General features: G+C 41.5%; 2 protein-coding genes across 2 annotated transcripts; one reads left to right on the top strand and one right to left on the bottom strand.

Annotated features, from left to right (window-relative positions):
- Positions 1-15,677: 15,677 nt before the first annotated feature.
- On the bottom strand, positions 15,678-19,740 carry FAM71B (family with sequence similarity 71 member B). The gene is made up of 2 exons (XM_025388439.1): positions 19,035-19,740; positions 15,678-17,005 (listed from the first exon to the last, which is right to left on the bottom strand). The coding sequence occupies exons 1-2, from the start codon at positions 19,650-19,652 to the stop codon at positions 15,794-15,796; spliced, it is 1,830 nt and encodes a 609-aa protein (XP_025244224.1). The 5' UTR covers positions 19,653-19,740; the 3' UTR covers positions 15,678-15,793.
- A 13,639-nt stretch (positions 19,741-33,379) lies between these two features.
- Positions 33,380-108,314, top strand: ITK (IL2 inducible T cell kinase). The gene is made up of 17 exons (XM_025388438.1): positions 33,380-33,669; positions 62,017-62,121; positions 64,158-64,239; positions 67,043-67,171; positions 70,736-70,776; positions 75,782-75,933; positions 81,288-81,353; positions 85,407-85,461; positions 90,906-90,988; positions 92,841-92,974; positions 94,391-94,465; positions 96,431-96,602; positions 97,072-97,288; positions 98,527-98,591; positions 98,682-98,800; positions 101,659-101,816; positions 105,731-108,314. Exons 1-17 carry the CDS (start codon positions 33,532-33,534, stop codon positions 105,800-105,802), a joined length of 1,863 nt encoding a protein of 620 aa, XP_025244223.1. The 5' UTR covers positions 33,380-33,531; the 3' UTR covers positions 105,803-108,314.
- The last annotated feature ends 3,921 nt before the right edge of the window (positions 108,315-112,235 follow it).

Here is a 112,235-nt window from a genome sequence, read left to right on the forward strand (position 1 = left end):
TATTTTTTTTTTTTTTTTTTTGAGACGGAGTCTCGCTCTGTCGCCCAGGCTGGAGTGCAGTGGCCGGATCTCAGCTCACTGCAAGCTCCGCCACCCGAGTGCACACCGTTCTCCTGTCTCACCCTCACGAGTAGCTGGGACTACAGGCGCCCGCCACCTCGCCCGGCTAGTTTTTTGTGTTTTTTAGTAGAGACAGGGTTTCACCATGTTCGCCAGGATGGTCTCGATCTCCTGACCTCGTGATCCGCTCGTCTCGGCCTCCCGAAGTGCTGGGATTACAGGTTTGAGCCACCGCGCCTGGCCTACAGAATATTTTAAATAAAAAAATTAAGGGAAAAACTCATGATCTACAAAATATTAAAATTTCTTTTTGGCTCTCGCAACCTCCACCTCCTGGGTTCAAGCGATTCTCCTGCTTCAGCCTCTTGAGTAGCTGGGATTTCAGGCATGCACCACCATGCTCGACTAATTTTGTATTTTTAGTGGAGACGGGGTTTCTCCATGTTGGTCAGGCTGGTCTGGAACTGCCAACTTCAGGTGATCCACCTGCCTCAGCCTCCCAAAGTGCTGGGATTACAGGCATGAGCCACCACGCCCAACCAAAATATTACAATTTTAAAGAAAGACAGGATTAGTAGTTCACACACAACCATTTAAAGAAGAGAGATTTTTCATGCAACTGTAAAAGGCCAGAATTATTTTCCCAAGGGTATGGGTAGTAGTGTCCTCATAGACAGAATTTTAAAGTTTAATGAGGCATTTATTCACCCCAATATATATAATATATATCATATATATTTTAATATAGATTTATAATCTATATTAAAACATACATTACAAAAATGCAATATATATCATATAATATATGTTATATGTAATCTATAATAAAAATTATATATAGTATATAATATAAATTATGTATTATGTGTTGTATGTTTTATATATTATGTATTTTAATATATATCTTTGGTGAATGGATGTATTTATTAGGAAATAAATATTTTGAGACAGCATCTCACTTTATCGCCCAGGCTGGAGTGCAGTGGCAGGATCTCGGCTCACTGCAACCTCTGCTTCCCAGGCTCAAGTGATTCTCCCACTTCAGCCTCCAGAGTAGCTGTGACTACTGGCATGTGCCAACACGCCCAACTAATTTGGGTATTTCTTGTAGAGACAGGGTTTTGCCACGTTGCCCAGGCTGGCATTCACCCAATATTTGTTACTCACTTACTACATGCCAGCTACTGTCCTAGGTACTGCAGACACAGTGGCCCAACACATGGCAAGTCCAGGTGCTACTTCCCTGCAGTTATCTGGGAAAGTCTTTATCCACTTGAGTCTACCCTGCTTCAGGTCCAAGATGAACTTCTCTTAGAACTTGGGCTTCCGACAGAGACAGATTTTATGAATTCTGACCCCTGTGGGTTTCTTTACCCCATTCAGACTCCAGTCTGTGTATTGCACAGAATTTGACTATCTTCCTTCTAGTCTCCTTTCCTTTGTCTCTTTATTATCTTCCACCACCTCTGACACCTGAGTCCCAGTTTGTCTTCCAACATTTGTTAGCCTGAGAATGCCCCCAAATCAATCAGGGTAAAGCAGAATGCAAAAGAGTCTGACCTGAGATTCCATAGACCTGATTTCAACCAATCAGATGGGTAACCTCAAGCAAGACACATTTTTCTCAGTAAAGTGAGAACCTCAGGTCAAACCAGTGGCCTCCAAGTCACGGAAATGCATTCCAGGTGTCCCCTGAGGCAAAGGGGAGCCAAGCTGGTGGGGCTTCAGGCTGCCCACTCTACCCCTACTTTCAGACAGGGGGCCCTCACCTTCGTCTCTTTTGTTTACTAAGTTCCATTTATGATTTTATATTTTTTTAAAAGATCAATATGTGCAAAACTTTGACAAATACTGAATCATATAATCTCCAAATTTCTTTGAGATTTGGTATTGATTAGTACTGTTATTACCTCCCTATGTATTTATTGTTGATTGTATGCAAATTAGAGAAAGCAATCTCACAGATTTCAAAGCGCATTTGAAGAGTCATGTCTAATGAGGGAGTAAAACTTTTCTTCCAAGGGATTAAAAAGATGCCCTGTAATTCCATAACCAGTCTACCTTTTTCCCTTTTTCTATAATTAAAAACTTTTTTTTTTTTAAATGGAGTCTCACTCTATCACCCAGGCTGGAGAGCAATGGCGCGATCTTGGCTCCTGGATTCAAGCAATTCTCCTGCCTCAGCCTCCCAAGTAGCTGGGATTACAGGTGCCCGCCACCACACCCAGCTAGTTTTTGTATTTTTAGTATCAACATGGGATTTCACCATGTTGGCCAGGCTGGTCTCAAACTCCTGACCTCACGTGATCCTCCCACCTCAGCCTCCCAAAGTACTGGGAATACATGCATGAGCCACCGTGCCCGGCCAATAAGAACATACTTTTAATAGAGACGGGGTTTTATCATGTTGCCCAGGCTGGTCTTGAACTCCTGGACTCAAGGTATCTGCCCATCTCAGCCTCCCAAAGTGCTGGGATTACAGGCATGAGCCACCGTGCCCAGCCAACCAGTCTACTTTACTTTTTAAACAGACTATTTTTTAGAGTAGTTTTAGGTTAACAGCAAAGCTGAGGGGAAAGTACAAAGAGTTCCCATATACCCGCTCCCCCCACACACTCACAGCCTCCACCATCATCGACATCCTGCACCAGAGTGGTGCATTTGATTTTGATGAGCCAACAATGACACGTCGTTAGTACCTAAAGTCCATAGTTCACACTGGGCTTCACTCTTGGTGTTGTACACTATGGGTTTGACAACACATAATGACATATATTCACCATTATGGTACCATAGACAATAGTTTCACTGCCATAAAAATCGCCTGTGCTCTGGAATGTCCTCCCTCTCATCAAACCCCTGGATATCATTATCTTTTGTTTGTTTGTTTGTTTGGGAGTTTTTTTGTTTGTTTTGTTTTATCTCATGTTTTAGATTCATAATCTCACTCTGTTGCCCAGGCATTGGCACAATTGTAGTTCTCTGCAGCCTCAAACTCCTGGGCTCAAGCATTCTCCCACCTCCTTCTCCTGGGTAGCTGAGACTATAGGTGTGCACCGTCATTCGTGGGTAACTTTAAAATATTTATTATTATTTTTTGAGACAGAGTCTCACTATGTCATCCAGGCTGAAGTGCAGTGGTGTAATCATGCCTCACTGCAGCCCCAACATCCCAGGCTCAGATGATCCTCCCACCTCAGCTTCCTGAGTAGCTGGGACCACATCATGCATGCAGGTACCACCACGTATGCCTTTTTTTTTTTTTTTTTTTTAAGAGATGAAGTCTCACCATGTTGCCCAGGATGGTCTCAAACTCCTGGGCTTAAAAGATCCTTCTGCCTTGACCTCCCAAAGTGCTGATATTACAGGTGGAAGTGAGCCACACGTCCAGCTGACTTTTTATTGTCCCCATAGTTTTACCTATTTTATCCAGAATCATACAATATGTAGCCTTTTCTGACTGGCTTCTTTTACTTGGTAATATACGTTTAATGTCTCCTTTCTTTATTTTTGTGGATTTATAGCTAATTTCCTTTCATTACTTAATACTATTTCATTGTTGGGATGTACCACAGGTTATCTATTCACCTACTGAAGGACTTGGTTGATTCCAAGTTTTGACAATTATGAACACAACTGCTATAAACAATGTGTAACTTTTTGTTTGGATGGGAGTTTTCGACTCATTCGTGTAAATACCCAGGAGCCTGATTGTTGGATCATACGGTAAGAGTCTGTTTGGTTTTGTAAGACACTACCAAAATGTCTTCCAACATGGCTGTACCATTTTGCAGTCTCATTAGCAATGAACGTGAGTTCCTGTTGTTCTACCTCCTCAACAACTTTTGGTGGTGGTGGTGTTTTGAGTGTTAGTGGTTCTAATAGTTATGCATGACATCTCATTGTGCTGGGCATGGTGGCTCATGCCTGTAATCCCAGCACTTAGGGAGGTTGAGGCAGGAGAATCACTTGAAGACAGCGGTACGGAGACACTTCATTGTTGTTGTAATTTGTTAATGGCAAATGATTTTGAACACCTTTTCACATGCTTATCTGCCTTCTGTATATCTTCTTTGGTCAGGTGTCTGTTGAAATCTTTTGCTGATTTATTAGTCATGTTGTTCATTTTCTTATTATTGAGTTTTAAGAGCTCTTTGTATATTTTGGACAACAGACCTTTATCAGATACGTCTTCTGTAAATATTTTCTTGTACCTGTAGCTTGTCTTCTCATCCTCTTGTCCTTCACAGAACAGATTTCTTTTTTTTTTCATGCAGAACATACAAGATGATTCAAGCAGCATTTTTAATTTTAGTGAAGTCAGCTTATTAATTCTTTCTTTCATGGACCATTCCATTGGTGGTGTATCTAAAAACTGATTGCCAAAGCCAAGGCCATCTAGATTATCTCTTATGTTGTCATCTAGAAGTTTCGTTTTGTGTTAATTTCTAGAAGATTCATGTCTTCTAGAAGATTTATTTTGTGTTAATTTTTGGGAAGAGTGTAAGGTCTGTCCCTAGATTCAATTTTTTGCGTATGGATGTCTGGATGTTCCAGCACCACTTCTTGAAAAGACTCTCCTTTCATCATTGAACTGCCTTTGCTCCTTTGTCAAAGATTGGTTAACTATTTTTGTACGAGTCTATTTCTAGACTCTCTATTGTCTTCCATTGACCCATTTGTCTATTCTTTCACCAGTACCACTCTGTCTCAATTGCTGTGGCTTTGTAGGCTTGAAGTCTGGTAGTGTCAGTTCTCTAACTTCATTCTCTCTCTGTATGATATTGGCTATTGTGGGTCTTTTGCCTCTCTATGGAAACTTTAGAATCAGTTTGTCAATATCCATGAAATAACTTGGTGGGTAAATTAAGATTTTTAATTTGAGATACTTATGGATTCACAAGTAATTTTAAGAAGTAACACAGAGAAATCTCTTGTACACTTTGCCCAGTTTACCCCAATGGTAACATCTTGCAAAACTTTAATACAATATCACAACCAGGATATTGACAGAAATATAGTCAAGATACAGTTCCATCACTAAAAAAGTCCCTCATAATGCCCTTCATAGCACATCTACTTCCCTCCTGTTCCCACGTCCCTCTTAACTCATGGCAACCACTAATCTGCTTTTTTTAGTTTCAAGAATGTTATATAAATGGAATCAATCAGTATATTACCTTTGGTGGATGACTTTTTTAGCTAGCATATTCTCTGGAGATTCATCTATGTTGTTGCATGAATAAATAGTGCATTCCATTTTTTAACTGAATATTATTCCATGGTATGGATGTACGACAAGTGGGTTTTACATCTGTGTTGTGTTCAGTATATGGATATTACAAAGAAAGCCGCTATGAATGTATGTTTACAAGTTTTTGTGTGAATGTAAGTCTTCATTTCTCTGAGATAGATGCCAAGGGGTACAATTGCTGGGTTGTATGATAGTGGCATGTTTAATTTTTAAGAAACTACCAACCTGGCATGGTGGCTCATGCCTGTAATCCCAACACTTTGGGAGGCTGAGGTGGGTGGATCACTTGAAGTCAGGAGTTTGAGACCCACCTGGCCAATATGGTGAAACCTCCTGTCTCTATTAAAGTTTAAAAAATTATCTGTGCATGGTGGCACATGCCTGTAATCCCAGCTACTCAGGAGGCTGAGGCAGGGGTATCACTTGAACCCAGGAGGTAGAGGTTGCAGTGAGCCGAGATCGCGCCACTACACTCCAGTCTGGGGAACACATGAGACTCTGTCTCAAAAAAAAAAAAAAAAGGAACTACCAGACTGTTTTCCTTATTGGCTTACTTTACGTGCCCACTAGCAATGTGTGGGTGGTATAGTTTCTCTGGTTTTACATCATAATTTGGTGTTGTTCCTTATTTATTATTTTTGTTTTAATCATTCTAATATGTGTGTAGTAGTATCTATATGTGTATAGTATTAAACTATTGTGGCTTTAATGTGCATTTCCCTAATGACTAATGATACTGAATATTTTCTCATGGGCTTATGTACTATCTGTATATCCTCTGAAAAAAATTTATCTTGATATTTTTCCCTATTTTCTAATTGGACTGTTTGTTTTTTTTAATGTTGAATTTTGAGAGTTCCTTGTATATTCTACATACTAGTCCTTTATGGAATATGTAGTTTGCAAATATTTGCTCCAGTTTTTAGCCTGTCTTTATTCTTTTCCCCAGGTCATTTATAGAGTGAAAGTTTTTAATTTTGGAGGAGTCTAGCTCATCAATATTTCCCTTTATTAGTTATACTTTCGGGGTTGAGTTTAATAACTCTTTTCCAAGTCCTAGTTTCCAAAGATTATCCCCCATGTTTCTTTCCTAAAAGTTTTACAGTTTTCTGTTTTTAAAGTAAGTCGATGATCTATTTTGAGTTCATTTTTTAAAATAAGGTGTGAGCCTTATTTAAGGTTATTTTTTTTGCCTGTGGATGTCTGATTGCTCCTGCACCGTATGTGCAAAAGTCTCTTTTTTAAAATTACTCTTGCACTTTTATTTTTAAAAATCTGTCAGCCATATTTGTAAAGATCTATTTCTGGGTATTCTATTCAGTTCCATTTAGCTATCTGTTTTATCCCTCCATCCGTAACTTACAGTCTTGATTGCTATAGCTGTATAACTAGTCCTAAAATTAGGTAGACTGATTCATCCCACTCTATTCTTTTTTCCACAACTGTTCTATTCCCATTCCTTTCCCATTCCATAGAAATTTTAGAATAATCACTTCTAAATCTACAGAATAACTAGGATTTTGATAGAAATCATATTAAATCTGTATATTACTTTGGGGAAAACTGACATTTTTACTATGTTGAGAAATCCAATCCATGAACCTGATATGTTTCTCCATTGACTTAGATCTTTTTAAATTTCTTTCTTCAGGTTGGGCATGGTGGCTCACGCCTGTAATCCCAGCACTTTTGGGAGGCCAAGGCAGGTGGATCACTTGAGGTCAGGAGCTCGAGACGAGCCTGGCCAACATGGCAAAACGCTGTCTGTGCTAAAAATACAAAAATTAGTTGTGCATAGTGGTGTGCACCTGTAATCCCAGCTACTTGGGAGGCTGAGGCAGGAGAATTACTTGAACCTGGGAGGCAGAGGTTGCAGTGAGCTGAGATTGCACTACTGCACTCTAGCCTGGGCAACAGAGCAAGACTCTGCCTCAAAAAAAAAAAATTAAAAATTAGGCCGGGTGCAGTGGCTCACTCCTGTAATCCCAGCACTTTGGGAGGCTGAGGTGGGCGGATCACCTGAGGTCAAGGGTTCAAGACCAGCCTGGCCCACATGGCAAAAACCCATCTCTACAAAAAATACAAAAATTGGCCGGGTGTGGTGGCACTTGTTTGTAGTCTCAGCTATTCACAAGGCTGAGGTGGGAGGATTGCTTGAGCCTAGGAGATTGATGTTTATGTGAGCCAAGACTGTGCCACTGCACTCCAGTCTGGGTGACAGAGCAAGACCCTGTCTCAAACCAAAAAAAAGAAAAAGAAAAAGTAAAAGAAAAAACTTCTTTGTCTTTTCTAGAAAGTGCATGCATACAGTGCTAATTCCTTTACTTACCTGTATCCCACACATTTTGATATGATTTCTATTTCTATTTTATTTCTGGAGTCTCACTCTGTTGCCCAGCCTGGAGTACAGAGGCACAATCATAGCTCATTTCTACTTCGAACTCATAGGCTCAAGCAAACCCCTTGTCTCAACCTCCCAAAGTGCTGGAATTATAGACATGAGCCACCGTGCCCTGCCAATTCAATGTAATTTTTATTTTCCTTTAGACTACCTTTTTGACTCTCTTTTACCACTTAGATTCTAACAACACAGTTCTAAGTGTTTGGAGATTTTCCTGTTACCTTTCTGTTATTGATTTCTAGTTTGATTCCACTGTGGTCAGAAAACACATGGTATTATTTCAGTTCTTTTAAAGTTGTTGAAGTTTCTTTTATGGCCCAGCATGTTGTCCTGATCTTGGTATACATTCTGTGGTATGTTGATGAGAACGTGTATTCTGTTGTTGTGGAATGGAGTGTTCTATTAATTTTGATTAAATCCCATTAGTTGATAGTGTTATTGATGTCTTCTATATAATTACCAATTCTCTGTTTAATTGTTCTTTAAATTTTTGAGAGAGGGGTGTGCCTCCTCAAACTACGAATGTGGATTTGTTTATTACTTTCAGTTCTACCAGTTTTTACTCTACATATTTTGCAGCTCTTATATTTGGTTAAAACACTTAGAATTGCCATATCTTCTTGGTCCCTTTAATATCCTTTTTATCATTATGCCTCTCTGTGGTAATTTTCTCTGCTCTGCAGTCTATCATATTACTACAGCTATTTCTGGTTCACTTTAACATTTTCATAATACATCTTTCTTCATTCTTTTACTTTCAAAATGCCTATATTGTTATATTTGTAGGGAGCTTTTGTTGACAGCATGTAGTTAGGTCATGCTTTTTGGTTCACTCTGTCAATGTCTTTTAATTGGTGTATTTAGAACATTTACATTTAACGTGATTATTAATATATCAGGGCTTATGTATGCCATTTTATTTTTTGCTTTATGTTCTCTGTGTTTTTGTTTCTGTTTTATTTTTCCTGCCTTCCTGTGGTTTACTTGAACAGTTTTTAAAATTCTGTTCTGGTTTATCTATAATGTTTTTGAGTATACCTTCTTTTTAGCTTTTTTAGTGATTGCTCTAGGTATTCTATTATGTATACATAACTTTTTACAATCTATCATGCCATTTTAGTAGTTTGAGTGAAATATAGAAACCTTACCTTCCTTTCTATCCCTTTACTCTCCCACATTTATAATATAATGGCCTTAGATATTTCCTCAACAAAATTTTAATCCCATCAGACAGCTTAAACTGTCAAACATAACTTAGAAAATGCAAGAGAAGAAAAATCTATTGTGTTTTCCCATAGTTTTGCTTACCATGTTCTTTCTTCTTTATCTTCCACGATCCCGCCCTACTTTTTATAAATCATTTCCTTACTGTTTACAGAACATCCTTTAGCCATTCTTGTAGGATAGGTCTACTGATGGCAAATTTTGTTTTCCTTCAATTTATAATGTCTTGATTTTCCCATTATTTTTGAAGCATTAATTTGCTGGGATGGGATTCTGGGTTTTCAACTCTTTTCTTTCAGCACATGAAAAACAATGTGCCACTTCCTTCTGTTTTCCATGGTTTCTGATAAGAAATCGTCTGTCATTTGAATTGTTTTCCCCTGTAGATATATGTCATTTTTCTCTAGCTACTTTCAAAAAAAATTATTTATTTATTTATTTTTTGGAGACAGGGTGTTGCTCTGTTTCCCAGGCTGATGTGCAGTGGTATGATCACAGTTCACTGCAGCCTCAACCTCCCAGGCTCAAGCAGTCCTCCCAACTCAACCTCCTGAGTAGCTGGGACTACAAGGATGAACCGCCATGTCTAGCTAATTAAAAAAAAAAAAATGTAGAAACGGGTTCTCCCTATGTTGCCCAGGCTGTTCTCAAACTCCTGAGCTCAAGTGATCTTTTACTTTCAAAATGCCTATATTGTTATATTTGTAGGGAGTTTTTATTGACAGCATGTAGTTAGGTCATGCTTTTTGGTTCACTCTGTCAATGTCTTTTAATTGGTGTATTTAGAACATTTACATTTAACGTGATTATTAATATACCTTGGCGACATTTTTTGTTTGTTTGTTTTCAGCCTTTAATTGTGCTTTGTCTTAGCATGGATTTCTCTGAGTTCACCCTATTTGGTGTTATCTCTGCTTCTTCAGTCTGTAGATTTATGTCTTTTGCTAAATTTGAGGGCTTTCAATCATTATTTCTTCAGCCTTACCCCTTCTTCTCTCTTTCTAGGATTTCAGTGACACAAAGTTAGATCTTTTGTTATAGTCCCACAAGGCCTTGAGGCTTTATTTTTCTTCTAATCACTATTCTCTATGTTGTTTAGATTGGGTAGTTTCTGTTATCCTCTTTCAGTTCACTGATTTTTTTCTCTTCTCCTCCATTCTGCAGTTCAGCCCAACCACTTTTTTCTTCAGCTATTATAGTTTTAGTTCTAAAATTTTTCTTCAGCTATTTTTCTTTTTTCTTTTTTCTTCAGCTATTATAGTTTTTTTCTTCAGCTATTTTCTTTTTTTTTTTTCTTCAGCTTTTTTCTTCAGCTATTATAGTTTTAGTTCTAAAATTTTCATTTGGTTCTTCTCTTTCTCTTCTTTTCCTTTGTTGAAGTTTTCTTATTCTTTGCTGAGGATTTCTATTTCTTTCATTTGTTCCAAGAACATTCCTAACTCCCTTTTCATGGATGCCTTAAAGTTTTTATGATATTAACTTAACATCTCTGTCATTTTGATGTTGTCTCCTATAGGTTGTCTCTTTTCATTCCATTTTGAATTTTCCTATTTCTTGGTATGACTAGTGATTTTTGGTTTAAGTCTGGACATTTATTCATTAGAAGACTCTGAATCTTATTTGAACTTACTTTTAACAGACTTCTTCTGACTCTATTCCAGTAGGAGATGGGGAGGGGGCGTCACCTTGTTACTTCTATAGCAGTTCAGGTTCCCTACTTGGCCCCCAGGGTGGACTTCCCATTACTACTAGGCAAGGGTGGGAGTTCCAGCTCCCCACATGGACACCACTAGCATAGGGAAGAGGAGGGAAGGCCTTCATCACCAGCTATCAGGAATGAAAGTCAAAGTCCAAGCTCCTTCCTTGGCATTCTCTGATACCACACACTCGGGATATAGGAGGCCTCATTACAGCCTCATGAGGATGTTAGATGTTAATCTCAGCTCCACTCGGCCTTTGCTGTCATGGGTGAGGGTGGGGCCACAGGTTTTTTTTCTTTTTCTTTTTTTCTGTGATGTTTCGCTGAAGTAGACTTGTAATTGTGTAAAAGTTTTCTACTTTCCTTGGCTGCCCCTTTCCTGGTCTTTTATTTATTTATTTATTTTCTCCGGATCATATCTTTGTTGGGATTATTTTGGCGTAGGTGGTTCCAGCTTCTTCACCTCCAGGTTGTGGAATATATGAGGCAAAAATTAACCAACCAAACAAAAAAACCCAGGGAAATAACCACGATGTTGTTCCTCAGTTCCTGAGGTTCCTAGCTTTCTTTCCACCTTTCAAGTCTTCTGCTGTTTGTTTTATATGTAATGTTCAAGATCTTTAGTTGTACTGATCAGGAAGGACAGAGAAAAACACATCTACTCTATCTCTCCGGAAGCAGTAAGAAGTGAATTATCAAAGTAGTCAATAAAATACTTGTTCCCTTTGGTATCTCTACATGTTTTGAATTTTCTCAAATAGACCCATTAATTTGGCAGTAAGAAAATATACCTAGTTTTAAAATTATTTAAATTCAAAATTGTATATGCTACGTTATATCCTTCCTGGCTATCATCAACACTTTTCATAACGTTAGTGAAGTCACAAGGAGGTGACCCCAGTGCATTACACTGACATAATGTTGCAAGTTGTGTTCTCTGTGAAGCAGATTTTGAGACAGAGTTTTGTGGGAAGGATGTTTATTAAGGAGCGCCCTTAGGACCAGCACCTGTGGAAGGGAAAAGGGTGGAAGCAGGAGTACACAGGGAAGGAAGGTGAATTTTGATGCAGGCCCCTCAGGAAGCTCTGGAACTAGAATAGCCCTTCAGACTTGGTCTGTGTTGAGCTGACAGCCAGACCCTCATACTCTACATCACACAGTTCTTGATGTGGACTCTGGAAAGAGCATCACATTGGGTGAAAGAGATCTCTGCAACTGTCACAATTTCCAAACTCACTGCCAGCTGAAAGTTGTCTATGGGCAGCATTCTCAGCAACTGAGGACACAAGTCCTTCATCGAAGGAGGGTCTGGATAGTGCATCACCACGTATACCCCACATGAATTTTTTTTTGTTTTCCTCTTTGAGACAGAGTATCGCTCTGTCACCCAGGTTGGAGTGCAATGGCCAATCTTGGCTCACAGCAACCTCCGCCTCCCAGGTTCAAGAGATTCTCCTGCCTCAGCTTCCTGAGTAGCTGGGATTACAGGTACGCACCACCATGGCTGACTAATTTTTGTATTGTTAGTAGAGACAGTGTTTCACCATGTTGGCCAGGCTGGTCTCGAACTCCTTACCTCAGGTGATCCGCCAGCCTCAGCCTCGCAAAGTGCTGGGATTACAGGCATGAGCCACAGAGCCCAGCCATCACATGGATATTTCTAATGGGAGCGTGTCTTTCAAAACATCTGCTCTAATCTCATTTTATAGATCCTGCAGCAAAAGGCAGAAATTACATACGGTCACATATTAACAACTACCTTCCCAAATATTTTTTCTCACAGCAACTACAGCGACCTTTACAAAGTGCAAATATGATCAAGTCACTCCTCAACTTAAAATGTTTCAGTGGCTTCTCATTACTAAGGACAGAAGTTAAAGTTGCATACACGAACCTCAAAGCCTTCCACAGTCTGTCTCCTGCTGCTCCCTCTAGCATCTTGCCTTCCATTCTTGCCCTGCCAGCCATGATGGTCTGCCTTCAACATTTTGAGGCACCTTGCTTCTTCTCGCCATAGATGGGTTTCTTCTGCTTGAAAGACTCCACCCTAACATGACAACTGCATGAGTGATCTTATACTGCTTTTGCCAAACTATCGCTTTGTCATCTTTGTACTTACGCATGTAATGCCAGACTTTAAGTTTGGATCATTGGTTAGTAATCAACCATCCACTGTCTCATTGCACTTGCAGCAGCAGAATTGTTACCATGGTGACGAATATTGCTGTTAAAAGTATTGGCTTTTATCTGATAGGGATATTGACTTGATGCCCCAATTGATAACTCCCTCTGAGGAAGAGGCCTGTTGCTTTGAAATACGTAGGTATTTATGCATCTATCTCTGATGAAGTATCAAGATAGAAAAGGAAATGTAGAGAAAGTGCATGGTACAGCACGCTGTGGTGGGCAAGTCCCGATCGCTAGTTTACTTAAATTGCGTTTGGGTGAATAAAGTATATTCATGCTGAAGAAACCCTTCAGGCAGGGGAGGGTGCATAAAACAAGACTAGAAGAAAGGCAAAAGATAAAACCATAGTCTACACAATCATGAAATTAAACCGTTTGTAGCTAGGATAATTCAGACTCTGGCATAGCTACAAATCTGGAACTCCAGACTAAAGGCTTTGAAATGAGTTTCCTTTTATCTCTCTCCTCTACCCCACCTGCCAACCTTTCACACTCTTGGGTGGTTTTCCCAAAGGCCCTCTCAGACTTTTGAGCGTGTGCCTCTCTCTCTGTCCTTCTACCTGTACCCACTGTTTCAAGAGTCAACTCCCAGAACATCTTAATCTCAGCCCCTATGGTATTTATCAAAAATCACAAGGTGAGATTTTCCAGCCGCCCACTAGAGCAACTGAGAAGGGATTCCCCCCATACTGACAAACCACCACTCCTCCCAGAATATGTCGCTTCTCACCTCCTCCATCTCGACTACACATATTTGCTGTTCAGAAAAGGTTCCTAAGTTTTGCTGGAAACCCAACTTCTGTCCTCCAAGGTACTGCTGCTGCAGAGAATGAGCAAAGACTTGCAAGGCTGGGCAGGTGCTTGCAGGTGCTCCCCTCCTGGACTTACATGGCTCCCAGAATCATTTTTCTCAATCCGACTTTTATTATCTGGTGTTAATAATTTAATGTTTTTCATTGACTCCTTTTACAGGTTTTTTAAAAATGGAAAGGCAATTTTTTTACAATAAAGGTTTTTAAAATTTGTAATCCCATGTCTAATGTAGTGTGATTTTTTTATTCTGGGAATTAACTTGCACACAAACACATAATTTACATCATGTTAGTACAGCATTTTGGACTATTTTTTTCTTAATATATTTAAACATTTTTCTATGTTTCTATATTCTGAATACTTTTTACGTCACTTAGAATTCTTATTTCATACTTATTGAAAGATATCTTTCAGACTTAGATATTCTGTCATACATCGCTCGTGTGTGTGTGTAAAAAGGAAAACATTGATGAAATAAATTGATTAGGCCATTTCTAAGGCAGTGATAGTGACATGCAGTTGACACCTTGCTGACAGTGATTTAAAAACAATCCTGATTTCAGAGATGTTAAAGATACAATAACAACACCCCGTGAATACACTCTCTTCTTCAAGAAATAGAATAATCACTCTTTTGTTGAAACTCCTTGTGTGTGCCTCCCAGATCAGGCATCTCTCCCTTTATCCTGTAGATAGTCACTATCCTTAATTTTGTGATTATCATTTGCTTGTTTTTCTCTATACGTTTAGCAAATATATATCCCATTGTTGAATCTTATTTTTGAGCTCTTCTACAAATTGAACTATATCATATATATTTTTGTGATTTGCTTTTAGTATCCCACATTATGTAAGATTTATCCATGCTAGCCGGGCACCATGGCTCATGCCTGTGATCCCAGCACTTTGGGAGGCCTAGGAGGGCAGATTGCTTGAGGTCAGGAATTCAAGACCAGCCTGGCCAACATGGCGAAACCTTGCCTCTAGTGAAAATACAAAAAAATTAGCTGGGCATGGTGGTGCATGCCTATAATCCCAGCTACTCAGGAGGCTGAGGCATGAGAATTGCTGGAGCCTGGGTGGCCAAGGTTGCAGTAAACCAAGATTACTCCACTGCACTCCAGCCTGGGTAACAAACCCAGACTCTGTCTCAAAAAGATAAAAAATAAAGATTTATTCATGCTAACATGTAGAGCTGCCATTCATTTTCACTATTGTAGATTATGCACTGTAGTCCATTCCACAATTTATTAACTCTCCTGTTTGAGGAACATTTGGGCAATTTCCAGGGTTTTGCTATTACAACTTGTTTTACTGTAAACATTCTCCTAGTTGTCTACTGGTAAGCATATGTGAGAATTTCTCCACTGTCTACACCTTGGAGGAAGACTTGTTAAGATTAGATCAAGAGTCAGCACACATTTTCTTAAAGGCCCAGATAATATTTTAGATTCTGCGGGCCATATGGTCTCCATTGCAACTACTCAGAGCTGTCATTTTTAGTGTGAAAGCAGCCATAGACAATATGCAAAGGAATGGCTGTGGCTATGTTCCAATAAAACTTTATTTACCAATCCAGACAGCTGGCAAGATTTAGACCTCAGAACATGGTTTGCCAATTCCTGATCTAGATGAGTAGATTTCCTATTCTAATTGCCTACAAATACTGCTGCACTGCTCCTTCCTAACCTGCATATCCCCTGAGGGGAGGTGAATCCTGTCTCTGCTTAGGCTAAGGACTGGACTGAATGTCCATGTTCAGGGGCATTCAGAGAAAAGAGGAGAATGGGTGTGGGGACGTGGTGGCGGTAGTGCATCCCAGCTCTTCGTCTGTGGCTTTGACAATCTCTGGGAAGCAACAGAAGAAAGGGATTGAGGCAAAGCAGAACATTCACATTGGCTCTGCTGGGCCTGGGTGGGTGGTGGGGCTCTACCTGCCTGGAGGCTGGGGTCTCCGGCTGTAGCGTAGCCACCATCACAGAAGCCACTGTGAGGTCACCACCAGGCTATGGGCAGAAAAATTCAAACAGGAGATTGTATTTCTTTTGGAGTTGTATGATTTCCTTTATTATTTGAGCTGCAGTAAAGAAAGCTGGGATGGGCTCCTCTAGGGATACTTCCCAGATCCCTGGGCAGTTGTAGCCCTGGCTCCTCTTTAAATGGATTTGGTTTCAAAGATGATCGTCTCCGTGGTCTCGGATGTCACAGTGCCGCTGATCATCTCCAGCTCCTGGCCACCCTGGGCTTTCTCCACTTTGGCCTCTATGTTTTGCTTCTCCACCATCTTAGCCACGATATCTACCTCTCTGTCGTGTGATGTGACCCTTGCTTTTGAACCAGGAGTGGCCCTGAGGCTCCTTAAAAAGGAGCTGATCTTACTGGCTTTCTTACGTAAAGCTCCTGTGCTAGATGCAGATCGGTTCTTCCCCAGTTCGTGAGTTGTTCTCGACTCTTTTTTGGTGGAGCTGTGGGTGGAGCTCTTGCGAGAGGAGCTATGTCGCTTGCCCCTCACGTTGCTGTGCCCTTTTTCTTTTTTGTCATCTCTCATGTTTTTATGGCCAGATACGGACCGGCGGGAGGACGGTTTCTGATTCTTGTCCCCCGCTGTCCTGCGGTGACTTTCACTTGCCTTGCGGTGATGAGAACTTTTCCTACTGGGATGTCTGTCCTTCTTTTCTCTTCTTTCCTTTTTTTCATTCCAGGCTTCAGCACTGGGCGGGGAAACCTTCTGGCTTCCATCTCGCTCACTCATGTAGCCTTCGCTCTGCAAGGTGGAGATGAGGGGCCCCACGGCTGGCCCTTCAGTTCTTTCTGCTGCACACTTGCTGGTCGTCATACTGCCTGCAAACGCTGCACTCAAGCTGCTGTCTTGGGAGAGACTGGTGGTCCCCGCCATCGAGGTGGAAGTACCTGCCGAGGAGGTGCTTGCGGCACCCACCAAGGCCAAGCTGATACCATCTGAGGATATGTTGGCAGCACCTGCCATGGACTTGCTGGATTCGTTTTCTCCTGGATTTTTGATGGCTGCTCCCGCCAGCGCTGTGGTCACCTGGCCTGGGCCTGCAGATTTGGTTGCTGCTATGCTCACAGCGCCTGTTGCAGGACTCGTTGCTGCCCCTGCTATTGCCACATCTGTTCTAGGGCCTGTTGCTGTTCCTGCCACTGCTATGCCACCTGCTGTCCTGGCTGCTGCTCCTTCAGCAGTCCCTGGAGTGCTCCGGGATAGAGAAGCTGCACTAGCCGTTCTGTGGGAGGCACGTTGGATTCCCTCTCCCCCAGCATAAGCAGAAGAGGTGGCTGCAGATACATCACAAGGCTTGTGGAGCCCAGTCTCACTCTGATCCCTCTCTCTGTGGAGCTCTGCAGCCTGTACCAAGGGGAAGAGAAACAGATGAGATAGAGATGACTGAAATGGAGATCAGAACTTTCTGCTCCTCTCTTATCCTGGAGCTGAACAATTCAAAGGCTTATAATTAGAAGAACCTGGGTCGGGCATGGTGGCTCACGCCTGTAATCCCAACACTTTGGGAGGCTGAGGCGGGCAGATCGCTTGAGGCCAGGAGTTCAAGACCAGCCTTGCCAACATAGCAAAACCCCGACTCTACTAAAAATACAAAAAATTAGCTGGACAGGGTGGCGCGTGCCTGTAATCCCAGCTACTCAGTAGGCTGGGGTAGAAGTATCACTTGAACTCAGAAGGCGGAGGCTCTAGTGAGCCAAGATCACGCCACTCTACTGCACTCCAGCCTAGGCAACAGAGTGAGACACTGTTTAGAAAAAGAAAAGAAGAAGAAGAAGGAGAAGGAGAAGCAGAATCTCTAAAATCATCAAGTCTAAGTTGTTTTTTTTTGTTTGTTTTTTTTTGGTTTTTTTTGTTTGTTTGTTTTGAGACAGAATCTCACTCTATCGCCCAGGCTGGAGTGCAGTGGCACGATCTCGGCTCACTGCAACCTCCACCTCCCGGGTTCAAGGGATTCTCCTGCCTTTGCCTCTTGAGTAGCTAGGACAACAGGCGCCCACCACCATGCCTGGCTAATTTTTTTGTATATTTAGTAGAGATGATTTTCATCATGTTGACCAGGCTGGTCTCAACCTCCTGAACTCTGGTGATCCGCCTTCCTCGGCATCTCAAAGTACTGGGATTATAGGCATGAGCCACTGCACCCAGCCTAAGCCTAAGTCTTGCTCTCATTTGTTGCCAGGTTCCATCTACAGTACCCCTTCAATGGTCGCTCAATTTTGGTTGAGCAATTCCAGTACCAGAGAAAGTACTGATACAATTCCTCATCCTTGGACATTGTATTTTGTACACTTATTTTTACATATTCTGCAGGACAGATTTCCAGAAGTGGGATTGCACAGTCAAGGGATACACTCACTTTACATTTTGGTGGCTACTAAGATTGTGCATGTGCATACACACACGCAGGGTGTGCTGATTGACACAGAAATCAGTGCCTGGTAGTCACAGGGAGACAGACTGTGACTCAAATGGAAGAAAGACTTCTTCATTGTTAAAAATCTTGCACAGCACTTTGGGAGGCTGAGGCAGGTGGATCACCTGAGGTCAGGAGTTCAAGACCAGCCTGGCTAACATGGTGAAACCTTATCGCTACTAAAAAAATAAAATAAAATAAAATAAAATAATAAATACAAAAATTAGTTGGACATGGTGGTGGGTGCCTATAATCCCAGCTACTCAGAGACTCAGAGGCTGAGGCAGGAGAATCTCTTGAACCTGGGAGGTGGAGGTTGCACTGAGCCAAGATCATGCCATTGCACTCCAGCCTAGGAAATAAGAGCGAAACTCTGTCTCAAAAAAAAAAAAAATGCACAAAAAACTGTACAGTCTCCAATTGCATATTGGACACTCCAATTGCATATTGGAGACTCAGAAGGGTGGGAGGGGGTGAGGGATGAGAAATTACTTAGTGGGTACAATGTATATTATTCAGATGATGGTTACACTAAAAGCCCAGATTTTACCAGTATACGATATATCCACGAAAAAAAAAAAAACTACACTTGCACCCCTTATATTTATACAAATAAAGAAAAGTTCCACAACACATCAGACCACCTGGGTTGGGGTAATAAGTGTTTAAGAAAAGACTGACAATCAGGATGGTGTAGAAAGGATTTCAACCCTGGGTGTGAGACCGGAGTAGCTGATACCTAAGGTCTCTGAAATTCAGCCTTATGGGACACTTTGAACAAGCCCTCCCACCTCCCAGTGTGGTAAGTCCCCTAGTAGTGGCTCGTTTGGTCCTGAGCCCTTGCAAATGCAATACATTTTCCAGGTGGGCCTCAGAAAGCACCAAAGACTTTGTAGGACTGGCTTTGAACTGCTCCCTCAAAGACCCCGCCCCGTGTTCTCGAGCCTTAGAGAGGCTTACCACTAGGCTTTTGTTGTCTTCGGGTGCTGTGTCCCCAGTTAGAAGTGTCGGGGTACTACAGTAACTCTCTACTGGTGGCCTCAGGAGATAGACAAGTTTTTCCCAATAGCAAAAGAGATCTTCCCGTGTGTCAGAAGAGGGACACAGCTGCAGATAAAAAGTACGGCCAGTGGCGAGTTTCAGGCGCAGCTGCTGTTTCTCACGATCGTGAATGGAGATCTTCACAAACTTCAAGGGAAGCAGTCTCGTGAGCTCTAGAGTCTTGACGGGCCTGCGACCTCTCCCCTTAGCAAACCAGCCCTGTCTGACATGCTCTTCACAGATTTTAGTTGGTCGGGCCAGCACCATGACGTCAGGCAGTGGGAGGATGGGGCTGGTGCAGACGATGCCCACTGTCACCATTCGGACACGGTTGTGTACATCAATCACTTCTCCCTTTTTGTTTATCTGAATAAAATTACTCTCGAACATCGGTGCATACTTGAAAATGTCGTACTCTCCTCTCTTGTACAATTGTCGCTGCAGGTCCCCCATGGAGGTTTTGAACGCACTCATTGAATAGTAGCTGCGGGCTGTGTAATAAGGTAAACAAGATTCATTGCTCATAGTTCTCTTCATTTAAGACAACTCCACCAGCCACAAATAGAGTCCCCGAGAGAGAGAGGGAGAGAAGGTAACTGCCCATCTCCCTACAGGGCTTCTGCCTAAATCTCCTGGCACCACCACATTTATCCTCTGCAGTCCTTTGTGACCTGTACTCATCTCACACCCCTTTGTCCTAGCCTCCATGCAACTATCCCTTCGAGTCAGGGTCACCAGCCTTCCCCGCAAAACAAATCAACACCTCCACAGGGGTGAGGCTGACCTTGCCGGGGTGTAGGTGTGGGTAGGCTGGGTATTTTTTTCAATCAAAATGCTGGGACGCATAATTTATGAAGTCATTCTGCTTTTATAAATATCTGGGTTGTTTCCAGTTTTGCTGTTTTAGATACCCCTTCAAGGATCATCTTCTTGCAAAAATATTTTTGCTTCAGCTGAATTGCTTCCTGGGGATGAAATCCTGGGCATGTAAGGTGTGCTTGCTAAGGGCAGGGGTGCTGTCTAGATGCTGATCTCTGTGTCCCCAGTGTGTAGGTGGCACAGTGCCAGCAGGCACTCAGGAATAGGTGTTGAACGAATGGTCCCAAGGGACTTCTGTTCCCCATCAGAACTAAAGAGCCAGGGTTCCATTTGGGCAGTGATTTTCAGGATATGGAGGATTTTCTCAACTATTCTCTCATTTGAAGTGGTTTTTTTTTTTATTATTTTTTATTTTTTATGGAGTTTCACTCTTGTCCCCCAGGCTGGAGTGCAGTGGCTCAATCTCTGCTCACTGCAACCTCTGCCATCCAGGTTCAAGCGATCCTCCTGCCTCACGCTCCCAAGTAGCTGAGATTACCGGTGCCCACCACCACGCCCAGCCAATTTTTGTATTTTTAGTAGAGTCAAGGGTTTTTCACCATGTTAGCCAGGCTGATCTCGAACTCCCGAACTCTGGTAATCCACCCTCAGCCTCTCAAAGTGCTGGGATTATAGGTGTGAGCTACCGCATCCAGCCAGAAGCAGGTTTATCTTTTAAAACATCATTTTAGAGTGAGAAAACGGAGGCTCAAGATTGTCTTGCTTGAGATTAGAGTCCAGAGCCGGATTCTAGGTCCAACCTTTTTCTCTTCCTCAAGCTGCACGGCTCACTGAGAATCTCATTCTGCATCAAAGTGAGTGTCATTGGTAGGTAGTGACATGTGTGGGGATTTACTGGGAACCACAGGAATTCTTGGAGGTCTTGAATCACCACAGGATTTCCCACACGGATATGTCTGCTGCTTCACTTTTGATGCCTACTTGATAAACCACTGACGTTCTGTTTCTTTTTAAAGCTCTTCTGAGAAATGATGGCAAAGACATCTTTCTGGAGTTTTTGCTTTGTTTTGTTTTACTTTGTACAAGGTGAAGAATCCAAATTCCCCCTCCCCCAGCTAGAGAATTACTTCTGCAATAAACATACGTTCCCCCAAACTCGATGATTACCATGTGGAGGTCTTGAAATGAACTTCAACCACGAAATGTTATTTTTTATATCCCCCAGTGCCAACTGCAGTGCCTGGCACATTGCAGCTTCACAGTAAATATAAACTTGCTTGTGTCCATTGAGATTCATTCTTCCATTTATTTATTCAACAAAATTTAAAGAGCAAGTATTTTGTTTGCGACCCCCTAGAAAGTGGAAATGCAAAGATAAAGTTTCCTATTTCTGAAAAGCTGAAAATTTTTTTTCTGAAGATATTGAATGACTTTTTGGGGAAAAATAAGAAAAAACAAAGTGGCATATATTCTATTATAACGGAATCATAACTAAAAGTCAACACAATTATGTTAAAAAGTAAGAAGTTGGAGCTGTATATAGACATAGCCATATATTCTTCTCCTAAGGTCATTTCTGATGAATAATTAATAATGAGAGAAACTATAATTGTATGATTGAGAACCTACTATAAGCCAGGCATGCTGTTGCCATGATACATTCTTCTAAACATTTTAATTCTGGTTGGGTGCCTTGGCTCACATCTGTAATCTCAGCACTTTGGGAGGCCAAGGCAGGAGGATCACTTGAGAACACAAGGGAGAGATCAATCTGGGTAACATAGCAAGACCTTCAGCTCTACAAAAAATGAAAAATATTAGCTATACATGGTGGCATGCCTGTAGTCCCAGTTACTCAAGAGGCTGAGTCAGGAGGATAAGCCCATGAGTTCAAGGCAGCAGTGAGCTATGACTGAGCAGTGGCTCTATCCACTGCACTCCAGTCAGGGCAACAGAGTGAGATCCTGTCTCTAAAAAACTAAAAGTGTAGGTCTCTCCCCGTTACCTTTTTTTTTTTTTTGACAGAGTCTTGCTCTGTAGCCCAGGCTGGAGTGCAGTGGCACCATCTCAGCTCACTGCAACCTCCGCCTCCTAGGCTCAAGCGAAACTCCCACCTCAGCCTCAGCAGTACCTAGGACCAGAAGCACAGCACCACCACGTGCCTGGCTTTTTGTGAGATAGGGTCTCGCCATGTTGACCAGGCTGGTCTCTAACTTCTGGCCTCAAGTGGAGATGCCTACCTCAGCATTCTGGAATGCCTACCTCAACATTCCAGAATGCTGAGATTACATGTGTGAGCCACCACACCAGGCCAGGTATCTATTTTATAGAGGAAAAATGAAGGCTCAGGAAAATTACAAGCAGATTGGCATGGTGGCTCACGCCTATAATCGCAGCATTTTGGAGGCCAAGGCGAGAGGATTGCTTGAGCTCGGAAGCTCAAGACCAGCCTGGCCAACATGGCAAAATCCCATCTCTACTAAAAATTAAAAAAAAAATTAGCTGGGCATGATGGCACACGCCTGTAGTCCCAGCTACTTGGGGGAGCTGAAGCAGGAAGATTGCTTGAGCCTGGGAGGTGGAGGCTGCAGTGAGCCAAGATTGCACCACTGCACTCCAGCCTGGGTGACAAAGTGAGACCCTGTCTCAAAAACAACAACAAAAAAAGAAGTTACAAGCAATTTCAACAAGGTCATATAAGACCAAAAGCATACTGACATCCCAAAATGTGGCAATGGTTAAACTATACTAGACTGGTGACACTAATAGGACAAATAGGACACAAACATATAAATGCAATGCAGCATAAATTTATCCATTCACTCCATTAATATGATTAATTGCCTACTTTGTGCCAGAATCTCTTTTAGATGCAGGAATATAGCAATGGACAAAATAGACAAATATTCTTGGTCTCCTGGAGCTTGTATATAGACAGTAAACCATTTTTTTCCCGATATGTTCAGGAAAACATTGATATGTTCCCAATGATAAACCAATAAATTAAATGGCATGTCCAATGCTGGTAAGTGCTGCATAAAAGTAGGCAAGCAGGATGGGAGCGTGCATAGGGGAGGGGAAGGTGGTGGTTAAAGAATGCTCAATGAGAAAGGTTTTGTTGTTGTTGTTGTTGTTTAAGAGATGGGGTGTTGCTGTGTCACCCAGGCTAGAGTGCAGTGATGTGATCACAACTCATTGCAGACTCAAAACTCTTGGGCTCAAGTGATCCTCCTGCCTCATCCTCCCAAGTGGCTGGAACTACAGGTGCACAACACCATACCCTGTTAGTTTTTAAATTTTCTGTGGAGGCAGGGTCTTGCTGTGTTGCCCAGGCTGGTCTCAAACTCCTGGCTTCAAGCAATCCTCCCACCTCAGATCTTCCAAAGTGTAGGGATTACAGGTGTGAGCCACTGTGATGGGCCCAGAAGTGACCTTTGAGTGAAGACATAAAGGAGATTGGAGAGGAAGCCATGAAGATGGGGAAAGAAATTCTCAGTCAGAGGAAGCAGCAAAGGCCAAGACCCTGAGATGAGAGCATGCCTGGTATGTTTAAGGAACTCCAAGCAGGCTACAGTGATGAAAGTAGAGTAAGGAGGAGGGTCGTTGGAGATGAGGCTGAGAGGCAACTGGGGTGGTGATGGATGAGCAGATCATGTTGGATGGACCTTTTAGCGCTCTGAGAGGTCTTTGGCTTTGCTCTGAACGGGGGATGATCCAAACCATAAATATAGAAGATGATTCTGGTCACCATACTAAAAAGAGATTATAGAAGTGCAGGGAAGACAGCAGTAGAGATGGGGCAACTCCTGCAAGAGATGATTTGGGGTAAGACGTATGCGATAGCAGTGAGAGTAATGAGAAGTGCTCAGCCACCACACATACTTTGAGGCAACTATTAGGTATGCTGAAATTGAACAATTTCCAATAAATATTAGCAAGTGAAAAAGCAAGTTGCTTGGCCTAGGATACTGGGCACACACAAAAAAGTAGGTTGCAAAGTAGCATATGCGGTACATCATATGTTTTTTAGTGAGAAATTTAAAGTGTGTGTATGTGTGTGTATAAGAGTGTGTGTGTGTGTGTATGTATGTGTGTGTGTGAAAGGAACTGGTAACAGGAGCTACCTTGGGTCAACTTGCTGTCTCAGGGAAACAGCAAGATGGAGACTTCATTTCTAGAACATTCCCTTCAAAGAGTGAGACTTTCATCAGTCGTGGATAGCCTTCTTAAGGTGTTGAAAATGTTCTAAAAATTAAATTGAGAGGGCTGTACAACTCTGTGAATATATACCAAACATTACCAAACTATACACTTTCAATGGATGAATTTTATGGTCAATGAAACATATCTCAATAAAGTTATTGAAGAAAATAGCAATACTTCAGTCTTGACTTATGGATCCAATCCCATTGTCTTCCTTCATTCTCTTAGATAATTAAATAATCCCCCGGCAGGCATGTTAAACAAGGCTTTAATATGACATCAGAAGTACATATTGCCTGCTTTGCTTGATTTTTATTGACGAGTTTTGGGTAATTTTTCTTGACGAGGAATGTGGTACAGCATGTATAAGCTAGAATCTAAATTTTAGAGAGCTTACAAGCCGGTAGAACACACACTGAAGAAAGAGAAGAAAACAGGAGGGCAAGTAAATACACAGCAGAGTGATAACAAATGAGTTGAATGCATGGTGACTCTAATACCCTTTACCACTATATTCAAAACCAACAATAATTGTTTCTTAAGAAGAAAAACGATCAGAACCACAATTCTAAGGATAGTTTTGCATATATTTTAAATGAGCCTAAGGTTGAAGAGCTGTGAAGAGTGGTAACACAAAGCAGTGTATACAAGGCACTGAGTATATGTAGACATACAAGATTATAGGTGGCTGAAGTCTAAATGTGCATTGTGGGAAGTGGTTTCAAGTCAATAACTTTTATTCTTCATCTATGATTTTGAAAAGCAAGGGAAGTAGACAGCTATATATAGCCTTTTCAGTGAGTGTGCAGCCCAGGGGAGCATTGCCAGCTAGGCAGGATGTGAGGGTGGGGAGATTTCCATACCATACACAGTATGTACTGGCTGGGTAAATCCCCTGGCCTAAAATACAATCCACAGTACTTTTATGTCAATGCTGCTCAGCCGAGGTGGCGGCGGGGGCTGAGCTGCGGTCAGCCTGGGGCACCTAGGACTTCAGGAAGCCAACCTGATTTCTGCCTCACCTTCTGGCTCCGAAAAGACCGTCACCTAATTATTCCCCTGAGGACCAGTATGCAAATCAGCTTGCCTCTCTGCCTCGGGTTGAAAAGGAAAATGAGCTGGTATACATACAAAAAGGAAGTCAGGCAGGGGATCAAAATAATTGTATTTCTCAACATTATGATCCAACTAGCGCCCTCTGTCTTCCCCCTCCCATCCCCCACTCCTGTCTTGCTTCTTTCCTGCTCCGCATTCCGCCCCACTCCCTAGCGGAATCCTTCGCTGCTCACACAGGCTTAGGACAACTTCCCTGTCTCGGCTCCCTGTTTTGCTCTGTTTACAAATCATGAGATGCTCTGCCTCCGTTTACTTATTATTAATTTAATGTTACATTGAAGAAACTTGCAGCTAAATTCACATACACAGACACACATACACACACACACAATAAAACACTTAACATTAAAAATAAAAATAAAGATCAGGCCAGGCTTGGTGGCTAACGCCTGTAATCCCAGCATTTTGGGAGGCCGAGGCGGGTGGATCACTTGAGGCCAGGAGTTCGAGACCAGCCAGGGCAACATGGTGAAACTCCACCTCTAATAAAAATGCAAACATTAGCTGGGCGTGGTGGTGCGCACCTGTAATCCCAGCTATCTGGAGGCCGAGACACAATAATCGCTTGAACCTGGGAGGCGGAGATTGCAGTGAGCCGAGATCACCCCACTGCACTCCAGCCTGGGTGCTGTACTCCAGCCTGGGTGACAGATGGAGACTGTGTCTCAAAAAAAAAAAAAAAAAAGAAAACAGAAACTGTCTACAGGTAGAAAGAGGTAACTGATCCAGGAGCTGGGATAAAATGATTATTCTAAGTAAATATTAAATTTAACTCTGAAAAAATACTGGAAGAATGTAAAATAAATATTAACATTGATTATTTCTGAAGGGTGAGATTAGATGTAATTTTTATTTAATTGCTGGTCTGCTCTTTCCACCAAGAATATACTTTACTTTTGTTATCAGAAATATATATATATATTGCAAAAAAATTAGCTCTAAATTTACTAGCCATTTCAGTCATTATTGTCTTCTACAAATCAAATCAATGATTTCTGACAAATCATTTTTCTTTTATTTTAAATTGGAAAGTAAAAAATCCTTCCATTTTATCATTTTTTAAATTTTGTAAATTAAAAAGCAAAACATTTCTTTACCTTTCCAGTTTTATTTGCTGGAATTTTGATATACAAACTTCCTGATATCACCATGTGCATTTAAATATACATTAATATAAAAATAAAATACACCTGGAAAAGGTACAGAACAATATGTATGACTTGTATGTAAAAACAAAACGTAAAAACATACAAGCCAAACATATTGTTCTGCGCCTTTTCCATGTTAACAATATATCCTGAAGTTTTTTAGGTTGATACATTATGAATATACATTATTTGTTTCCATAACCTTGTAGTGTGCCATTGTAAGGATGCACCATAGATTATTTTACTTGTCTCTCATTGATGCACAGACAGGTGTTTTCCATTACAAAAAAAAAATACTGCAATAGCCAGGCGCAGTGGCTCACCCCTGTAATCCCAGCACTTTGGGAGGCTGAGGCAGGCAGATCATAAGGTCAGGAGATTGAGACCATCCTGGCTAACAAGGTGAAACCCCATCTCTACTAAAAATACAAAAAATTAGCCGGTCGTGATGGCACACGCCTGTAATCCCAGCTACTCGGGAGGCTGAGACAGGAGAATCGCTTGAACCCGGGAGGCAGAGGTTGCAGTGAGCCGAGATCGCGCCACTGCACTCCAGCCTGGTGACAGAGCAAGACTCCGTCTCAAAAAGAGAAAAAAGAAACTGCAATAAACATCTTGTACAGATACCTCTCTGTGCTCATGCTATTTTTCACCCTTAGAGTTGATAGCTCTAGCAAACAGAAGGTGTTGTTGTTGTGTTGTTGTTGTTTTCAGAAGAAATAAGTTATATATATGCCAAAATATTCTGGGTATGACTCTTAAATGGATATTAATAAACCTGATTAAGTTTGGATGGGAACCACAAGGAAATTAAAGGGCTTCACAGCCACATCCAAAGAGGACAATGGAAGGATCTCTTTGGCCTGGACACAAGAGGGCCCTGCAATTATCCAAAGGGCAAGCTCCCGGACTAGAGAAGGTTGGAGTTTTAGGACCTCAAAAGATAAAGCAATGAAGATGGGTTTTAGGTAACAGTAAGAGAGCAATCATTTATCACTGATGCAGCAGCCATTCCCGTTCCTCTAGTGGAAACACTCTAGTGTTCCTCAGAGAACCATCCCTCCCCATCTGTGGATGGGTAGGTCCATGTGGCTGGATAGGGCTGACTCCACCCCACTCCCAGATCCAGGATTGCATCCAGGCCTGGAATGGGTCAACTGAATATTCCATTGCCTTGGCTCTAATGATTGAGGTACATGTGAGCATATCATCTGAGTTAGGCCAATGATTCAAAATTCTGGGACTTTTACTGAACTATGAGGAAAAGGATCTAGCTCCACTGATAAGATATCAGCCCAGCAGCCATTTTGCTGCCACGGAGGACAGCTTGCCCATACGTGAAACCAGCCCAGAACTAAGGAATGAAAACCAAAACCTCTGATGTCGTCGTTAAATACCAGGGGACCCAGCAGTGCCAGGTTGAATTGGTTTTTCCTTTGTTATAGAAATTGGGTTAAATTAGATTTTTTCCAACCCAGTTTCAGTTGAGGCCCCAAAGCCCTATATTAATATGATAAAGGGAATGAAGTACCTCCATCCATACTTGACGCATTAAGAGGCAAAACAGATTCTGCCAGTAATAGCGTTTGCCCACCTTCAGCCTTTAGAAAACAAGGCATGAAAAAGCAAGAGAGAGAATGTTGGGGGTTGTGCGTTTCCTCTCACCACTAGCCCACGGGGTAAGGCAGGTGGGTGCTTATCTACCAGAAGCCAACCAAAAGGGACTTTAAGAGACTGTTCAGTGAGCTTGGTGTGAGTCCCAGAGTTTTACAGCTATAAGGACTAGTGTCTAAATCCCTCTTGGAGAAACATCATGGTGAAAGTTTGTAGAAGAGCTACTTATTCGGTGTCAGAGGGAGAGGGGCCTCTACTTGGGGCAAATGGTATATCCATCATTGGCTAGGAAAGGAGGCCTGAGTCTTCCAGTAGATCTATGGGAGGAAATAAGTGGTATGTGGTTCCATTTCTTTTTTCTTCATTTGAGATGGGGTCTTACTCTGTCCCCCAGGCTGGATTGCAGTGGCACGACCTCAGCTTACTGCAACCTCCACCTCCCAGGTTCAAGAAATTCTCCTGCCTCAGCCTCCCAAGTATCTGGGATTATAGGCGAATGCTACCACACCCAACTAATTTTTGTATTTTTAGTAGAGACAGGATTTCACTATGTTGGCCAGGCTGGTCTCGAACTCCTGACCTCAAGTGTTCCGCCTGCCTCAGCCTCCCAAAGTGCTAGGATTACAGGCATGAGCCACCGTGCCTGGCTCTTTTTTCTTTTTATTTAACAGAAACGAGGTTTCCCTGTGTTGCCCAAGCTGAGCTTAAGGGACTCTCCCACCCCAGTCTCCCAAAGTGCTGAGATTACCAGCGTGAGCCCCCATGCCCAGCCTCTGTAGTTCATTTTCAAGGAAATTTTACCCAAGAGGACAACCTAGTGGGCAATTGAATCCTGACGGGAGCTGGAACAGCTGAAGCCCAAGGGCTGAGGGTTGGGCTCGTTGGCCAAGAAGAGTGGCATCTCCCACATCAGGGGAACAGTTGTCAGAATCTTCAGCTGAAAAATCTCTGAAAATAACAAAGCACATGAAACATGCAAGAAAAAGCAGCAATTATGCATCCACCACATCCCAGGGACATCATCCCCAGATCACTGCTGCAACTACACAAATGTTGCACCCTTTGCCCCTCTTCCTCTTTTCCCTCCAGCCTGAGCTTCCAACTCAGGTGGGTCAGACACCAGGCTTGTGTGTAGGAAAAGAGAGGTTAGGACATGGTGGAAAAGCCAAGGTGCTTCAAATCCTGAAGCAAACCCATTTAAAGTTAAGGAAAAGCATGAGTTTAAATACATGTTTGGAGTTTTGATTATTACCTTGAACTGAACTGGGCTTTCTTTTTCTTTTCTTTGTTGTTGTTGTTGTTGTTGTTGTTGTTGTTGTTGTTGTTTTGAGATGGGGTTTTGCTCTTGTCACCCAGGCTGGAGTACAGTGGCGCAGTCAGCTCACTGCAACATCCGCCTCCCAGGTTAAAGCCATTCTCCTGCCTCAGCATCCCAAGTAGCTGGGACTACCGGCGCCTGCCACCACACCCGGCTAATTTTTGTATTTTTAGTAGAGACGGGGTTTGGCCAGGCTAGTCTTGAACTCCTGACCTCAGGTGATCCACCCTCCTCGGCACCCCAAAGTGCTGAGACTACAGGTGTGAGCCACCACACCCAGCCTCTTTTTCTTTTCTTAACTTTTTAATTACGGAAATTTTCAAAAGTGCATCAGTGCAAGGAGAGTAGAATAAGGATGTACCCATTAGCCAGATTTAGCAATTGTCAAGTCATGGTCAAACATTTTTCATCCCTTCCCCTACTGATTTCTCCCCCTCCACTGGATTATAATGAAGCAAATCATAAACATTTTATTGTTTTATCAATAATTCAGTGTATGTTTCTATGCAAAATAAGGACTATTTTAACATGATAATAGTGCCATTATTACATCTTTTTTTTTTTTTTTTTTTTTTTTGAGATGGTGTCTTGCTCTGTTGCCTGGGCTGGAATGCAGTGGTACCATCTTGGCTCACTGCAATCTCCGCCTTCCAGGTTCAAGCGATTCTCCTGCCTCAGCCTCCCAAGCAGCTGGGATTACAGGCACACAGCACCACACTCAGCTGACTTTTGTATTTTTAGTAGAGATGGGCTTTCACCATGTTGGCCAGGCTGGTCTCGAACTCCTGACCTCACATGATCCGCCCACCTCAGCCTCCTAAAGTGCTGGGATTACAGACGTGAGCCACCGTGCCCAGCCTATTATTACATCTTTAAAAATAACAAGTTTCTCAGTATTATCAAACATTGATTTAGCATTCAAATGTGTCTAATTGTCTCATAACATCTTTATACAATTGATTTGCTTGACTCTTAATCCAAAGTTCAAACATGCTCATATGTCTCTGAAAGTCTCTTTTAATCTAAGGGTTCCCCCTCTGACTTATTTGCTGTTGTTTTGTTTTGTTTTGTTTTGTTTTTGTTTTTTGAGACAGAATCTGGCTCTGTTACCCAGGCTGGAGTACAGTGGTGCAGTCCCAGCTCACTGCAACCTCCACTCACTGGGCTCAAGTGATCCTTCCACTTCAGCCTCCCGAGTAGCCGGGACTACAGGTGTGTGCCACCATGCTTGGCTAACTTTTTGTATTTTTTGTAGAGAAAGGGTTTCACCATGTTGCCCAGGCTGGTCTTAAGCTCCTGGGCTCAAGCAATCCACCACCCTTGGCCTCCCAAAGTGCTGGGATTACAAGCATGAGCCACTGTGCCCCACCTTCTATGACTTATTTGTGAATGACACTGAATCATTTGTCCTTAGCATGTTTTGTATTCTGGACTTATCCAATTGCATCTCCACAGTGTCATTTGTCAGGTCCATTTATCTCTTGTATTTCCTATAAACTCGAATTTATATCTCGAAGTTTGATTAGATTTGTGTTCAATTTTGTTTTCTCTTGGCAAGACTCCTGAGTTGTTGGTTTTGTGTACTTTCTCTTGCATCACCTCAGGAGGCATACAACGTCTGGTTGTTATTCTTTTAAGATTAATCAGCGTGTTACAGTGTTGTCAGCTTCATATGACAGTTATACATTTTCGTATTGACTTTTTGCATAATAATTTTAACAGCCATTGATGATCATTGCCTACATTTATTATTTCTTTGGCATTGCAAAATGATGATATTCTATCACTCCTTCATTGATTGGTTTCTCAGAAAAAAAAAAGGACTTCCTCATTAAATACTTGATTACTGAATTGAAAGATAGTTCTTCAAGAAAAGCAGGAAACATGTTTTATTCTTTTCCTTTGTTTCCAGTTTTCAGAAAAACAAGCTGGTTCTTCAGCATCCTCCAAAAGTGATCAAAAGGTTGGGATGCTTTTTTCAATTCTCTTTTGGACTCATTGCTTTAACATTTTTGCTGTTCTTCAATTCATGGCAATTATTATTCCTTTTGATACTTAAATTGTTCCATCTTTGGCAAGTGGGAGCTCCTTGAATTTGGCTCCTGGGAAGTGAACTTTTTAAAACGAAAACAAACAAAGGGACTATTTTTTTGTTTTGTTTATGTTTTCCTTAAAGTGAGAAAAAAAATATTGAGCTTCCTAAGTTTACAATTTAAAGTTGGCAAAGACAATTCCGAGATAGTGGGTTTGATGGCTCTATGAGAAAGAGAATAAAACTACTTATGATGGCACTCCATGGAGACTGAGCAAATGAAAGACTCCTAACGATTGCAGCAGCTACTGATGATGTTTTGTTTTCCCGGATGAGAACACTTTGTGAAGTCTGTAAATCTTTTCATCTGAACCAAGCAGGTATAAAATGTACTTCTCTCAAAGGAGTTCATAGTCTAGTTTGAGAAGATAACACTGTATTATCTAGGTTTCCTGGTAGTGACAGAAACCTCAAAATAACTGAGACTCAGAAAATAGATATTAAAAAAGGTAATCCAGGACTGGCATGGAAGATCCATGGTCACCAAGGTCCCAGGCTCTTTCTATCTTATACTCCATTGTCCTCAACATTCAATTTCCACCTCATGATACCAGATAGCTGCTTCAGCTCCAACTGTCACCTCAACATTCTAGTCAGAAGGCAGGAGGAAAATGGAAAGAAAAGGGGATGACAGATCCCACTAAGGAAATTTCCTAGAAGTTGTGCACACCACTTCTGTACATTCAGTTGACCAGAAGACAGTCATACAACTACACCTAGCTACTAGGGAGGCTAAAAATTGTGGTCTTTATTCTTGATGGCCAGATGCCCAGAAAACCATCAGGGATTCAGTCAGTTACTCTTGTGTGAAGGAGAGAGTAGATATTTGGGAAAAGCAGCAATCCCTAACTCAAGCCCATATTCAGGGAGGAAAAAAAAAAAAAAAGATCTTGTTTGAGCAGCGTATTTTCACACATATGTCTTAAAATCTCAGAATAGGGGAGATCATTTAAAAATATACCTGTACCCTACCCTCCTGAGTGTCTTGATTATGCTGGGGCATCCAGTATATGAAATAAAATAAGGCTATTGTTTGGTAATTTACATTTAAAAATAAACATTGGAGAATTTCACTCCTATACAGCAAGAATGATTGTTTCATTTATTATTTATCACTACCCAGTACATGCCATCTCTGCTTACACTAAAATCTCTTGATTATTAACATGGTAGAGATAAATGCCACACATTATTTTTCAACTACGTACTAACTCTAAGGCAACATGCACGACTAGCACCCACCATTTGTAAGATGTATGGGATTCAGTCCTCCAAGGGACCCTCACAAGGAAGCTAAGGATCAGAGGAGACACAGCTTGCTTAAAGAGAAACAGCTTAGTAAGTGACAGATCTGGGAATCCAACACAAGTTTGTTTGTTTTTAAAGCCCATATATACTTTGTTTATTATGCCATTCTGAAGGATTCGCTTATTTTTCACTGTTTCACAAAATGTCAGGACAGAAAGGCAATCATCTATATGTAGCATTGAGAAATTTCTGTGGGCTTTAATTTAAATCTTAAAAACTAATAAACTTCAGCAACATATTTCTTCATTTTAATGTGTGAGGGTTTTGTGCTCATTACCTCTTTTAATTGTCCAACCCAATTTGGCGAAGATCCATTCAACAAATTTTTCTTAAACATCTTTTTTATGTGTCAGGCACTGTGATGGTTGCCGAGTATATCATGGTAAGCAAAACCACGCATTGTCCTTACCCCTTGTGCTACATGTTTTAACTGCTGGATGGATTGGATGGATTAAACCAGGAACTATAAAGATTAAACTGTAATCCTTACCATAATTTTGAGTCTACAGTTTTTCAAATATCATTTTGAGCCATATAGCAAAGGCTGTATGTATTTTTTACATATGCTTCCTCGTTTTGTGAATTTTGAAAGGATGTGGTTATGGCCTTTGACATCAGAGGAGAAGCTCAGCTATGTTGGCTGAATGTTGATAGAAAGATAACGTTGAAGGCAAGTTGCCCTTGAGCAACTCTCTGAAGATCAACTGCCTCCACATTGCATTCTTTGCCCCAAAACTCTTCCCTTTGGTTGTGCTGAGAGGTGATGCCCAAGGTGCATCACATTTCAAGAACTGGATCATGAACAACTTTATCCTCCTGGAAGAACAGCTCATCAAGAAATCCCAACAAAAGAGAAGAACTTCTCCCTCGAACTTTAAAGTCCGCTTCTTTGTGTTAACCAAAGCCAGCCTGGCATACTTTGAGGATCGTCATGGGGTATGTGAGCAGTTTCATTTGTCTTTTTTCGCATAGTATTTTATGTTTGGACTGGGCTAATGCAAAAGTATATACATAGCATACAATAGAATACAGGAAACACAAACATGCTTGTTGTAACAACATAAAAAGTACAGTAAAAGTAACCAGAGGAGAATGCAGAGAGCAGTCAAGAGGTGAAATGGTGGTGCGAGGCAATTTCAGTTCTAAAAACTGGAAATTTAATATTCATCAGCTTTTTCCCCGTGCAAGATTATATTTGATTTTTAAATTATTAATAACATTTTAGGAAGCAAGTATTATGATTCATTAAAACTTGAACTTTCTATGAAACATACCAAATTTAATGAAACATACTAAACTTAATGAAACATACTAAATTTAATGAAACTTAGATTAATACAACATTAGCATTCGATGGGATGATCTACCCCAGCTTGCTTATTTTTAGTGGAAGAAACTGGTGTTTAGAATGGTTAAATTTGGGGTTCCGTGTTAACGTTTTCATGAATAACTCTGTCTGTTTCAATACTCGTCACTTGCCCAATCTTGAAATAAGATTCCCCAGGCATTTAATTGTCTAAAAGTTGTAAGGCACAATGGCAAGCCTCTTCATCTCTTGGTAGACTTCCTAGGACACCAGGTTTATTAAGAACAAAGTTTCTGCAGTGCAGACCAGCGGTTCTTACCCAGAAGAGTATGGCTGCTTAGCTAGGTCAGTCTGTCTCTGTATCTCAAAATAGTCTCATGCTTCTTTAAGATCAGTAATAACAAAAGCAACAGGAATAATCCTAATAATGTAGTTTGGTAGAAAAAGCATTGGACAAAGGGTCAGGAGACCAAACTACTTCTCAGTAGGTGATCCAATCTGGACAAATGTCTACCCCCTATTTCAGGTTCTTTCTTTATCAAAGGAAAAAACTGGAAATAACAACCTTCAAGATCCCTTTCTTCTTTAAAACTTCTTTGCTTTATGCAGTGGCTCTTGTTTAGCCCTATGCTGCAATTTTTCAAGGCGTGTTTGATTCCTTACTGTATGGTTATATTATTTTTACATCATTATTGGGGTAGGACAAGGATTATCACTTATATTTTACTGAAGGGAAAATAATATTAGGTGCCTGATGGTCACTTAGAAACAAAAGTGCTCTGATTCTTTGTTGGAGTCTGACTTAGTAGCTGGAGGCATGAGTTTGGGATTCTTTGGCGTGCCAGGCTTTAAAGCATTTCATGAGGTGGAGCTCCAAAGGAGGTCAGGCTGGGTATAGAGTCTATGGATGCCTCACTTTTTAAAGTTGCAGGTGTTGCATGTCTTTGATGAATTACAAAAAAAAAAAAAAAAAAGTTGCAGGCGAAATAGTGCTGCCTCTTTAAAAGTGAAAAGAATTGCTTGTCTTGTTATCAGACTCTTACTGATAACAATTTACCAGTCAATCAGAAAACACATGGAATTATGTGCGAGGCCTCTGCCAGTGGCCAGGAGCCCAGTTTGTGAACTTGGGGGATTTATCATGTAGAGCTAATAAATCGCATGGCATTACTCAATGCTTTTTTGTGAATGGAATATTTAAAGTTTTTGTTTCATATTGAAAGAACAGTCATGTACCTTTAAATATTTTTTTCAAAGCCCATTTTACAGTTTTCACCAGTTTGTTTTCCTGATTCAACATAGTATCATCTTATTTAGTTAGTACTAATAATTCTTTAGCCCAATTGTTATTTGTGAACTGTTTGTGAATTCAGCTCAATATTATTTGCAAATAATCACAGAACCAGATGGCCTCAATTCAGAATTTTATTGGTCATAATTTGCAAGTAGACAAGGTTGTAAAATCACCCTACTTCTTTATCTGAGCATTATGAAAAATTCCAAGACAATTACTTCATTCTGGGGAACCCTAGGCTGTAGTTTCTAATACTTCCATGTAAGATACAGAGAATACATGTCCAAACATCAAATTTCTTGTTTTCTAATGCCTTTTTTGCACTTATAAATAACATTTTTAAAGTATTTCTTTAATTATTTAATTATTATAGAAATTGATTAATTAGAAATTTATCCAAGGTCCCTGAAACAGGTAATATATGTGAGTTATTATTGTCCATGTCTTATGTACACTACATCGTTTAGGGCCACCAATTTGTACACAAGAGTGCATTAATATTACTCATAAGTAAATAACATTACACCTGTGGGAAGAACATTTTCATTTTTAAATTAAAGCCTTCATTTTCAATCTGTAAAATGGATGTGATACTAGTACCCATTTCATAGGAAGATGGCAAAGACTCAGAGGTATAATGTCTTTAGGCTGAGCTTTTTGAAATTATTTGCCAGGTCGAATATCAGGTATTAGAAGTCTCAAACAATTCAACTTAATGTATTAGGTACTTAGCATAGGCCCTGCCATCTGGTAAGCATCTACTAAAAGTTAACCATTGTTTGTATCCCTTTCACTTCTCTACAGAAGCTAGCAGGGTGTCATAACAATTCATTTTCAAATTATGGGAGATATTCAAGGATTCTCCAAAGTCAAGCTAAGATCAGGGTCCTGGATTCCTTCTATTCTGTGGCAATACAAGTTTGTGGGGTAGATATACACGCATCATGAGCTGTTTGGCCAGTTATTGCCCCTCTTAGGGTGTCAGAGCTTGTTTTTCTCTTTTCTCATTTGTAAAATTATGATTCCTGCAATTCTCATATTCTATGAATTTATAACACCATATGAAAAATAACCCTTCTACATACTCAAGAACATATTCTGTAGTTCTATAAATCAAGTATGTTTATTCTAACCTTAAAAATCATGCCTATTGTCATTATAATACTAATTGATTGAGGCTTTTACTTTAACATGGATTTAGTTCTGGTGTTAGATGCCTGTTTTTCCTATTGAGATGTGCAAGTGTTTTCAGAGGGGCCAAAAAGCGCCTTCATCTTGCAGTGAGCCAGAAAGAAGCATAGATTTGGCAGGTAGTGGCTTGCAGACAGACATGATTTCAGAGTCTCTCCTGTGCCTGTCAATTTTTTTCCAAGTAGTCCCTGATGCCAGAAATTCTATAAGAGAGGGCAATGAGAGATAAGGGCACATGGGTGTGCTGGTAAATGCTTAGGAATCCGAGTATGGGGCTTGTTGGATAGCCTTGATTCATAGTGTTTGCCAATTCCTTTGGTGTAAATACGCCCATCATGGCCCATTTTAAACTACCAATGTGAAGTCTGCTGGTTCACAGATTCCTGAAAATTTAACAATTAGCTACCTCAGGCCAGTACAAGCCAAGTCCAGCACATCATTGGCAAGCCTAAGAACAAATGATCCTTGAAGAGGTAGCCACCAACTAAGCAGCATACTTAGTTGCACATGACTGATATCAGATCCTTTTCAGTGGTAAAAAGAAAGTGAAGAACCTCAGGCGCTTTGAGTAAGCACAGAATGGAAGAGGCAGCCTAGATGGGAATAAAGCATCATAGATTGGTGTGGCTCCTGTGGCCACTTTCTAGATGTGGGATCTCAGACCAGACATTTGACCTCTTTGTGCCTGTGTCCTATTTGTAAAGTAAGGATCCCAGCACTATCTACTTCAAGTGATGTTGAGTATTTCATGAGAAAAGTATGTTTTAAGCTTCTTACCAATTGCTACATGGTAAGGTGATTATCACTCACAATTTTGCCCAAGCACCACCTTGATCTTCTGAAAGCCCCTCTGGAGAACTGGAAACATTCTCCTGTTTTGATGACTCTTTCCACCTTAGAGATCAAGTGTGCTGTGCACCTTATGATGTGAGAGTCATTATCATTTACATGGAACCAGAGAAACAGTTATGATCTCCATTCCAGTCAGCATCTGGGTGAGGGTCTCCACTCTTCACAGCCTCTTCCCTTTAGCGTGCAGTCTGATCTAGCAACAGAACCATCTCCTGCTTGCAGCAAGCATCCTTTCTAAATTAAAGGTGGTAGGTGGGGAGATGGTCACCTTTCCTTGCTTTTGAAAGCATTACTGCATAGTGGTGAAAAACACTGCTTCTGCATCAGATCTGGGTCAAAGACTAGGTCACATATGATCTGTGTGATTTTGTGTAAATTACATAATGCTGTGCAATCTTCTAAAAAACTATTTACCTTTTTTTTTTTTTTTTTTTGAGACAGCGTCTTGCTCTGTCACCCAGGCTGGAGTGCAGTGGTGCCACCTCAGTTCACTGCAACTTCTGCCTCCCAGGTTCAAGTGATTCTCCTGCCTCAGCCTCCTGTGTAGCTGGGACTACAGGTGCACACCACCACACTCGGCTAACTTTTGTATTTTTTTTAGTAGAGACGGGGTTTCACCATATTGGCCAGGCTGGTCTCAAACTCCTGACCTCATGATCCGCCTGTTTCACCCTCCCAAAATGCTGAACCATTGCGCCCGACCTATGTTTTTAAAATAATTAAGCAAGGCCAGACACATAGACTCACACCTGTAATCCCAACACGTTGGGAGGCCGAGGTGGATGGATCACTTGAGCTCGGGAATTTGAGATCAGCCTGGGCAACACGGTGAGACTCCATCTCTACAAAAAAAAAAAAAAAATAGCCAGATGTGGTGCATGCATGCCTGTAGTCCTAGTTACTCAGGAGGGTGAGGTGGGAGGATCCCTTGAGCCCAGGAGGTTGAGGCTGCCATGAGCTGTGATCATGCCACTGTAATCCAGCCTGGGCAACAGGCTGAGACCTGGTCTCAAAAATAAAATAAAATAATTAAACATTTCTTCATGATCTTGTTTCCTTTTAAGAAGATGGAGGTCACTTTTTTTACAAGTCCCCAATGGAAAGGACAGTCCTGAAAATTGGTACCCTGTGCCAAATGGGTCTTCTGCAATGAACTATTTTAGGACCTCTACACTTTCCACATATGCCCCAGGACAAATCTTTGTCTTCATTCACTTCAAGAAACCCCGCTATGTGTCTTTAAAAAAAAGAGAGAGAGAGAGAGGCCGGGCACGATGGTCCACGCCTGTAATCCCAGCACTTTGGGAGGCTGAGGAGGGTGGATCACCTGAGGGCAGGAGTTCGAGACCAACCTGGCTAATATAGTGAAACCCCATTTCTACTAAAAACACAAAAAATTAGTCAGGCATGATGGCAGGTGCCTGGAATCCCAGCTACTCGGGAGGCTGAGGTAGGAGAATTGCTTGAACCCGGGAGGCAGAGGTTGCAGAGTGCTGAGATTGTGCGATTGCACTCCAGCCTGAGCAACAAGAGCAAAACCCCGTCTCAAAAAAATAAAAATAAAAATAAAGAGAGATAGAGAGGGAGCCCTGGCAAGCTTTGCCTCCTAAAGTTCCCCTAGAATCTCCCCAGATTCCCACAGCCACCTCCTTAGTGGAAGCTGTCAGAATCTCTCACCTGGGACTGCTACCACCGCTCATGGTCTCCCTGCACCCGCTTCACCCCTGCCCGCCACTTCATCCTCCACATGGCAGCCAGCACCAGCTTTTCACATGTGACTGTAGTCAAGTCCTGAAGACCTTCATCAGAAGTTGATGTGTCCCTCCAGCAGCTCTCCCCATTGCCCTAAGGATGGACACTACCAGAATCTACCACATGGTCTCGTCTGTCTCAGCTCTTGTCTCACTTTCTCTTATCTCTGGGATCCAACCACACTGGGTTTTCTTCAATGTTAAAGCCTCCATTTTAAGTGTCACTTACTTGGGAAAGCCTTCCTTGATGTCCCTAGACTAAGTCATGTCCTCCTGTCCTGTTCTACCATGGCACCAGGTGTCCTTTCTTCACAGCACATGCTGAAGTTGTAACTACTCATCTGTTAATGAATGTATTCATGTCATTTCCCCACCTCACCCTCCATTGGACTATCAGCTTTATGAGAGCAGGCACCCAAGTTGACAAAGATGGCCTCGCCAGTGTCTACAAGAGTGTCTGGCACACACTATTCACTCATGCATCATTTGTGGAAGGAATAAAAGGAGAAAGGGAGAAAAGAAAGGAGGGAGTAAGGACATAAGGTATAGATTCGGCTGGAGAGGTTAGAGACACAAATGAACCTCAAATAGAAAAGGTTCAATGCCCAAATAATAGACATAGGACTTCAAAAGGGAGATTACTGGGTGTAGGAACATGTAACAAAGACTCCCTGGAGGCAGTAGTGTATAGCCTATCCTTGAACAAGGAAGAGGAAGATTCAGGTATTCAGGTGGATGGAATTTTAAGTGCTAGGTCAGAGAGGCACATGTAGGAACCAGCAGGAGGGCCAGGTCCCAGCCTTCAACTCTTTTTAGGAGAATTAATCAACTCTTTTCTCCTTTTTCCTCTGCCCTGTCTTACCCTTCCTTCCTTGCCTTTTACAGCTAAACCCTCTGTAGATGATATTCTTTTTTTTTTTTTCTTTGACCCAGAGGCTTGCTCTGTCTCCCAGGCTGGGGTGCAGTGGTGTGATCACAGCTCACTGTAGCCTCAACTTCCCAGGCTCAAGTGATCCTTCTGCCTCAACCTCCTGAGTAGCTGGGACTAGAAGCATGCACCATCATGCTCAGCTATTAAAAAAAAATTGTAGAGACAGAGTCTCACTATATTGCCCAGGCAGGCCTCAAACTCCTGGGCTCAAGCAATCCTCCTGCCTCAACCTCCCAAAGTGCTGGGATTATAGGCATGAGCCACCATGCCTGGCCATGTAGATAATATTCTTAAAACTACCCAGGCATTTTTGCTTGAGACATTGAGAAGTCTGTACCGTCTATTATCCACACAACACCTAGAATGAACCTTAAAATTTTAAATTAGTTACTACTTTCTACCTTAAAGCCCTCCATGGCTATTTAGGGTATTTAAATAAATTCTCAACTATGACTTACAAGACCCTTCATCCTGTCGTCCTAGCTTGCCTTCTTTATTTCACTTCACACCACACTCCCTGTATGTGCTTCTGTCACATCTGCCTTCTTTCTTAACCATAAGCACTCAAAGCTCAAGGTCCTTGCAGGGCCTTTGTACAGGGCCAGGACTAGGGTGAGACAAGTGAGACACACACATAAAATGGCACTCATTCTCAGGATACAGGATCTTTGCATTAGCTGTTCCCAATGTCTCAAACACCCCAGATTTTTGCAGGAGGGTTTGTGTGTTTGCTTGTTTGTTTGAAACATGGTCTTGCTCTGTCACGCAGGCTAGAATGCAGTGGTGGAATCTTGGGTCTGCAACCTCTGCCTTTCAGACTCAACCGATCCTCCCGACTAGCTGGGACTACAGGAGTGCATCACCATGTCTGGCTAATTCTGTTTGTTGATTTATTTCCCACCTCTTCCAAAGCACATAGATAGTTTAGTATCTGCACTTATTTGTTAGGTTTCTGGATCTGCTTCCCTGTTTAATTTCTGTCTGTCCATCTACTGGAAGGGCAGTTCCATGAAAGCAGAGATCTTGACTGTCTTCTTCATCACAGTATCACCATCATCTAAAACAGTTCTGGGCACTGGTTAGTAGTAATAGGTGGTCAGTAAATATCTGGGGAATGAATGAAGGCCACATAACTCATGTTGCATTCAGAAAAGCATCTGGAAGCTAAAAATGTGGGTCTTGTCTAGTCACACAAAGACAAGGAAGGGCCCAAGCAAAGTACTTTGCAATTGAGACATGCACAGTTTCCATCTGTTTTAATGGAGTGTTGTCATGAATTGGTCTTTACCTGCGTAATGTGAGGTTAATGTTTTATGGAGATAACTATTGTATTGACAGCTTCTTTTCTCGAAATAAAATTAGATTTGATTCCTACTGTTTAGGGACTGGTGCACCCATTCATCAGTTTCTGCAGTAAAAATAGGCCAGAGAGAAATACTATAAACATGAGAGTTTAGTTTCTGACTCAGTCTGAAAGAAAGCAGAAGAGCTCAGTTTCAGACCAGGCACAGTGACTTACACCTGTAATCCTAGCACTTTGGGAGGCCAAGACGGGCAGATTGCCTGAGCTCAGGAGTTCGAGACCAGCCCGGCCAACATGGCAAAACCCCATCTCTACTAAAAGTACAAAAAATTAGCCAGGTGTGGTGGCACATACCTGTAATTTGGCTACTCGGTAGGCCGAAGTAGGAGAATTGCTTAAACCCAGGTGGCAGAGGTTGCACTGGGCTGAGATCGCACCACTGCACTCCAGCCTGGGTGACAGAGCAAGAAGTTGTCTCAAAAAAAAAAAAAAAAGAAAGAAAGAAGAGCTCAGTTTCTTGAACTACAAGCTCCATGTAAAACAAGATATGTAAATATCAAACTCGGAAATCATGTCTACAAAAAACTGTACTAAAGCTCTTCTCAAATGTTGATGAACCAAATAGTAAATCCTCATTCCACCCTCATTTTCTGAACCAACTGATAATACGTTCCTCCATTCATCAGTGAATTATGAGACCTACTGGAAAAAGTAGACCTTCCAGGAAGTAATTTTCATCCAGAGGTCAGTTTGGGTTTGGCTTCATGACACTCAGAGGCCTCGCTAAAAGTGATCCTGAGGAGAAAACAGGTCTGTAATGCCTTCCCATGCATATAAAAGTCCCCTTTTGGATCAACGGTCTGTTCAGTTTCTTGAAATTCAGTAAAAGTTTTCTGTATTTTAATAGAATAAGAGCTAGATACAGGTTCTTATGTCTTATGTTGCCGTATAATTCCTATTAACCTAAAGGTATTTATAAGCAGGCTTCTCATTGTATTTTTCCTTTTTTGATATTTAAAAAGTCACAGAAATTATAACTGTTTGTTATAAAAATTCAACTATAGGGTTTTTTTCCCCCAAACTTCATATATTGTGCCAAATTTTTATTATTATTATTGGTTTTGGGGTTTTTGTTTGTTTGTCTGTTTTTCATTGACTCTGTATCAAGGAAATGTTTCTGTTTTGGTACATTTAGATTTAGTCATTTGTTCAGCAAACATTTTGCAAATAGCTACTCTGTGCCAGGCACTGTGCTAGATGTGAGGAACACAGTGGTAAGTAATGGAGGCAGGTGTCTTACATTGGTGCAGAAGTAATTGAGGTTTTAATTGAGGTCAATTACTTGTGCACCAACCTAACAGCTTGCATTCCAGGAGATGAGACAGACAGCAAGCAAGTGTATAACTGCATAGAGCAGATAGAGAATGTGGTAGGTTCTATGGCAAGACCAGGCAGCCACTGGGACTGAACTGGGAGGAAGGGTGGTCAGAGAACTGAAATTTGAGGAAAGAACTAGTTAAATAAAGAAATGGGAAAGATTGTTCTGGGCAGAGGGAACTGCAAGAACAAAGACCCTGAGGTAGGAGAAGGCTTGGCTTGTGTGAGGAACAGAGATTTGAACATGCAGAGTTCAAGAGTGGGGCACAAGACAAGGGGCAGAAGCCAAACTCTTGTGGATCATGGCAAGGAGTTTGGATTTTATTCCAACGCCAATGAAAAGTTTCCAAGGTTGAAGCAGTGGGGGTGATTCCATCCATCTAGAAGTGAGCTGACAGCTTTGGGGTCAGCAGATTTACAATGGCCAAGAATAGAAGCCAGCCAGGAAGCCAGGTAGAGTCTACTGCAGTGGTCTCCTGGGCCATTGTGTAGTGTCCCATCCTATGAGTTGTTCTTCAGCTGTCTTACGTTTTAACTTTCTTGTGGCATCCTTCTTCCTGGGGGTACTTTGTCCAGAATCATCTCACTCCATGTTTTGATAGGAAAGTGCCTGGTGTATAACCTGGGTCAGGATCAACACTGAGCTCAGACAAACTGTAGCAGCAAAGACTGAAACCAAATTAGAATTGAGTTAAATCAGCTTTGATTGATCTCAAGACAGAGTAAGGAATCTTCCGATCCTCATATTGTCAAAAAAATTAATGAACCAAGTACTTTCAGAATGTTTTCTATAATCTGGTCTGAAGACATCAATTTACTATCTGTGTCAGCACTGGTCTTTTCTCTCGTGCAGACATATCTTTTGCAGAGTTATAATCATAATGCATGACAATTTTATATTCTACCTTTCCATTTATTCTTTTATGTAAATGTATTTCCATATATCTACATTGCCTCCAAAGTAATCATTTTTCATATATATGATTTTTTAATGGTTGAGTCAGTTCATTGCAAGAACATGCTTATCTATTTTACATACGTGGGGGAATAGATGAACTTATCTGTTAGCTATGGTTCAACATTCAGAGTGTTTCCAGGTATAATGAAAACACCAAAAAAAAAAAAAAAAATAGTAAACATAATATAGGGCTGTCTTATTTTAAAAATCAGCTTCTTAGGATAGAGTGCCCCAAATAGGATAATTGTGTCACAGGATAAGAAGATTTTCTGGTCTTAATCATTTGTTGCTAGATCATCTTCCAAAGAGATTGAAGAAGCAGTGCGTGGGCCACAAAAAGCGGCACCGTATTTGTTAGCAGAACCATTAGAGAAGATTATGTTTCTAAAAAGGAACTAATAGAAACAAAAGAATGACACTGTTGTGATTTTCAAGTACCCCATTTTGAATGTTGTAGTGAGAGAGAGGGCAAAATGTGTAATCTTTTACACATAGGTGAGATGATTTGATTTAAAGTCAGTGTCACATGTATGTAGACGAACCCACCACCTGCATAGTTGGATTTAAGCGGTGCCAGAGGGTCTCCTACTCTGCAAAAGCTGAATCCTCGAACTGACGTCACAGAGTGGGGGTGGTCTGAAAGGTTCCCATGAATGAGTTCTTTGGGTTAGATCATGAAACACCTTATCAAGGAGCAAATGAAATACAAGAAGGTGTCGCAGGAGCCACTTTTGACTGTTCCATAGAAGTTAGTTTTAATTTTAGACAGGGCCTATGACACTGAAATTCTCAGGCTGCAATTCCAGAAAAGTGGGATGAGGTGAGCAAGGAACAACAGAGCAACCTAACAGAAAAGAGATTTGCATGCTGCTATAAAGACACATGCACACGTATGTTCATTGCGGCACTATTCACAATAGCAAAGACTTGGAATCAACCCAAATGTCCATCAGTGACAGACTGGATTAAGAAAATGTGGCACATATACACCATTGAATACTATGCAGCCATAAAAAAGGATGAGTTTGTGTCCTTTGTAGGGACATGGATGCAGCTGGAAACCATCATTCTCGGCAAACTATCGCAAGAACAGAAAACCAAACATTGCATGTTCTCACTCATAGGTAGGAACTGAACAATGAGATCACTTGGACTCAGGAAGGGGAACATCACACACGAGGCCTATTATGGGGAGGGGGGAGGGGGGAGGGATTGCATTGGGAGTTATACCTGATATAAATGACGAGTTGATGGGTGCTGACGAGTTGATGGGTGCAGCACACCAACATGGCACAAGTATACATATGTAACAAACCTGCACGTTATGCACATGTACCCTAGAACTTAAAGTATAATAATAAAAAAATTAAAAAAGAAAAAGAAAAAAGAAAAGAGATTTGGACCCAAGTCACCTGGCTAATTCTTTACTCTCTCTGGGATTTAGCTTTCTTGTCCTAAAATTAAAGGATTCGGCTGGATCAGTGCTTTTTCAAACTTTAAAAAACATTTTAATATAAAATTATACAAGTCATCACTATCCCCACATATGAAACAGAAAGAAGTGGAAGTTCTCTGCTTGAAGCAGGGCAGGGCAACTGCCCAGAACCCTATGTCCCTTGGCCTGTCCCTGACTTTCAGGAATCAACAAGGTATCTTCCAACTCTGTGACCTGTCTCCCCAGGGTGTAAATTGAATAGTAGAAATGAAAAGACAAGAGCTGATTTAGAAAGTAACCTTGAAGCCTCATTGTCCTCATCTCTAACATTATAAAGTTGGACTGAATGATTTCTAAAGACTCTTCCAGTTCAAAACTGTGGAAACTTGGCTCACATTTGTAATACCAACTCTTTGGGAGAGCAGAGTGAGAGGATTGCTTGAGGGCAGGAGTTTGAGACCAGCCTGGGCAACATAGTGAGATCCCATCTCCACAAAAACAAAAAATTAAAAAATTAGCTGGGCATGGTGGTGCACACCTATAGTCCCACTATTTGGGAAGCTGAGATGAGAGGATTACTTAAGCCTAGGAGTTCAAGGTTGCAGTGAACTATGATTGCACCACTGCACGCCACCCTGGGCTACAGAGAGACACCCTATCTCTATTTTCTTTTAAGTGGAAATTGGATATCTCTGCCAATGATAACAGGAATTCACAAAAAGTGATGGAGATTAGCCAAACATGGAAACCTTTTCAGGAAGTAACACCTTTAAGGTGATTAATAACTGTGTGGCTCATGAGAAAGCATGTTGTCAAAATACAAGCATGACCCCAAGAATGTCCCCTGAAAATCAAGTTGGACATTTCATGTGTAACCAATATAAAATCTGAAATAATAACAGCCAATATTTAATGAGTTCTCTTTGTGTTTCAGAGCATCAGGGTTAAGTGTTTTATATGTCTTATATCATAAATATTCACAATACCCACATTCATTATGTTATCCTATTGTTATCCCCATGTAATTTTTGAGAAGGCTGAGGTTTAAAGAAGCTAAGTATCTTTATTTAGGTTACACATATAGGACAAATATTAAAAGTTGGATTAAATGTTCTTCAATGGACATTTTCAGATCTAAGCTTGTTTGGGTCTGATAAGTCTTATAATAGAAGCTGAAAAGGCAGAGTTGGGGCAAGGATTTTTTGGTGAGTTTCTAACACAGTCCAATAGAGGCGTTGAGTCGGGACCAGTGGGCTTGCTCCAGGTTGCCCAGCAGACTTACCCGAAAGACAGCACAAACATCATCAACAGCAACAATTTTTTTAAAAAAAAACAATAGTTAGCATTACTACAAGAAGAGGACTGAACACTTTGTTAAGTATTTTCTCATTTCCTCCTTACAATTCTTTGAACGAGATAAAAGTAAAATTTTGTTTTAGTGAGGAAGCAATGGAGCTACGAGGACAGTAAGTAATTTTCCCAAGGAAGCGAAGTGAAAAGTGTAAAGGCAGCAGCATGCCTTAGGATGTAAGGATTCCCTACACTTTGCTCCTACTACACATTAGTGAGACCTTTCCTGATATCTTTGTGGTTACCTAAGTAGGATTACGTTTTGCGAGAAGGTAATTCTACTTACCTTCATGATTGCAAGCATCTCAGCCAGCTTCTCGCTGCGAGTTTGTGAATTCACCAGTCTTTGGTGACTTTGCAGAGTGTATTTCCATTCACCTGGACTCTATGGGCTGACAAACATGAGTTCCTGGGCTTGTAAACCTGAGAATCTGTTCCTGGGATGGCCTCTGACAAGGAAAGAGGCTGTATCCGCCTCAGCACTATCTAGTTTTCCAGATTAACAACTAATAACAGCATCGACCACTTATTGAGCCTTTTCTGGGAATAACATTCTGGGAACGCTATATCCAAAGTGGTAATACAAGGAGTACCAGGAGGAAAGTATTAGCCCAGCGAAGTGACCCAGAAAGGGAGATTGAGGGTGCTAACACCAAACTTCACCCTTTTCCACAATCTGTGTTGAGGCCACTTCCATGAAAATGACCCAATGTGGTGTTTCCCAAAGTGGGGTACTACCAGGAGCACACAAGATGGCACATGGACAAATCTGGTTTTAACATGTCTTTAATAGTTATGTATCTACTACAATTTATATTCGAAATAAGTGTTTTAAAATTTATGGTGGTGGTTTACAGTTTCCTCCTGGAATAAATTTGTTTATGTGGAAAAAAGTCAATTGAAAGAATACTATTAAGCAGACAATACTATTTGAGGGAAGTAGGGTATGGTGGAAATTGCCAGGCTAGGTTGCAAACCGAAGCCTGGGAGCACTGAATCCTTGGGATAGCAGTGTAAATCATGATTCATTATAATTTGCTTTTAAGTAGTTTCAAGAGTGAAATGTAATAACCTCCCCTGGACATTTGGAGATACAGAGGTGATGCGCAGAGTCTAGGGCACTTGAAGATATTGGGCTGGTGCAAAAGACATTGTGGTTTTTGCCGTTAATAGATATAAGCACAGAGGAGCAGGAAGATGGTCAAAAGAGATCTCAGGCCCCCACGTTCTGCCAGAGCACAGCAAGCAAATGAGCCTCTTGCCACAAACTGAACCCAAATTTCTCTGAATCCAAGAAAAGGCTGTTCTAATTCCAAACAAGCTCATTGTAAACCTCAATAACATGAAGTTAGTGTTGTTCACATTGCTTTCCAACTACGTTTCAGATTGATATAACTGGTTCCTAATGCATAATTAACTGCTGTTGGAATGAATCCTTGTCCCCTTGACTCTGTGCCTGCTGGACTTCATATCTGTGTATTAATAGTCACTTTTGTTTGGCAATCTTGTGAAAAATGTAGACTAATTTTTAATTCTTAAAGAGATAATACATTCACATAATTTTATTTTTATTTTAATTTTTTTAGATACTGGGTTTTGCCATGTGGCACATTTCAACAATTTTTTTTAAAAAGTTGCAAAATGTTATGCAGTAACAAATCTCCCATCCTTGTCCCAAGTCACATTGCTGTCCTACATCACAGTAACCATGATAGTTAATTTCTTATAAATTCCTCCAACAATACTTTATGCAAATACTTGTAATACAAATAAACATTCTTCTTTCCTTCCTTTTTGAATAGTAGTAACATACTCTGCACACACTTCTTAACCTTTCTTTTAGTTGGTTAACAATATATCCTGGAGATTAATCCACATGGATACACAAAGATATTCTTCATTCTGTTTATGGTTGCATAATACTTCATTGCATGCATGAAAAATTTCTTTTAGTTATGGTTGGTCTGTTTCCAGTTTTTTGTTATTATGCACAATGAGAAATGAATGGCCTTGTAGATGTGTCATTTTCCATAAATATGATTATAACAGTGATTCTCAACCAAAGGTGATTTTACCCACCAGGGGACATTTGACAAAGCCTGGGGAAATTTTTGGTTGTTATAAGTGGGGAGGAGGGTGCAATCAACATCTAGTGGGTAGAAGCTGAGGGTGCTGCTGAATATCCTATAATTCACAGAACAGACTCACAACAAAGAATTATTCAGCCCAAAATGTCAATAATGCTGAGGTTGAGAAGCTCCAGTCTGTTGAAAACATTTCTAGAAGTGGAATTGCTGAGTCAAAGGATATTTGCATCTGTTATTTTGTTGACTACGAGCAAATTACTCTCTACAGAAGTTGTACCAATGAACATTCCCCAGGGCCACATGTGAGAAGCCTGTTTTCTCAAAACCTTACCAACACCATTATCTTACGTTTTGATCTTTGCTTATCTGATAGGGGTTTAAAAAATAGTACCTAAGTATAATTTATTTGCATTTCTGTTGTTATAGTGACATTAAGCATCTTTCCATATGCTTAAATATTTATATTCCTTTTGCTCATTTTCCTATAAGTTTATTAGTATTTTATTTAATTTATAGGAGCTCTTTATCTACCAGCTAAACACTTTGAGCAGACTAGTTTTAACCTACATTTTCATTGTCAAGAGATTTTTATCCACCTACCAATTTTTCTGGAAATCTTATTCCAAATTATTTCCATTAAGAGTTTTGTCATAGGGTTCACGATAACATTTTCTGCTGCATACTTGGTTTTACTTGCTATTCCTTCAATCAATTAACAAATATTAATTGAACATCACCTCAATGCAAGGAGTTATTTCCTGAAATGCGATGAAGTTGTTATGCACTTATGTATTTTGGCTACTGGTCCTTCAGCGCTTAAAAAGAAGACACAAAAAATATGTTCTTTCAAAATCATTAAACATTTCCTATTTCTTATTCTGGGAGGAAGGTCTTCGAAGGAACATTCACAGCTTAGAGATGCCGAGAGAACAATACCGAGGATGCCTTGAGAATCTACTTTATGCTTGGAAAATATCAGTTAGTTCCTGCTCTTAATTTCCACATAAATCCATTTCTCTCTTCTCCCTTTTATAAGAAAATCCAAACACACATGTTTTCATCATGCTAGGATCATGTTACCTTCATCTAGTAAGAATGGGGCTTGGACATTATTCCTGAGTTATCATTTCACTTATAAGATAAATATATCCATATAAAAGCACACTGAATTACTTTATTAGAATCTATGAAGAAAATGGCTATCCCTCAAGAAGAACATGAGAGATACTGTCATGAACTTGAGCCCCCATGGATATAGATGAGCAGGTGGCAGGTGCTCTCTAGCTGCTGCTCACCGCTAATGGGGTTATGCGGTTACAAGGGCGTGCATCATCTTGCACACCCAGCATTTGATGCATACCCCTTATTCCTCTCCCATAATCATCCGAGTTGACACTGTGATGTTTTTAAAACTTCCGACAGTATTAAAACATTATTTTCATTTCCCTGCTTTTCCTCCTGCTTCACACTCTCTGTAAAAACTTCAAATATCATAAGAATAGATAAGTTTGTAAAATTCTGCCACAGTAGAACCCACCACAAAGAACCAGTGTTAGTAGCTTGGAATGCTTTTCTTCTTGTATTATTTCTTTGGATATTGCATATGCTAATATTATAATCTCTTCTTCCAAAAATGGGATGATGCTCCATCTGTTGCTTTAAATCTACTCTTTAACATTTGGTGTATACTTTTGTCCCTCCGTATAGACGAACTTTATTATCTGTTAATGGTTACAGAGTAGTCACAGAATGGATGAACCATAACTAATTTAACCATTTGTCTATTGATGGAATTTAAGTTTCTCCAGTTTATTTTAGTGTAATAAATAATGTTGCTGTGAACATCCTTTTTATTATATCTTTATATATTTTGAACAAATGTTTCCATAGAATAAATCTGATCAGAGAAATGTATTTATTCATTTTAGTTAATTGTTTTTAATATAAGAAAATAAATACATGTTCATGGCAAAATATTCAAAGAGTACAGAAGGATACAAGGTAAAAAGAAAAGCTCCTTGGGAGGCCAAGGTGGGTGGATTGCTTGAGACCAGGAGTTCAAGGCCAGTCTGGGCAACAGAGAAAGACCCTACCTCTTAAGAAAAAAAAAAAAAAAAGAAAGAAAGAAAGCTTTCTTCCCACTCCCTACTCCCAACCCCCAGGATCACCCACACAGGTGTCTGCTCTTAATAGTTTCTTATGAGAAAATACATTTTAATAGATGATCCTAAATTGCCCTCTGAAAACTGTGTGTGAGTATAATTCTTTTTCTTTTCTTTTCTTTCCTTCTTTGTTCCTTTCCTTCTTTCCTTTTGAAAATTCTCACTTTTTTCATTTGGGTGGCCAGGGTGTTACTATTTAAAAATGGCAGACTTTAAAGGAAGTGAAATTGTTTTCCTCATAGAACATCCAGCCACATGGTAACCCACAGTGTGAAATGCTGAGGCGGAGAAAGCCAGCCAACGGTGGGCCAGTGATGAGTGAGAGGTCTTATGGAAAATAAGAGAGAAAAGAAGGCAGGTGTGGGATGGATCAGTTTCCTGGCTTTAAGGTGGTGCAGGGAGACTTGAAATTAATGGCCTTAGCTCCAGACTTTCCCAGAGCTTCACAGTAGAAGGACGTTAGGTCTAGCTGAAGATGGGCTGAGGAGGTAGGAACTAGGAACAGCTCATTGCAAATTGCTCTGGTGTTTTACGAGACACTAATTTGTCCATAGAGACAGTAATGATCATATCTTTTTGTTTTGTTTTGTTTTGTTTGTTTGAGACAGTGTCTCACTCTGTCACCCAGAGTGCAGGGACATGATAATGACTCACTGCAGCCTCAACCCTCCAGGCTCAATTGGTCCTCCTGCCTCAGCCTCCTGAGTAGCTGGGACTACAGACATGTACCACCACACCTGGCTAACTTTTTAACATTTTTTGTAGAGACAGGGCCTTACTATGTTATCTAGACTGTTGAACTCCCGACCTCAGGCGGCCCTCCTTCCTTGGCCTCCCAAAGTGCTGGGATTACAGGCATGAACTATTGCTACTAGCATTTGCTAGTAGGTTTATGTAATTTTTAAAAATTATCTTAATTAGCTCAATGATTCAGAGACTATTCTTATGTCACTTTTGAAAAACAAAGCAACTGAGAGGCTGAGACACTTGCCTCAGGTTGTACAGCTGGCAAGGAATGAAGTTAGGATGCAAACCCAAGTCTGCCCTACTTGAAAGTTCCAGTTCTCCCCCACTCTGCCTCACCAGAGGAGAAAGCTGAAAACTGCTGTTTTTCAGAAAGGTGGAGACGTCCTTTTCCCATGGGTAGCAGACACGTAACTTCTCATCGGCGTATCTGCTGGACTAGTCCAGCAGCAAAGGAGCCAATGTTGGAGCAAAGAGAAGTGGCTATTCTGAGGAACCAGGGAGTGTGTTCCACCTTTGCAATCCAGCATAAGCATTGCTCAACCAAATGGGACAGAAACAAAGCTCTGCTAGGCCACGGCTTGGTGAAATGGGTCACGCAATTGATTTTCGAGTGCTGAGTTCAGGGAATGATAGTCTTCTGTGCAAAGTCCCAGCAAGCGCTAAGCCAGGAAGCATAGTAGTTAGGTTAACAGGCTCTGGAGTCATAGAGTGGAACTTGTACACTGCTCTTCTACGTATTAAGAAGGTTGGCCTCTGTGAACTTCAATTTTCTCATCTATAAAATGGGGAGATAATATGTTATAGGATCGTGATGAAACGGGATGGAATGTTGAGTGCCTGGAATATAGAAAATGTTCAAAAATAGTATCTTTTTCATTTTTTTCCTGTTTCTCTCTTTGAAACTTATAATGCAAGCTCTAGTTCATACAAAATATTAACATAAAAAGCCACCCTGCCCCCTCAACTATCTATCAAGCAATGCACATTTATGGGGAACCTGATGCTGACCCATTTGTAAACAACTTGTTTCTGGGTTGGGGTTTTGTACATAGCAGAGCAGCTCCCTCGCTGTGAGATCTATTGAAAGTCAGCCCTTGTTACAAGGGTTTGTTTAAAAAAAAAAAAAAAAAAAGAGAAGAAAAAAAAGAAGGAAAGAAAGAAAGAAAAGAAGAAAAGAAAGGGGAAAAGAGAGAGAGAGAAACAGTAACATAAAAAGAAAAAAGATATAAAAGCTAGGTGGGAACTGAACAATGAGATCACTTGGACTCGGGAAGGGGAACATCACACACCGGGGCCTATCATGGGGAGGGGGGAGGGGGGAGGGATTGCACTGGGAGTTATACCTGATGTAAATGACGAGTTGATGGGTGCAGCACACCAACATGGCACAAGTATACATATGTAACAAACCTGCATGTTATGCACATGTACCCTACAACTTAAAGTATAATAATAATAAATAAATTAAAAAAAAAAAAGATATAAAAGCTGATTGCACAAGCTTACCCCTGTGCAAGTTTGTAAGCATCAGCATCTTGAATTGTGTCTGACATGTGTCAGATGCTTGGGATGAAACATTAGACTATGAGGACGGCATATCTTTGAACATGGCCAAGAAAAGAGACAAGGGTAAGCAAGGTCCTGTGACTTTCGCCCCAAGTAATGCAGACAGAATAACAAGTAAGAATGAGAGCAGGTTGTACTTGGCCTCTCCCTTTCTCTGGTGGCTTTTGTGTGGTTTCTTTGGAAAGTTTTACCCTGGCATTTTTCAGAAATAGCACAGTTGTTTGGGATGATTATAGGCAATCACCCTTTCCCAGAGACTGAACTGTGTCGGGCTTAGTGACCGGCCACTCCCCAGGGACCAACTAGAAAGGACATAGCTGGTCCTGCTGTTTACCAAGTATTGGATCTTGTGAGATGCCAGAAGAATCAACCTCAGGGTCTTTGGAAAGACCGACCAGCCCGTCAGGATGGATTGTAGTGGTGGGGTCCCAAGCACTCATTTAGGAATGAGAGTGACGTCAATGGTGGAACATGAAATCCATCCCAATAGAAGAGCAAGCCCGAGAGCAAGCTCATCTGACAGACTGTTAAGGCACAGGCACAAAGGAGGCCATGTGAGTTGGGAGGAGAACTCCTCCTTGGAAATCTTGGAGTCTCGCTGTCCACTAACGTAACCACTAGCTACATGGGTCCACTGAGCACCTGAAGTATGGCAAGTGCAAATTGAGATATGCACAAAATACACAATTTCAAAGACTTAAGTACAAAAAAAAAAATCGCATTATTTTTTTGTGGATAACAATTTTTTTTAATATACTATAACCAAGTAAGATTTTATTCTCACAAATGCAATGTTGGCTCACTATCCTAAAGTCAATTAAGATAATATACAACATTACTTGAATAAATGTCAAAAAAGAAAATTTCAATAAACAAAGAAAAACATTTGACAAATCCAACACTCATTGTGATAAAACCCCCAGTACATTAATAGAAAAAAAATTTTGAGTCTTGCAAAAAGTCATCTATGAAAACCTACAACTAACATTATACTTAATGGTGAAAGACTGAGTGCTTTATCTGTAAGTTTGGGAACAAGACATAAATTTCCACTTTTTTAAATTTTTTTTGGAGTCTTGCTCTGTCACCCAGGCTGGAGTGCAGTGGCACAATCTTGACTCACTGCAACTTCCACCTCCTGGGTTCAAGCGATTCTCCTGCCTCAGCCTCCCAAGCAGCTAGGATTACAGGCGTGCACCACCATGCCCAGCTAAATTTTGTATTTTCTTAGAGACGAAATTTTACCATGTTAGCTAGGCTGGTCTCAAACTTCTGACTGCAAGTAATCCACCTGCCTCGACCTCCCAAAGTGCTGGGATTACAGCACTTTGGGATTAGCCACCGTGCCCAGCCAATTTCCACTTTTAACACTCTATTCAACACTGTTCTGCAAGTACTAGCCAGATAAATGATACTATAAAGCGAAATGAAATTATCCAGATTGAGATAAAAAAGTAGAACTGTTTATCATGGCACACCACATAATTTTCCACACACACAAAAAAAAATTGTAAGGAATTTACTAAAAACCCACTAGAACTATTAAACAAATTCATCCATGTCAAAAGATACAAAGTCAACATACAAATTAATTTCTTTTAAACTTTTATTTTAGGTTCAGGGGTACACGTGCAGGTTTTTATACAGGTAAATTGCATGTTGCAGGGGTTTGGTATACAGATTATTTCATCTCCCAGGTAATAAGCATAGTACCAGTAGGCAGTTTTTCAATTCTCACCCTCCACCCTTTTTTTTTTTTTTTTTTTTTTTTTTGAGACGGAGTCTCGCTCTGTCACCCAGGCTGGAGTGCAGTGGCGCGATCTCGGCTCACTGCAAGCTCCGCCTCCTGGGTTCACGCCATTCTCCTGCCTCAGCCTCCCGAGTAGCTGGGACTACAGGCGCCCACAACCGCGCCCGGCTAATTTTTTGTATTTTTAGTAGAGACGGGGTTTCACCGTGGTCTCGATCTCCTGACCTTGTGATCCGTCCGCCTCGGCCTCCCAAAGTGCTGGGATTACAGGCGTGAGCCACCGCGCCCGGCCCCTCCACCCTTGAGTAGGTGCTGGGGTCTGTGGTGCCCTTCTTTATACCCATACGTGCTCACTGTTTAGCTCCCACTTACAAGTGAGAACATGCAGTATTTGGTTTTCAATTCCTGTGTTAGTTCACTTGGGCTGATGGCCTCCAGCTTTACCCATGATGCTGCGAAGGACACAATCTCATACTTTTCTATGACTGCAGAATTTTCCATGGTGTATGTGTACCACATTTTCTTTTTCTTTTCTTTTCTTTTTTTTTTTTTTTGAGACAGAGTCTTACTCTGTCACCCAGGCAGGAATGCAGTGGCACGATCTCAGCTCACTGCAAACTCTGCCTCCAGAATTCAAGTGATTCTTGTGCCTTGGCCGCCAAAGTGCCTGAGATTACAGGTGTGCACCATCATGTCCAGCTAATTTTTATGTTTTTAGTAGAGACGGGGTTTCACCATGTTGCCCAGGCTGGTCTCGAACCCCTGGCCTCAAGTGATCCGCAGCCTTGGCTTCCCAAAGTGCTGGGTTTACAGATGTGAGCCACCACGTCTGGCCTCACGTTTCTTTATCCATTCTATTGTTAATGGGCATTAAGGTTAATTCTATATCGTTGCTATTGTGATTAGTGCTGTGATGAACATATGTGTATATGTGTCTTTATGGTAGAATAATGTATATTCCTTTGGGTATATGCCCAATAATAGGATTGCTGGGTCAAATGGTAATTCTGTTTTAAATTCTGTCAGAAATCACCTAACAATTTGAAATGATAATATTTTAGATATTGGGTTAAACAAAATATATTGTTAAAATTATTACTTTTTATGTTTTGCATTTTTGAATGTGCCTAGTAGAAAAAAAAATGTAAGTTACATATATGGCTCATGTTACATTTCTATTGGACAATATCACTTTAGAACTTCACATAGAATTTTTATCCCTATTCACAATTCCAGTTAGTATTTGCCTCCACTGTCTGCCCTCATCACAATGCTGCTAGGCTGTTAACAAGCCAGACTTATCCAGTATTTTTCTACTCCATGATTTTGCCCTGGCTGCTTGCTCTACCTAGGATACTCACTCCCCTAGACCTTCTCCCACATGGCTCCTGTTCGACTTTTTGGTCTCTTCTTAAATGCCCTTTCTTTCTCCAGAGAAGTCTGCCTTGGCCACAGTTCGGTCACATCAACTGTTCTATTCTCTTTCCAGCACTTCCTTGTCTTGTCTGCCTTCCCGAGTATACTACGAGCTCTGTGAGAGTCTACTATGTTCGTCAGTTCATTTCCTGAACTCAGAATAGCACCTCACTCATAGCTGGCCCTCCATAAATACTTCCTGAATGGCTAAATCTACTAGCCTTAAATCTGGTTAAGATTGTTCAAACTGTGCTCCAATCTGACACCCTTTGTTTTGAGCTAATTAAGTTCCACTTAGGGCTAGCCACTGCTGGGCACTGGGTATATGGGAAGATGCCCTGGTCTCTGACCTTAGGGAGCTCAGGACTTAGTAGGTTCCAAAGACAAAAATGTCAGCAAATGGTGTTGTCATGTCACGTGCCATGAGCCTGTTGTTTTTATTTCACTATACGTGCTCTAAGGAAAGAACCCAACAGAAGTCAAAACACGGCAACCTCAAGCTCGGGCTGCCTGTTTACCAGTAGCTGCAGACAGTTCTTGAAAAGGCAGCTCTGCTGTGCTCTACTATTTGTGAAAAACAGGTTAACCATTCCAAAGAACTGTGATTATGGTCAGGACCAGAGCATGCATTCCTAACTCTAAATGAGAAGATAGTTTGAGCCCAAAGAGCACGTTTGCAGAGGCTTTTGCGGGAAGACAAGTCTCCTAATTTAGCATTAGACTACAAAAGCAAGTTCTAGACTGATAAGTAGAGTAAACACTCATTTTCCTTTATATATACTCTATAAAAGTGCAGGGAAAAGACAAATATACTCCAAATGATTAACCTTGGCTACCTCAGGGTTATGGGGAAGGTTGGGATAATAACACACTATAAATATTTTCTTCACATGCCTCTATAGTATTTTGTTTTGTTTGTTTGCTTGTTTGAAACAGTGTCTTGCTCTGTCACCCAGGCTGGAGTTAATGCCACCAGCTCTATCACAGCTCACTGCAGCCTGGAACTTCGGGCCCAAGCGATTCTCCCACTTCACCCTCCCAAGTAGCTGGGACTACAGGCGCACACCACCAGGCTTGGCTAATTTATGTAATTTTTTGTATTATCTCACTGTGTTGCCCAGGCTGCTCTCAAATTCCTGGGCTCAAACGACCTCCCACCTCAGCCTCTCAAAGATCTGGGATTGGCTGGGCATGTTGGCTCACGCCTGTAATCCCAACACTTTGGGAGGCTAAGGTGGGCAGATTGCCTGAGCTCAGGAGTTCCAAGCCACCCTGGGCAACATGGTGAAACCCCATCTCTACTAAAAGACAAAAAAAATTGGGGGCCGGCACGGTGGCTCACGCCTATAATCCCAGCACTTTGGGAGGCTGAGGTGGGTGGACCACGAGGTCAGGAGATACAGACCACACTGGCTAACACGGTGAAACCCCCTCTCTACTAAAAATACAACAAATTAGCTGGGCGTGGTGGCAGGCATCTGTAGTCTCAGCTACTCAAGAGGCTGAGGCAGGAGAATCGCTTGAACCCGGGAGGCGGAGGTTGCAGTGAGCCGAGATCGCACCACCGCACTCCAGCCTGGCGACAGAGCAAGACTCTGTCTCAAAAAAAGAGAGAGAAAAAAAAAAGATCTGGGATTACAGGCATCAGTCACCATACTGAGCCTCTATAGTGTTTTTATTCGTCACAATAAACATAAACAGATTTCGTACTTTCAAAAATGGATAAAGTAGTTTTTACTTAAAAAAGTAAAAACCAAACACCACAAAGCTTTCCTGTATTTGATAGGGTCTGCTTCTGGCATCTTGAATTTTTTTTATCTCAGTTGTGTTCCTCAGCTACTAAATCAAAGATCAGCTTCCGGGCTGAGGACCCAAAAACAGGAAGTAAAGACTGAATTCACTTCGGGAGAATTTGATGATGTAATGGGTCCCTGGATACTAACCAAGCCCCTTCATATAACACAAATCTCTTGCGATAGTTAAGGCTTCCTTAACTTCTTTAATTGGGAAAGTACCCTTTATTGAGGGCACCTGTTATAAGCCAGTTAATTTGTTTACATCATCCCATTTTATTCTCCAATCAACTCTCAAAAGGTAAGTATTATCCCCACTTATCGGATGTAGAAACCAGGGTTCTGGGAAGTTTAATGAATTGCCCAAGGTCGCAGAGCTCCTATGGTAAGAGGCAGAGACCTACTTTGAACATAGCTTTTCCAAACTTGTGCTCATTTCACCATCATTTGCTACCTCCTTTAAAAGAATAAGGTAGAATGGGGTTTGAGCCACAATCCTGAACATCATAGTTCCAGATATTGAAATCCAAAACATAAAAATTCCCAAAAATATAATTCTGGAAAAAATAATTCTAAAACTTTTTAAAAAGACATTTGCTTACATTTTAAAAGTGGATTTATTTGAGAAATGTATAAAGACATGATGAAATGCTTCATAGGCCACTGTGTGCGATAAAATAGGCAGTAATAATATACATTCTTTTGCAAACATAAACACTTAGGTATACTAAAGACAGTCATATGGGTATAACAGTTTTGAGCAGACAAAAAGGCTGCTCAAAACTTGAGCAGCTAAAGAAATAGCTGGTATTCAAAGGGAATGCCTTCAGCTTTTGCCCATTCAGTATGATGTTGGCTGTGGTTTGTCATAGACGGCTCTTATCATTTTGAGTTATGTTCCATTAATATCTAGTTTACTGAGAGCTTTAAACATGAAGGGATGTGGAATTTTATTGCAAGCCTTTTTTGTATCTATTGAGATAATCGTGGTTTTTGCCTTTATTTCTATTTATGTGATGAATTACATTTATTAATTTGCATATGTTGAACCAATCTTGCATCCCTAAAGCCTACTTGATCATGGTGGATTAGCCTGTTTTTTTTTTTTTTTTTTTTTTTTTTTGAGTCAGTCTTGCTCTGTCACTCATGCTGGAGTGCAGTGTCATGATTTTGGCTAACTGCAACTTCTGTCCACCTCAGCCTCCCGAGAAGCTGGGACTAGAGGTTTGCACCACCATATCCAGTTAATCTTTGTAATTTTTTGTAGAAACAGAGTTTCACCATGTTGCCCAGGCTAGTCTCAAATTCCTGGGCTCAAGTGATCCGCCCTCCTCAGCCTCCCAAAGCGCTGGGATTACAGGCATGAGCCACCGCACCTGGCTGGATTAGCTTTTTGATGTGCTGCTGGATTTGGTTTGCAAGTATTTTGTTGAGAATTTTTGCTTCAATGTTCATCAATATTGGCCTGAAGTTTTCTTTTTTGTTGTATCTCTGCCAGGTTTTGGTATCAGGATGATGCTGGCCTCATAGAATAAGTTGTGGGGGAGACGCTTCTCCTCAATTTTTTGGAATGGTTTCGGTAGGAATTATATTGGCTCTTCTTTGTACATCTGGTAGAATTCGGCTGTGAATCCATCTGGTCCTGGGCTTTTTTTGGGTGGTAGGCTATTTATTACTGATTCAATTTTGGAGCTTGTTATGGATCTGTTCAGGGAATTAATTTCTTCCTGGTTCAGTCTTGGGAGGGTGTATGTTGTCCAGGAATGGATTCATTTCTTCTAGGTTTTCTAATATGTGTGCACAGAGGTGTTCATAGTAGTCTCTTTGATTATTTGTATTTCTGTGGGGTCAGTGGTAACATCCTCATTGTCATTTCTAGTTGTGTTTAATTGGATCTTCCTTCTTTTCTTCTTTACGAGTGTAGCTAGTGGCCTATCTATCCTATTAATTTTTTCAAAAAACCAACTCCTGGATTCATTGATCTTTTGCATGGTTTTTTGTGTCTCAATCTCCTTTGGTTCAGCTCTGATTTTGGTTATTTCTTTTCCTGTATCTTAATTACGGAGGTTATTACACAACTGTATACATTTGTCAAAACTCACTGAAATGTACATTGGTAAATTTTATTGTATGTAAATTATACTTTAATAAAGTTGATTTTTAAAACAAAAAACTAATATGCAATATATTTCACCTTTAAATTTTTTAAAAAACCAAATAGCTTATATAGCCAGGTTATCTGAAATACTACGATAGACAACCTAAGTCTTTTAATGAGATGGATCAAAAACAGCAGAAGAAAAGTCTGTGCCAACTCTCAGAGAGAGACTAATTTGCCTTCAGTATTTGTTCTTTTTGGGTCCCTGGCTAATTCAATGGTGTCCACCAACACTGATAGCAGATCTCCCCCACCTCGTCCATTCTGATACATGTACTAATCTACTCTGTAAACACCCTCACAGACACACCCAAAATAATGCTTTATCAGGTATCTAGACACGTCTTTTTTTTTTTTTTTTTTTTTTTTTTTTTTGAGACAGAATTTTACTCTTTTGCCTAGGCTGGAGCAAAGTAGCACAATCTCAATTCACTACAACCTCCGCTTCCCAGGTTCAAGCGATTCTTCTGCCTCAGTCTCCAGAGTAGCTGGGATTAAGGCGCCTGCCACCACACCCAGCTAATTTTTGTATTTTTAGTAGAGGTGGGGTTTCACTAGGCTGGTCTCGAACTCCTGATCTCAGGTGATCTTCCCATGTTGGTCTCCCAAAGTGCTGGGATTACAGGTGTGAGCCACCATGTCCAGCTTTAGATACTCCTTAATCCAGTCAATTTGACACCTAAAATTAAGTCAACAAGTCCACTCCTCATCGATTTGGCACCCATACACATCTTAAACCACACGTAATTTCCAAATGAAGACAATAATAAAGCAGTAGTTCTGCCTAACATGATGCAACTAACATAATGAGGCTATCCTGCATACAACAGAAAATTCACTAATCGTGATTTTTGAGATTTTAGACGTTAGGGACTTAGACTTTAGGGATTTTTATCTTTCAGGATTTCAGCATTTGAGACTATGACATTCAGAATCGTGTCTTTTGGGATTGACTGGTAGTGGGTATAATGACGTATTTTGCAACTGGTTCCAGAGCTGAATTAAAGTCTATTCTCAATGGCAGCTCAATTCTAGGCACCTGTGAAAGGCTTCTTCAATCCAAAAGCACTTTCCTAACTATCTTTCCTTGGAGTCTGATAGACCACCAATGGAATTTGTTCCATTAGGTAAGGCATCAAATCCCCTGAGATCCCTTCTCCAAGCACAAGGATCCTTAGAAATAGGTAACACGTAACATCATTATAAATCACAAATACCATCATGTGAATTAGTTATCAGGGAAATACAGCTAGCAAGTTTCCAAGACAATAAGACACAGGCCCAGTAATATTTGATGGGGAAGTTGGGGAGGACGTGGAGAAGAGGTAGTTGTAGAGCAGAGTCAGGAATATCCTTTGGGAGTGTCATTGTGGAACTGCGGATAATTAAAGGACATGGAGAAGCCAGAGGCAGAAAAAAAAAAAAAGGTGCCGCTAAGGGTATGCACCACAATCCAGGTCAGGCCCCAGCTCAATTACTATGCTAATATGGTCATGGATAGACACGGAGAAGAGAAAATTGTCACATATGTGTCCATGGATTTCTCTACGCATCTCAGCTACGAGTTCTGCCGATGCTGCCATTTGTCACAAGGGCAGTGGGGTACATGACCCAGTGTCTCAATGAGTGGAAGCCTGTCACCAAGAAGAAGACTCTGAAGGCATGTTTTCCCAGCAGTCTGCTCAGAGTGTTTATCCCACACTTAGGGCCAAGAGGCAGTTTTGGATATTTGGTTTGGAGGGTTGGAATTTGTTAAAAACTCAGTGGATCTTATCTAGTAGTAGATTTCTGGAGCAATCTGGACAAAAATATTGTCTTCTCTCTTACATGAATGGGATGTGCTTGTCTCCCCACAGAAGAAGCGCACGCTGAAGGGGTCCATTGAGCTGTCCCGAATCAAATGTGTCGAGATTGTGAAAAGTGACATCAGCATCCCATGCCACTATAAATACCCATTTCAGGTAAGTCCATCAGGTGGGTAGTTCCCCATTTCCTGGACCGCGGTTAAAATCCTCAGTCACGTGCAGGTGCAGTGGCTCGCGCCTGTAATCCCAGCACTTTGGGAGGCCGAGGCAGGCAAATCACGAGGTCAGGAGTTCGAGACCAGCCTGGCCAACATGGTGAAACCCCGTCTCTACTAAAAACACAAAAAGTTAGCTGGGCGTCCTGGTGGGTGCCTGTTATCCCAGCTACTCGGGTGGCTGAGACAGGAGAATCATTTGAAGGAGGCAGTGGTTGCAGTGAGCTGAGATCGCGCCATTCACTCCAGCCTGGGTAACAGAGTGAGACTCCATCAAAAAAACAAAACAAAACAAAAGGCCTCAGTCACTGTGACAGAGGGTGGACAGGGATGACTCTCTGCTCCAAGGTTAGAACTTAGACAAATCCCATTAGGAAACATATGTGTTCCTTCAATCAATGACATTTATTTGTTAATTCTTTCACTTACTGAACACACATTAAGCACAAAATCTTAAAAAGGTGGTTATTCCTCATACCCCTTTCCCTCATGTCTTCTCTTCCTCAAGGGAAGGCCTAATTAGTGAGGAAAGAAAGAAAGCTGCTATCGGGGCCCCAAACCTAACGTGCTTTAAGTGCAGTTTACTCATGATTTGAAGCAACATATTGCAATTGCTGGGTATGAATTGCTTGGAGATTCTGAGGCACAAAGATTCAAATTTTATAATCTGAGGATTATCTGGAAATGCACTGTCTAGTGCAGTAGCCACTAGCCACACAAGCATGTTCACATTTATATGTATTAAATGATATTAAAAATTCTGCTTCTTAGTCACACTGGGCACATTTCACATGTTCAATAGCCGGACATGGCTGGCAGCTACTGTACTGAAACAGCACTGGCTATAGAATGCTCCTATCACTGCGGAAAGTTCTTTTTTTTTTGAGACAGAGTCTCACTCTGTTGCCCAGACTGGAGTGCAGTGGCGCAATCCTGGCTCACTGTAACCTCTGCCTCCCCAGTTCAAGTGATTCTCCTGCCTCAGCCTCCTGAGTAGCTGGGACTATGGGCACGTGCCACCACGCCCGGCTAATTTTTGTGTTTTTAGTAGAGGCGGGGTTTCACCATGTTGGTCAGACTGGTCTCAAACTCCTGATCTCGTGATCGACCCGCCTCGGCCTCCCAAAATTCTACTGAACAGAGTTAGTGGAGGGTATCTTTAAAGTCCTTACCTTATGTATGAATCTTGGCACTTCTGGCTTCAAAGGCATGGATATCTCCTTGCACATTTCAGGGTACCATTCTTGCTTACCAACCTGAGGGATGAGTATATATTTAACGTGGCATAGGAAAGAACTTTTTTCCTACTGGAAAAGTGACCCTCATGAGTTGGAATTTTGAGGACTGAAAATAAAAGGAATAGCATGTATTTTTCAGTTGTTCAAAGTCCCAATGATAATGAGTGCCTAAAAAAGTGGTGAAATATAAAGAAGACTGCAGTTTAGTTAAAGTATTATACCAATGACAGTCTCTTGGTTTTGAAAAATGTGCTGTGGTTATGTAAGATGTCATCAGTGGAGAAAAGTAGGTGAAAAGTACACAGGAACTCTGTACTATTTCTGGAACTTCTTGTGAATCTTAAACTATTTCAAAATAAGAAGTTTTCAAAACTCTCATTACACATTTGTCATATAATATCTTTCTCTTTCATGTGCCAGAAATATTTTTTTTAATCACTAAAAACTTAAGATGAGAAATAAATGTGCTTTCTAGTCAAGAGGAGAACTTTCTCCTGCTGTTTTAGTTAGCGATTGCTCTCTTGGGGCATGGAATCTGAGACAAGCAGCCGAAACTGCTTACCCTGTGTTTTCGTAGCACCCAAACATCTGGATGAAAAGGATACTGGCCCCCTAATTACCCAAATGTTTGCCTATGTGACGATAAACACTCGAGACCCCACTCTCAGCTCAGTAGGTCTGCTGTCAGTCAACTATCTCCATGCACACTGCTCACCTTGGATTCTGTGTGTGTCTCCAGGTCATGCATGACAACTACCTCCTATATGTGTTTGCTCCAGATCGTGAGAGCCGGCAGCGCTGGGTGCTGGCCCTTAAAGAAGGTAATTAAACTCCTTTGCCATTGAATCACTGACACCCTTGATCCTATAGTAGGGTTGGGTTCCACAATAGAATAGACTGTGGTGTGAGAGCAGCTGATGGCTGGTTTCCCTTTTGGGGTTAGTGGAAGTTTCCACGGTTTCATTCCGGGCCCAGGAGGCAATAACTGGTATCATTCAGGACTGACCAAATCCAGCCTGCTGTCTGTTCTTGTCAGGCTCTGAGCAATATTTGTATATAACTCATTTCAAATAGTTAAATAAGTACCTACATAAGACCCTTGATTTTGTCTCATGGTCGGTAAAACCTAAAATATTTACTGTCTGGCCTTTTAAGAACAAGTTTGCCAACTCCTCGTATAGTATGAAGAAGCAGAGCATAGGCCCTAGTGTGAAATGACCTGGGTTTAAATCCCAGTCTGTCACTTGCTATGTACACTTGGGCAAGTTCCTTAATTGCCTGTGCTTCAGTTTCCCATTTATTTAAAAGGGAGAAAAGGAAGGGATAACAGCACCTGCCTTTGGAGCTGATGTGAGCAAAGTCCTGGGAACTAGGTTGGCCCATAGACAGCACGCAATAAATATCAGCTAGCTTTCAAGCGTTTCAGACCATTGATAAGGGTATTTCTTAAGCCTTACCTTCCTGACGGCACAGTTAGAGGCAGTAGTGTTTAAGCACATGGGATGTGGAGCCAGGCATGAAAGTGAAAATCCCAGCTCTGCCAATGATTAGCATGTGACCCTGGGTAAATTCCTTGACCTTCGTGTGTCTCTATAAATTTGGACTAAAAACAGTCATGGAGCTGTTGTGAGAACTGAATGATTGAGGACTTAGGACAATACCCATCCCAAAGAAAGCACTCGATCAATGTTACCATTATTGTTCTTTAGCCTGAAGCACTGGATGTGTCAGAAGATCTGGATTCAAACACTAATCTGCCTCTATGAAACTATGAGGACTAAGGATAAGCAAACTATTTGTTATCTCTGAAGTTGCAATTCCTCTATCTGAAAAAAAATGAGAATAGAAATACAAGGTGTATCTTATCCCAAGGTTGTTGTGAGCCTCAAATGAGTTATGAGCAGACAAGTGCCGGGTAAATGGGAAAGGGCTCACAGTTCTAACAGTCATGGGACATAGAGCAAACACAAAAGTAAGAAGTAATCAAAATGGGCTGGCTGCAGTGGCTAACACCTGTAATCCCAGCACTTTGGGAGGCCAAGGTGGGAGGATCACTTGAACTCAGGAGTCCAATGCTACGATGAGCCATGCTCATGCCACTGCACTTCAGCCCGGGTAACATAGTGAGATCTCATCTCTACTAAAAATAAAAACATTAGCCAGGCATGGTGGCACAGGCCTGTGCTCTGAGCTACCCGGGAGGCTGAGGTGGGAGAATCATCTGAGCCTGGGAGGTCAAGGCTGCAGTGAGCCAAGTGAGCCGAGCCTGGGTAACCAGCAAGACCCTGATCTTACCCCACCAAAAAAAGGAAGAAAAAAAAGTAATCAAAAGGGCCCCAGCTATGATCATTGGCTTTTTGCCCTCTGTGAAGGGATTTCATACACAGGATGTTAAAATTGGAAGGAACATTAGAGATTAGCTATCTAGTTCTGTGGTTTGTTTATTTATTTATTCAAGGAGACAATGTATTAGTCCATTTTCACACTGCTATAAAGATATGCCCAAGAGTGGGTAATGTATAATGAAAAGAGGTTTAATTGACTCACAGTTCTGTATGGCTGAGAGGCCTCAGGAAACTTACAATCATGGTGGAAGGTAAAGGGGAGGCAGTCACCTTATTCACAAGGTGGCAGGAGAGAGAATGACAGAAGGAGGAACTTGCCCAATACTTATAAAACCATCAGGTCTCATGAGAACTCACTTACTATCACAAGAACAACATGGGGGAAAATATCCCCATGATCCAGTTACCACCACCTGGTCTCTCCCTCAACACGTAGGAATTATGGAGATTACAATTCAAGATGAGATTTGGGTGGGAACACAGAGCCAAACTATATCAGACAGGGTCTCACTCTGTTACCCATGCTGGAGTGCAGTGGCACGAGCATGGCTCATTGCAGCCTCAACCTACTGGGCTCAAGTGATCCTCCCACCTCAGCCTCCTGAGAAGCTGGGACTACAGGTGTGTGACACCATGCCCAGCTAACTTTTTTCTTTTCTTTTTTTTTTTTCTTTTGGTAGAGAAGGGGTCTCACTATATTGCCTAGGCTAATCTCCAGCTTAAGAGATCCTCTTGCCTTGGCCTCCCAAAGAACTGGGATTACAAGCATAAGCCACTACACCCAACACTGTTCTGTGCCTTATGTATGTATTTGTTTCAGTAGCAGAGCCCCCCTTTTTCCCCAACCAAAATCTTACTTCAAAGCCACAAACCTACAAGGGAAAAAACCAAAGTTGCTGTGGTTAAAGGTAGGAGAGTTGGAGGGATGGTGATTCCACCTTCTCAACCTTCTCATTACCCTTAAAGGCACTTTTTTAGAGCCCAGTGTTTAACAATCTCATTGGCTCAGATGAGGGTTTGCCCAACCTAAGAACACACAACTAATGCAAGGCAGAGCCGGATGTGAGCCTAGATGTGCTGATGCCTAAATGTAACATGAACTACCCCAGTAAATAGCACAGTGCATTTATGTGCTCAGGTCAACCCATGCTTCTGAATGGTCTGGACAATACTCATTCAGGCTCACTTAGCCAGGTCTAAACTCGAGATGGTATAAAATTGGTAGCCCTTGATAGACTGACCTGGAAATAACTCTTCTGTTGGTGCCAACCTATTTCAGAAACGAGGAATAATAACAGTCTGGTGCCTAAATATCATCCTAATTTCTGGATGGATGGGAAGTGGAGGTGCTGTTCTCAGCTGGAGAAGCTTGCAGCAGGCTGTGCCCAATATGATCCAACCAAGAACGGTAAGAGACTGGGAATTCCCTCTACTCTGTGAAATGACCATAGAAAGGTAAAAGCTTTTGGCCTTCAATCATTGAGGGTATCAGGAATGGAATGCAAAATTCTACATTTTCAGAATTTTCCAAGAGGAATCATCTGTGTTTTCTACCAGTCTGTTGGTGCTTCCATCTCAAAGCTGATGTCTTTATAGCTCCTGACCACTTAAAGTGTGTTCTTTGGACCAGCAGCATCAATATCTCCTAGGAGCTAGTTAGAAATGCAAATGATCTGGCCCCACTCATGACCTACTAGATCAGAATTTTCATTTTAACAAGATCCCAGGAGACGTATGTGCACAGTACAGTTTGAGGAACCCTGCTATAACCTGCATTTGAATGGCATGGTCTATTTAAGTCTTAAATTACAGAGGCAGCCTTAAGAGATATAAAATATTTATTTCTCAGAGTGGCATCTTATCACACATATATTTAATTATACAAATTCAACTCTATAGCCTTAAAGGTGAGAGGAACTTTTTTTTTCTTTTACTTTTTACTCTGTGGTTTCTCCTTGCCTCCTCTTCAAACTTGCTCTTGACCTCCACAATCTCAGAAAGGAGAAGGCCACAGTCTAAATGCAAAGTGAAAACAAAAAAAAAGCTATTTCTTTGCCTTTGACATTAAAGGCTCAGGTCTGGGGGACTGGGCTGCAACGGGATTTTAGTAATGACTTTCGAACCTTAACCTCCAGTTGTGTACAACTCCACTCGAATGCATTTCACATTCATTATGCTCTTGTTCCTCTCAACCATCTGGGGTAGATGGTGTCATGTTAAGGGAATGGGCTGCCTTGAGCAATTCAGTATGCTCCAGGCCACACTGCTGGAAGTGCTCTGCAAATTCCATTGTTGCATAGGAATGATGGACCGTGTGGATTGTTCTCCTTCCATGTTCCTCTCTTCTCAACCTCTTTTGCCATAGTTTCTCCTTCTCATTTATCACTTCCTTTTGTGCACTAAAACTTAATACTGAAAATTGGCAACCCAAGGCGGATGTAACACATGGCTCAGTTTTCTGTGGCTTCCTGATTCATAGCCCCTCTCATTACCACTTTAAAAACCACCACTTTTCACCCTGCGTCTTGGGGAAAAAAGCCCTTCAACGTAATCCATCCCTGGGCCCAGAAGAATAATACTTAATAAGTTTTAGAAATTGGTAAATATTCAAGTGATCCTCCACATTAGTCCTGTGACCATATTCATGTAGGCCAATATTTAATAAAAAAGAAATGGAAAATTTTCTATGGATGGGCTCCACCGTAATAACAGAACGGCATGGGCTTACCTCAGTGAGTGAAAGCCCTTTCCAAAGTCAGGGATCTGGTCTCCAAACTTCTGCCAATGCCTTGCTCTGGGCCCTCAGATGAGTGACTTGGCCATCAAGGGGCCCCAGTGTCCTCATCTCAAAAATAGCAAGGAGTTCTGAGGGGCTTAGGATGAAATAATATCTAAGCCCCTTTCCAGTTCTGAAATTCTTTGACTCAGTATTTCCATTCTGTAGTTTGCACCATGCATGCTGCAGCTATTCCTCTTTGGGGCGCACAGTATTTCCCTCCTCCAAGTGATACACATGTGACTGAGGTGCTAGGAACATCTGAATGACTCACCAGAACTCCAGTGCAGGAGGGCTGGTCATGCTGAGCTGCTCCCCATGTGAAACCAGGGCCTGAGCACTCTTGGGGTCCTGCTGTGGGTGTCGTGCAGTCACTCTGCTAATGGTTTTGCTTTTGCATTGCAACCCATTGCTGTCTCTGCCTTGAGTATCTCCTCACTCTACCTTCTTCTGATTTGGTTAAATAACTTCGTGGATCCAAGTTTTACACAGTTGAGACTAGAGTTTTCAAGAAACACACTGCGCTGTGAATACAGCTCATGGTCACCTCCCTGGGTGAAGGCTCACAGGATTCCTGGTACCGAGCACATTGCCAGTGCTGGTCTATGAGCACTGGGCTTTGGATAACCCCTCTGAGCCTCTAAGTGCATTTCCTCACCTGCAAAATGGGGATAATGATAATAGGTAGCTACGTGTAAGGCTGGGAGATTCAATGGTGTTGTGGAAAGCAGTACAGCTGCCAACATATACAGAGTTCTTGATAAATGGTAATTGTGTCTACTTGTCTTCCTTATTGGTGGTTGAAAGAATCTAAGGCCGAGATATAGCCTCAGAACTTGTGTGTGTTTGGGAAGCAGCAGACTCGGTTGAGTAAAAACAGACCCAGCCACACCCAACCCATAGTAACACCCATGTCTTCAACCAGAACTGGCCCTGATCTCTCCACATACCAACCCCACACAGATGGAAAGGAAGGAAGGGAAAAGCAAGGCCAGAGGAAGAAGAAAGAGACACCAGTCATAGAATATCCAGGGATGGAAGTGGCCAAGGCTCACAGCTAGTATTGGTGAAGCCAGAGTTAGAACACCAGTCTCCCAGCTCCAAGTTGAGTTCTAAATGGGAGCCATGCTTCCTATTATAGGGGTTTTCCTTCTTCTCTGGTCATCGCATACCCAGGTCACTACCCCAGCCTACTGTTTCTTGCCAAGTCTGCACGGGGCTGGGCTCCAGTGTCAATGTGTGACTCTCCTCTACTGTATCCCTGATGTGGGCTGTCCAACTTCAAGTCAACCTCCTACAGAAATGAGGAACTCATCACCTACCTATGCAGCCCATTCTCTTCTCATCTCTCATTATTAAGGATGTCTTTGTATTAGCCTGAAGCCTGTGCCTTGCCTCCCGTACCACAGACAGCCCCAGACACAGCCACACACCTTTGATTCATTGAGTCCAGGAATGGCCTTTGCAGAGCTACAAAGGAGAAATAGTGAGAGACGAGTATGAAGAAATGAGAGGAAGGAGAGAGGGCAAGAGAAAGAGAGAGAAGAGAAGAGAAAGGAGGAAAGAGAGAAGAGAGAGGAGAGCTAAACAGAGGGAGACATGGAAACAGAGATAAGCAGAAAGACAAAGACAGAGAGATGCTGGGTTGGTATAGTTTGAAAGAAGCAGAAATAACACATATTCAGATGCCTTAAGGCAACTAAAAGTGGATTCCAGCCCACTCAAAAAGCAGCACAATGACCTCCCACCTTAGCCACCCCCTCCTCAAGCTCACAACTGAGTCAGGAAGCTAGTGAGTCACTGTCCCCCTGAGTCACCAATTCCCACTCCTGAGTTTAGCAGGTGGCAGAGACATTCCCAGAAGTCTCTATGCCTACAGGGAAGGGTGCAAGTCTAACCCCACTGTCAGGCTTTTCCTGGGAATACAGAGAGACAGGGTCCCTGAATATGGACTTCCGGAAGCTTCTGGTGTCTACTAGAAAAGGGAGTCCGAAACCAGCAGGCCCAAGGAGATAAAAGACAGCTTCTGACAAAGCCAAGTCGGGTTTCACTGTGTCTTATTGCTCCTTCTGGCCCCCTTTCTTCGGTTGTTTTCCCTGGGCCCTTTTTCTCAGAAAAGCCCCCTGGCTGCTCACTTCCGGTTGGGTCCATTGGTTTTCATGCTCATTTTTTCTTTTCCTGTTTTTCTCTTTTCAGCTTCAAAGAAGCCTCTTCCTCCTACTCCTGAAGACAACAGGGTGAGTGAGAGCCCTAGCTCTGGGTACAGGTCGGCCCACAAGCTACCTGACTGGCATGTTCCTATTTCATGTTCCCCTCTGCCCATATTTTTCAAACCCTGGATGCATGCAGCAGGCTGTCACGATTCAGCGAAACTCAACACATTGGGTATTTTTGGGCTTCAACTGACTTGGGGGTCTGTCCCCTTGAAGAACCATTCAGCTGCTAAATCTCCATGTCACTTTATTTATTCAACAAATACTGATATCAAATTGGGTGGCCATTCACCTGACCACTTTGGAGTATAGTAGCAGCACACTCTCTATAAAAGTGTGGCTGGCATGGTGGCTCACACTTGTAATCCCAGCATTTTGGGAGGCCAAAGTGGGAGGATTGCTTGAGCCCAGGAGTTCGAGACCAGCCTGGACAACAAAGTGAGACCCCCATCTCTAGACAAAAATGTTAAAAATTAGCTGGTGTGGTGGTGCACGCCTGTGGTCCCAGCTACTCAGCAGGCTGAGATAGGAGGATCACTTGCGCCCAGGAGGTCAAGACTGCAGTGAGCCATGACTGTGTGCCACTGCACTTCAACCCGCGTGATAGAGCAAGACCCTGTCTCCAGAAAAAAAAAAAAAAGGTGCATACTCACTCTATGCAAGCATTTTGGAGACGTACATTTGTTGGTATTTTATATTTTTCAAAGCACTTCAACCTCTTTATTATCTATTTTAAAACTTACTGTCTGTTCTATCCACTTCAGAGGGTTTTAGTTTTATTCTCATTGTAAAGCTTGGGAAATCAAATCCCAAGGGAGGTCTCAAGGCTTTTCCAAGGCCATTTAGCAACTTAGTAGGATGCAAGGTTTCTGGCGTGGTGGTCTTTAACTCGAGTGGTGGTTCTCAAAGTATAGCCCATGGACCAGAAGCATCTGTATCACCTGGGAGCATGTTAGAAATACAAATTCTTAGACCCCACCCCCAGACCTGCTGTGTCCAAAACGCTGAGGGAGGAGCCCAGGAATCTGCATTTTAATAAACCTCCTCACTGATCTATAATACACTGACTTACAAGTCTTAGATACCACAGTACCTACTCTAGGGCAGCTTATTTGGTTAAGGAGATGAAAAAAAAAAAAAAAAGAGAGATGGGAGAAAGGATCATGACCTTTAGGTAGGGGATATGGCCCTGACCTTATGATAATATTAACACCAATATCCACTTTTTTTTTTTTTTGAGATGGAATCCTGCTCTTGTCACCCAGGCTGGAGTGCAATGGCACAGTCTCGGCTCACTGCAACCTCCACCTCCCAGGTTCAAACAATTCTCCTGCCTCAGCCTCCCGAGTAGCTGGGATTACAGGCGCTCACCATCACGCCCAGCTAATTTTTGTATTTTTAATAGAGACGGAGTTTTAGCATTGTTGGCCAGGCAAGTCTTGAGCTCCTGACCTCAGGCGATCAACCCACCTCGACCTCCCAAAGTGCTGGAATTACAGGCGTGAGCCACTGTGCCCGACCAATACCCACATTTGAGTACTCGCTCTTCATTCCAGAGCAAATTCTTTAACCAGAGTTTACTGATTTCGTTTCCTCATGCTTCTTCCTGAAGAATGAGCTCTGTCTTTTTTCCCTTCAGCCAACATGGTGACATTTCAAAACTGGCAGCGTCCCCATAAAGGAAGCTCTAAATCCTCAAAGCTCCAGCCTGGTGTTTAGATCTGTCATCAGCCTACTCCCTCACAACAGAAAAGAAACTGAAACTGTAGCAGAGAATGAGCTCTCTCTCCTTTTCTTTCACTGACCTTCTGAAGACTATTTCACCATCCCCCTTGAAGGCCTGATTCGGAATCCTACTGCCCTCCCTTGCAGATGGTTCCCTCAACAGTCCCGCCTAAACCCACATCTCTCATCTTAAGCCAGGCTGCTCTTGTGTCTTTGTTTTTGGTATCAGTGAAGGTGAAAGCCAGAATACACTGCTGATCCTTCTCTCCCTGCACTCTGTCATTTGGCTTTTCAGCCTTCTTGGAGGAGTATCGTGGATACTGTTTTGAGTGTTCTGACCACAAGGGTTTTGGAATCATTGTTCTAGTTTCAACCGCATGTCTAAATCCGATGCAACGATTCTCTTATCTGAGCCACTTGGAGTCATTTCTCTCCTCACCTTCTCGTTCTGCTCCCTGAGTGGTAATGACATCTCGGATTGTCATACAGAGAAACTATGTTTTTAATCTAGTCTGAGCCAACAGGTCTCATGCTCTATGTGAAAAACGCTGTGAGCAGGGCCAGTCCTCTGGGGTCGGGGGATGGCTATTTTGTTCAAGATGGAGAATATCCATGGTCAGAGTGAAGGACAATCCCAGGCCTCTCTTGCCTATGGATACAAACAAGGTCGTATTTCACATTGAAGTCCAAATTCCAATTCCTCTTGGCCCCCTGCATCCATGGGAACTCAACTCTTCCTCTTACAGTCCCTCCCAGTCAACCCAGGGCTTGCTGAGGGGCCACTAGAATGAGTCTGCATGTGTCCTTTTTCCCTGGCTGCCTACTAAGGCACCCTATCCCTGCCACTGCTACCTGGACTCCCTGTGAGGGCCCCTCAGCCCAGTGGAGCTCTTCCCACCTGGGACCAGCAGACGTCCTGGGGGTCAGGTTATGCTGAGGCCTGTAGCAGAGTGGCCAGGAGACAGGATCCTCATTCCCTTCGTGCCTCACCACATCATGGAGGCTCCCAAACAACCCTTCCTGAGCCCACAGACTCAGTTTCTCCAAATGCCATCCCTTGATTTTCTCACTCAGATAATGGTTCCCAACCTTATCAAACTCAATACTGCCTTTTAATGATGGATATTTTGTAAGGCTCCTTTTGTTATCCTGAAAAGAAATTCATAAATAATATACCATATGAATACATATTTTTTTTAATTAAAGTACTTAATTAATTTTTGTTGTTGTTGTTTTGAGACAGGGCCTCACTCTGTTGCCCATGCTGGAGTGCAGTGGTGCAATCATAGCTCACTGCACCTTCTGTCTCTTGGGTCCAAGCCATCCTCCCTCCTCAGACTCCGCAGCTGCTGGGGCTACAAGCATGTGCCACCACACCTGGCTAACTTTTGTATTACACATACTTTTTTTAAAAAAAATCAATAAATGTTCTAACTGTAATACTTAGAAGGAAGGAAAAATAATATATATAACAAAATTTCCATTTCAAAAATAAATAAATAAAAATTAAAAAAATAAAATAAAGTATGTGTTTCTGTATAAATATTGGGGCATGACTGCACTGGAAGACAGAATGAAATAGTCATTTTCTTGCACCTGTAGGTAGGATCCCGTTGGATTTGACATCTCAAATGCAACTGATAAAAATTGTGGCATTGGGACTCAGCTACAGCGTGACCCCTGTGATATAATTTTCCAAAATGATGAACAACTCTTGGTAAACTTCTGAACCAAAGTATAGTCTTCCCTCAAAGTACAAGGTAGTTGCATTCTTGGGAAATCCAGTGCTTTGGATAGGGTATGGATAGGATCTAGGCTCAGGATGTTCTTATATAATTATTGTATAAGCTGGTTTCTCATCACGTGAATGTTTACAAGGATATTTGAAAGTTGTGTGGAATGTGGGACTCTACAGAGCACTTTGCATTCTTGACCATCACCCATTAAAGGCCTATAGCATACCTCAAACTTTGTGATATTCAAAATAATCCCCATATTCCAAGCTTGCATGATTGTTAGAAAAAAAAAATACATGTCCAGTGTGCCTCCTGCAGAAAGGTACCATCATAATTTGAGGACCGTGCTCTGATCTTTCTCTTCACAGATATTAACCAATGAGCTGACCTACAGTGGGATGAATGCCATAGCTCTCCTTCATCTTCTTCAAGCATCCTTGAACACTATTCCTCCCTCCATGAGCTCTTAGAGCAAAAGCCTCAGGACATCCACTCTTTTCTGTAGCATCCCATTTACACATCCTCACAAGCTCCACAAATATCTAGATTTCAAATTCCAATCTGCAGCCGGGCACAGTGGCTCATGCCTGTACTCCCAGGACTTTGGGAGGCCAAGGCAGGAGGGTCACTTGAGCCCAGGAGTTTGAGACCAGCCTGGGCAACATAGTGAGATCTTGTCTCTATTTAAAAAAAAAAAAAAAAATCCAATCTGGGCTCAGTTGAGATAACATACTACATCAGTATGATAAGACTTTTTTTTCAGCTCCAGTATTTTTATGCCACCAAATGCTTCAATGTACTCAGAGAACTTGTGACTTCCTAACACTAAATCACATTCTAGTGAGGAACTCAATCTTTCCGCACATTTACTCTCACAAAGTCTGCTAACCCATAGTAGGCATGCCCATCCTGAACTCTGGCAACTGTGTGCTTTGTGGTCTTTTCTTCATGTCCCCAATATGTAATCCTAAGAAAGGGACTGAGGAACAGAGACATCAGCAATAGAGCCCATTGGAGAAGGAAGGGAGACAGGTGCTAGAGTAGAGAGAGTCTTAGGGCTAATTCAAGTAGTAGATTGGCCAGGTCCATTTCTCTTATCTGGGCCTCAGTTTCCTCATCCTAAATGAAAAAGTGTATTAAATGATCTGTTAGAGGAATTCCAGCTCCAATAACCTATGATTCTGTAGATCTGGATAAACCCATAAATCATATCAGTAAAGCACATACTGAAAGATTTCATGTTGACTGTATCTCCTTTGCCAAGGGCATGATGCATCCGGCAGAGAGGCTGCCGCATATAACATAGTGCGGATAAAGAAACCAGCAGACTTTTGTGAAAATCATGTGGCTGCTTGGAATTCACTGTGGTCAGAATTTACCTCGTAGAATGAGCAATGTGATTAATTCCAAGCACTGATGTCTTTTTGCCATGTTCAGTGCCGTAACTCTAACTCATAAAGAAAGTCAACCAGAGGAAGGCAGATTGTCTCCCCAGACACTCCGATGAAAGGAGGCATTTTCCCTCCTTTTTTATGTCTTTGCTTGGTTTTGTTGTCTCTCTTCCCCAGCGACCACTTTGGGAACCTGAAGAAACTGTGGTCATTGCCTTGTATGACTACCAAACCAATGATCCTCAGGAACTCACACTGCGGCGCAACGAAGAGTACTGCCTGCTGGACAGTTCTGAGATTCACTGGTGGAGAGTCCAGGACAGGAATGGGTAAGGCATCTTTGTGGCTGCTGTCCCTCTGTTTGAGGTGTGGTGCGAACAAATAAAATACCAGGATGATTTGTCCTATCTCCCGCAGCGTGACCGCAGCACTGAGGTGGGAGAGGAGAGCAGAGGCAGGAGGAAGAGGGAGGAAGAGGAAGTAGTTGAGGCTCGGTTTTCCTCTTCTCAAGAAGTGACTCTGAGGCAGTCACTTGCTATGCTTGCTCCCTGCACCCCATCTCACGCACTCCAGACCCAAACTCATCTCAAAAAAAACCCTGGATTTTTCCACTGACATCTACAATTTGGGAGCTTGGCAATTTATTCTGTAAAGTGTTATTGTTCTTGAGTGTTAAGTGAGGCTGAAGGTACATCCCATTAGAAAGCACTTATTTTTGGTGGAAAGAAAAGGTGTGTGTAGAGATGGTACAGATTGATAATTATGTTAGGATGCATCAGAAAGAAGATACTAAAGATTTAGTTACAATCGCAGTCATTGAACTAGCCATCCACTTGACTCAGGGAGAAAATAAGATTGTACAAATACCACTTTCCCACTATGCAACTTTTGAATGAAAAAAATACAGAGCATGAGATTCACACTGCCTTTTAAGGTTTTTTTTTTTTTCTCTTAATATATCAGATGTATTAACCCATGCTCTGGAATATTTTCCAGAATATGAGTTCAATGGTTGCATCAATCCAGCCATAAATGTACTCTAAATTAGCAAATTCCCTTGTTGAACACTTACGTGATCTCCAATATTTTGCAAATATTAACAACACTGCAACGAACATCTTTGTATCTTAATATTAAGGGTTTAAATGTTTTCAAAGTATGAGGTTATTATTAATTTTAAAATATAAAAAAGAAAACTGTCATTGCAACATATGGATCATTTATGTCAACATTTTACTTAACTAACAGTAGAGAAAAATAGACATAAAAAATAAGCCACCCTCCATTTGCCCCCGCATCAAGTCCAAAAGTAATCACTATTCGGCTGGGCACGGTGGCTTACGCCTCTAATCCCAGCAGTTTGGGAGGCCAAGGCGAGTGGATCACTTGAGGCCAGGAGTTTGAGACCAGCCTGGCCAATGTGGTAAAACCCTGTCTCTACTAAAAACACAAAAATTAGCCAGGTGTGGTGGTGCACGCCTGTAATCCCAGCTCCTCCACTGGCTGAAGCATGGAAATCACTTGAACCCAAGAGGGAGAGGTTGCAGTGGGTCGAGATGGTGCCACTTCACTCCAGCCTGAGTGACAGAGCAAGACTCTGTCTCAAAAAAAAAAAAAAAAGGATCACTATTAATACCTTCTTGTGTATCATAAACAAAAGTTATACCTATGCAAATGCATCCTTTTTTCGCTTGTACCAAGTTGATCCATTCTGTTCTGCATCTTGCTTTTAATTTTTAATGATATTAATACACATTGAAGATCTTTTCATACCAGTACATGCAAATCTACCTCATTTTTTAAATAGTTGCATAGGCCGGGCGCAGTGGCTCACGCCTGTAATCCCAACACTTTGGGAGGCCAAGGCAGGCTGATTACCTGATGTCAGGAGTTCGAGACCAACCTGGCCAACACGGTGAAACCCCATCTCTACCAAAAATACAAAAAATTAGCTGGGTGTGGTGGCAGGAGCCTGTGATTCCAGCTACTTGGGAGGGTGAGGCAGGAGAATTGCTTGAACCTGGGAGGTGGAGGTTGCAGTGAGCCAAGATCGCACCACTGCACTCCAGCCTGGGCAACAGAGCAAGAATCCATCTCAAAAATAATAATAATAATAATAATTGCACAATATTAGAATGTATGATTATATTATAAGTGTTTAAATAACCCTCTATGGTGGGACATTTAGTTGCCAGTTTATTTGTTTCCTCTGCTGTTTCAAACAAGGCTTTAATGAAGATCTTGTATTCATGTATCTTGGCCATCTTTGGAAAAAAAAAAAAAATATATATATATATATATAAAGCATTACTTTTTCTTTTCTTTTCTTTTTTTTTTTTTTTTTTTTTTTTTGAGACAGGGTCTTGCTCTATCAACCAGGTTGGAGTGCAGTGGCACTCTCACAGTTCACTGCAGCCTTGACCTCTCAGGCTCCAGTGATCCTCCCACCTCAGACCCCTGCGTGGTTGAGACTGTAGGCACACACCACCATGCCCAGATAATTTTTAAATTTTTTGTAGAAGTGGGGTCTCATTGTGTTGCCTGTGCTTGTCTCAAACCACTGTATTCAAGCAATTCTCCTTCTTTGGTCTCCCAAAGTAGTTGGGATTACAGGCATGAGCCACCAGGCCTGGCCTATATGTCACATTTCTAACTGTGCAACAGTTGAGTCAGAGTATGTGATATATTAATTTTGCCATGTAATTTCCTCACAAAGCTTGCCAAATTTACATTCCTGCTAACAGAGTTATGGAAGTGCCAAGACTGGGTATCACTGAACTTTTTTAAAAAGCCAATCTGATGGGTTAAAAAAAACAAAAGAGGGGCACAAATATCTTTAAGGATAAGGCTTTACCTTTTACATACACCAAGGTGCTTCCTCTTTAGGTAGGCTTATCAACCCCATTGCAGGGGGAGAAAAGACAGAAGTGAGATTTTCAAGGTGCTTCCTCTTTAGGTAGGCTTATCAACCCCATTGCAGGGGGAGAAAAGACAGAAGTGAGATAGGGTAAAAGGTGACGAGATTCAGAACAATGGTTTGAGAGGCAGTGTAGTTTGCTAGCTAGGAACAGACTCCAACTCTCTTCACCTGGAACCTCCCTCTTTAGTTGATTCATGAAGACAATTAAGGCTGGTCACATCACCTTCTCTTTGTCCATTACAGAGAGGCCCATATCTGAAATAGGTTCAAGGCTGTCTACAGGGTTTACAAACACCAAATGGACTTAGAAATTCATTAGTTCAATCAACTGACCTTATTTAGCACACCTAATGTACCAGGAAATTTCTTCTAGGTCTTACTTCCCCAAATGATAGTTAAACCCTTCATTTGGTGAGCTGTGGAAAGGCTTAACTATGCACTTCAAAGGGCATCAAAGAGGACACCCCAGCAGCCAGTCAGCATTATGGAATTTCCCGTTTGCTTTGTGATAGTGTGGTATAGTGGAAAGTACACAAGATGGGGAGACAGAGGACTCGGACTTTATCAGCTACTCTTGTCATATGTAGCTGAGGATTCACAGATGACCATTTCATATGTGTAACCATGTCATTCACAGATGACCAAGTCACTTTTCCGCTGTGAATCCATTTCCTGAACTGTAAAATGCAGATGATAATGTCAGCTTTGTCTATATCACAGTGTTGAGAAAATCAATGAGATGATGGAAGTGAAAGAGCTTTGGGAAGTCTACACATCCACATACAAGTATAAGAGTTATCATTTGTGTAGATGGCCCAGCTTTGGGTGGCATATTCTACTGAAAAGCAAAATATTACTTGATCCATTAATATAATTCGAAAAGTATAGTATGGCAACACCAGACGTAGTTAAGGGGATTACAAGAGTGATACAGAAGAGATGGCAAATTTCAGAATAAGCTAACTTTCTTCAGTCGGAATGGCTGCCTTGAGCACTGTGCGAAGGATGATTCTGAGGGCAGATGTCCAATTCTGCAAAGAAACTATGCCGTGATTGCTTAGCAACGTCTGCCAGAGGAGTAAAATATAAGATAATCATCCTGTATTTGGCATCGCCAGTCTTGATTTCTTCACTCTTCACAACTCTGTGCACTGATGACACATTTCCCATAAACAGAATCACTAGATTGAAAATTGGCCTTATTATAAGAAAATTAGAACATGTTATGGAATAAAGAGCAATAAACTATCAGGCATCTTTTTTTGTTTTGTTTTGTTTTGGTTTTTTTGTCTTTTTGAGACAGAGTCTTGCTCTGTGACCCAGGCCAGGGTGCAGTGGCATGATCTCAGCTCATGGCAACCTCCATACCACTGCCCCCACCCGCCACGACCCAGGTTAAATGAGTCTCATGCCTCAGCCTCCCAAGCAGCTGAGACTACAGGTGCATGCCACCACACCCGGCTAATTTTTATATATTTTCTAGAGACAGCATTTCACCATGTTGCCCAGGTTGGTCTCAAACTCCTGAGCTCAAGTGATCCACCCCCCTCAGCCTCCCAGAGTACTAGGATTACAGGCGTGAGCCACTGCGCCCAGCCTATCAGTCATCTTTTTACATTGGCATAGTATGGAGTATCTACTTAAACTAGATTTTCAGTATAATCTAATTTAAGCCCTTCATTTGACACATATAAAGTCAGAGATCCAGAGAGCAGAAGGGATGCCATTTTCACCTTGTGGCATTAAATGAGATAATGAATGTGAAAGTGCTTTGAAAACTACAAAGTTATACACAAATGTAAAGAAGTTTGATATTCTTATTTTGTTTATTATGTTTTTTGTTTATGCACAATTATTAATTCTTGCTCAAAAGAGACTCCCGATCCCCAAATCTAGCCTGGCTTTATCCTTTTTTCTTGTGTTTATACCATTCATATCTGAAGAAGCTCAATTAGGGAGGCCTTAAATTAAAAAGCTTACAATGCCAACTGGTAGTGTCTTTTAGAATCTGTGGTTGGAAAGTCATCTTTTATATTTTAATTATTTTGGCTTCCTGACTATAAAATGATAGTACTAAGGTGGAAAAAAATGTTGATTATCACACAAAAATGTTTCCTTATAGAAAATAGAGAATGAATATTAATCTTTTTTTCCAGTAGAGGAAATTTCACAATGAGGAGAGCAGCAAACAGAACTTTTTAAGTAAAATCACCACTTCTTCTCTATTATGTTTCATATTTTAGTAGTGAAATCAACCTGCCTTTAACAGACAGCAAGTTGCTGTTAGTTTTACCAGTTCCTTTTTTTTTTTTTTTTTTTGAGATAGAGTCTTGCTCTGTTGCCCAGGCTGGAGTGCAGTGGCATGATCTCAGCTTACTGCAACCTCCGCCTCCTGGGTTCAAGCTATTCTTCTGCCTCAGCCTCCCGAATAGCTGTGACTACAGGCATGCACCACCATGCCCGGCTTTTTTTTTTTTTTTGTAGTTTTAGTAGAGACAGGGTTTCACCATATTGGCCAGACTGGTCTCGAACTCCTGACCCTGTGATCCACTTGCCTCAGCCTCCAAAAGTGCTGGGATTATAGGCGTGAGCCACCGCCCCTGGCCTACCAATTCTTTTATTCTAAATTTTAAAATGTCTTATCGCAAATGCCAAATAATATGATATTTCCCAATCTTTAAATGACTTTTAATGGATTAAACCTATAAAACGATGTAAAACTTAGTTCTATGTAGGTCTAAACACTAATTTTCCTTTTAACAGGCATGAAGGATATGTACCAAGCAGTTATCTGGTGGAAAAATCTCCAAATAATCTGGAAACCTATGAGTAAGATATTTTATTTGTTTTTGGAAAATACAGTCCTAAGGAATCCTCCCTAGGTTAGGAATAAATTATTGGTTGACTGTAAAAATACCAGAAGATCTCTATTGCAATAGTAATGTTCACACATACCACCCAGCTCTTAATTCCGAAATAACACTTTCCACTAAAAAGAACCAGGACTTTCTGAAGAAAAGTCTTGGGGTAGGGATAGAACAAAAAAGAACTTAGAACATCTTTTTGTGCCAGAAAGTAAAGAAGTACTTAAAAATAAGTTTTTAATTTTTATTTTTACTTTTTGAGACAGGGTCTTGCTGTCGCCCGGGTTGGAGTGCAGTAGTGTGATCTCGGCCCATTGCAACCTCAACCTACCGGGCTCAAGCACTCCTCAGCCTCCCGAGTAGCTGGGACTATAGGCACATGCCACCTTGTCCAGCTAATCTGTAAATTTTTTGTAGAGACAGAATCTCACTAGGTTGTCCAGGCTGGTCCTGAACTTTTGGGCTCTAGTGATGCTCCCACCCTGGCCTCCCAAACTACTGGGATCACAGGTGTGAACTGCTGTGCCCAGCCAAAAAGATGTGGGCATGTCAAATGAGCACAGAAGTTGGCTTTAACGGGCTCCATTTGATGAAATCTGGGACAATTTGAGTATCAAAATAAATAATGAGTATTAAAATAAGTAATAGACTAGAAACCATTGAATAATATAAGAATCTGTAATAAATAGGCTGATAGATAAATAAAGAAGTAAATAAATAAAAAGGAAAGGGTTTTTTCTTATAGCAGAATGCCAACTCATGAATGATAAAGTTTAAAAATCATCATTTTGTAACCCAGAGTATCAACTGATTCAGGCAAGAATCCTCGATGAAGGTCACCACTAGCAGATTAAAGTTTGATGAGCTATGGGATATTTACATAGTCGCAAAGTATTTCCTCACAAATCACTTGTAATTACAAAGTGGAGGTAACTAGTAGGCCCATCTTAAACAATCAATCCAAATGCACATAAATAATGGAGCAAAAAGCTATCTTGTGTCTTCTTATGTGATGCACTGAGAAGGGCACACATCACTTCTGTGATATTCCTGCTCAAAGAATGCACAACATGAATTTACTCATGAGGATATATTCATAAGGATATATTAGACAAATCCAAATTAGAGAATGTTCTCTAATATTAATGTCTTGTGCTCTTCAAAAAAAGAAAAATCATTAATATCATGAAAGACACAACAGGCTGAGAAACTGGTCCACATTTAAAAAGACAAAAGAGGCCAGGCGCAGTGGCCCACGCCTGTAATCCCAACACTTTGGGAGGCCGAGACAAGTGGATCACCTGAGGTCAGGAATGAGACCAGCCTGATCAACATGGTGAAACTAAAAATATTCTACTAAATGTAATACCAGTTTGAAAGTTTAGCAAATATCTCTACTAAAAATACAAAATTAGCCAGGCATGGTGGCGCATGCCTGTAATCCCATATACTCAGGAGGCTGAGGCAGGAGAATCGCTTGAACCCAGGAGGCGGAGGTTGCTGTGAGCCAAGATTGCGCCATTGCACTCCAGCCTGGGCAACAAGAGCAAAACTCCATCTAAAAAAAGAGAGAGAGAGAGAGAGAAAAAAAAGACTAAAGAGACATGGTAACTAAATACAGTGGTGATCCTGGGCTGGATCTTGAACCATACAAAAAATATTTTTTGTTATAATATACGTTATTGGGACAACCCATAAGATTTGAATAAGATCTGCAGTTAAGTACTAGTATTATGTAGATCTTAAATCTCATGATTTTGGTAATTGTACTGTGGTTAGATAAGGGTATACTCTGTGTCTTAGGAAATAGACACGGAAGTACTTAGGAGTAAAAGTCAATTCTCAAATAGTTCAGAAGAAAAGTCAATCTATGTCTAAAGGGAAGAGTAAAGCAAATGTATAAAATATCAACAATTGGCTCACCTGGGTGATGTGTAGATGAGGGTTCTTTTACACTATTTTACAGCTTTTCCGTAAGTTTGAAATTATTTAAAAATTTTAAAAAATTAATTACTCACTAAATATAAGATACCAGGCCTAAAGAATAATGCTAATGAGGACACCTATTAACACAATAGGGTTCTTAATTCAAATGTGGTCGAGTTATTTGTTGCTGAAATTCTAGCAGATTCTTTAGTGAAGAACCATCATTTTCTGTAGTCTCTCAACCTGGTTTGTTTTGGTCAAGTATGTGTGAGTAGCCCTTCCCTCAGTGAACAGAAGAGTCGTCAGTTCTAAGAATTTTTGAGCTGACATAAAACATATAGGATATATGCTTAAATAAAATAACAAAATTATAGGCAATACCTTTGAATAAAAAAACAATAAGCATTATTTCAAGTGACCACTAAACTGTATAGTTTTGTTTGTTCATCTTTGCTTTTAATCAGAATCTCTTTGCTTATGATCAAAGGAGCAAACTCAAAATTCCAACAGGATAAGCAATAGGAAATGGTGATGCCTGGAGCAAATAAAAAAAGTCTATTCACCCACCTAAAAGTATTTTAAGCCATTTCAAAAATAAAACACTATACCATGCAAACAAAACAATCTAGTTATACTGTGCACTTTCAGTTTGCATTCTCCAGATTATGAATCTCAGCTGGAAAATAACATGACTTACAAGCAAACATGCAGATATTTAGTATATAACTGGATATATGAAAGATTCCAGTATGATAACTTTTTATTCGTGAACTTAGTGTTGTCTAGTTTCAGGTGAGATCTGCTTAAGTACTTAAATATGTACCACCTGATAACATAGTCATGGGTTGGTAAATTTAATGGATTCAGGTCTCCTGCCTTGGTTTGCAGTCATGACCTTGGGCAAGTTACCTCATCCTATTTGAGTTCTGATCCCTTCTCCATAAAACGAAGGTTCAGACAAGATGAAGGAAAGCAAATCATGACTCTCTTGCTGGCATTCCCTTCCCGTGCACTGAGGTCAGGTAGATATCACCCTTTGATAGTGAAACTATTTACCCACCATGCTGGTGACAACCTTTTCAATGCACAGCTCTAGGCAGCCACTACTATTGCTGGGGGCTTGTGTATGAGACGAAGCCTATATTTTCCCAATCCTCAATTAGATAATCTCTAAGAGCCCATGTTCGTGTAATGTATGTACTATTCTGTCTCATAATGTTCAAAAACCTCTAACGAATCCATGAATTCCTTTAATCATGGTTACTCTCAAATAGCCAAACAAGTTTGTTAAGTGGTATTTCTTCCCTACCCAGACCTTCTTTCCTCCTGGATTTATTAATTTTCAAAACTGATTATTAACCGAGGATCAGTCTGCCTCCTTTTACCTAAAAAGCAGCCAGAGAGGTTAGGATGTTGGCTCAAATACTGTTAACAACATAAAAAAAAAACCTTCATCCCTAAAAATCATTTATATTCTTCTTTACCATTTTATAGTTGTTTTTCACCAGACAACAAAATTATAAAAAGAATGCAATTACTTGGCAGAATGTCTGGAAGACCAGTCTTAAAGAGGAAAATACTACAGTCGTTTTAAAAGGATTTTTGCTAAACTTTCAAACTGGTATGACATTTTTATAGCTGCACTAGCACCCTCCTCCTTACAACCAACTGCCTACTGACTTATGAAACGAAGAGAAAAATTAATGTTTTCTACAACTTTATTTTAGAAAATTTCCAACATATGCAAAAGTAGAGAGAATAATATAATGAATATCCATGTTCCCCAAACCCAGCATCAACAATGATCGATATTTTGCCAATTCTGTTTCATGTGTTTCTTTCCAATTAAACATTTTAATACCTGGAAATGAATCACGCATTTGCTTTTGAGTTTAAAGGCACTGGTAGAAACATATGTGTGCAGGCTTGTTAAATAAGTTAAATAAGTAAAATATACTTAAAATTTTGTTTAAAAATTTGTTTAAAGCACTGTCAGAAATAGAAAATGACCATATAATTGTCTAGCATTGTCTTTTATAACTAATGACACTTTAAAATATGTCATTGACATATGACTTTTACTTGCTTTCAGGTGGTACAATAAGAGTATCAGCCGAGACAAAGCTGAAAAACTTCTTTGGGACACAGTAAGTCTCCTTAACCTGTCTTTTGACATAAAACAAAATGAATTAAGTGCAGTGTCTCATGCCTGGAATCCCAGCGATTTGTCAGGTCAAGGTGGGAGGATCACTTGAGCCCAGGAATTCAAGGTTACAGTGAGCTGTGATTGTACCACTGTACTTCAGCCTGGGCAAGATCAAGAACCTGTCAAAAGAAGGGAGGAAGGGAGGAAGGAAGGAAGGAAGGGAGGGAGGGAAGGAGGTAGGGAGGGAGGGAGGGGAAGAAATGGAAAAAGGAAAGAAAGAATTGTATTGTTTTTTCAGCCTTGCTGTGTTTTATGCCCATGCAGTGGATTAATAGGTTGGATTAACAATAGTTTTCGTGTCTGGTGAAAATATTCTGGGAATTTACAGGACTAGCAAACCACAGGATGAGAAACCTGGGCTTGGCATTGGCATGCAGACATCACCACAGCTGCAGCAGTCTTTATGAGTGGTGATGGCTGGCCATGGAGTGCCATCAGGGCTGGTCTGCCATGCCTTCTTCTCGGTGTAGGTCAGAGGTGCTTATGACTCTGATTCAGCCTGGCTGGGCTGTGAGTCCAGATGGAACACAGCACTTGTTTTAATAGTTATTCTTTAAAGCCATGCATAGCAGGACTGATTTTACTCAGGGATGTCAAGATTAAGGGAGAAAGGGAAGAGAAAAGTAGAAACCACGGTATGGTGGGGGCAGGTACTGGGCTCTAGTTCCTTAAGTCATCAACTCAGTGTGTGACTTTGGGGACCTCTCTTCTTCCTTCTGGGCCTCAGTTTATCAATGAGTAGAAGGGGAGCATTGGATTGAATTGCCATCCCTGATTTAATCAAAAATACAGAATTGTTTTTTTGAATTTTTTAGAATTGCTGGGAAATGTTCAAAAGTACAGATTCCCAGGTCCCACTCCAGATCCACAGAATCAGAGTCTCCAGCATGAGTTCCTGGGAATCTGTGCTTTCTCAAGTTAAATTTACAATGCAAATGTGGCCAGCTCAAACCTGGCACCGCCAGTCTATGTTAATGGATAACAAAGTAGAACTTGATTAATATGAGCTAATTGAGTGGAGTGCAAAATTAATTAAAACTCTGAATTACACTGTGTTTAAACAAGTGTAGTTTTGTTATATTAAATCACACATCAGTTAATGTTGTCTGAGGAGCACTTCAAACAGCCCACATTAATAATTTCCTAGAGATGATTCCTGTATTACGGCAGTTCTTGTGAGGTGCTAAGTCCATTTTGCTTGCTCTGGCAGTTGAAACATTCCTCCTTATTGATATATATGAATGTGGAGGGGAGTTGTTTGTTTTGTTTGTTTGCTTGTTTATTTATTTATTTTGAGACAGAGTCTTGCTCTGTCACCCAGGCTGGAGTGTAGTGGCCTGATCTTGGCTCACCACAACCTCCGCTGCCTGGGTTCAAGTGATTCTCCTGCCTCAGCCTCCTAAGTAGTTGGGATTACAGGCACATGCCACCACACCCAACTCGTTGTTGTATTTTTGCTAGAGACGGGGTGTCGCCCTGTTGGCCAGACTGGTCTTGAACTCCTGACCTCAGGTGATCCACCCGCCTTGGCCTCCCAAAGTGCTGGTATTACAGGCATGAGCCACCATGCCCAGACTCCTTACTAATATTTTGAGCTACTTTACCAAATTCTTTTCTCCTCCTTAGGTAAATATGAGGGCAAACTTCAAACTTAGCCCAGATTCTGGATAGAATTGAATGGCATTTTCTTGCTATTTTTCACTGTTTTTGTATGCTGTTTTTGAAACAATAGCTGTATTATTTCTAGGTGTATTTAGAGTCTTTTTATGTAACAAGTATAGGACCTTTAAGAGAGGAATTGCTGCATAGTATTCCATGGTGCATATGTGCCATGTTTTCTTTGTCCAGTCTATCACTGATGGGCATTTGGGTTGGTAAAAGGATGGGTTCATGTCCTTTGCAGGGACATGAATGAAGCTGGAAACCATCATTCTCAGCAAACTAACTCAGGAACAGAAAACCAAACACCGCATGTTCTCACTCATAAGTGAGAGTTGACAATGAGAACACATGGACACAGGGAGGGGAACATTACACACCGGGGTCTGTTGGTGGGTGGGGGGCTTGGGGAGAGATAGCATTAGGAGAAATACCTAATGTAGATGATGGGTTGATGGGTGCAGCAAACCGCCATGGTACATGTATATCTATGTAACAAACCTGCAGGTTCTACACATGAACTTAAAGTATAATAATAATAAAAGAGATGAATTGATTCATTACACCTTTTTATGAACTAAAACTCCTGGTATACTGCCTCATACATATTTTGCCACTACACTATAAACGCTTTATCTTGTTCCTGCTGTACCTAGGCACCCAAAAGTGTATCTAGCCCCTTGTAGTTGTTCAATAAATATTTGTTGAATGAATGAATGAATACATTGAATGCTTAATAAATGTTTTTAAACTAACAACTCCACTTAAGGGGGACCTGGGTGATCATAAGCATCACTGCAGGAGCTTTTTAAAAATACAAATTGCTGGACTCCAGGCCTATCCAATCAAAACCTCTAGAGGTGGCACCCAAGTTGTTCTGGGACTTACCCATGTTTGGGAGCCACTAAAAAGCATCTCCTAATGTGCTGTATCCGTTCTTCCAATGTTGCCTCCTCCAAGAAGTCTCTCCTGCCTTCCCTCGCCCTAGCTATGGAAAATGGTTTTTCTTGCCTTTGAACTCTTATAGGTCAAATGTTATTATTAGTATTATTACTTCTCCAGTGGCTCTGTTCTCACTCTGCCTCCAATCTCAGCAGTTTCTCTTCTGTCTTTACCCATCTAGGTAGATGGTGAATTCCTTGGAAGTGGGTACTCTGTAATTCACTGAGAACACCTTACAACATCTCACACATGGGGTGACCTGAAGTTCAGACATTATAAACTGTCATTGAAGACTCAATGTTGACCTAATAATTGGTTTGTTTCCAGAGAAGAAAAGCACCACCTCCAGAATGAAAGATGGCGGTACATCAGAGACACTGTTAAAATATAACGCAGCGTAACGAGACTATGAATTATCAGTTCATCTTTTCACAATAATTTAACCTGTGTGTTGAGATTATCTTCTGAAAGGTCACTTTCAAATTATAAGAACAGAAAGCAAGAAAAATACTCCTAACATATCCAACATGTCTCAGATGGAGACTGACAATGGAATAATTACTTCCAATAAGTGGCATACCATAGCATGTGATAATAATGGCCAATAATAACCCTAATAGTCCTTGTCCTGGTATTGTACTCCAGGAGCAATTCTAGGCCCATTACCTTAATTCTCCCAACAACCTTCCAACGGTCATTTTACAGATGAGGAAACTGAAGCTTATACAGTTACTCATCTTTATAAGTTCCTTTTAAGGCCAGGCGCGGTGGCTCACACCTATAATCCCAGCACTTTGGGAGGGTGAGGCAGGTAGATCACTGGAGGTCATGAGTTCAAGACCAGCCTGGCCAACATAGTGAAACCTCATCTCTACTAAAAATACAAAAAATTAACCAGGCATGGTGGCAGGCACCTGTAGTCTCAGCTACTTGGGAGGTTGAGGCAAAACAATCGCTTGAACCCAGGAAGTGGAGGTTGCGGTGAGCTGAGATTGTGCAACTGCACTCCAGCCTGGGAGACGGAATGAGACTCCATCTCAAAAAAAAAAAAAAAAGAAAGAAAGAAAATTCGTTTTAAACCCAGAGATTCTAGAATTCAAACAATTAGCATGGGCTACTGTGTGTGTGCACAGGTGTGCACCCATAAGCAAACCATCTTTGTAGTTGTGGGATACAGGGATTTGCGTTGTTGTAGGTTCTATATACTTTGTTCCTTATGCTCCAAGTGTATGCCATCTGCACAAGGATCTTGTCTAACTCTGACCTTTACTTGGGGCCCTCACTATGTCTAAGTTAAGTGAATCATAATATTAGGCTTAATAAATGTTACCAGCGCAAATTTACAGCGGAGTAGGAACAGAGTGTTAGATACGAAGGACTTAAAATAGATTTCTTATTTTTAATTTCCACCAAGAATGAATACAGTGGTATGTCCATTTATTAGTGCTTATTTCGTCAGTGCTGGCAAAATTGTCAGGGTGGTGAAAGTTACATTCTCAGGGCACTCCCTTCTTCCCACCTCTCTCATGAAACCAGGAGCTTAATGTTTTTTCCTTCTGCCCTGCAGCAAATTCTCACTCTGGAAAGGGCCTAAGAAATATATTATCATTAAGAGAATCCTTATGCACTGTTGGTAGGAATGTTCATTAGTTCAGCCCCTGTGGAAAGCAGTTTGGTGATTTCTCAAAGAACTAAAAATAAAATTATTAGTCAACCCAGCAATCCTATTGCTGGGCATATACCCAACGGAGAATACATTATTCTACCTAAAAGACACCTGCACTCTTCATAACAGCAAAGACATGGAATCAACCTAGGTGCCTATCAACAGTGGATTGGATAAAGACAATTTGGCACATGTACACCATGGGGTACTATGCAGCCCTAAAAAAGAACAAAACTGTGCATTTTGCAGCAACACAGATGCACCTGGAGGAATTATCCTAGGTGAATTAACACAGAAACGGAAAACCAAATACCACATGTTCTCACTTATAAGTGAGAGCTAAACAGACATCAAGATAGGAATAATAGACAGTGGGGACTCCAAAAGTGGGAAGGAAGAGAGAGTGACAAGGACTGAAAAACTACCTATTGGGTACTATGTTCGCTATCTAGCTAATGGGTTCAATAGAAGTCCAAATCTCAGCAATACGAAATATGTCCATGTAACAAACCTGCACACATACCCCCTGAATCTAAAAAAAAAAGGTAAAAGTTTTATATTCCCATTAAGACACTGATGAAGTTTTCAGGACAGTTTTGTGACTTTGTAGGGGAATGGAGAAGCAGCTTCTAACTTTCTTTGAAAGGAGGCATCTGGAGTAGTAGACCAAGCCTGGGCTTTGCTTACATGCCAGAGTTCAAATCCCAATTCTGTCACTTTCTAGTTGTGGGTGGCGGGAATGCCACTTAAGCTCTCTGGCACTCAGTGTCATTGGCAGTTAAGGATACCAATATCCAGACGGCAATATTGTGGTAAGAGTTGGAAAATATCTGTAAAGAGTCTGATCCATGCGGAGCTCTAAAAGGGCAGAGCTTATGTCTCTCTGTCTCCATTCATGGTTCATGTCAGCATGAGAACAGTCTGGGATCCACGTCGGAGACCAAGGAATATCTACTGAAGGACAGGAGTAAATGAAACGGTAGCCATTCTTACTGAAATCTGCTCTATGCCAAGTGGGCCTACAGTATTTCCTCCTTCTCTGGGCAAGAAAGGGGAGCTGGAGGAATAAGCCTGGCTTCCTGAGATCACTAACCTTCCATTCTTTCTAACCATACCAGGGCAAAGAAGGAGCCTTCATGGTAAGAGATTCCAGGACTCCGGGAACATACACCGTGTCTGTTTTCACCAAGGCTGTTGTAAGGTATGGAGCTAACTCTGCTCAGCAAAGTGGAGAGAAACACTTCTGAAGTGTGTGAGCATTGGGGTACAGATGACAAAGTCAGACAGTGCAAGAGGTAGAAGCTCACTAGAAATGGTCTGTTTTCCCTCTTCACTCTGAGAAAACCAAGGCCATGGAGATCAAGGATAGAACTTAAGAGATTTAGAAAGTGACAGAGTTGGGGGTGGATGCCAGGTCCTCTTTCAATTAGCATCTCCGATTTTAGAGTTCTAAAGACATAAAATGCTTGGCACTGTATTGGATGAGTATATAATTTAATACATAGAATAACAGAAGAGATATTTCTATCTGGAAGCAAAAATATATGAACTGCACTTCTGGCTCTGCTCATAAAACTACCTACTGTTAACTGAATCTTTATTATGTGCCAGAAAATATGCAGACCATTTCCAATCCTAAGAAGCCCTGAAGGCAGGTATTACTATGCTCATTTCACACAGAAGAAACCGAGGTTGAGGAGCTGATGGTGCTTCCCTACGGCCGTGGGTCTGAACGGGCCAAGGCACCTCCAGCCTCCAGCCAACTGGACTGCAAGACCCTTGCTGCTTTTCTGCCCCTCTGGGCCTGTTTCTTCTCTGTAAAACAATGTCTAAGAACCTATCTAGGGCTCAAATTCCCTTCTAATTAGAACATTAGTTAGAACTAAGCTGTTTGACAATGACCAAAGTGCAGTCAGAATTAAGAGAAGAGACAAATAATTTTTAAGGTGTGTTTGGAAAATTTTTTTGGAAGACTGAGACTGTGAGCAGGACGTGGAGCAAGGGCAGGTGGCAAAGAGGAAGGGCCTGATCCAGGGATGGGAGGGAACACAGGGGCTGTGCCTCTGCCATGGCTGGGAGATAGTAAGGAGGTGACCTGCAATCCCGCAGGTATGATGGCAAAGGGATGAAACATACAGTCTGTGTTGAGGCTCCCCACAACTACCCCCAGCTTCAGGAACTCACTAGGAGGCCTTACAGGACTAAGACTTATTGAGATTTAATACAGCAAATTGATACAAAGCAAACTCAGCAAAGGGAAAAGACACATGGAACAAAATCTAGAGGCCACAAAACACAAGCTTCCGAGAGTCCTCTCTCACTGGAGCCACACAGGATGTGCCTAATTTCTCCAGCAACAAGTTGTAACCACACGTGAGCACTGTCCACCAGGAGAATTCATCAGAGACTCCATGCCCAAGGCTTTTATTGGAGGCTGTTTCCATAGACAGCCCCTGCCTAGCACATGCCAAAATTCCAGAGACCCAAAAGGAAAACAAGGGTTCACCTTAAATCACACTGTTTCTAGCAAACAGTTTAGGCACAGCTCACCACCCTTATCAGTTAGAGAAAGAGCCCTCCCGAAATCCCAGTTCCCCAACACCAGCCAAGGGCTAAGTGTGCAAGCAGGCCCTTCTAAGGAGAGTCGTCGGGCCTGTTAGGTTCATCCTGTGCAGCGTAAAGTCAAGTAAGTGTGAAGGGGTCATAGAGGCCTTCTGAACGTATGCTGGCAATCAGTTAAATTCACAGAACAGGCAAAGCAATCACATAGCAAATATTTCCCTTCATTCCTTTTGTGGCAGTGGAAGAACCATCACCAATCCATCACAACACTGCTGTCCACTGGGTCCAGACACAACCTCAGAGTCCTTTTAAACACAGTACTGCAGCACCCAGGGCCAACCTGTCAACACTGACTTACAAGCTGAACAATATCTACCATCTTGTGAGAGGTTACAAGACAAAGATAATAAGAACTTAATACTAGTAGACTTTTTCTTTTGTCTCAACATTGCTTCTTAATAATCACTACGTTTACTCTTCATTTGTTTAAGTGAGAACAACCCCTGTATAAAGCACTATCACATCAAGGAAACAAATGACAATCCTAAGCGATACTATGTGGCTGAAAAGTTTGTGTTCGATTCCATCCCTCTTCTCATCAACTATCACCAACATAATGGAGGAGGTAAGCTCTAAAGCAGGGGTGGACCACGGCCGCCCAGCAGGAGGTGAGCAGCAGGTGAGCAAGCATTACTGCCTGACCGCCGCCTCCTGTCAGATCAGCTACATTAGATTCTCATAAGAGTGCAAACCCTATTGTGAACAGCACTTGTGGGATAGGTTGTGCGTTCCTTATAAGAATCAAATGCCTGATGATCTGAGATGGAACAGTTTCATCCTGAAAGCAACCCCCTGCCACACCCATCCATGGACAAACTGTCTTCCACAAAGTCGGTCCCTGGTGCCAAAAAGGTTGGGGACTGCTGCTCTAGAGGACAAAGCCAGAAGGCACCTGGGTTAGGCTTTTTTGAATTGCTATCAAGGAATACCTGAGGCTGGGTAATTTATAAAGAAAAGAGGTTTAATTGGTCCATGGCTCTATAGGAAGCATGGTGCCAGCATCTTCTTGGCTTTTAGGGAGGCCTCAGGAAGCTTTCAGTCATGGCAGAAAGCAAAAGGGGACCAGGAGTATCACATGGCAGGAGCATGAGTGAGGAGGGAGAAGGTGCCACAGACATTTAAACAATCAGGTCTTGCATGAACTCAGAGTGATAACTCATTTATTATCACAAGGACAGCACCAAGGCATTTGTGAGGGATCCTGCCCAATGACCCAAATACCTCCCATCCCACCAGGCCCCACCTCCTTTCCTTTCTTTTCTTTCTTTTTTTTTTTTTTTTTTTTTTGAGACAGAGTTTTGCTCTGTAGCCCAGGCTGGAGTGCAGTGGTTCAATCTTGGCTCATTGCAACCTCCACCTCCCAGGTTCAAGTGAGTCTCCTGCCTCAGCCTCCTGATTAGCTGGGATTACAGGCGTGTGCCACCACATCGGGCTAATTTTGGTATTTTTGGTAGGGACGGGGTTTCACCACATTGGCCAGGCTGGTCTTGAACTCCTGACCTCAGGTAATCTGCCCGCCTCAGCCTCCCAAAGTGCTGGGATTACAGGTGTGAGCCACCATGCCCAGCCAGCGATTACATTTCAACATGAGATTTGGAGGGAACAAACATCCAAACGATATCAGCACCCACACAGGAGACTTAATGAAAACTGGCAAAAGCCCACCCTGGCTTCGTTTTGACCATAAATAATAAACAAATAGAAAAATATGACAAATATTTAATTATATTATGTATCTTCTATTAGCAAGTTATCTTATGGAAATCATGAAATTTTACCACCTGCCCATCTGTGCCTATGATGTTTTCAAGGAGGGCACGATATCAGTAATTAGGCTTTGGGATTTGTTTTCCAGAATAAAATTAGCTTTTGCATCTGATTATTATTATTATTATTATTATTATTATTTGTAGTGATTTAAGGTAGATGGTTGCTACAGCAAAGCCCTAACCACTGTTTCTTGGCTTTTCAATCATCCCAGGCCTGGTGACTCGACTCCGGTATCCAGTGTGTTTTGGGAGGCAGAAAGCTCCAGTTACAGCAGGACTGAGATACGGTGAGCAGTACAATCAGGAATGTAAACTCATGTCCCTCAAGGTCTGGGGCAAATTCTGAATAAACTGGCCATGAGCCTACCTGTTCCCCAGACTACAAATCACCATTAAAACAAGTATATTACATATCTAGAGATGATGGCACTAATGAATATTTACATTGTGTGTAAGAGAAGTACATACATAAGCATATTTCTCTAGGTCAAACCAGTGGCCATTGGTTTTAGTGAAGAGTTCATTAATGAAGTGTTTATTAAGCACCTACTTTGTACAGAGCACTCTACTAAATGCTATTAGAAAAATATTAGAAAACCGTGCCTTAGCACTGTGTTTCCACCTATCTTCTAGAACTTTTATATCATCTAGTTGGCTGAGTAGCAGACTATTGCAAGAACTGCAAGCTGACAGCATCTGGAAGTATTTGTCTGCATAAGAGAGTGTTAAAATTCTTTGGAATGCCTTTAGGCGTGGCATGATCTCCAGTGCTGCAGCCCCTACTATGTTTTCTTGTCCTGTGGAATTGCTTCACTCACTTGGGATTATCTGCCTGGACTCTGAAGGCATATGGCTTTGCATAGCCTTGGCCCCAACTGTGTGCTGCCTGTGGATTAGGCAGAAGGCTGCCTAATTTTCACTTCTTATCTCCTAGGTTGGTGGTTCTCAAACTTCAGTGTGCATCAAAGTCTTCTAGAATGCTTATTAAAAATGTTGACTCCTGGCTCCTATCCAAACACTCACCAAAACACAATCCTTGATAGGGTCTAGGAGTCTGCTTTTTTTTTTTTTTTTCTGGCATGGTCTTGCTTTGTCACCCAGGCTGGAGATGCAGTGGCGTAATCACGGCTCACTGCTGCCTTGACCTCCTGGACTCAAGCGATCCTCCCACCTCAGCCTCCCAAGTAGCTGTGACTACAGACACACGCTACCATGCCTGGCTAATTTTTAAAAATTTTTTGTAGAGACAGGGTCTCACTATGTTGCCCTGGCTGGTCTTAAACTCCTGGGCTCAAGCAATCCTCTTGCCTCGGCCTGCCAGTGTTAGGATGACAGGCATGAGCCACTGTGCCCAGCCGAGTCTACATTTTAAACAAGCATGCTAGGTGATTTTGATACAGGTGGTCAGAGGGCAATACTTTGAGAACCACTGCCACGCATGGGCTTCTTTATCCCTAACCAGCACCATGTCCGGCACATAGTAGGTGCTCAATACTGCTTGTTGTTGAGTCTCTGCCCCAAAGCAGTGGAAATCTTGCTGTTTAGGTACCAGACCAAGCATTGGAAAAGGATAATGCTTCTTTAGCCTCCTTATGAAAATAAGGGTATTCTAATAAATGTAGAATCTTAATGTGTCCATGCTGGATGGGATCTCAGATATTATCTGGTCAGCCCACGCATTTGGTCGGTGAGGAAACTGAGCCTTGGAATCTCGTATTTGTTTGTTAAACTTTTCTTGAGAACCTCCCATGTGCCAGACACTGTGCTAGATTGTGCCTCTGCACAAACTGTCTTTGAATCTGTCTCTTTAACTGCCCCTCCGCTCCAGTAAGGCCTAATAGAGTTCTGCGTATATAGCAGATGCGCTTGATAGATGAACGAATGAAAGAATGATCAGCTCAAATGAAATTTACTTAGTGTGAAAAATGACAATAAAAACTTTAGAGTCAGACATAGAAAATGGTTGTGACATTGCAAGAACCCTTTCTTTAATATTTTGATTAACATGGTTTCTTTAATATCTTGATTAATGCCACTCTCCTTCTTCTTTCCATGTTACCTTCCCACACATATTTTCATAGTTTTCTAGCATATCCTATGTTATTAGGTGGGAAAAAAGATTATTTATTTGCCATCTTTGAATTATATTAACATAGGCTAAAATTCTAGATAGGGCTTTATAATCCCCTGGTATCCCAGTACCTTATATCTACCACTTGCTGACCCCAGGGAACTCTCTCTTTCTCTTCCAGGGAAATGGGTGATTGATCCCTCAGAACTCACTTTTGTACAAGAGATTGGCAGTGGGCAGTTTGGGTTGGTGCATCTGGGCTACTGGCTCAACAAGGACAAGGTGGCTATCAAAACCATTCGGGAAGGGGCTATGTCAGAAGAAGACTTCATAGAGGAAGCTGAAGTCATGATGTGAGTGCTCAAAACACGGATATGCAGAAACTCTGGGTGGAGGAACATCAGTTCCGTGTTCTTGAAATGCCATTCAAACGCCATAGGGTACTATCTCCCTGTGCAAGCTCCCAGCAGTGGCTTCCTATCGCACAGAGAATAAAATAAACTCTTCACAGTGGTCTCCAAAGCCCACCATAATCTGATCATGCCTACCTCCCCCTTCTCAGCTCCTACCCATCTCTCCTCCGGTCCATGACATGCCAGCCCCACTGGCCTCTGCTCATCTTCACACACACAGCTGACTCCTTGCCATTTGTCAGGTCTCAGCTCCAATGACATGTTTTTGTTTTGGGAAGGGAATGAATATTATTTTCATCCAAACCATAAATTAGACAAAATGACCATTGGCTATTTTGGTACCATAATATTTTTGGCATTTTGGGGAGGCTGAGTTTAGGCCATCTCACCCCTTGTCTTTTTCCTCCAGGAAACTGTCTCATCCCAAACTGGTCCAGCTGTATGGGGTGTGCCTGGAGCAGGCCCCCATCTGCCTGGTGTTTGAGTTCATGGAGCACGGCTGCCTGTCAGATTATCTACGCAGCCAGCGGGGACTTTTTGCGGCAGAGACCCTGCTGGGCATGTGTCTGGACGTGTGTGAGGGCATGGCCTACCTGGAAGAGGCATGTGTCATCCACAGAGACTTGGTATGAGCACGCAGGGTGAACACCCACAGGTCCAGGGTAAAGGGACAGGTCTCACTGAAATGACTGGGAATGCATTAATAAATAATACATCACAGACAATCTCCTTTCCTCTCTCAACTTCTCCCTTCCTTCACCTACTTTGGGTGGTCCTAGTGGAAAGTGCTGCATGAGGACTTACTTCTGGGCCCTAATCCCAGTCCAAAGTCTTTCACCTCCTGCATTTCAGTTTATATTCTTCCAAAATGGAGATCACTGCCACTCCTTCTTAACCTCCCTGTGACTCAGTTTCCTCCTGGTAAATTGAGGAAACTGAGTTTGTCTGAAGGTGTTATTCAAGGGTCTACCAGAATCACACTGGGGAAGCCCTTAAGCTCCTCTCAGAATCTCTGGTGGCTGGGACTCAGGAATATTCATTTTAACACATTCCCCATGTGATTTGTACGCACATTAGAATTTGAGACATACGGCCGGGCGTGGTGGCTCATGCCTGTAATCCCAGCACTTTGGGAGGCCAAGGTGGGTGAATCACAAGGTCAGGAGTTCAAGACCAGCCTGGCAAACATGGTGAAACCCGATCTCTACTAAAAATACAAAAAAATTAGCTGAGCTTAGTGGCGGGCACCTGTAACCCTAGCTACTCGGGAGGCTGAGGCAGGAGAATTGCTTGAACCCAGGAGGCAGAGGTTGCAGTGAGCTGAGATCATGCCACTGCACTCCAGCCTGGGCAACAGAGTAAGACTCTATCTAAAAAAAAAAATGGAGACACACTGGGGTGTTATCTCTAAGGGCTCTTTCAAAGCAACATTGTATAATACTAATTTGGGGTCAGATACTCTCCTTATTAAAGAATAGTTTTAAGAGGATTAACAACATCAAAACATTCTTAATCTAGTCAACTGGGAGACACTTTCTTCCTGTTATCCCTGATGTTAACATTTCCTATCACATCAGGTTGCATTAGAGCCTATCCTTGGTTAGACAACACCAAGGATTTCTAATTAGAACTCAAGAATGGAGATAAACTTACTCATCTTGATAGTGGATCTTACACATTCAACTTTCCAGTTCACTTCTAGCAGGCATTTGTGAGGCTTAATTAACATTTGTAAAGCTCCAGGATGCCCTTGTATGACAGCACTGCAGTAAAGCAAAGGACTGGAATTATAGGAGACTCCTTAACTACTGACAACCCATCAACAGATTTCCTCTCCCCCTTTGTTTGCCTGTCTCCTCTCCAGGCTGCCCGAAATTGTTTGGTGGGAGAAAATCAAGTCATCAAGGTGTCCGACTTTGGGATGACAAGGTAAAAGAGGGATGTGGTGCCAGTGAAGTCTCAGGAATGGGACTCAGGCCCCCGGAACATTGTGACCTTCTCCCTCCACTCTCTTCCCAGGTTCGTTCTTGATGATCAGTACACCAGTTCCACAGGCACCAAGTTCCCGGTGAAGTGGGCATCCCCAGAAGTTTTCTCTTTCAGTCGCTATAGCAGCAAATCGGATGTGTGGTCATTTGGTGAGTGTCATGCTGGGCCCCACTGCCCCAAGATCTGGGCTGCAGGCCAGCTGTTTCCTTTATCAAATGCAGATAACCTTACCCACCCTGAACCCAGTATCATACCATGAGGGTGTCCCACTGGAGGGTTGCGTAAGAAAGGCCTTGAAAACTATGAAAGGGTCTTCATTATTTTGTTTGTTTTTAGAGATATTGGACATGGTTGGGAGCTAAACTAAAAGTGAAAACAGCGTTCTGGTGCCAGCTGCTGTGAAGTCAAAAGCTGGAGAAATCAGGAGATTCAAATATGAGCCCCTTGAAGGCAGGGACCATGTTTCGTCCAACATTACATTTCCATACTTATCTCTCAATAAGTATTAATATTTATTAATTCAAAAACAATGAACTGAGGATCTATTCTATGCCAAGGGCTAATCTAGGTGCTGAGGATGCAATGGTTCATAGGACAGGAAAGACTTCTGTTCTTTTGGAACTAAATTTGAGACGGGAGGAGAGACAGAAAATCACAAAAGATCATAATAACCATCATAAACCATAACAATCATAAACAAGCTAAGGGATAGAAGATAAAGTCAAGCAATCATAAGTAGGTGCTAGGAATAAAATAAAACAGTAATGGGGCAGAGTGACTAGAATGGAGAGAGGGTCTGCTTTGAATAGGGTGGTGTGGGAGGGCCTTTCTCAGAAGGTAATTCTTTAGCAGAGACTTGAATGATAGGAGGGAGCTGTCACCATTTGAAGAGACAGGGAACAGTGTCCCTGATAGAGGGACCAGCAAGTGCAAAATCTTGGTGCATCCAAAGAACAGGGGGTACTGACTTATTGGGAGAACAATAGACAATGAAGGTGGCAGGCCATGATAAAGAATTAGAATTTCTAAAAAGTGCAAAGGGCTATGAATGAATGAATGATGTTGGTATGGCGGGATGTACCAAATGTTCTTGCTGGATTTGTCATGTCACCTGAAGTCATAGTTTGTGCATACTAAAGTGTGCAACAAATATATACCAGAGAACCTCTTTGATTTGGATTACAAGAAGAATTATACTGTGTACAGAAACTACTTGAAGATTGATTTTTGCCATTCGGTATGAAGGAAGGGTTTGACAAGGTCTTACTAGTAGTAGAAACCAGGGGGAGGTTGGCTAGGTAAATCTTTTAGGAGAAGAATGAGTGTTAAAAATCTTCTCCAGCATTTTAGACTATCCATCTCTAGGAGCCAAGTGGTTTGTTAATTATGAGTCCTACCTGTTTCTTAAAACAGTCCCCTGTTCACCAAACCTAGCAGCCACTTTGTTAACCAGGTTTAAGTTACAGAATGGACCTGAAAGAAATTTACTAACAGCATTCTTGGATGACTCTCCTCTCCCCAGTGTGTATAACTAGGAAGGTTGGGGCTGATGTACAGTCATCTCACTATGGGTGATGAAACTGATCACACTGCACCAAGCAAGGGCCCCACAATGAGACATTTGGAGCAATGGCCACTTTAGCACATTCACCTTCTGACTCTGAATGGGGTTTATTCAGCCAAAGGGTATCAGCCTGGGAATTTCCTGCAAAATCTTACCGTTAGAGGGTTGGGCTGAAATTCATCCCTGCCTAGGATATGTTATTTGAAGAGAGTCCAGAAATGGGGTTGATGGATGGATGCAGAATAGAAAGAGGTCAATGAAAAAAAAGTGTGAAAAAACTGGGGGTACCAGCCTAAGCAACAGAAACCTGGATGAACTGAAAGCTCCATGCCTGCATCAACCCATTTGACTTTGTCCTATGTTTTAAGATTTTTTGCCCTCATTAGCAGTGTGCTATTCAGAACAAGTCAACCTCTTTGTACTTCACTCAATTTTTTTTATCTATACATATCTCATCTATGCATCTATGTATTAAAGAAATCATTCTGAAACCATGTTTTAGCAGCAGCACATTTTCAAATAAATTTTCACTAAAAATTATGGTGTCTTGGAGTGATAAGCATTCTTATTTAGGGTCAGGTTCTGAATTTCCAACTCCGGAGGCACCTCTGAGTAACACTAGAGATTCTGATCACTGGATCTGGGCTAGGGCCCAGGAATCTGCCATTTGAACAAGCCTGTGAGATGATTTTTATTCAGGTGTTTTGGGGATCATGCGTTGGGAATGTGTACTCTAAGATTCTCTGGAACAAGCTTCGGAAAGCTCTGGATTAGCTGATTTGCAAGCAGCCTTCTTGCTCTGACAACCTGTGAATATATCAGCACATGATAAAGACAAAGCTGGGTGTGACATTTCTACTAAGGGGAGAAGAGGAAAAGAAAGGGATTAAATCAGAGGTCAAAACTAGACAAGCAAAAGATGTGTTTTGCTTAGTCTGCATGGTATTTTTAAAATTCAAGAAGTTCAACTCTTAATTTTTGACTTCTTTTTTAAAAAAAAAAATCAGAAAATGTGACAATTCTGATCCCTCATTTTCATGTGCCATACTTTGGTTGGAGTCAAATCATAGCTGTCTCCTTAAGACAGAACTGTTTATTTCATTTTCCACAATCCTCCCCAATCCCTATAGTGTCACACCTCCTGCACGCCATTGATTTACATCCTGCATCGTGGTGTTTCAGTCTACAACTGTTAGTTGTAGCATTTGAGTTTGATATAACAAAGGGTCCATCTTGAAAAATCCTTCTCCACTACAAAGGTCGGGAAATTTCAGTTCTTTAAAAATAAGACAGGCCTAACAAACCTCAGGTAGACTCAATGTACTTCTGGAGGTAGCACATGGATCCTAGTGCCAAGGAGTCTGTAATTTCTAGAGGCAGGTTGGTTTGTTTGCTGTCTGTGAGCTTTGTCATTCACTGTGCTGTGCTCACCATTTCTCGTAGGTGTGCTGATGTGGGAAGTTTTCAGTGAAGGCAAAATCCCGTATGAAAACCGGAGCAACTCAGAGGTGGTGGAAGACATCAGCACCGGATTTCGGTTGTACAAGCCCCGGCTGGCCTCCACACATGTCTACCAGATTATGAATCACTGCTGGAAAGAGGTCAGCGGAGGAAGTGCTTCCCCATGCATTGTCGTATACAATTTCAGGACCTGCCTCCTCCTTCCCTAGAGAAAGGAACCCTCTCAGAAGGATGAGGCAGGAGGGATAACTAATATAGATTAGCAACAACATGACTTTGAGGATCTATTAACGGGATGGATCCCCCATCCCTAAAAAGGAGCTGACGGTGACCTTAAAGGTTATTTGGTTTGCTACATAATGTCACAAGCTATAAGCATAGCTTCAGAGAGGAAGATGGGGTGTGGCCTATGCCAGTTTCCTTCTTGATTTTCTGAGAAGAGAAAAAAAAATCCGTAACATCATAAAACCATTAGAAGTTATAGAAATAACTTCGGGAACGAAGTTCACTTGCGCTATGAAAATATTAAAATGGCTTAATTTGAGTACATTTTATTCATTCAGCAATTTAAAATGAATGGGGAGGCAATTACTCCGTACCCACCCGGGTGGCTCATTTACCCCATCCCTGGACTGCAGGCCATGGCTTGAGTCCCATCACTGTGAGTCTTAGTCTTTGCTGAGTTAGAAAATCATACATTTCAGCCAAAGTGGAAAGTTGCTGAAATAGAGAATTAATAAAAATTCAGATCATTGTAGGACAACAAGGTGGAATACAAAAAATTTAGAACACTAGGATTTTGTCTCAGCTTTACCATTTATTTGCCACTAATCTTTGACAATTCTCTGAACTTCCTTTTTCTTACTGTTGAGAGAATTAAATAATGATTGATCTATGAGTTCACAGAGCTTTTATAATCGGAAAGAAACAAACAATAAAGACATAAACAAGGGCATAAAACAAATCTTATCCACTTCATAAGGATTAGCTGCAATAGTAATAATGATGGCTGACATTCAGTTAGCACTTTTTTCCTCTTTTAACCATCATGTATTGATTTTTTTAAATTAATAGACTTTATTTTTTAACAAAGAGTACGGAGTTCTCATATACCCACCTCACCTGAACAGTTTCACTGTTCACTAACATTTGGCATGAGTGTGATACTTTTGTCACAATTAATGAACTTCTATTAATACATTAACTAAAGTTCATAGTTTACATTAAGGTTCAGTCTTTGTGCTGTAGAGTTCTGTAGGTTTTCACAAATTCATAATGCCATATATCTGTCACTATAGTATCAGACAGAATAGTTTTACTGCCCTAAAAAATCTCCTGTCCTTCACCCATTTATCCCTCTCCTCATCACCAGACCACTGACAACTACTGATCTTTTCACTGTCTCCATAGCTTTGCCTTTCTCAGCATGCCATATGTTGGCATCATACAGCATGTAGGCTTTTCGGACTGGCTTCTTTCACTCAGTAATATGATTTAAGATCCCTCCATGTCTTTTTGTGGCTTAATAACTAATTTCTTTTTATTGTGAAATAATATTCCATTGTATGGATATATCACAGCTTGTTTATCTACTTACCTACTAAAGGAAATCTTGGTTGCTTTCAGTTTTTCTGTTGTTTGTTTGTTTGGGTTTTGGGGGTTTTGTTTTGTTTTGTTTGAAATGGGGTCTTATTCTGTCACCCAGGCTGGAGTGCAGTGGTGCGATCTCAGCTCACTGCAACCTCTGCCTCCCCGTCTCAAGCGGTCCTCCCACTCGGCCTCCCAAGTAGCTGGGACCACAGACGTGTGCCACTGTGCCGAGCTAATTTTTTGTATTTTTAGTAGAGATGGGGTTTGCCACACTGCCCAGGTGAGCTCAGGCAATCAATCCACCCACCTCAGGCCTCCTGTAGTGCTGGGATTACAGGTGCGAGTGCTCAGGCAGACTGGTGTCTTTCACTCAGTAATATGCCTTTGAGGTCCCTCCATGTCTTTGTGGCTTGATAGCTCATTTCTTTTTATTGCGAAATAATATTCCATTGTATGGATATACCACAGTTTGTTTATACATTTACCTGCCAAAGGAAATCTTGCTTGCTTTCAGTTTTAAACAATTATGAATAAAGCTGCTATAAATGTTTATGTGGAGATTTTTGTATGCACATAAATTTTCAACTCAATTGGGCAAATGCCTAAGAGTATGCTTGTTGAATCATATGGTAAGACTATGTTTAACTTGTTAAGAAACTGCCAGAATGTCTTCCAAAGTAGCTGTATTATTTTACATTCCCACCAGCAATGAGAGTTCCTCATTAGCATTCGTTGTTTTGGATTTCAGTGGTTCTAATAGATGTGTAGTCATATTATATTGTTGTTTCAATTTGCATTTTCCTAATGACATATGATGTTAAGTATATTTTCATATGCTTATTTGCCACCTGTATATCTTCTTGGTAATATCTATTCAGATCTTTTGCCCATTTTTCAATCAGGTTGTTTGTTTACTTACTGTTGAGTTTTAAGAGTTCTTGGTATATTTTGGATACAAGTCCTTTATCAGACATGTGCTTTGCAAATATTTTCTCCTAGTCTGTGGCTTGTCTTCTTATTCTCTTGACAGTGTCTTTCACAGAGCAGATTTTTAAAATATTTTAACAAAGCTCAACATCAACTTGTTTATTCATGAATTGTGCTTTTGGTTTACATCTAAAAACTCATTGCCAAGCCCAATGTCCCCCAAATTTTCTCCTATGTTATTATGGAAGTTTTATAATTTTGCATTTTTACATTTAGGTCTGTGATCCACTTTGAGTTAATTTTCCTGAAAGGTATAAGGTCTGTGACTAGAGTCATTGTTTCACATATGGATGTCCAATTATTACAGCACTGTTTGTTGAAAAGACTATACCCTTTCTCCTCTGTTCCTTTGTTAAGTATTAGTTTACTATATTTATATGGATCTATATCTGGGCTGATCCATTAATCTGTTTGTTTATTCTTTCACTAGTACCATCCTGTCATTACTGTAGCTTTAAAGTAAGTCCTGAAGTCAGGTAGGGTCAATCTTCTAGCTTTGTTATTGTTCTTCATTATCGTATTGGCTCTCTGGGTCTTTTGCCTCTCCATATATATGTTACAGTAAGTTTGTCAATATCTACAAAATAACCTGCTGAGATTTTTATTAGGATTGTATTGAATCTATAAGTGAAGTTGGGAAGAACTAACATTTTAACACTATAGTGTCTTCCTGTCCATAAGCATGGAATATCTGTCCATTTATTTAGATCTTCTTTGGTTTCTTTTATTAGAATTTTTTTTTTTTTTTTTTTTTTTTTTTTTTGAGACGGAGTCTCGCTCTGTTGCCCAGGCTGGAGTGCAGTGGCCGGATCTCAGCTCACTGCAAGCTCCGCCTCCCGGGTTTACGCCATTCTCCTGCCTCAGCCTCCCGAGTAGCTGGGACTACAGGCGCCCGCCACCTCGCCCAGCTAGTTTTTTGTATTTTTTTAGTAGAGACGGGGTTTCACCATGTTAGCCAGGATGGTCTCGATCTCCTGACCTTGTGATCCGCCCGTCTCGGCCTCCCAAAGTGCTGGGGTTACAGGCTTGAGCCACCGCGCCCGGCCGCTTAATTTTTTCTCATATAGATCCTGTAGATATTTTCTGAGATTTATACCCAGATATTTCATATTTTGATGTTCTTTAGCATTAATGTCATGATATATTTTTATATGTGATTTAATTCTCAAAACAATTTCATGAGGTAGATACTATTATTATTCCCATTTTACAAATGACAAAACTGAGGTTCAAAGAGGTTAAATAATCTGCTCAATGTCACACAGCTAATTCATGGTACAACTGAAATTAAACACTAGTCTATTGGATTCCAGAATACCTGCTGTTAAAAACTAGGACAATGTATGTGGAATACAGTCTATATGGAAGCACATATAAAACTCCACAGGGGATGCTGCTATTAAATTCTGGTTTGTTTTGGATTTACCTATGACACACAAGTACAGGGAACTTACAGAATTCTTTTTTCCCTCTCCAGAGACCAGAAGATCGGCCAGCCTTCTCCAGACTGCTGCGTCAACTGGCTGAAATTGCAGAATCGGGACTTTAGTAGAGACTGAGTACCAGGCCACGGGCTGCAGATCCTGAACGGAGGAAGGATATGTCCTCCTTCCATAGAGCATTAGAAGCTGCCACCAACCCAGGACCCTCCAGAGGCAGCCTGGCCTGTGGCATCAGTCCCTGAGTCACCATGGAAGCAGCATCCTGACCACAGCTGGCAGTCAAGCCACAGCTGGAGGGTCAGCCACCAAGCTGGGAGCCAGGCCAGAACAGAAATGATGTCTCTGCCCTCCCTCTAGCCTCTTGTCACATGTGGTGCACAAACCTCAACCTGACAGCTTTCAGGCAGCATTCTTGCACTTCTTAGTAATAGAGAGAGACATGAGTAAGACCCAGATTGCTATTTTTATTGTTATTTTTAACATGAATCTAAAGTTTATGGTTCCAGGGACTTTTTATTTGACCCAACAACACAGTATCCCAGGATATGGAGGCAAGGGGAACAAAGAGCATGACTCTTTTTCTAAGAAAACTGGTGAGTTAACTAAGGTTAGAGTGAGTGTGCTCTGTTGCTGTGATGCTGTCAGCCACAGCTTCCTGCCGTAGAGAATGATAGAACAGCTGCTCACACAGGAGGCCGGATATTCTGAGAAGCAGCTCTATGAGGTTTTACAGAGTACGCTGCTACCTCTCTCCTTGAAGGGAGCATGGTGAGACCCGTTGGATGGATTGGGGTGAGCAGTTCAGGTCCCATGCTTGGAGCGTTGGGTATCTGATGTCTGCGCCAGAACAAGAGAACATCTGACGGTGGAGAACCACGTGGTACAAGAAGAGACCTTAGGTTTTATCACTCCCATGCTCATCTTTTATATGAAGCTGTGCAGGTGACTATGTCTCTTCTTCAGCACAGAACGCTTCCACCAGCATCCTGAGAAGAAATGATCGCTTCTGAATACGGACTCTAAGGGGCATCCTGTTTTTCCAGTCTCTGGGAATCAGCCCCTTCTCTGCACTATCCGATCCTCATCAACAGAGGGCAGCATTGTGTTGGTTAGTGTTGCTTTGGCGAGCAATTGAAACTTGTTTAGGCCCTAGGATTGAACAATTTTAAGGTTGAGACTCCAAGCCTCCTAAAATTCTAGGAGAGAAATAAAGAGTCTGTTCTTGCTCAAACCATCAGGATGGAAACAGCCAGGCACTGACTGGGGTGCTTCTAAGAGGCACGAGAATGCCTACTCTGGCTTGAGCACTTCTGTATGCAAGGCGAATATGTGCTGAGCTAGGAGACTTTCCTGCACTATCTCTGTTCACCCAGGGTTCACATCTCCATGAGGCAGTATTATGATTCCCATTTTACAAATAATGTAACTGAGACTTTAAAAGACCAAGACATCTGCCCAAAGTGACGGAACCAGAAAGTCTAGAGCTGGTATTCTAGCCCAAATCTGTCTGACCCCAATACACAGATTCTTTATTCCTTTTCGACAATGCCTCCTACTGAAAGTGAAGGGGATTGAAGAGGGAATAAATACAACAGAGAGGAAAGATGGAAAGTCAGTAAAGAAGTAAATATAGAACCACTAGCGAATAGTGTTGCTCTGGCACAGACCACTGTGGTTGATGGCATGGCCCTCCAACTTGGAATAGGATTTTCCTTTTCCTACTCTGTATCCTTACCTTGGTCATGTTAATAGTTATGAACCCTTTAATTCTCAGTTAATGAACCCTTTAATTCTCACAACCCACCAGTCATGTTGCTTGAAGCCGTTTATAGACGAGCTTCAAAGCAACTTTAGAAGATTCTTCTGTAGAAGTGTGAGTCCTTCCTTTAATTATCATTCCAACTTTCAGCTGCAGTCTTCTTGAACCCTTCATGAGGAGGGACATTCCCTGATATGAGAGGATGATGTTGCAATTGGCTCTTTCTAAATCATGTGACATTTTGACTGACTTGAGATTCAGATGCATAACTTTTAATTATAATTATTGTGAAGTGGAGAGCCTCAAGATAAAACTCTGTCATTCAGAAGATGATTTTACTCAGCTTATCCAAAATTATCTCTGTTTCCTTTTTAGAATTTTGTACATTATCTTTTGGAACCCTTAATTAGAGATGATTTCTGGAACATTCAGTCTAGAAAGAAAACATTGGAATTGACTGATCTCTGTGGTTTGGTTTAGAAAATTCCCCTGTGCATGGTATTATCTTTTTCAAACTCAGATTCATCAAAGCCTTAAGTCAACATGTGTAGATACTTCACCTCCCGGTGTCCTATCCCGCAAAATGGGCTTCCTGCCTGGTTTTTCTCTTCTCACATTTTGTAAATGGTCCCCTGTGTTTGTAGAGAACTCCCTTATGCGGAGTTTTGTTCTAGTTTTATTTTGTAGATTTTGCATTTTGTACCTTTTGAGACTATGTATTTATATTTGGATCAGATGCATATTTATTAATGTACAGTCACTGCTAGTGTTCAAAATAAAAATGTTACAAATACGTGTTATCCTTTGTAGAGCACACAGAGTTAAAAGTTGAATATGGCAATATTAAAGTTGTGTTTTAAGAAATGTGGTGCATAGGGCCTGGGTTCCGTATTTATTTAAATCGCAAACTCTCAGAAATTTTCCTTAAGTAAAAATGGTTATGTGGTTTCATTTTCCACAGACAATTAAAGACTACATATCATTGAACAACATGCATTCAACAAGTAAATATCAAATGTTCCTATGGGTCATGCACACAGCTCAGTGTATGTATCCTCTTGAAAACAAAGATGGAAAAGGCATAGTCTTTACTTCTAAAAAATTCCTAGTCTGATTGTAAAGGAAAACATATAAAGAAATAAAATTATGATACAGCAATTAGGACAACAACAAAAAACTGGTCAAAGAAGAGAAGAGCCCAGAAAAAGTGATGGAATCTATCAGGGAAAGGATGACACCAAGGGAAACTTCCTAGAGCCCTGATACTCAAAGTGTGGTCCCTGGACAAGCAGCAATAGCATCACCATGTTGTGAGAAATGCAGATTCTCAGGCTTCTTCCTCACCTACTGAGCAATAATCTTCATATTAACAAGATCTGCAGGTAATTGTATACACATTAAAGTTTAAGAAGCACTGTTACAAGGATATACTGTCTAACCCAGTTTTGAAGATAAATTTATGAGTTACAAGGTAAGTAAGTGGGCAGAAGTAAGAGAAATAGTTTCCTGGTAGAGAGAACAGGATGTATTGGGAAGCTATTGTCAGTTCACTATTGCTGGAGAGCGCGTGCATGCGCACGTGTGTGTGTGTGTGTGTGTGTGTGTGTGTATTTTCTCAGCAAAGGTAAGGATGATAAAAGAGGTGGGTAAATTGAAACTGAGTCTATAAATTTAGGCAAGAACTATACTTTAAAAGACCAGGAAGTTGGAATTTCACCCTATAGGTAGAAAAGATGTCATGGCACAGCAAGAGAAGGTCAAATTTGTGATCTGTGTTTAAGAGTATATTCTGACAGCAGCATAGTGAATGGATTTGAGAAAGGCAAAGCCAGTGGAAAAGAAACTAATTCGGAGATGATTTTTGCCTTGTTCACAGTACCATATTATTTTTCCTAATCATTCACTGTCATCTGCTGTGTGGGTGATATATGGAAATTGTAATTTGGAGTTCGTCGCTTACTGTTGGATAACAACAAAATAGCTTTCCCTCTTAAAATCCCAGTAATATAAAGGCTGGGTGGTTATAGTTTTGGTGTCCAGTAGTTTTTCAGTCCACTAAATGCCCAGCTCCATTGCAGGAGCCAGTTTGTGTGCCAACCACTGAGCATGGATGAGAAAGCTCAAGGCTTCCATGCAGTCCTTTCTAGAACTCACCTCTGGGCTTGAATCCCACTGCCAAATCATCCACACGAGAAAGTCAAAAGCAGATTGGAGGAACAGATCCGCTTCTTAGAGGATTTTTCCTGCAGACCTTGCCCTTCTCAGAATCTCCTAACACCTAAGGCCACCCTTTTGAAGAAGAGACAAATACCTCATTCAGCAAGACAGGGAGTGTGTGCATCATCAGGTGCGGAAACAGCTCCAGATTCCCAATTAGAGGGCTTGGGAAGGTGGCCTGGTCAGGAAGAGAGGGTTAGGGGTGGAAGCTGCATTTGAACAGTAAGCACATGGTTTTACTTTAGAATAGATATTAATTTGCGTGAGCTTTAATGGGGAAGGTGCTGAAATTTTGGTGCACTGAGGCTCACTTCCCAGAGCCACCCCTTGGTACAAGCACTAGGGGTGTGTATGGTTGTGTAACGGTGTGTCTGCAATGACTTTGAGATTCTCCCTAAGGTACAATGTATAGGATAACAGAATCAGACAATGAGTGGTAGAAGGAGTTTTAGAGGTCATTTATTTACTTCATAAATGTTTACTGTTCATCTACTATGGCTCTTTGTTAGGTACATGATCTAAAAAGATGACTAAGATATATTATCAGTTAGGGACCAAGCATGTCACAATCAAATTAGCATAATTCGAGGAGAACTTTTTCACAAAGGACTATTTAAAACTGTGTGGGTCAGTTTGGGAGAACCTTAGAAAGTGGTACAGAGGAAAACGACAGCTGAGCACTCATGCTATGGTTTGAATGCTTGTGCTCCTCCAAAATTCCTATTGAAACAATCTCCAGTGCAATAGTATTAAGTGGTGAGGCCTGTAGGAGGTGATCAGGTCGTGAGGGCTCTGCCCTTATGAATGAGATTACTGCCCTTATGAAAAGGTTTGAGGAGTTAGTCCCTTTCTGCCCTTTACCCTTCTGCCATATGAGAACACAGCAACAAGGTGTCATCTATGGAGCAGAAAGCGAACCCTGACCAGACACTGAATCTGCTGGCACCGTGGTCTTAAGCTTCCCAGTCCCCAGCACTGTGAGAAATAAATTTCTGTGGTTTATAAATTACCCAGTCTAAGGTATTTCATTATAGCAGCTTGAGTAGCTTGAAACAAGTAGTTATCACCCCCAGGCCCGAAAGGATGATGAGCGGGAGTGGTCATTTAAATATGGAAAGAGAATATTAGAGAGTGCTGCCTTAAAGGAGAAGACCTTTAGTAAGGGACAGAGGAAACCCAAGGCAACATCACAGGGAGGAAGCCAGGGGCATCAATACCCTGCCTCACTCTCCTTCCTTCCTCCCATCAACTGGGTCTTCTATTGGTCAAATCCCACTGAAGGCAGAGGACAAGGAAGCCCTAGTAGGGTAGTCCATAGAGGTCGGTCTCCAGGACCAGAGTGCAGGGTGAGAGAGTGGAGTGGTCTGGAGAGACAAAGAGAAGATACCTAGTACAGACACCATCCTTCCTATAAGAGGGCTCAGCCTAGTGAAAAAGTTCAACACTTAAACAAATGCAATTGATTCTCATTACTCATAGATTCTGTATTGGTAAGCTTGTCTACTGGCTAAAATTTATTTAGAACCCTAAAATCAATCCTGGAGGCTTTTCCTGCAGTCATTCATGACATGGCCAAGTGTGGAGCAGTGAAAATTTTGCATTGCTCCATATACACATTCCCAACTGAGGTCAAACAGAGTGGTGTTCAGCTCTCATGCTGCAAGCAAGTGGCTTTAGAAAAGCCTATTTAGTGACACATTTTCTGCATTTCTGTACTTTTTTTCTGGTGATTTTGCTGTTTAAAATGGCCCCCAGCCAGGCATGGTGGCTCACGCCTGTAATCCCAGCACTTTGAGAGGCTAAGGCGGGTGGATCACCTGAGGTCAGGAATTTGAGGCCAGCCTGGCCAACATATAGTGAAACCCCATCTCTACTAAAAAAAAAAACAAAAATTAGTTGGGTGTGGTGGTGCATGTCTGTAGTCGCAGCTATTTGGGAAGCTGAGGCAGGAGAATCGCTTGAACCTGGGAAGTGGAGGTTGCAGTGAGATGAGATCCTGCCACTGTGCTCCAGCCTGGGTGACAGAGCAAGACTTCATCTAAAAGATAAATAAATAAATAAACAAATAAACAAAACGCCCCCCAAAATGCAGTGCTGACATGCTGTCTAGTGTTTCTAACTGCAAGAAAGCTGTTACTTCGACAAGTTTAATAAGGTATGAGTTATAGTACTGTTGATTGTGAGTTCAATGTTAATAAATCAATAATATACATTAAATAAGTTTTTTTTTTTAAACAGAAACATGCATAGAACAAGATTATGTATTGATCAGTTGACAAAAGTGTGGTGAACAGGGGCTTGTAGGAACCTAACCCTTTATTTCTCCTAGAAGCAATGGTTCAGTATTTGTTAACTCAGTGTTCACGGCAACTTTACAGAATTACTGAATAATAAGAACCAACTATAATTACAAAGAGCTGTTGTAGGTTATGTGATGTAGCTACAGTCACAGTACTGCAAGAGCACAGAGAATTAAGTAAACACACCTAAGGGATCAGGAAGGGCCTCACAGGGGAAGTGAAGTTTGAGATGGGCATTGATGGGTAAATGAGAGTTCCCAGGAA

This window comes from Theropithecus gelada, chromosome 6 (assembly GCF_003255815.1).
Source record: "Theropithecus gelada isolate Dixy chromosome 6, Tgel_1.0, whole genome shotgun sequence".
NCBI lineage: Eukaryota > Metazoa > Chordata > Mammalia > Primates > Cercopithecidae > Theropithecus > Theropithecus gelada.

What these genes read in the sequence shown, in the direction of transcription:
- ITK (XM_025388438.1), top strand. Translation starts at nt 33,532, where the DNA reads ATGAACAACTTTATCCTCCTGGAAGAACAGCTCATCAAGAAATCCCAA. An exon ending in ACTATAAATACCCATTTCAG is followed by an intron (nt 62,122 to 64,157) that starts GTAAGTCCATCA and finishes GTGTGTCTCCAG; the next exon opens with GTCATGCATGACAACTACCT. An exon ending in TTCACCAAGGCTGTTGTAAG is followed by an intron (nt 90,989 to 92,840) that starts GTATGGAGCTAA and finishes CATTTGTTTAAG; the next exon opens with TGAGAACAACCCCTGTATAA.
- FAM71B (XM_025388439.1), bottom strand. Translation starts at nt 19,652, where the DNA reads ATGAAGAGAACTATGAGCAATGAATCTTGTTTACCTTATTACACAGCC. An exon ending in AAGACAACAAAAGCCTAGTG is followed by an intron (nt 17,006 to 19,034) that starts GTAAGCCTCTCT and finishes CCCTTGGTACAG; the next exon opens with GCTGCAGAGCTCCACAGAGA.